This window comes from Amblyomma americanum, chromosome 1, assembly GCF_052857255.1.
Source record: "Amblyomma americanum isolate KBUSLIRL-KWMA chromosome 1, ASM5285725v1, whole genome shotgun sequence".
In the NCBI taxonomy this organism is placed as follows: domain Eukaryota; kingdom Metazoa; phylum Arthropoda; class Arachnida; order Ixodida; family Ixodidae; genus Amblyomma; species Amblyomma americanum.
The window spans coordinates 192992132-193114631 of record NC_135497.1 but is presented as its reverse complement, the minus strand read 5'-3'; the positions used below and the strand labels follow the sequence as shown (position 1 = coordinate 193114631).

The following is a 122500-nucleotide window of genomic DNA, read 5'->3' as shown; positions in this document are numbered from 1 at the left end:
GCTCTGCAGACCCTACAATACTGGCACTGATTTCACCAGACAATAGACAAAGTACGCTATGCTGAAAGTGTAGGGGAAAAAGATGAAACCACGGAACGCTTGGCACTGTACTGCCAAGGCAACTCTAGTCCACCATGAATGTCACATTCTAGACTCACTTGAGTCTACTTCATTGCCCACTGAGCCAGGGGAATTGGATCGCAGTCACTGGTTGGGAGTGTAATGTGGCCACTGAGCTTGTGATGTACTGCTGTCATTTCTGTTCCAGTTGTACATATTAGTGTATATGTGTTCATGTGCGTGTATGCATTCTGTGCAGGGAGTGATTAGTTGTGTGTTGTGTGCATGTGTTTTGCGTACTGTGGCTGGGCACTACCGACGACAAATACCCCATTCAAAGGGAAACACCATAGTCATCATCATCATCTTTTTTTGCCACACACGGCTAGTGGAACTAGCGGACTATCTCAGCTGGGTCAGCTGTCCATTGTATCACAGGGAAAAAAAAAATTCTTTTCACAGCATCTCGGAAAATTCGGACGCACGTAGCAGTTTCATGGAGTGCGATTTGTAATGGCGCACAGGGCTTCGATGGCACTAGGTGCCACTTCAAACTCGTCAAAACGGTGGGAACTTCCTTGGTGTGCCTCACGCATTGTTTTTCTGGGAGGTTATTACAATTATGTGATGCCTACCAATATGAAAGACCTGAAGTATTCTGAAGCCAGGCCATTTATCCGGTTTTTATTGGTTACCGTCACATAAAGCGAGGTGCATTTCTGCGCACGTTTTAGAAAATAAGCTCTCCGGCAGTGCGTCCTGCAATAAAAGCCACAGCCTCTCATCTCTCTCCGACTTGTTTCTCAAACGAAGGCAGTCTCTAATACTTTGCACATCCTTGATTATGAACTGTTTTTGTCTATTTGTGCAACAATTAGATCATTGTTTCTTATCTGATAAAGTGACAACCGCAGTTGGAAATGGCGCATTGGGCCAAATGCATACCTTGGTTGCACACAGAAGGATGTATGCGCTGATGTGAAATGCTTGGACTGGGTGAAGGTAGCTTCGGGTTCTGCTGTTTGAAATGCTCAAGCAGATTCTTCTAGGATATCAACGAGAAAATGCTATGCACCACGTTTTCCTATCTGTCTCTTCGCAAGTTTTTCTCTTCTTTGAATCCTTTTCTCAACATTTTATTTTTCTGTTGCTGTTCTATCCACTTTTCTAATTTGAACCGCCGCGTTGCGCCAGCAGCCTTGCCATACTGCTCCCGGCCATGGCGGCAGGACTTCAGTCGAGGATAAATTCAGAAATACCCATCTGCTATGCGTTGCACGTGCACGCTAAAGAACCGCGGGTGGTCAGTATTAATCAGGTGTCCTCTACTACAGCATCCCTCATAGCTCATGTGCCGCTGAGGGACGTTAAACCGCACCAATTTGCAATGACATTTCTCTCCCAATTTCTAGGGAGCTGAAATTAGTCTTGTGTGAAGAAGTTTACTTTCACTCTCCCCATAGGTGTGTAGGGAAACATTTACAAGCGTTTAATTGCTATGTATGGTGGGTGACTAGTGCCTTATGCAGAGCACAAAATTGCACGGGAGCATTAAATTGCACCTTGTCCTTTGAAAGGATAGAGCACTCCAAAGAAAATGCTTAAAACATTCTGAGTTCTAAGGCACTTCTGCTGTATCCCAGAGCCCTAAAATACAGTTACTGATACGACTTATTTTGCAGTTCTTTTTGTCACTTAGCACCAAATTTAAAGCATGAGAAATTGTTACCTCCCCACAGCTGTATACAGACCTGCCCCTGGGGCCCAGTTTGTGTCAACAGAGGCAATTTTGTCAGTTCTGGGCATCAACAGCACCCTTAAGCCCAGATCACTTCCGTTTTCTAACGTGTCAACTGCTGCGAAGGTCGCCACGGTGGCTCAGTGGTTATGGCACTCAGCTGCTGACCTGAAACACGCGGGATCGATCCTGGCCGTGTTGAAATATGTCTAGAATAATAAAGTGGCCTGGGGTGTCTCACTTTTATTGGGACGTTCGGTAGTATGTCTTTAATGCTAATAAAATAAGAATAGGGTGTTTGGCAGTTAGTCTCAATTCAGCTATGAAAACCAGGTAGCCAGTATCCCTCAAGAAGGCATAGCATCTTGCTTACACTCACTGATGAGGCAGAAGGCAGAATTCGAATTGAGGACAATGCAGTGAAGTATGGAAAGTAAAATGACGGGATAACGGTAAAGGGTATGAAGAGATCTTAATGGGTCAGGGAACAAATAGGAGTGAAGGATATGCTAGCTGAGATCAAGGAAATGTGCACAGCATGGATTGTGGAGAACAGATAACTGATGATCCGTTATACTAAAGGAATGTATTGCAAGACGAGATGGGCACAGCAGAGTCAGGTGGGTGAATAAGGTGAAGATTGCAGGGATAAAATGGCCACATCTAGAGCAAGAGGAAATGGTTAACAAGAGGGATATTGGAGAGGTCTTCATCTTGCAATGGACGGATTGAGTTCGGCTAATGATATGACTTAGATGCTTCCAAGGATGAAAGTTCTATGCCTAGAAAAGACATGCTCCCTTGAGCTAGCTTTACTTGTTAGCAATGGATTTTCCGGGTAGCAGATGATTGCAAGCATCAGCATTTTAATGGCGCAAATATAACATGTGTCATAAACTTTAAAGGGCAACTGCATAGGTTTTAGAAATTGACGAGCTTAAAAGAGGTCGAATGTATGAAGCTTGAAGGTAAAGCATGTGAAGTCCTTTCGGGTTAGGATTTGAAATGCTGACGTAATCGCTATCTAAAATCCCGATGACCTTCAAACTTTGCAGTGCATAGCGCTAAGCGGAGGTGCATCATGCCGTCATCAAAGGTACCGGTAAATTTCTAATGCATAAACGCTTGCTTTCAAGGAAAAAAATCCAATGCCATCAAAGCCAAAGCCTGCCGGCCGTTGTTTGGCGGCATCCAATGAGGCACGGCAGGGTGTGGTCGACAACAGCGTAAATTTGAAATCTTACCTTCCGTGACCACACACCAAGCTTCTCTGCACTCCTTGGTGTTGTGAGGAGAAGTCTAAAATTTAATTGGAGATTACTTCACTATTCTAAATGCTAGCGCCAAAACTCTTGGCATGCTAATTACCTACAGCCAAAATAGATTCGAATCCTTGAATAGTGCGGAATTCTCAAAAAGTGGTGCAGTCGCCCTTTAAGACTACATATATATCAAGCACAATCCTGAGTGTACTCTAAACGCAATGTGAATGCTGAGCTTATAAACAATTCTAAATATTTCACATTGTTTGGTCAGCCTGTCAGAATGCTTTAAAATATCATATGAATCATACCAGAGCTCTGTATGGGTCTGATGCAAACCAGTATCGGCAGCATATGCTGTATTAGTTGATAAGACTAAGTCATCTGTATCAGGCATGTTGTGTTATGGTAGGACAATTAAGCAGAGTTGGATTTTGTTACTTCGCAATGATATGGGGAGGGCATACAGCAAGTGCAAAGAGTAAAGGACAAAAAGTTACATACAGAGGATGAAGCAGAAGAGAGAAACGAAAGTGCCAGATGCAACCACCTATGGTTAACGTTCCCGAATGTTAACTAAAACACAGCACATTTCCCTACTAAAGGGCACATGCAAACCAGAATGCACATATCGCATGTTAACACTGGGGAAGTACAAAGACACTTACAGAAAATATTTTTATAGTGTTCACAGACTAGATTTTTGTACTGAAGAACCTGTTGAAGTTAGTTTCTTTGTCAGCCAAATTCTGTAAGGATGAAGCGAAGGTACCAATATACTTCTTTCTAAAATTTATATATGGTGCCGATGTTGGCTTGAGGGCAACAGTTGGAAGATATGTGATCACGGTGAGAAAATTTTTTTTATATTTGATGGCTCTGCTCTATAAGGTAAACCAACATTAGCTAAGTAACACACTGCTTTCTATTGTAGCATGTAAATTTAATTTTGGGTAAGTTAGCTTGAATAGTACTTCCAAGGCAAAGCAACAGTAGGGCCACAATTGGGCGATTGCAGTATTCTGGTATATAAGACGTAAAGCCAAATAGGTTGCTGTCAGAATTGGAAAGCCAAGTTTCAGAAATGCAAATGAAAGAAAACGAGGGCTGAAGTGAAGCGATAAAATTATCGATAGATTCATGGTTTTTCCTGAGGCTGCGTGCTTTGAAATGGATAAGAGAATGAGTACTGCTTGCAAAGATATGTTGAAGCTTATCAGGAGATAGTGAAATGCTCAAGGGGGATTCAGCTGAGTCAGAAGCCATGCAGTGACAAAACTAGGTAAAGACCTAAGGGTTTGTTTCCGAGCTACTGCGGAAGACCTGAAGGTCTGTTTCCGAGTTTATGCGGAAGACCGTGCTTTTGTCAGTCTTATGCGCAAGAATGCGACAGTTGTCAGTCCAGAGATGCTTCCAATTCATTTCCTTCTTGAGCAGCTTAGCCCTGGCAAACAGTTTCTTATTGTCAAATGTGAGGTGCTCATTCACAAATATTGAAGCAGATGAAGTTACAGGGAAGCCAATTTGGTCCATTGTGGGGTGAGCTTTACGTACCTTGCAAACGAATTCATTTTTCTTTTCCCGGCACACAAAGTGAGCAATGATTGCTTTTTCATTTTTGTTTTTGGTGGCTACACGATGGACTATGTCAAAGTCAGCAGAGTCGATAGGACACTCAATGGCATTACCAATACTCTCCAACACTTTTTTAACATCCTCGCCTTTAGTCACAGGAACTCCCTTTATTTCCACATTGTTGATCCTTGAGTATTGTTCGAGTTCTGCAACCCTTTTGTACAGCTTTTCATTTTCATCTGCCAACAGCTTGTTGGCAGTAATAAGCTCAGACTGTTTTGCTTTCATTGTGTCAAATTCCTGATTTATAAATTCAACAGTGCTGAGCAAAGAAGCATTGTCGTCTCCATCAGGAGCTTTCAGTTTCGAAAGAAGTTGTAAAGTGATCTCTGTCACCACTTCCTCAAGTTTTCCTTTAAGTAACAATTCTAATTCTTCAACTCTTTTTGCGAGTTCGACATTCGTCGGCATTGCAAACGGGTTTGATGAGCAATAAAAAGTACAACAGCCTGGGGGCCCATTTAGTGAGGGTTAATGGCAAGCTACAATAAAGTGCTAGTTCAATACTTGTGACAGCTTAGAGTTGCGATACTTTTCCAAACGATTGATAATAAAAATTTAGTTGACAATAGCATCACATCCCTTCCCCTCTCTCTGGCACAAAAAAAAAGATTTTTAAATATACTGAGAAGTATTTTAAGAGCAAAAATAAGGAACTTGAAACCAATACTCGGTTCACCCAAACTGCAACATCACGACAGACCAAAATATGATGTCATGGATACTGTCACAAAACTTGTCGTGTGCGTTAATTGGCTAAAGTGGCAACTAAGTGACAGCTTGGATCATTTGTCTGAAATGACAAAAAGCGAGCTCGAGACTGTGTCCTTCAGCAAACACAGAGCAAACATTGACCAGCATGCAAACTGCGACGCCGCTAACGCAAGGCTGCTTATAGAAATCGCCCCAATTGCAGACATGAAATGGGAAATTTCTAAATTCATTTCTGCTGCAACAAAATGCCACCCGGCTGCAAAATTTGGCACAAAAGGTCAGAAGACTGCGGAGAACATACCGTGAAAGTTTCAGTGTAATCCATGAAGGCAGAAAAAATGCCAGAGTTGCCTTTTATGGAAGATAGCTTGCTGTGCGACAGCCACTTCACAAACCTCTGCAGTGGGTCCAGATTTGAATAATTCCAGAAAAACTTTTCTGTGCTGTAGTACCTGCGCTTGTTTGAAAGCTCAAAGTGCAAGAGATGCACAGCTTTAAAAAAAATTCTCCGCGAACACTGCCTATGAGAGCTTCAAGTGCTTACATCAGTGTGCTCAGTAACTGTGGAGAAGACCAAATCCGACGGATGTTTCTTCCCTTCTAAGACACAAGCAGCGCCATCTACCTCATAGATTTTGCACTACTATTGCGATATACAGCCACCTTCACTATATCCGGTATATTTCCTCGTTATATCAGTTAATAAGTTTTATAAACATGGGCATCACAACACGACGAATTGTTTGACACCACCTGGAACCATCTGCGACAAATGATTATGCCGTAATGGCCGTCCCAAGGTCCCCAGAATGCACGGTTTGGGGCGGAAAGATCTTCGTTGCGAATCCCACACATAGTTTGGAGTTCATCTCAATTAGCAATTTTATCCTCAGAAACATGCCAAGTCATTTGGCACCACTTTGAACATTCTGCGTCAAACGGGTGGCCCCCAAATTTTATGCAAATGGTGGTTCCGGGGAGGATCCCACTTTGATGGCCGCTATACTGGCACATATATAACGGATCGAAAGTATAGGTATTGAGGCGCTACGCGCCCACTGTTGCCATGTGATGTAGTGCAGTCACGTGGTTACTGTTTTGGTCAATTCGACCTCCATTGCAGACAGACGCGTCCTTGACAAATGTAAGTAATAAGAGCTAACGCTCTTAAAAGATAGAGCCAATGATGAAGGCCAACAATAAGGGGCTTGTCCAAGCATCCACAATTGCATAACAGGCTAAAAGTAAACAAACATATGGTGTGTGGTGCACTTCGATTTATTGATGGAAGCACAATCTAGAGGTGGAGAGTGTATTCTTTATTGGCTGAATTACAGCGTCATAAACATGCTCTAAATGCTCATTGACCCGCCATAGTGCAGCACATAGTAATGGTTTGTGTTTAAATATGCAAGGCAGGGTTCCTAAAATGCCGCAATTAATGCACCTTCAAAATGCCAGCTCACCCACGAGTATTTCTGGACTCATTCATAATCTGCCACACATGCCCACAAAACTCAGCTCTTGTAAAAATTACACCTTCTTTTCGTATTTTCAAGGAGTATTCATTGCAACATCTATTTGACTAGAACACACTTTTCAGAAAACAGACAAAAGTAAACAAACTTAGGCATTGAATAAAGCATTGTATTCATACTAATAACAAAAGCATACAGAGTATAACAGAGTAAAGAATAGGACTAGTCTTCGCTACTAAAAAAAGTATTTCATCCAAGCATTAATTTTATTAATGAGTCTTTGCACGACAAACCAACTGTGTTAGCTATGAGGCATGCTGCAGTGCAGGGCTCTGGATTCATTTTGACCAGCTGGGGTTCTTCAATGTGCACTACAATCTCGGTGCATAAGCATTTTTGCATTCCTCTTTATTCCTTTCTTCTTTCACTCCCTCCTTTATCCCTTTCCTTACGGTGCTGTTCAGGTGTCCGCCGAGATGGGAGACAGACACTGTGCCATTTCCTTTCCCGAACCACCAATTTTCAAGTTCACCTCCGCCAAAATGCAACCATTGCACCTAGGATCAAATTAGCGAACTCGTGCTCAGTAGTCGAACATCATAACCTCTGAGCAACTGTGGCAAGTATTTCACCAAAACTAGTAAAGCAGTGCAAAATGTAGACAGCAAAACAGGTGCAGGCACACTGCTAAAGTATGCGTCCTGACACATTGCCCGTGGCACTAGCAAACAATGCAAACTCTTTGGCTTATGTATCAGCATGAAAGTTTAAATGCCACGGTGGCATATACACAGAACAAATCAAAAGCAGTGCAGTGTATTCTTAACACCACTGAATGGAAACTTTCACTCTAAAAAACAGGTTCTGAAAGCAACTTAAGCTCTCATGCGTTGCCTTACATTGTTACTAACTTGGCAGTGAAATATTTAAGTAACATGACTATGGAAAGGAAGAGCAACATAAGAATGGCTGGAATGTAACTAAATACTTAGAAAATTAATTTTTTTCTGCAGTAAACGACCACAGCTTTATAACACACAGATTAACTATAGATATTACTAGTTTACAAAAAACACAGGCATCGGTTGCAGTAAACAACCACGGCTATAGAAAGCACAGACTAACTATAGATATTTCTAGTTTACAACAAAATACAGGCACAGGACATGAATGTTAAAAATGGCTCTTGGAAGCCATTTACATGCATAGAGTGGCTAATGTGAAATGTGATAAACACTAGGTATCAAAAACTGAACTGAAGGGCAATTGACAGAAAAATGGAAAAATGTCCACAGTTGACCCCTCCCTCATCATCGATACAACGCCATTTGATTGACGATTTCCTCCATTGAAGTGCTGCCAAACTTGTCACTGTGTTCTGCCATGAGTCGATAAATTTCTTCTAACTGCTTCTGCTGAGCCCTAGAAAGGCAGAAAAAAAAACAAAAAAAGGAAAAGAGGAAGGTTTCATATGCGCAATGTTAACCGTAAAGCGGAAGTATAAGAAGTTGGACAATTTGGTTATCGTTCGTATACTGGGCAAACAGTGCCAAAAATGACAGGGAAGACGAAGTCCAGTGTACTTCTTTGTCTTGTCTACCGCTTTTTGACCTGTCTGCCCAGTATGACCACAAAATTCAACATGCACTTGCATTTCCAATCGCTGCAGCAAGCTCTCCAACTGCAGGGTGCATGCCTAGGCCGAGATAAAATTCACTTTAGTGATTCAAGTAATGTGCGAGTTTTCAAAAAGTGCACAGCTGTCAGTAAGAGCAGTGGCCAGCTGCCCTGAGAGATTGAAGAGCCAGTGGGGATGATCGACAGCACAGGTAATACATGCGTCAAAGTCTTTAATCACTTTCTTTTACAAACAGCTGCAATACGCTCCCAACACTTGCGTGATACCTTGCCATGCCATGTCTATATATTATGCTTTGTTGTTAATAAACAGTTGGAAGTTAGTGCCCATGAGTCCTCTGCCTTTCTCGTGTCTTTGTCTTGTGTTGCACTATGATTCTGAAAAAAATTATTGAGAAGTTCATCACAGCTTCTCAAATATTTAACCCTCTGTAGGACAGTGGGAAGTGCCAGCAAACTGACAACACTGCACCAACATACCATATTTTTGGGTGTTGAATACTACTGAAGTATCAAACCATTCATTCAGTGTGTTTTTATCTTTCCATAATAGGTCTCCTTCGTGTTCTGTGTAATTTTACAAGCACGATGTACAGCTCAACGAGGCCCATTACGGCGGGAAAAATAAAATTAGAAAAATTGTTGAGTTTTTGAGCCTTATCTATCGATAAGCTGCCTCATAATACTTCTTAAGCAATTTTCAATTCTAATACAAGTTTTCTTATATGTCGATCAGACTAAGGTACAGATACGTACCACATCTGAGATCTTTTTATGAGGTCACTGGTACAAATGCATGCCCTTTTTTTTCTAAAAAACCAGCGGTAAATTTCTAGAGTCATTTTGAGTTCAATTTTACTACCAGTATGCATGTGAGACATGCATTTAACTCATGCCTTATAAAGGGTTACAGCATCTTAGTCCTAGTCACAAATCAGGCTCTACTTAATAGTGCCTTAGCAAGGATTGCAACCTGGTGCTCAGACTGGCAGATGTCAATAAACACAAAAAAATCTGTTGCGATGACCGTAACATGCAAAAGGCAGCCATTAAATTTCTCATATTCCATAGGCAGCAGCACTCTCGCAGTGGTAAACAACTATAAATACCTAGGCATAATCATAACATCGGATCTAAAGTGGAATGAACATATATCGGATATTGTGAAGAGGGCCATGCGGAAATTAGGTTATTTAAGAAGAACTCTGCGACAATGTACAAACAAAGTTAAACTAATAGCATATAAAACCTTAGTTCGACCAGTTCTAGAATATGGATCAATTGTTTGGGACCCGCACACTCGTGGCAACATAGACAAGCTCGAATCTGTACAAAAGAAAGCAGCTAGGTTTATATACCGATCATATAGCTGGCGTACTTCCGCGAGTACTCTAGTAAAAAAGGCAGGTTTAGACAATTTACAAAAACGGCGTCAGTATGATCGATTAAAATACATGCACTTGCTGTTTCATGATAAACTAGGTATGAGAAAACACGATTACATAGAGCCTGTACACCGACGAACCACCCGATCGCATCATAGCAAAAAACTTAAAGATTATTCCTGCCACACTCAAACCTTCGCTAACTCTTTTTTTCCGAAAACTGTCCGTGAGTGGAACCGGCTTCCGGCCAGCATTGTAGAATGCCCTACTACTGAAGCATTTATGAATGCTGTCAGAATGCGGTCAGATAGTAATTTATGATTACGGAGTGTTCTTGAGATTTTTTTTTTGGGGGGTTTCTGCACGCAACTTTCCTTCTATTTTTGCTTGTGAGTGCATCTCATTTGTTGAAGGCAGCGTGTTGTGCCTTGATTCGTTTTGCGCATGTCACTTATGTTTTTTTTTCTTCTCCCGCTCCTGCTTACAGCCTCACCTAGAGGCTAGCAGTACTGTGTAAATAAATAATAAATAAAATACAATTTCATGCATCCTAATCCTTCATAATGAAGGTACAATCACACAGATGTCTTGCCAATAGTCGGTCTCACGGGCCAGAATAAGCTATGCAATCTATGAAAGATGTGATCCATAAGGTAATTCCAAATTTAACCAACATTCTAAAAATAAAAGCAATGCCAAGATAGACTTATCTTTGGTTTTAGCACTTGAAATGATGAAAACTGCAAAAAGTATCAAGAAACACTGCAATTTACTTACGACAAATAAATGTCTGACAACAGCTTTTTTTAATCTGTCTGCATCAACAAAAATAGAGTTAGGTCAGTCTTAGGGGCAAGCAACACTTATGTTAATACGTTTCGTTGTGTTTTGTTATGTAATCATGTTACTTATGTTAACATTTGCAGATACAAGCAGTTCATACAGCCTGACCCCTACCTGACCCCTGATACCTGATTTAATATCTGCTGCGGGTCCTTGGACCCAAGATATTAAACTTATTTTTGGAATATAGCGGAGTGCTTGGCTTGAGGCACTCTGGCACGGGTCGGCCCAGTATTGCACTAACTCCGGGATCGGCACGGGGCATTAGCGCGCGCCTTCTCTATCTTTGGTCTCCTATCCTTTAACTCTCCTACTTTCAGCATGCGGTAGCGAGCGTGGCTCGGCTTGAGCCAGTAGGCAGGCCCGTGCACTTTCCTTTTCTTTCTTCCTATCAGCAACAGCAGCAGCAGCAGCAATTTTATTCAGAAAAACATGTACATTTACACTTGAAGTCATATGACCTGACAACCTGATGCAAATGTTCAGAGCACAATCATACCCACATTAACATTCGCATAGTAGAACCCTTTGAAAAATAAATAACAAAACTAAAAATGACCCCTCCCCCTTCTATCAGGGCCTTTCCAACCTGATAGGAGGAAGAGAGGGGAGGAGTCATCTTGTTTTTGTAGTTATTTTTGTTGTTTTTTTTGAGGATTTCCCCTTGTGGATATGATGTGGTTATGACTGTGCTCTCAACATTTGCACTGGGTTGTTGGATCACATGACGGATCACATGCATTTTTCTGAATAAAATTGTTAGTTGCAAGTTGGCGCTTTTTTGTTTGTCCTTTTTCTTCCTCAATTATCCATCCTCGCGCTGTTTCACCTAAAATGAACTTGTAGCAACTAGCCTGACTGTCTATCTTACTACAAATATGCCAGCTAACACGCATCCACATTTCCTAGTTTGAGAAATTACTACTCGCTGCTGTGTTCAAAGGTAACGTTATTTGGGACTGTTGTTTGCAACTTGGCACTCCTTGTTTTTCAACTTTGTGTTTGGAATTTTGAGAGTGATGCTCTGAATTCATAAAATTTACAGGTTTTAGAAAGTTATATATTTTTCAGGCAAAAACAAATAATGAAAACCTCTTGGAACTTTTATTGCTCAACTCCCTTGATATTCACTAAAAAGTGACAAATTGTAATTTTGACCTATTTAAGTATGAATTTGGAGAATAAACATGTGCTTACTCTAAAACTGCAGAAGTTATACTGAGCGTCACAAGATGACTTCAATGGCTGCTGAACTAATAATGATACAAGGGGAACTTCTGTCAAGAAGACTCCATTAATGTGGACTGTATTTATTGATCACAAAGCTGGTGTTGCAAATACATGAATGCATCATGAAGCACAGCTTCCAGTCACTTTCTGGCTCTTCACATTGCTACATACAAGGTGCTGATCAGTGTATTCGGTACTAACCAATTCCTGCACACTACAGGCTCACTGGAAATAGAACTGGCACAGATGCTAAATTAGGCACATCTAGCTGCACATTGCAAATCACAGCTGTAATTGTGTCCTAGTGGTTTCACTTAAAAAAACTCAAAATAAAGACAAAAACTTGCATTCCTACCTCAAATAAACATGTTCAAATAGAAAGCCTCCCAATCTCTGAACCTACTCAAAATGCCCTCATGGAAACACTGTGTGGTCTGACAGGACATGCCTTTTTGCACATTTATCACTCGGCTGTACACTCTTGCTTTGATTATGGGTGCGTAGTGTATGGGTCTGTGAGACCGCCACACCTAAAACAACTGGATGCAGTGCATAACCTGGGTTTGGATCTTAGTTGGCGCATACAGAACAAGTCCCATAAAAAAGTCCTTATATAGAGACCAATGAACCGCCTCTAACAGACAGGAGAACAATGCTTACATGTGCATAAGTACTGAAAATAAGGTCTGTGCCAAAACACCTCTGTTACCACAAAGCTGCAAAGTGCACTTTAAAAACAATGTTCAACAAATAGCCTCAATCAATAAGGATTTTGCTACCTGCTTCTAGGATAAATGCCAAGAATAGGAATACTAGATGCCCTTCCTGATATTGCCCTAAGACATTATCAACTGCTATCATAGTACAGCCCTCCCGCTATTCGCTGCAAGATCAACCTAGAGGTGGCGGCACCGTCACTCTGTTAGTGTGGATCGGGAGCCAGTGGTGCTCGCCGAAATGTATGTGGCAGTGGTTCGCTTCTAAGTCTGCGGAGGGTTTCCCGCCAAAGAAAACATGCCCTCTGCAATGGATGATTAATATACCGCTTACAATGTTCTTATTTTGCACAAAAATGCGTAGAATCGGAAAATGCTATGTGAAAGAAGCGCGGATTGTAGGAAAACAGCGGACTAGCACACAACCACTAACCAATTTTGTGATTTGTTCAAATAATTTTCTATGCGTTTGTACTGTGCCGCACCCACAGGCCTGATATTTTTATTGCGTCACACTTGCCTAGTAGCATTTGTTTTTTGTTTGCCTTTTCACCAGTGTGCGCACCATTACCTGTCTCCGCAGAAGTGATATAGTTATACAGGCATCAGACAGGCAAACTTAGCATCACGTCCAGCAAACGTATTTCACCTCAAAGTGTCACTGTGACGACACAGTGCTACACTGGAGAGAGAAGTGCCATTTGGAATGCACTTTTTTCAGCAACATACGAAGTATGCGTTCTCCCTCCTCTATTCTGTAAAGTGAAGCCGCTGCACCTGTCTTTCAAGACAGAAATTTCTTTAGGCAAACACACGATGAACTATGGGACGATACAATAGATGCTGTGCTATCATTTTCTAGGCCAATGCTCATGTCTTCGGCACTGACCTGCCTCAAAAAAGGAGACGCGGTCTGGTTCGCTAGCGTTCTTGAGTCGAGGATTAAGCTGACTACATGCAGCACTGACAGCGTATTGCCCTGCAGGTGTTTCACAGACTATCTACGCGCATCTACTCTGACCAGATGATGTAGGCACTGCTCTGAACTATTCCTCCAAAAAAAGATCACGCCGGCATAGTAGAGAAATTTTCGTTGCACAGGAATGCTGACTGTTCATGTGCACAGTATACAGAGTGTTTCAGCCGAGTGGAGTGAGTTCGCTGTACTCACTCACTACGAAGTGAGTACTTTTGCAGCCAATTTCAGTGAAGTTAATTATGTGACGCTGAGCAAATGACTAAACGCGAGTATCACTCGTTGAAAATAACACTAAATTTTGACATGTGACAGGAGCACTACACTTTCCAAAATTCAGGAGTTCTGCAATTAATTCTTATTACGATGAAGTGCAAGCTACAAATTAGTCGCTGCAAAGAAACTGCAAAAAACTGCTAATCAGTGTGGTTATAACCCTGCAAAACTCCACTCTTATGCAAAACATAATTTTGGAATATTTGCATAACAGATACTGGAAATAGAACTTTGCACGTTAACTCACTGTTCCAAAACAAATGGACTGTCTCTGTATTCATGCGACTACCAATATCTGATACTACTCACCAAGTAAACACTGCCATGCAAGGAGGAAGCCAGATAAATAAGCGTGTATGATATTCAATGATATTATATTCCGCCCCATGCACTGATGTGTCACATATATGACATTCATATTCTTCTCTTAATTTTTCATGTCTGAAACAATGGACTTAAGCAGTAGAGAGCACTAGCACTTAGCCCAATAGCAACCTTATTAGGCTCACAATGGCCTACAATCATTTAGTTTGACCATTTAATATTTGGAGTGACAGTTAATGCTGCGCATTATGTGAATCGTCAGATGTCTTCGCAGTTCTCTTGGGCAAAATTTTCTCACTGCTGTGTTGTGATGAATGTGCAGTAGCCTTCAAGTTTAACAGCAAGAAATATAAACGCCTTATATGTACTATCAGTATAAACGCCTTATATGTACTATCAGCAACAAATGAAACACGAGAACTGAAATGCCAACACAAAAACACAAACATATTAGTTCCCAGAGAGGAAATACAAGCAATGTTGATTAACACTTCTAAAGGACAACCTTCATGCCTTCCAACTGAAATTACCCTGCTTATACATATGAAGCTTGCTACAGCTAAGGTCTTCTCATTTTGCTGTCTGTGTTTCAGTGGTTTTGTTTGTGTTTTATTTGTTGCTAGCAGTGCCTTTCAAAATCGATTAACACAGCGAGAAGAAAATATTCAAACAACTTGATCATGCATATAGATCGGTATTGGTTTATTGGTTTATGGGGGCTTAACATTCCAAAACGACTCAGGCTATGAGGGACGCCGTAGTGAAGGGCTCCAGAAATTTTGACAACCTGGGGTTCTTAACGTGCACTGACACTGCACAGTACACGGGCCTCTAGAATTTCGCGTCTAACGAAATTAAACCGCCGCGGCCGGGAGATCATGCATATAGAGTCTATAAAATGGCCCATTCAAAATTGTATTAGGAATGCAGTGAAAAAAATAGGAACATACTGAAACCGTGAAACAAACAAGTCACCAGGAATGAGTGCCATATGCACGCACATAAACACCACTGGCTAGCAGGTCACGTGCACACGAATCCATACTAAGGAGGGTTTGCCGCAGCGCCACAAGGTGGTGACTATGCTTGATATCACGGCCAATATGCGACTTCACATTAAAGGGGCTCTGAAATGGGCTCTAATAAAATTGCGGTATGCCTGGGACTTAAAGGATGCCGCTTCACGAATATTGTTGAGCAACAATTATTTTAATGCGCCTTGTTGAACCCCAAGTTGTCTGTAGTCAAAATTTGAATTTTAGCATCTTTGTGCCTTTCCCTCTCGTCACTTTTTGCCCGCTGGAATGTTGGCGCTGACCTGCCAGTCCCACCTCCGGGGGCGGAGCTTCCTGACCTGCTGGAGCTACGCGGCTTACTGGCTGCGGCCATGGTAGCTGCCTGACGCCTGAAAGAATTTAACCAGTAGCCATCTCTGAACTGGTACACGCAGGAGCAAGCGACAGAGGAGAGTGCAAGCATGAAAGTCACCGGAGAGAGCTCGCCAACTTTCGTGCGTGATTGTGGGCTCTCTCCTACGTGTACAGAAGTGTATTATTTGGCTCGGGCATGCATGACAACACAATGCAGCGATTGAGCGAGTTGATGTGCTCTCTTCGGAAGGTGCTTCAGAGCTCCTTTAACATACTTTCATAAAAACTAAACACTACACAAACACATATCAGAAGAATACGTCGCACTACAAGAAAAATACATGAACTAGACATAATTTAACCAGAAGGCTCAAAAACAGCAAATTATGTCGGAAGTGCTGTAGTGCAAGATAACTACGAAAAAATAAGACCGCAAAGAATGCATCCATTTTTATCACTGAATGTTGTTGTCTGTATAGATATAAGCAAAAACAACAAACCAGAACATCGACACCGGCATAATCTACACCGATTCTCTGAGCCTACTACAAGTGCTACATTTCAGAAATGCATTTGAACCCTCAGTAGGAAGCATCATGCATAACATAGAAAAAGTTAAAACGCAAGGACATATGATAAGAGTCTGCTTGGTCTGAAGTCACGTTGGGTGAGAGAAGTGGAAAAGAGAGAGCCAACGTCTGTGCTGCGCGAGCTCGGAAGAAGAAAGTAAAGAAAGTAGATATTCCCTACAGAGATTGTGTGAAGTCGGTACAGTGTAAGCTGAGAGATGAATGACAGACTAAATGGAACAATGAAGCAAATAATAAACTATACCTGGTAAAACCCATCACAGGAAAATGAAAGTTATGCATACACCAAGAGCATTCCACTGAAGTTATAAAATGTCACCTTCACATTGGGCACACTCACCTTATACACAGCTTTGTTCTAACAAAAAAACAAGATCAACCAACATGCGAGCTATATGATGAAGCGATCGCCACAAACAACATTTTATATTCATGCACAGGACTCAACCAAAGAAGGCAGCATTTTACGCAATTTTATAAGCAAGACATCCCTTTCCACCCCAGCTTGTTCCTAGGAGACAGTTCACTTGTTGAAATTTCCTGTGTTTTTAGTTTCCTAAAAGAAGCAAAGGTCCTGAACAAGTTAATATCTTAAAAACTTTTTATTTCTTACTCACTAAACACACACATTAAATGTTCATTGGGTGCATAATAGCCTTAGTTGCTTATGTGGCATCAAACACAACACAGCATCACTTCCCAAGGATTGAGGTGGAAAACCTATTCATATAAATTCATATCAGCAATTGCAAAGGTCCAAGGAAGTTTTTAATTATCAAATAAATGACTAGAAAGATTGTTCCATTGCACCTGCAAAGCTGTCCATACATTTACCTAGTTTTCATATTACAAATGGTGCATTTACAACTACAGCCTCATTCTTTGCTCACTTTTGGACAAACTTCTTCGCAGTATGTTTCTCTCAACATACTACAGCACCATAGCACATGATAGCAGTAACGCTGCCAAAACAAAGATGCAATACGTGGTTTCCCTTCAGTGTAAAGCCAAGGGTATAGAAAAGTTGGTACATGACACAGAAATAAAAATAGTGCTGCGGGCAGTTGAAGTAAATCAAGAGTGTTTTTTATGCCGCACTAAAAACTAATCAGAATTATTTTGTCAACCTTTAAACCATGCAAGAATTACACAGGAACCAAACTGGATAGTTGCAGGGTAGCAAAAGAAACAGTAAATGATCCAATTTCTACAAAGGTATCCTTATTTCAAACACTTTTTTCTGCACTCTTTAAGAAAGTGCATGAAGCCCCAGAGGAACACAAGACTGTGGCTCCAGGCACGCTGGTAGCGACTGTAGCAGAAGAAACTTGGGCACGAAATGTTAATGGCTAGTAGAGGAGTACTACCGGGTGTGAGATATTCAAAACAGGAACTTCTGCAGGGACAAATTGGATTCCATTTGCGATATCCACTGTGCAGAGCACGCTTTCCAAACTAAGTTTGACACTTGGCTTCCTAGTTAACTTTTCGTGTATTCAATCTCAAGGTTAGGTAATAAATTTATTTTAACTGCCCAGAAAAATTACTGTCACTAAAATCATTCCTGCCAACTAGTGGCAAGTGCCAAAAATGCTGCTTTAGCTCATACCTGCAGTGTGCATCAATTTTTGAAATCCCTCACTAATGTTAAATGGGACACCTCATGTATGAGTTGTCACTGAAAATAAGGTAACCGGACTACCCAACAGCGCATCTGTAAAATGGACAAAGAGCAACAACTAAGTCTAGGCCATGTAGTCTAGGGTTCGACAGCATACCGTCTGGTCAGGAATCATGGCTTGATGAGATTCACTGGTCACTGACCAAGGTCAAACACAAATAATGACGTTAAGCCACGAAATGAAGACCATGGAATATGACCTGAAAAGAAACGGCTACCCACTTTCCTTCATTCGGAACACGCAAAGAGTGGCTCCATCGAAAAGCCTACTGCCAGGCAAGACGAAAGTGCTAACGCACCGAAACCGAAACGAGCCCCTATCCCGTATGTATCAGGGATCAGCGAGGCGCTGGCGCGGTTGTTCCGCAAGCACGGCATCCATGTTGCACACGTCCCATAAAGCAAGATAAGAAATGAGCTTGTAAACGTGAAAGACCAGCTCCCTCGTCTCGTGCCAAGTTTCCCTGCGTGGTTTACGAAACTGCCTGTGCCGACTGTTCACCAGTTTACACAGGCGAAACGAAAGATTTCACGAGACGCCTGAAAGAGCGTCAGTACGACGTACGAAAAGGAAAAGTGACAATGAGCACTATCGTGGAGCATGCGCAACAGACTGGCCAAGAAATTAACTGGGATGAAGCAGATATATTTGACAACGGAAAAGAATGTATCAGCCCGCCGAAATCTCGAGTCACTAATCATCCAGACTACGCCAAACACAATAAATAAGAATGATGGCACATTGCACCATTTACGCGAAATGTCTAAGAACAATACTAACCGCTACAAAAAGCCCGAAGTCCAGCTGGTCGCTCATTGTGAACAAGAGAGCCGTAGCGCTCCCAAAATGTCATTATTTGCGTTTGACCTTGGTCAGTGACCAGTGAATCTAAGTAAGTCTAGGCCAACTGCAGCAACATGCCTCCTGTGCATTTCCGAAAACTACCTAGTTAGACTGTGCATGAATAGGTTTTGCATCACTTATGCTATTCACATTACTTTAGGCATACTTTTATGATTTCTGTTAATATATGCAGGGCCTTAAAATATGTGGTATAAAGCTCTGCATGAAAAACAAAGCAGAAATATCAGAGCACTTGAAAACTGAACTAATCTGCAGTCTCGTATAGGATGGCATGTAGGATAACTTGTCCTTTTAGTTTCTTTAAGCTATGAGCATCCTGCAAATCATATTCATAAAATGTGACCTGAAGCAGACAGTCAAATCCAGTATCACATATTTAAAACGTCTATTTCCTACCCTTTCTTCAGGCAAAATGATTCTGTGCATCGTGCGTGCAAAAGCCTGCACCAGAAAGCTCAATGCAATTTTGATGGTCTCTCCTCCTCCACTTTTTGCAAATATGAGGCAAGGCAGCCCTACTGAAACAACCTTTGCCCCACTTGCACTGCACTTCAGAGAATACCACTTCAAACATAACCAAGGCAAAAACTAAAGCCATCAGGGATCTTAAGAGACGCTTTTCTGCTTTTTATTCTTTTAGCTCTAGACTAATGCATGAAATGTGCACTTGCACTGCACTGCCTTCCGAGTGAAATTAACTGAAGCAAATGCATGTATTTGCAAGCAAATCTTGTACCTGATACTAACAAACATATTTTGTCACTGGATTAACTTAAAAATAATCTGTCCACTCACTCTCTTTCCATTGTCTTTTGCTCTTCTGTCATAGCAGCCTCAATTAATGATTCAGCTGCTTTTGCCGCCTGTGGTTTCGCAGGTATTCGCTCATTCTCCTCATCAGACAATTCATCAACACAGGAACCCTGCAAGACAAGAGCATGAATTGAATTATTTGCACTTGCCTAGAGCCATGGGTACGTTACATCCTTATTGGATCTTATATGCCAGTAAAAAGGATACTCATCTGAACAAACTGCAAATCTCTTCACCCTCCTCTGGGATGAAGACATCAGAGTGACACCTGTATCCCACCCCAACCTGTGCTCACTCAGTGGCCTTACCTGGATCACACCCTCAATGGCCAGCAGATTTATGCATTTTTCAATTGTGACATACTATGACAATGATGCTACACTGACAAAATGAACCCCAGTGAAAGTATTCCAGGCAGCTTTTGCTGTCAAATATAGGTGGCATATACGAGAACTTAAGAGCAGACGGAAACACATCCAATGAAAATACACAAAGTGAGTGTCTAAACATGCATATATTTAACTCGTTACCAAGGTAGGACTCCACTGCACATGCTCTGAAATGAAGCATATACCAGTTTTGCTGTACATGTGTGTACAGCAAAAGTCTATACATGTCCTGCTGGACATACAAATTAAATTTTGTAACCTAACCATGAAGCCACCTATAAAATTAAGTGAATTAATTTGTTTGATGCATGCAAAAGCATCTTGAAGACCTCACCTTAAAAAATACGCACAAGTGAAAAAAACATGCTCAGGAATACACTCATCTTTCACAGAACAAGGCACTCTGGACTAGTAAAGCTCCACTTGGGCGAATTTATTACGTCTCAGAGCAATCGAGGCTTGCTAAGTCTATCACATGCCTGACTAACTACAACACCGGGGGTAAGCACATATGAACCCACACAAAACCAAGCAACCTTACATACACGAATGTGAAACAAAATTAAGTAACAGCATACAATTTTACACTATGCACCCTTCTGAAGTCACATGTATCTTTTTCTATTGAGAAATTGAGATGCAATGACACGCTGTAGAATTGATTTAAAGAAAGAGCAACGCGATTAACCACCCAGACCATTCCGGAAATGCATGCATATTCAAGTCATGAAGCTTTAACTAGGATAGACAGGTTACTCCAAGCCAAGAAATCATAAATATGTCAAAGTCAGCTGCCTTTTGTTCTTTGACATAAGTATAATGCATTAGCATTGAAAGTTACCTTTACATAAAAAACAGCTTCTACACAAATAATGCCGTGAAAAACCACACATGCAAAATGCGTTTGTGGACACAGCACACTTTACATACAGTGCATTAGCTGCATTCAAGTGCACTCACAAACTTCCAAGAGATGCATAGAAAACTTAAATTAGCTAATGAGGAACTCATAATGCATGACTTGTCGCAAATACTGTTATTCGCATCCTAGTGCCAAGTGCCATTTTCACAGTTAAATCTGCACATGCCTTGGCTATATCACTAACAAGCTGAATAAAATATTTGCTTTGTGCATAAGTCTCCTTAAACCCCACATACCCCTTTCAAACTTCATATTGAACTAAAGCCCTATCTAAAACCAAACAAGAATAGAACCAAACTACGAAGACGAGAATTGTGAAGGAAGTCAGTTCACTCCTACACCATATGCTTATAGCAAGCACATACCAAAAGTAACTGAAAAATGTAAGCAATAACCTGAAATTAGGTTGCAGTAAACTAGACTAACAAGTGTTGTTACAGAATGTGACTTGAGACAATATATTTGTAACAAACAGCTTCTGATGCTAGTTGTTTTAGCTGTTTCAGGAATAAATTTTTTGCAAGATGAATGCTGCAGTTTAATAGTTGAATCAGTGACAGGTTGACCAGGTATCCTGTTTCGGCTTGGGCAATTACTGGTTAACCACCTAAGGGTTCATGACCACCTCAGCTCAACACAAGCAATTGGCCCGTTTTCGCTTATGACAAGCTCACCTTGACATGGGTGTTTCGCTGCTTTCTAAATGGCAGCCATTTAGCGTCAAAAGTGAGCCATGCTGACCAATGGTATTTTTACATTTAAAACATACATGGCAGCACCCATTCTTTCATCCGCGTTTTTACTGAGCTTTCACACTAGATGGCAGAAGTGGTTCCTTGTGTCTTGAGGCTCACCCTGTTAGCATGAGATTTTCCTGTGCTTTCAAACAAAGAAGCCATCATCCAACAGCGTTATAGTGTGGAAGAGTGTTATGCGTTGGATGATGATAGTGCAAGTGATGAGGATGTCGAATTCAAGTTTTATTTTTAAAGTGAAGAAAAGAGTGGCAAGACTCCAAACAACAGCAAGTCTGAAGATGAAGAAAGCCTCGATGAGATAATCACCAGCTGCCGCCAATGGTGCCGCATAGGCCCAAGAATATTTTGGCGAGACCTCCACGGTTTTAATTCAAGGGTTCACAGGGATAGTGTATTTTGTGCACTGCTATTCAAAACCATCTTTCTTTCTGAAGTTCCAAGAGAGGATAGTACAGAATGGCAAATAAAACAATATTCTCTGCTGCAAAATGTTTTCATATATATTTTTGTATTTTAAACACATTATTGAAGCATTTCACGTAAAAAAAAAAAGAGGCATTTTGCACTTTTTTATAATGAACCCTTAAGGTTTTAAGGCTCACCAGCGACACTTCATATCCAGTTTTTGCAAAGACCATGTCTTGCAATGCACTATTACACCATTTTGTCTGGACTGCTTTGATGGGTTGCAAAGAATTGCAAAGAAATTAAATGAAAGTCATGAGTATCAGCAACAGTAATATGCGAGTGGCAACGCAAGAAGTAGAGACTTAGCCACATTGCACAGCTGCTATAACCTGCTAACAGTAACAATTTTGCTTGTCGCCATCGTTTTTACACCACTCCCATCTTTAACTTTGCGATGCAGCATGCTTTTCAATGAACAAAATCTGGTAGGTCACCACAGTTAGTAGTATTCTGTTCGCACAGAGAGAACAGTTATACATTACAAAGAAAAACTACCCTCTAATATGCTAGCTACCAAATATTAGCAGCAAATGTAATAAAAACATGACCAAACAAAAGTTACACAAATAAAGTAGTCACTTTCAAACAGCTGCAAAAATTGGGCATGAGATAGTCTCTGTTAAAGGTAGGCATGCCACCCCACGTGTGACTGATAGGCTCAAGGTTACAAGTGGTGAGCCCCTTGTGACACATTTAATGCACCAAATATTTCTACAAAGTGTGTCAACATAGATCGAACACATGGTTTTCATTCGAGGTGTGGCTGACGTCACTGCAAGGGTGCAGACTTCTCACAGCCAAAGTAGTGTCCAAAACATCCTTTCTTCGGTAATTTCACACCATTTTCAGATTCACTACTTCATTGTGCTTGTTTACCTACTATGAGCAAGTACAGGTCGAAATACTGCTTTACACTTTCCTTCTAAAACATCGGAAGAGCATGAGAAAAATGGTAAGCTGTAGGCATATTTTCTCTGAACCAACTGCACAAGTTTTTAACTGAACAGCACCTGTGTGCAGAGCTATATCTATGAGGGCAAACTGTCCAGAGCTTATTTTTGTGCGACAGTTGCACTGTATGCATCACCAAATGTTCACAATGCTCTATCTCACCGGGCAATAATTTTGCACACAACAATTCTGTTGCAAAACGTTTCACATGCAAGCGGAATCTGCGATCACAGCACATGTTTATTTACTTCCAGATGCAGTCAAACGCAAACATTCTATCAAAGCACACTAGCAAATGGCACAAATGAAAGCCTGCATGCCCGGTTATAGCGCAAAAAGCACAAAGTGTTACTGCACAAATGATCACATGTGCTCGGTTGGAACATGCTTAACATTTATGGCTTGATGACACATGGAAGCAAAGGCCCCCATTTGCATGGAAATAGCCAACAGTAATTTTGCACTTCGCACGCTGCAACCAAACGACGTGCTGTAAACAGTACAACTGCGGCACATGATGCATGTCATGCGCGAATGCTCACGCACTTGAGAAACGGTCATTCACAGCCAATAACCTCGTTCTGGGCAGTGGAAAAACACTTGTGAATCAAAGATATAACTGCAATCAGGGACAGCTCTCTGTGGCTATGCAGAGGAAGCTACGAGGGCGAGCTGCGCCAGGCTTTCACAAGCGCGCTCTTATCACGCGCTCACGAAGCGGAGAGAGGCGTTTACGCTGCCGGCGCGCGCTAGTAGCTTCCATTGCATAGCCACTGAAAGCTGTCCCCGAGTATATCGCCGTAGGTGATGACCCACTGGAGCGCGAGGACCGAACTGAGTCGTCCGGACCGCCAAGCAAGAAACAAGTGCTCAGGACACACCCCAGAAGCGACCGTGCTCCAAACGCGTGCACACTTTGGAGCACGGCTGCGTGCGTGCCACCAGTCGTGAGAACCACCGACGACGTACGTCGAAAGTACGCGTAAACTATTTTACGAGGTACTAGTACACCTAACGTGCTTTTAATCATACAGAGAAACACGCTGATCGACCTGTCCGATGTACTCGGGACAATGTACCGGTTCTGTTCGACGTACGGCCTTCGTCAAAAGTTTTAAGCCCGCGGCGTTTTGCTTCTTGGACACGCCGTGTGGCTCGTTATGCGTCCCCATAGTTCCAAACCTACTGCAGGTAAGAGGAACACTGGTCCTCACCCTCCGAAGGTTATACTTTATGGATCCTACAAGAGCCTCACTACCCGGCTTAGATGCAAACCCTCTTACGCTCTAACATTTGACAAATGCTATCACCTTTAGACAGAGCCATACTTAGCACCTGAGGTGGCCAACCCTTTCCTCTTTTCAGTTTTAGAACCAGCAGAAGTAGTACCGCGTGTATACCTTAGGATCCAACCTGTGTTTACCAGGAATTATGGCACAGGTACTACATTGTTACCAAACCCGCAACACCTTGACATACTTCGCTCCATTTGAAATACAGTAGGGGGGGACAGTCCCAGTTTACAGCACCCTCCTATTACTAAAATACTCAAGTACAATTTCATACATTATCAACCGTAAACAAAACCGCGCCAACAGCCGATAACCGTTGCCGTTAGACAAGTAGCGATTTTTGTCGTAACCACTTACAACAGCATTAGGCTCCAGACGCGTTTCGTTTTTCCCTAATAGAAAGCCGTACTTCGATGTTCTGTAAGCAAACACTGCGGTAAATACTAATGCGAGAGCTGAAGTGACGACAGAAATCAAGAAAACTGGGCTCAAACTGCTCCACACTTCGTCCATAACGAAACCAACCCATTACTCATAGAGGCAGCACATGCCATCATGGTTGCCATGGTTTCCGCGGCACTTATTTCAGTGGTGTCTGTGCTCATAAATTCCGTAAAATTATTGATTGCAACGTTTATTTAGATTATGCGGGCGTGTTATTGATGAATTATAACAGCACAGCGTAACTTTTAAAGAGATGTTTCGATGATTTGGCTCTTTAACCACTGATATCCACTAGGTGGCTGGATGCCGCATTCCCGCTTTCTGAAGTGGGCGCAAGTGAAGCCACCGGAAGTTGGGCGGCATGTCCCGGAAGTGCTGGGCCTCTTGTACATTTCAATGCAAAAAGTCGCGTCTTTCACGCCTTCGTTCTCAGTTCTTTGCGTTGTTTTCGTGTAATATCTGCTGTTATATGAAGGGAACAAGCAACCTGAACGCGAGAAATGTGAGCATCGTTTGGGGAACCCTGTAATTTCAGAGAAATCGAAGTAAACAGGCATGCAGGTCTCACCATGCCGCAGCAAAGGGGTACGTGCATTAAACACCATTTTCTGATCTGGTTCTTGTCTTACGAGCGTAATTAGGAGAATTAGTGGAATGACGATGAGTCTAGGTCATCTTAAAAACAAATTTTCGTATCGCAAAGAAAAGGCAAAGGCGCGGAAACCCTGAAACTCGAAATTGTGTAAATAGTTTGTACAGTATTGTGCGTTTTTATCGCTGACACTATCAAAAATTTTCCCGCCTCAACCGCTGGCTCGTTTGCGGTGAAACTGCACACAGAGCTTGCGTATTATGGTAACTTTTGTATCGTAGGAAGTTTGACAACGGTACTTACTTAGTTGAGCCGTGCATGATGCGAAAACATAATCGTCTACGTAGAGATCGGCAACCGAAACCCGCAGACGACGCTTTTTCGCTAAAGGGCGGCAGTGGCGCCGTCTGTTTGCGGTAGCGCAAAGCGTCATGACAAGGCCGTCGAGGAGAGCGTTGCAAGGAGCGCGGGCTGTTTGAATATGCCGTTCCTGTCGTTTCGTCTGCTTCTACTGAAGCGCTTACAACATTTTCGACTAATTAAGCGGAAAAATATCAGAACAAATGATTTAACGAGGCTTTACCTTTTAAAGAATATTGTTTGCAATGCTCGCCTCGTCGGCCTAGTCGTGACGCTTTCCGCTGCCGAAAACAGATGGCGCCACTGCCGGTTCTCAGCGAAAAAGTGTCGTCTCCGGGTTTTGGCTCGCCGATCTCTCGTAGACGCTTACGTTTTCGCATCATGTGCGCCTGAACTAAGTAAGTATCCTTGTCAAACTTGCTACGATACAAAAGTTACCATAATACGCAAGCTCTGTGTGCAGTTTCACCGCAAATGAGCCAGCGGTTGAGGCGGTGAAATTTTTGAATGTGTCAGCGATAAAAACGCACAATACTGTACATATTACTTCTTCCCCTATCCTCTATTCCTTCCCCTCACCTCTTTCATTTCATTTCTCCATTCTGCCTGCTGTCCTTTATTTCCGCTGCCCCAGCTCAGGTGCTTCAGTATCGATGGCAGATGCCGGGGCTAGCAAAAATCTTTTCCTTCCTTTTTACTATTATTTTTAATAAAACCACTACCACCACCACCACCACTGCCGCTGTTTCAGTTTCGGGTTGGTGGCGGACGATGTCTCTTCTCATCGACGGCAGGGGATGTTTATCGCTTTAGTGTGTAATTTACCTTCCAGACGTGCTTTCAATCTAACTCAATAGCAAAGCCACGTTTCACCTACACAGAACGAGAGAAACGAATGATGAGAAAGACGAATGCAGCAGCGCATGTGACAAGCGCAGTTTGAAGTGAACTGTGCCAAGCATCACACGAATAACAGCCCATTCAGGCATAATTTGCTACAGCACGAAACAGTACTTGATACGCTCCGTCGAAAAAGCAGTACGATATACATTTTGGACGCGCTAATGTGAACCAGCAGAACACCGACGGCACCTCATCAGTTTGTGGCCTCGCTCCGGTTCGGTCTAAACATAATTCGGTAAAATGGTGCACTGCAAAGTCAGCTGCCTAATGAAGGTTTCCACCTATTCTTTCTTAACTTTATCCCTCATTGATTGTATAACTTTGGCTTAGAGCGCGACAACATACATCACAACAAAGAGCAGAGTTGGCGACGCTAGCGCAACGGGACGACACAGAGCTGAGCAGACGAGGTTCCGTACGTACTGTGTGTAGCGATGTTCTGTCGTCTGCTAGTGTCGTCCCATAGTGATGCAATGGACCATTATTTTTTAAACGTCTTTCCCGAGGACTTTGCTGCTCTCCTCATGCAGTTGGTGGCGCAACAGGTGGGCACTGACATGAAAAAAGACGAGAGTGTCGAGAAGACAAAATGCTAAGTGGAAAACAAGAACTGAAACTGAAAAACCGTGCTGAGATCCGATTTCATGCACTGCCAAAGGCTGACTTCCGGGACAAGCTGCCCAACTTCCGGTGGCTTCACTTTCGGGCGCCCGATGCGGCATCCAGCCCCCTAGTGGAGATCAGTGTCTTTAACTGATGAGGGTGTTAATCATTGGGGAAAAAAAAACTGATGTTAGCGGTGTTAGCTTCAAATTTTCCCGCTATGGCGCTAGTAGCCGGCCTAGAATAAAGCCCATAATGAAGCAAAAGTAACGCAAAGCTTTAAACTTTCCGGCTTTCCTCTCCTCCTCATAGAGTTTATTAACTACTAATAATAATAGTAAGAAACTCTGTGCCTCTCCTAGCGCGCCGCCGGATAATAGACCCTCCCATTGGCCGAGGAGCCGTGGTCACGTGTTAGCGCGCGCTTTTTTGCTCCGCAGCAGACGCCGGCGCCATTGTGGGGGGTAGGATGGATGGATGGATGGAAAACTTTATTGGGTCCTGCAAGTAGTGATAAGTAACCACTAAGCGGGCCGCTCCCACGTCGGGATCGGAAGACCAAGCCTCACGGCCACGTCGTGAGCCTGCTGGACAGCCCAGAATTGTTCATCCAGTTCCGGGCTGCGAAGTGCAGCCTCCCACTTGGACGCGTCCTTGATCGCCGAGTCTTCAATTCTTGCGCAAGACCAGAACATACGTTCGAGCGTGGCTAAATCACCACAATCCTGGCAATAAGGCTCCGGATGCGTCTCAGGATAAAACATGTTCAACCTCCGTGGGCAAGGATAAGTACCAGTCTGTAGTAGGCGTAATGTAAGTGCCTGAGCCCTGTTTAGTTTTGGATGCGGCAAACCATAAACCCTGCGATTAAGAAGGTAATACTTCGTGATCTCATTGTATGTGGAAGGGGAGTCTCTGTTCTCGGGGAGTACCGCCACGCCGTGGCGCGGGGCAGAGCGGAGGGTAAGATCTCGCGCTGCCTCATGAGCGGACTCATTGAGATTCGGAGGGGCTCCCCCAATCATCCCAAGGGGAGCAGGAAACCATCATAAGTAGTGTTGAGAGATCTCACAGGTCTGCATAATCTTCAAAGCAACCTTAGCCACCGAGCCCTTCTCAAAGGCCCTAACGGCCGGCTTTGAATCACTGTATACAAAAGGCCTACGCCTGTCAACCAGGGCGAGAGCAATAGCCGCTTGCTCCGCGACTTCTGGCCTATCAGTCCGAACGGTAGCAGTGTTAACGACACTGCCCTGATTGTCCACGACAACTACGGTAAACACCTTCCTCTCCTCGTTAAATGAAGCATCGACGAAGCCAACCTTCTTATTCTCATCACGAATGAGTCTCAGCAAACAAGCCCCCCGGGCCTTTCTTCTACCCACATTTCGCTCCGGATGCATGTTCCTGGGAACAGGCTTGACATGATACCGCTGACGGACCTTCAAGGGAATACCGACCTGAAGCTGCGAAATCTTCTCCTGAGGAACACCTAACTCTCTCAGAATCTGCCGATCGGCGCTAGTCGTAGAGAGACGCACCATCTGCGTCCTCTCCTGAGCCTCAGCTATCTCATCCAAGGTATTATGAATTCCCAGCAGGAGAAGTCGGTCGTTGCTGGTGCACATCGGCACTCCCAACACTTTCTTGGTGATCTTCCTAATCTGCGTGTCAAGCTTCTCCTTCTCTGATGGTTTCCATTTGTGCATGGCCGCCACATGAGTAAAGTGACACAATACAAATGCGTGCATAAGCCTAATCAGACTATCCTCCTTCAACCCCGTCTGCCTGTTGGCCACCCTCTTCACTAGGCGTACCGCATTTTCTGTCTTGGCAATGATCTTCTGGATCGTCAGCGTGTTGGCGCCGTTCGACTCAATCAGCATCTCCAAAACCCTGATCTTATCTACCCTAGGGATGAGATCGCCATTTCTTGTGCGAAGCTGAATTCTCAGCTTGTCCACGGGGATCCATCCCCTTGGCTTGGGTCCCCTTCTAGTGGGACTGTACAGCAACAGCTCCGACTTGGAGGGGGAGCACCTTAATCCCGTCGGGTCCAAATAAGTCTCGATTACATCTACTGCCTCCTGCAGAACACACTCGATATAGCCCTCACTACCCCCGCGACACCATATGGTCACGTCATCGACATACATGGTGTGCTTAATCCCCTCAATCTCCAAGAGCTTCTTGGCCAACCCGACCATGGCCAGATTGAACAATGTGGGCGAGATGACGGCCCCCTGAGGAGTGCCCCTGTCTTCAAGGTTTAACGTCTTTGACTCCAGCCCCGCAACCCTCAAGGTGGCCTTCCTGCATGACAGGAAGGACCTGACGTAGTGATGAAAGCGCGCGCCGAGGCCAAGATCCGAAATGGACTTTAGAATATAAGAGTGCCGAACGCTGTCAAAGGCCTTCTCCTGGTCCAGGCCTAGGATGGCCTTTACGCCCCTTCCATCTCCGTCAATGATCTGATGCTTGATGAGCTTCATTGCGTCTTGAGTCGACAGCCCGGCCCGAAAACCAATCATAGTGGGGGGGGGGGGGGTATATGCTCGGCCACCTTACCCACACAGGAAGTGAGCGAAATATGCCTTAAGTTATCAATGCTCGGGGCTTTGCCAGCCTAGGGAATGAGCACCGTGAGAGCTGTCTTCCACTGCTCCGGAACCACCCCATCTCTCCACATAGCGTTAACTTCCCCGGTAAGGTACTTGATCGACCTATCATCCAGGTTTTTCAAAAGCTTGTTCGAAATGCCGTCCGGTCCGGGAGCCAACTTGCTGTTAAGGTTATGTAAAACCGTGCGTATCTCTTCCACAGAAAAGGCCTCATCTAGAGAAAAGTTGTCCTCTCCCGTGTAGGCATGTTCTGTCAGAAGAGCATCCGGGTCCGCAACAGGAAGGTATTTTTTGGACAGCTTCTCAACCAGCTCCTCCTCCGAGGCAGACCCCACTGCTTCGTGTACAGCTCTAGCAAGGACGTGCCCCTGACTAACTCTCGTATTGGAGTCACGCTTCGTTTTCTTTCTGTGCAACAGTTTTGGCGGGAAGCGTTTTTCCATCTTTGACAGCGTCTACGCGTTGCGGCAATGCCGAGCTTCTGTTGCGCGTATGGCTGCAACAACCGAGGAGGTAGTGGGAAAAGATTTTTTCCGGAAAAAGCAACGCGGCTCGCCGGATCGGCCGGGCAAACTTCGATAATGTGCTGGATCCGCGACTTTGTGAGGTGAGTGACCGTTCTTCAGTTGTCAGTCGTGTTTTTTTTTTCGGGCGTTTTGGTGCGAAGCGCGAGCGACTGCAATCTTTCTTTGCAGTAAATGCTGTTTGGCATAGTTGTTGACTCGTTCGCTCGTAGGCTACGAAAGCTGTGCTTGGTTTCTTATGCCCACCGTGCCAGCTCTTCTAGATTCTGCAGATGCAGCTTTGATGTTGCGCGCATTTCGCGGCGTGCGACATGGTTGCAGTCAGACTTGTTCGCAGGCTCGACTCGAAAGTTACGCTTCATATTGTTATTCGCTTTATATCTTGAGCCACTATATCATCAAGAACACAGCAGTTTGTGGCTAGTCACTGTCGCAATATGAAGTTAAGATTTTGGTTTATGCTGATGACGTTGCCCTTTTCTGCATGTTCTGATAAAGAGTGTGCTCGAGGTTTTGCATGTAACTGAGCAGTTTTGGGATAGTTCGGGTGCGTCTCTTAACCTTGACAAATCAAAGGGATTCTGGTTCGGTCACAAGGGTACAAAACGAAATTTTTTTTTTGGCTGCATCAAGCATCAGTACCGTAATAGTGGGCCTCACTGGGATTCTCAGATCTCGTTAGTTAGGCGACAAACGCAGGCTTGGATGGGCAGGGGCTTTATGCTATTTGCACGAGCACAAGTTTGCAATACCTTCTTAGTTTCGAAGCTTATCTACGCCATGCAGGTGTTGCATTATGCAAGAGAAAAAGTACAGGCAATGCGTAGAATTTTTGTGACTTTTGTGTGGGGCTCTCAATGGGAGCCTATGAGTCGAGACAATTTGTTTCTTACTCTGGAGGCTGGTTAGCTGGCCTGCACCACTCGTTCGTTCAACAGGTTGCTTCAGGGTTTTTCTTTTTTAAAAGAGCAGACCATCCGTTCCTCCTAGCTGTGCTGAACAGACGGTTAACTGCTCATCTGCCTATTCTGTTTGCGCCCACTGATCATAGGAGTGAGGGGACATATTTCATTTCCTCACTGTAAGGTTTTACTTAAAATTCCTATACAGTATATACAGAAGACACATGACCAAAGTTCTGACTGAGACGCTATTTCCTGTACCGATGTATTGGCAGCTGCCTTACCTCTCCATTCTATAGACAACAGTGTGTTAAAGCGGGTGCAACGGATAAGCTGCCGCTAAGATTTTCTTTTTAAACTTCACTCATCAGCCTTGCCTGTCAAAACGTGGCTTCGTGAAAAAGGGACATTTGTGCCATGGTCTGTTAACTGTCACCTGTGTCAGCAGCCAGAAACTATTGATCATTGCTTTTTGTTTTGTCGTGATGCCTTGTTTTCTGGGGACATTCTTCAACCGACTCTCAAAAAGGACATTAAGATTACGCCCTATACTATAAGATCTTTTCCTACAATGGAAGGTTCTAAGGTTGCATGTGATCTTTTTGTGCTCATGAGACTGTTTAGCGTGTGGAAGAGCCACATGACAGATCGCCACGCAGAGCCGTCGTGTTGATCGAAGTCTCTGTTGAGAGAGCAGTGTGCTTTGGTGCGGGGGGTACATGCTGCGCAGGATCGACCTCCTGCCTGGCTCCCTTTCCTTGATGCAAGCGTGTATCTTCCGTAACTTTGGTGCGCGGACAAAGTGAGAGCAGGATGCTGGTGTGACTGTATGGCAGGCTGCGGGATTCGACCTGGTTAAGTTGGGTTTGAAACCTGTCAAGGTGGGTGCACTTCCATGCAATAGCAAAAAAAAGTTTGGTGGCCTATGGGTTGCGTGCTCGCCTCGCAGTCTTGAAGTCGAGGGTTCAATTCCCTTCACCTTCGGAAGGAAACATTTTTCTTTGTTACGACGGTGATGTAATCCGAAAATTTTGGCACCACTGCTGCTGGGCAACTTCGACGTCGGGTTTCGCTGCCGATGAGCCATGTATAATGCTTTCTCGTTTCAATATTATGTTTCCCTTTGGTGCGCGATTCCGTGAGATACTAGCGACGGTGACTAAACTTTTACTAACTGGCCTAAAACAGAGCCTTGCTATAAAAAGAAAGGTTGCATGCGTCAGCTGTCACTTGTGGTAAGACAGGATCCGCTTCCTAATTGATGTTTTTATTCGCAAAATTCGTAAGTGCAGAGCCAGAACATGTAAAAACCGGCACTTTGCACGCGCATATAAGTTTCTCATAGAAGGCCGAGGGTTCTGGCAAGATTCTCATGGCACAAATCATAACCTACTCCGGAGTAGAGTGAACTAGAAGAAAAAAAAAGTAAAATCTTCTAGTTTACTCCATCCGGAGCATTGGGCGCGAACTCGCAACAGCAGACGGCGCCAACGAAACATTTCTTTTTTTTTCCAATGCGATAGCGGAAGCTTCTAAAGTGCGCTAGATTAAGCGACAAAAATTTTTTGAAAGAATATTTTCTCTGAGAAGTGTATTTGTAAAATGAAGGGGAAAAAACTCAATGAGGGGGGGGGGGGGGCTCGCTTTGGAGGCACGGTGGAAATGCGTGAGTGGTCGCCTTTACGTACAACGCTCACTGACCGCACACCAGTTTCTTTTTAATATCTGTTTTTTTTTCGTTCGTTCTTGGCGTCTTCGTTTTCGCATCCTTTTAACGCCGTGACATCGGTCATTCTCTGGGAATCCTCTTACTACTCCTGGCGCACTGGTGCAGGGATTAAGCGATGCGCCACTGCCCTGCGATGGCAGGTGCTGCCACCGGTAGGGCTTGTGCGACCCAGGTTGCTGTTCCTGAGCAATTCTCGCGACCAATCATTAACTGCCATCTGCCGCGGTGGTGAGTTTGCTCACAAGCCGGTCGGCAGAGCTTCTCTCGGCTTCACTTCCTCCGCGACATGCCCCTCTAATGCTAACGCATTAAAATTGTTTTCGACGGTTAACTGCATTTGGCGACATGAAGAGGAAGCCTTCTCTCACCATGGGAATATTCGATGCTTGTTTACACCTATCTGCTTTTCTGCTCATTTATTGCAATGTACAGTAAGCATATTTTTATTGCAGGACATACTGATAGCAAAACAGCCTTTCGTTGCAATACTTTTTGCGAAAATTTGTATTTTTGGAGTCATAGTCATGTTTCAGGGCTAACGCTAGCCAAACTTGGTTTTTTTTTAATTGGTTTTTGGGGGAAAGGAAATGGCGCAGTATCTGTCTCATATATCGTTGGACACCTGAACCGCGCCGTAAGGGAAGGGATAAAGGTGGGAGTGAAAGAAGGAAGGAAGTAGAGGTGCCGTAGTGGAGGGCTCCGGAATAATTTCGACGGTGGCGCCAGCTTTTCCTCTGGGTACGGCTTAGAAACTCTGTTCCCCGCCACGTGCTTGCAGGCGATCCCTGACTGGCGTTCCAAGCACTGAAATCGCATCCGTGGTCGTTATATTATAAGTGATAACTTAAACTTCTATGTTGTTAGCGCAGCTAACTTGCGTTACAATGGGAATGTGCATTCAGAATAAACAGAAAGCGATTATTGTCGTAACTCGTTGAAGCAATACGTTGCGCATGTATGCGGGTCCTAAAGGAAAGCCCAGATGCTCGCCACACTCCGGAGAGTGGTGCTGCTATCGGTCCTAGACTCTCAAAGGTGCAAATGTCCTCATAGTATCTTTTACGGGTCCAATTGGACTTATATTTGGAAATGTGGCGGAGAGTTTAAAGGATGCTTCACTCCCGCCACCGGTTGGCCCGGTATTGCACTGCCTCCGGGATCGGCCTTGTCTTTAGCGCGTCTTTACTATCCAGTTTTTCTATCCCATCTTTCAACACTCATACTATCTGCACGTGGTAGCGATTGTGGCTCGTCTTGAGCCAGTGAGCAGGCCTGTGCGCTTCCCTTTTTTTTTCTTCCTGGCAACAACAGACCGAAGCAAAACCCAGCAGCCTTTCGTAGTGTCAGTGCTGGTTCCTGGGAATAACGTTGAGGCATCCGCCGTACGATCTGGACAGGAGCCTGCGCAGTGCTACGTTTGTCGGCCTCCTTGGGGATCGCCGTCCCGGAGCCGTGCCGCCCGCAGGCCGCCGTTTCCTGATTCGGTGGAGCTGACTGCCGCTGCCCCAGCTGCCATCATGCCTCCTGCCGGTGCTGCTGCTGTTCCGGAGTTCCGGGCGCCTCCACCCAAGGCGCACTGTTTCCTGTTCGTGCTCGGCGCTGACGCAACGGCCGACGACGTTGTCGACGGCCTGGAAGCAATAATCGGCCCCAAAGGGCTGGAAAGCCTCCAGCATAATAATAATAATAATAATAATAATAATAATAATAATAATAATAATAATAATAATAATAATAATAATAATAATAATAATAATAATAATAATAATAATTGGTTTTGGGGGAAAGGAAATGGCGCAGTACTGTCTCATATATCGTTGGACACCTGAACCGCGCCGTATGGGAAGGGATAAAGGTGGGAGTGAAAGAAGGAAGGAAGTAGAGGTGCCGTAGTGGAGGGCTCCGGAATAATTTCGACGGTGGCGCCAGCTTTTCCTCTGGGTACGGCTTAGAAACTCTGTTCCCCGCCACGTGCTTGCAGGCGATCCCTGACTGGCGTTCCAAGCACTGAAATCGCATCCGTGGTCGTTATATTATAAGTGATAACTTAAACTTCTATGTTGTTAGCGCAGCTAACTTGCGTTACAATGGGAATGTGCATTCAGAATAAACAGAAAGCGATTATTGTCGTAACTCGTTGAAGCAATACGTTGCGCATGTATGCGGGTCCTAAAGGAAAGCCCAGATGCTCGCCACACTCCGGAGAGTGGTGCTGCTATCGGTCCTAGACTCTCAAAGGTGCAAATGTCCTCATAGTATCTTTTACGGGTCCAACTGGACTTATATTTGGAAATATGGCGGAGAGTTTAAAGGATGCTTCACTCCCGCCACCGGTTGGCCCGGTATTGCACTGCCTCCGGGATCGGCCTTGTCTTTAGCGCGTCTTTACTATCCAGTTTTTCTATCCCATCTTTCAACACTCATACTATCTGCACGTGGTAGCGATTGTGGCTCGTCTTGAGCCAGTGAGCAGGCCTGTGCGCTTCCCTTTTTTTTTCTTCCTGGCAACAACAGACCGAAGCAAAACCCAGCAGCCTTTCGTAGTGTCAGTGCTGGTTCCTGGGAATAACGTTGAGGCACCCGCCGTACGATCTGGACAGGAGCCTGCGCAGTGCTACGTTTGTCGGCCTCCTTGGGGATCGCCGTCCCGGAGCCGTGCCGCCCGCAGGCCGCCGTTTCCTGATTCGGTGGAGCTGACTGCCGCTGCCCCAGCTGCCATCATGCCTCCTGCCGGTGCTGCTGCTGTTCCGGAGTTCCGGGCGCCTCCACCCAAGGCGCACTGTTTCCTGTTCGTGCTCGGCGCTGACGCAACGGCCGACGACGTTGTCGACGGCCTGGAAGCAATAATCGGCCCCAAAGGGCTGGAAAGCCTCCAGCATAATAATAATAATAATAATATTAATAATAATAATAATAATAATAATAGTAATAATAATAATAATTGGTTTTTGGGGAAAGGAAATGGCGCAGTATCTGTCTCATATATCGTTGGACACCTGAACCGCGCCGTATGGGAAGGGATAAGGGAGGGAGTGAAAGAAGAAAGGAAGAAACAGGTGCCGTAGTGGAGGGCTCCGGAATAATTTCTACCACCTGGGGATCTTTAACGTGCACTGACATCGCACAGCACACGGGCGCCTTAGCGTTTTTCCTCCATAAAAACGCAGCCGCCGCGGTCGGGTTCGAACCCGGGAACTCCGGCTCAGTAGTTGAGGATCAAGGAGGATTTAAGTTCTGTGTCGCTGCGACCTCGGCCGCGGCGGCACAAAAGCTGCTAGCGGAGGGCGCCTTCACCGTGAATGGAACCTCCGTGCCCGTCGCCTCCGTCGGCCCATCCGTCGTCGTCGTGACGGCGTTCCGAGTGCCGCTCTTCGTCGGGGACGCTGCACTAGCTGCAGCACTGAGCGCCTACGGGAAAGTCCTGGAAATCACCCCCCCCCCCCTTCGCTCAAGGGACGCCGTCACGTAGGAAACGGCCAACGCCTCATCAAGATGGAGATGAAGCAGGCCGTTGCAACCTTCATGACAGTGCAGGGGCACCGAGTAATGTTCGACTGTCGGGGAGTGCGAAAAGTGTGCTCCCGCTGCGGCCAGGACGGACACGTGGGCGCGGCCTGCCGGACGCCACGGTGCGCCCGCTGAGACGTATTCGGACACGATACGGCTGGGTGCGAGGCGAGCTGCCGACGCTGCTCCGGGAGACACGCGACGGCCGACTGCCTTCGCCCGCGCTCCTACGCGGCGGCGTCTCGCCTCCGGCAACGCTCCGAAGAAACCCGACCTGCCTGCGGCGCCCCAGCCCGAGAACCCTGTTCCGGCTTTGACGCCGAAGGAGTTTGCAGTGCCCGCATGGAGCCAAGACACCGACACGCCTGCTGCAGAAGCGGACCACGCTGCCGAGAGCCAGCCCGAGCCGGAGCCTACTGCACCCTCGGGGGAGCAGTCGGCAGACACAGGGGACTCGACCGAGTCTCTCATGTTCCCTCCGAACAGCGACCTCCCGCAGCTCTTCACCTCGGGATCGTCTAGCGATAGCGACTCGCGCGATTCGGCGGAGGAGAACGACGCAGCGACCTCACGCCAGGCAACCCTCCGCCTGACAGGGGACCTCCGCTGCGAGCAACTCCCACGACTCGGCTTGGCGAACGCAGCAGGTGCGTCTCGACGACGACGGCGGCGCCGCCGGTCGCCATTGGACACCCCAGACGAAGCCACCCTGGAATCCAAGGACCACACCCTGGTTGCGCCACAGCCTACCGACACCGCCCAGCGTGACTCGGTGTATCCAGACGACGTACCACGGACCTGTTTTGGCCCGCGGACTACCGATCCGCACTCCAACAAAGGGTCAACGGGCAAGCATGCACTGTCACCGGCCAAAGACTCCGATGCCACTCCCGAAGGGGCCACTCGGTCAAAACCGAAAAAGGTCGGGCGAGCGTACAACTCCGCCAATGGCGGAGATATCTATAGAATTGTAAGCAGAATGTCGGCAACCTGTTTATTCGCAATGGCGGCCGTGCATCTCCTCTCCCTGAGTGTTCAGGGATTTCGACCACTAGACAAACAGAGGGAGGTGATGCACTTCGCCCGCGCGCAGGGCGTCGACATTCTGTTCCTCCAAGAATGTAATTTTCGTGGCCCACATGATGTCACCAGCTTTAAGGACCGCTTCCTCGCGTCCGCGTTCTCACTCACTGACGCCGCTTCGTGCGGTGTCGGTGTAGTATTTCCGAACAGCTCCCTGCGATCTGGAGCGCACTGTACGTACGTGATCGACGGCCGCACACTGGCCGTCGATTTCGCGCTAAACGGCAGACGTGTCAGGGCGTTGGTGGTTTACGCGCCGGCACAACGGAGCGATTCTTTGCAATTTTTGGAATCACTAGATTTTTTTCTCCTCGATACCTACCCCACTGTCATGGTAGGCGACTAACTGTGTACTCGACCCCTCGCGAGATGTGCGCGGCCCCGGGCAAGGTCGGCCCTACGCCGGAGCACGGTCGCTGCGGGACCTCTGCGTCCAGCACGGCGACACCTTCGAGCCTACCTGGGAAAGAGGACATTCCGCCAGCAGACTAGATAAGTTTATCCTACCCCCCCCCCCGAACTTGCGCGCTTCATCACCTCTTGTAATGTGCTCGAGTTCACCAGGGGCACTCCGCGCATCTCAGACCATCGACCGCTGTCAGTAGTGCTGGACTTCGGCAGGTGCGCCCCACGTGTGAACCCGTGGCGAATGGACTCCAGCATACTGACAGACGCGTCGAGCGTCGTCTCGTTAAAACGTGCGCTAAGTGCCCCTGGCGCGCGTAATGATTCACCCGTGCCCTCGGATGAGCGGAAAGCCGAGTGACGCTCCCTCCTCATCGGAGAGGGCCGCCTACGGAGATCGCGCATCACGCGAGAGCTTAATGAGACGCTGACGCGCATTCGTATCGTGAAAAGAGGCGCGCCGCTCTCCTTCGCTATGAAAGACTATTTAAACCTGCTAAAGGCGCGGTACGGGACGCTGTCACAAATATTAAGGAGCCTAAATTAAACTTTAAAGAAAAGAGGTGAGAAGAAGACGAAGTGGATTAACCGAGGAATAAAGAAGAGGAAGAAGAAGCATTCGGTGAGGTGGAGAGGGATGATTGGTGGAGAAGCATTCGGTGAGGTGGAGAGAGATGATTGGTGGAGAAGAATTCGGTGAGGTGGAGAGAGATGGTTGGTGGAGAAGAGAAGAAGACGACGATAAGGCTTACGTGGACTAACACCGAGGCTATAAAATGGCGAGTGAGAGCGAGGCACAGGGGGGGAACAGCAGGGAAGCGGAGGCTCCGGCGGGTCAGGGACACTTTGGCTGGAAGAGAGCGACGCCGGCTACTGCTCCGGTGAGCTCGCATTCTACGGCTTCGCATCGTGGATTTCCTGCCGTGCCTGAGCCCTTTCCGGGGAATCAACGGAAGACGCTACCACCTCCTACGGCCAGGGGTATCTCCAGCGCTGTTGCCACCCATCCGGGTGGTGCCCCCAACGCCAACAACACCGGCATCACCTCCACGGGCGCTTGCACCGGGAGCTTATACGACGCAGCCAGCGACGCCGCCAGCAACGCCAGCCCAAGCACGCCGAACGCCGCCTTGATGCCGGGTACTTGATCCATACAACACCGCAGCCGCACGGAACCAACCGTGAGCACGAACGCCGACCACGAATAGTAGAACGCTAGTAGTAGACGCTGGTAGCAGTGTGCCCGGGTCGTGTGTATTTATAGTCTTTGTGTTTTGTATTAATTTTGTTAGTTTTGTGTTCTAGTGTTTGCGTCACGTAGGGTGTATTAAATGTGCGTTTGTGTGGGTACACCCGTCGCCTACTCCATTCTTTTGGCCCGAGTGTTCTCCGGGGAGATCCGTGACAAAGATAAGTGGCGAGCCTGTGCCAGGGTACATTGCCTTTTTTCTTTTTGCTTTGTCTCGGATTTTTCCTATCTCTCGACGGCAGAAAGTGTGGATATGGATAATGATAATAATTGGTTTTGGGGGAAAGGAAGTGGCGCAGTATCTGTCTCATATATCGTTGGACACCTGAACCGCGCCGTAAGGGAAGGGATAAAGGAGGGAGTGAAAGAAGAAAGGAAGAGAGAGGTGCCGTAGTGGGCTCCGGAATAATTTCGACCACTTGGGCATCTTTAACGTGCACTGACATCGCACAGCACACGGGCGCCTTAGCGTTTTGCCTCCATAAAAACGCAGCCGCCGCGGTCGGGTTCGAACCCGGGAACTCCAGATCAGTAGCTGAGCGCCCTAACCACTGAGCCACCGCGGCGGGTAAGTATGGATATGGCAAAAACGTTAGAACTGGCGCTCAAGCAGGGGTTAAGCAAAGAAAAGGCGATGCGTCTCTATGACTAGGAGGAAAAGATGCAGAGAGAGGAGGCAGATAAGCAGAGAGAGGAAAGGGCGCAAGCACGCGCAGACGCTCGCGAGGCAGAAGAGCGAGAAGAGAAAAGAGCTCGTGAAGCAGAAGAGCGCGTGGCGAAAAGAGCTCGCGAGGCAGAAGAGCGAGAAGAGAAAAGAGCTCGCGAGGCAGAAGAGCGAGAAGCTAGAAGAGCCCGCGAGGCAGAACAGGGGAAAAGAAGGATAGAACGGGAGGAGTTTATTTTGTGGAAACAGGCGCATGTCACGGGAGGATATGACGATATCACGGACAATGATCAGCGTTCCTTAGCGGGTACAGAATCTCCTATACCGGCCAGAGTTTGCCCAAGAAAGCTGATGGCTCCTTTCGATGACAAGAGAGATGATTTGGATGCATATCTGCAACGATTCGAGCGGATAACTTTGAGCCAATGCTGGGAGCGCAGTGAATGGGCCACGGCATTGAGCATGTGTTTAGTCAGAAAGGCACTGGATGTGTTTGGAAGGATGCCTGCTGCTGATTCCATGGACTACGAGAAAGTCAAAAAGGCGCTCCTCCAAAGATTCAGGCTTACGGCAGAGGGTTTTCATGAGAGATTTCGCACCGCGAAACCTGTGGATTCGGAAACCGCTAAGCAGTTTTCCTGCAGGCTGACCAACTATTTTGATAGGTGGCTTGATATGTCAAACACAGAAAAGAGTTTTGAAGGGGTGCGTGACAAGCTGGTCAGAACAATTTTTAGCATGTTGCAGCTCAAAGCTAGCGCTATTCCTGAAAGAAAGAAAGTTGTGTTCATTGGAAGAGCTCACCGACACTGCAGACCAATTCCTCGAGGCTCAAGGGCTAAGAAATTTGAGTAAGGCAAAGGACGAAACCCAAAAGACCCTAGAGACAGATGCGGCGAAACCAAGAGCATATGGCGGTGCATCTAAGGCGCCAGTAAGGTGTTTTCTCTGCAGCAAGGTGGGACACCGTGCAGCTGACTGTCGAACTAGTAGCGCTGCCCAAAAAACACAGGTTGTGTGTCAAGGTTGTAAGAGGAGGGGTCATACTCTGGATGAGTGGCGATACAGAACGCAGGACCGAGCTGCATGCGTTGTCGACTCTAGGGTAGAACTTGTCACGCCACCAGAAGTTCCACAACTGAAAGGAGAGCAAATGCCGCTGGAAAATGAGGGAGTGAGTGGAACGCCCAAGTCGAAAGCAGCAATGCCGGTGGTGGTTGGGCAGCTAGGGGACCGTCCTATATTGGCGCTTAGAGACAGCGGAGCCAACACAGTCTTGGTTCGGAGAAGCCTGGTGAAGGACGAGGGTCTTACAGGGGAAGTGTCGGCCGTCACTCTTGTAGACAGCACAGTAAGGTACCTTCCTGAAGCCAGGATTCTAGCGTCCACGCCATATTATACTGGGCAGGTAATGGCAAAATGCGTAGACCAACCCATCTACGATCTCATCTTGGGAAACATTACGGGTGCAAGAAGTGTCGAAGACCCCGATCCCGAGTAGAGGATGCTCGACGTTGAAGAACATCCAAAAGAGGAAAGGCCCGCGACAGGTCAGACGGGTGCAGTCAGTTTCTCGTCGGCAGTGGAGACAAGAGCTCAAGCGACAGCCCGAGCAACGCAGCGTCCGCTCTCTACTCCTGTTACGATGTGCCTGAGCGTAACACCGGGCGAAATTGCAATTAGGCAAAAAGAAGACCCGAGCTTTAAGGCTTGCTTGGAAAGAGTCGGGGAAAGAGTGAAAAGAAAGAAGAGTCGGACGTCATTCGAGTATCAATCGGTAAATGGTCTTCTGCACAGGGAATGCATATTTAGTTCAGGAAGGCGAGTCCAACAGCTGGTGTTACCGAGAGAGAGAGAGAGAGAAAGCACTTTATTTGCACCCGTCAGAGAGTATGGGTGATGGGTGAGACGCAGTTCCCCTTTCACCGTCTGCCTCCCCCCTAGACGTCAGCCGGAATCACTTGACTTCCGGCGGCGGCCTGGGCATGACCGATGACTTGTCGCTGTACTTGTTCTTCCTGGCTATGGAGGGAGGATTCCCATGACTCTCTGTTTCCATGTCGACCATTTAGCGCTGGGCAAGCCCACAGCATGTGATTTAGGGTCGCTATGTCTTCACAGTTTTTGCAAATTGAAGAGTGCACCTCAGGATGCCATTTGTGTAGGACATACGTGTTTGGAAAAGTACCCGTCTGAAGTTTTCGCCAGATTACTTCTTCCTTCTTTGTGAGAGATGTATGGGGCGGGGAGGCAGGGTTCTCCTCCCCATTCTGTAGTGTTCTAGAATTTCACTGTAAGTGATTAAGTGTCGCTTTTTGGACAGGGAGTATTCTGCCTGCGTTGGGGCCCGGTGTGTGAGTGCTCGGGCGACTTCGTTGGCGATCTCGTTCCCTTTGAGTCCACTATGGGCGGGTGCCCATATTATGCTAACTAGGTCGTTAGGTACGTTCTCCTTGCCTGCTTGCAGAATTTTGCCGGCCTCTTTGGACACTTGACCGTTGTCATAGGCTTTGATTGCAGTTTTAGAATCGGTGATGATAATTCTAGTTGATGGGTTTGTGATTGCCAGGGCAATCGCCGCCATCTCTGCCTCCTCTGGTGAAGAGTGTCTTACACTACAGCCTGAGATTAGCTCGCTTTTGTCGCCGGGTGTTCAGAGGGACGTTAAGCGCTTTGTTAGCTCATGTGACATGTGCCAGCGCACAGTTCCGAAGGGAAGAATTGGTCCCGTACCTCTGGGCAAGATGCCAGCCATCGACCTACCGTTTCAGCGAGTGGCTATTTACATTGTGGGGCCAGTCTCTCCAGTGTCCGCCAAAGGTAATAGATATGTGCTTACTCTAGTTGACGTGGCCACTCGTTATCCTGACGCTATTCCACTGAGAACTATTGACAGTATCCAAGTGGCGGAGGGTCTTGTGGAAATGTTTTCGCGTTATGGGTTCCCGAGGGAAGCTTTGCGTGACCGGGGCTCGAACTTCACGTCGGAGCTAATGAAGGAGGTTAACCGCCTTTTGTCAGTAAGACAGTTACTGACGACGCCTTACCATCCCATATGTAATGGGCTTGTAGAGCGGTTCAACGGCAACCTCAAAAATATGATCAAGAAAATGTGCCAGGAGAGACCTACTGATTGGGATAGATATCTCCCAGCTCTTTTGTTCGCTTACCGCGAAGTACCGCAAACAAGTCTTGATTTCTCGCCCTTCGAGATGTTGTATGGGAGAACCGTTAGAGGTCCACTTACAATACTCAAGGAGCTGTGGGCTAATAAGGAGATTGCATCAGATCTCAAGACAACATACACATACGTTCTTTAGTTGCGGGACAAGTTGGAAGAAACATGCAGGCTTGCACATCAAAGCCTGGAAAAGGCGCGTGAACGCCACAAGGGATATTATGAAAATAAAGTCATTCACAGAAATCTGGATCCGGGCGACAGGGTTCTCGTCCTGCTACCCACGGATCATAATAAGTTACTGGTGCATTGGAAGGGCCCGTACCTTGTGACGCGGAAGAAAAAGGACATGGATTATGAGGTATTGATAGATGGCACTAAGAGGGTTTTCCATGTAAATATTTTGAAGAAATATGAAGAGGTCCCGTACGGTACGCCCCCAAGGTAGCATGCTCGGTAGTAGCCGAGGCAGGTGATGTTGCCGAGGTGCCCACGTGCAGTGGGAAGGAAAATGCAGGAGTGGATGAGGTACTAATTAAACCCAATGTAAATCAAGACAGACGATCACAGCTCTACTCCAAATCAAGGAGGGGACGATTTCGGAGGGGCCAGGCAAAACGGAGGTGATATATTACAACGTAGACTTGTATACAGATAGAGCTAACTGAACAGCTCTAGGTATCTCTGGCATGTATCTTGTTGTTGTTGCGTTAATGCATCTCTGGGATTTATCTTGTTGTTGCTCTTGTTGGTGCTATGTGATCATACAAGGGAGTGTGTTGTGGACATGAACATGTTTATTAAGGACTCTGTACGAACAACGGTAGTGGTGTGTTAGTGTTCTAAAAACGCAATTTGGTCTGCTGTGTTAGTGGTGTGCGTTTGGTGTGTGCTGGGCATCTGCGGTGTGTTATGTGCTGGGTCCAGAATCGCCACAGAAGATAGTCGGTTGGCTGGATGGCTTGAAGATGAGGATGACGTGAGCAGTTTTTCATGGAAAAATTATTGAGAGAGGGGGTCCTTGTCACATATATTAAGGAGCCTAAATTAAATTTTAAAGGAAAGAGGAGTGAAGAAGAAGTGGATTAACCAAAGAATACAGAAGAGGAAGAAGAAGCATTCGGTGAGATGGAGAGAGACGATTGGTGGAGAAGAGAAGAAGACGACGATAAGGCTTACGTGGACTAACACCGAGGCTGCAAAAGGGCGAGTGAGAGCGACGCACAGGGGGGAACAGCAGAGAAGCGGAGGCTCCGGCGGGTCAGGGACACTTTGGCTGGAAGAGAGCGACGCCGGCTACTGCTCCGGTGAGCTCGCATTCTACGGCTTCGCATCGTGGATTTCCTGCCGTGCCTGAGCCCTTTCCGGGGAATCAACGGAAGACGCTACCACCTCCTACGGCCAGGGGTATCTCCAGCGCTGTTGCCACCCATCCGGGTGGTGCCCCCAACGCCAACAACACCGGCATCACCTCCACGGGCGCTTGGACCGGGAGTTTATACGACGCAGCCAGCGACGCCGCCAGCAACGCCAGCCCAAGCACGCCGAACGCCGCCTCGACGCCGGGTACTTGATCCATACAACGCCGCAGCCGCACCGAACCAACCGTGAGCACGAACGCCGACCACGAATAGTAGAACGCTAGTAGTAGACGCTGGTAGCAGTGTGCCCGGGTCGTGTGTATTTATAGTCTTTGTGTTTTGTGTTAGTTTTGTTAGTTTTCTGTTATAGTGTGTGCGTCACGTAAGGTGTATTAAATGTGCGTTTGTGTCGGTACACCCGTCGCCTAGTCCATTCTTTTCGCCCGAGTGTTCTCCGGTTAGATCCGTGACAGACGCTGCTGCGGCAGTGGTCGCGTGCGGCGGGCCAAGCTTTCAACCAGGGCAGGCCCATAGCAGACACCTTGGTCTTGCGCCAGGTACGCGCGGCCGCCCTCAACGAGGACTCCCCCGCTTTAATAGAATAGGACGTCCTCCCTGACGGGGCCAGGAGCAGCAGCGCCACTGACATTCGGGACGTGTTTACACGCCACGTTACAGTGGCTGGAACTTTGAACTGTGGCGATCGCGTAGCGGCATCTATGGGGAGCGCTGATGCCACTTGGCGATGCATCCGCGAGGTGGCGCTTGCCGTCGCTTACACGTTGCTTGAGCTATCACACAACAGTGTAGTCAGCCAGGCATCGTGTGTATTTTTGCTCTTTTTGGTGGTTTTTCAAGCGATTTGTCGGATTCTTTTATGCTGCGTGGAACATGAGCCGATGGCAAAGCTATTGTTTTGTACCCGGCTGCTCAACCGGGTACAAATCGTGCAAAATGAAGCTCTCGCTATTCGGCGTGCCAAAAGATGAAGAGCTGTTCCTGAAGTGGCAAAGGAATATTCCACGAGCAGATAAACCGCTTGAGCGACACGCTGCTGTCTGCGAGCTACATTTCGACGCCCGGTTTGTGTCGCGGCACTTTGAACATGTTATCCAGGGACAGTTGGTGCGCATTGATCGGAGCAGACCAGTTCTTTCTCCAGACGCAATTCCAACAGTTTTTCCTAACGTACCAAAGTACCTGTCGAAGCCAGTCCCCAAGAAAAGGAAGTCCCGGGAAAGGCCAGACCCACAACCTTCAAATATTCGCAAAAGGCATCGAATGGATGAGCCGTCTCCCGACAGCGCGGAAGATGCTTCTCTACTTGACGACCGGCCAGTGCTTGCTGTCGACTGCATAAATGTACCACTTCCGTCAAACAGATGGGGAAGACACGTGTTCGGTGAGAAACCGCTCCATGTGGTCTACAGCCTGTGCTTACCTGGTACCGACACGAGCCTCCTACACGCACAGAAGACGGTGGTGTTTCGTGACGTGGACAGTGGTGTGAAATACGAGGTTTACGTTCGTGGCTTAGAGCTCACGCTAGAACTGCCGTGCGATCCAGCGTCGCTTCTGCAGACTGTTGACAGCATAGAGGTTTGCTCGGGAGCTGGGCTCTTGGAGGAATTTCCCCTTGCCTGCTCAATGTGAACTTGAAAATTTGGAATGGGGGCCTCTACCACAAGAAATGCAAAGGTGTGACAGATCAAAACGAGAAATGTTGCATTTCATGCAAGTGCCTCAGGAGGCTACTCATCAACCAGAGGTGCCGAACGAGGCAGCTGAAGGGGAAAAAAAAGGAATGCAGCAACAAAGATGAAAGCAAGCTTGCAGACAGTTCGCCGCCTGAGAACGAAAGTGGACACTAGATCAGGTGATCTCACAAATGAAGGAATATAACGAGAAAATTGAATAGGCTTCCCTGCAGAAGAAGATTGATCAGCTTCCTCCAAAACAGAGGGCTGCTATCATGCAGTGTTTCAAGGCTGCAAGCCGCAAGTCCCCAAAAGGCATGCGGTACAGCCCAGAATGGCTACTTGAATGCATAATTATGCATATGAAGAGCCCACGGCTCTACGAGCATGTGAGGAGGGAAAATATCTTGGTGCTCCATAGCCGTACCTGTCTGAAGACATATATGAAGCAATATGAAAGCACATTCGGATTTAGTGCCAGTGTCCTCTCAGGCATTGCGCAAAAAACAGAAAAGATGACTGAATTCCAGCGTCACGGCAGTCTGATAATAGATGAGATGAAGTTGTCAGAGAATTTTGCAGTGGCAAGAGACACTGAAAAGATTGATGGATTTGTTGACCTGGGCACATTTACTCCACAGTGTGAAAGAGGGGTAACATGTGACCATGGTATGGTAATCATGTTCCAGCCTCTCTCGGGATCATGGCACCAAATTCTTGGAACGTTTGCATCCAGAGGAAACGTGAAGGCGCCTTTGCTTTCAAAGATAATCCTGGAAGTTGTACTTGCGGAGAATGCTGGCCTCCGAGTTGACTACATAACTTGTGATGGAGCATCATGGAATAGGGCTATGTGGCGACAGTTCGGAATTTCTGGAACGACATCTGCTATAAAGTCATCTGCGCCTCACCCAGCTGGAAATGACCGACGCCTCTTTTTCATCTCTGATTTTCCGCATTTGGTGAAATGTGTCCGAAATGGTTTTGTGAAAAATGGGTATATAACACCGGAAGGCCATGTGGATGTGAAGCCAATTCGAATTGCACATGAACTTGACAAGTGTGCAACCACATTGAAAGTGATGCCTAAAATCACAGAGGTGCACGTCAATCCGAACAATATCGAAAAAATAAAAGTTAATTTTGCTTTCAATCTTTTCAGCCCAGAACTTCTTCGAGGTCTTTTCTTCTATAAAAATCAAATTGGGAAATCGTGCACCTATGGTGACCACACAGAAAAGTTCGTCAAATTCATGCATGAACTGATTGTCATTATGACATCAAGAATGACCGCAGATGGACTAAGGCCAAACTCGAAAGAAGAACTGGCGTTGAACAATGCCCTGGAATACATCAAAAAGTGGGAAGCAAGCACAGGGCTCTCCAAAGGAGGTTTTTTGTCACCTGGCACAGCAGAAGGCCTTAGAGTGACTCTACATGCAACACTGCAGCTTTTGTCCTACCTCACACAGCTAGTTGGCTATAAGTATCTGCTAACTTCTCGGTTAAGTTAGGACCCAATTGAGAAGCTATTTGGAGTAATTCGGCAATTCTCGGGATGCAATGATCACCCAACATCAGCACAGTTTCTCACCGCTGTGAACTGTCTTAGCTTTCACAATTTGGTCAAAGAACCAGACAGGAAATTGTGCAGGTGGCACCCTTGTATCTTTGGTAGGAGCAAAAGAGGTGTCCAGTCATGTGGATAATCTGCTTGACGTTGGAAAATTGGATGAAGCCTCCAGTATACTTCAGACGGCTCATTTGCTTGGAGACCACGCTTACCCAGAGCAGACTAGCGATGCCAGGCTCATTTATTATCTGGCAGGGTACGTCGCAAGACGAAAAATCTTGACAACAAAATGCCAAGAGTGTTTTAAGGAGCTCGATCCTTACAACAGCTGAAAATGCCGACAAGGACCTGTCTTCTTTTACTGCTTTCTGTGACAAAGGAGGCCTCCTATACCCGTCTAGCCAGCTCTACTCCTTTGTGGTAGCCTTGGAAGATTCTTTTACGGTATGGTTTAGTTGGCACAATCTGCACAGAGACAGCATTATAGATATGGCTCATTACTTGCAGAATACACCACTTATTGGCTGTGAGGATCACAAAGATGCACTCACAAGGAGCATCCTGAAGTTCTTTATTATGAAAAGGCTTCATTTCTACACAAAGTTTTTGAACAAAGCGCGAAAACCAACAAGAGAGAAAAAGAAGCACCACAAGCTCAAAAGACCCACATGAAAGCCGCGAATTTGTGCTGCCTGTCGTTGAGCTAGTTATGGTTTGTCCTTGGCCAAATAAAGCTTCAAAAGGTGCTCTTTCTGTGGCCTTTTCTGGCTTCTGACATGAATGAATAGCATTTAAAGTCACTGCTACAGTAGACTCAGCTGCTGACTGGAAAATCAGAACTGTTTTTTTCATTTAAATCACTGACCATGCTCCTGGTGGATATGTGTTAGGACATTCTCATATTTATGAAAACAGGCGAAGGATAATAGGTCAGCGCAGTATGTCATTAAAACGAGTTGGGATGTGAAAAGTCTACTCGCAGTATTTTCAATCTATGAACATTTTTTGCCAAAGCAGTTGCACACATAAAGCAGTTGCACACAAAGCAGTTTCCGGTGATAGATTACTTGGCACATTAGTTCTTTAGGTGGTGCAATTTAATAGCTATTAACTGCCTAGGAAACGTTACTTGCCGAAAAACGACGAAAGCTGAGGGTTACATTAGAGACTTTTAGTATAGCGTATGAGCGCTTGCGTACGCGATACGCAAGCATTTGGCGGGAGGTAACAGAGGAGGTCGCACGACCACTTTTAGTTTATCGTATGCCAACCTGAAAGCAACGATAGCGTAGGTTGCAGTGGCGCCATCTGGTGTTAAATTGTGAAAATATGTTGCGACAAAGTTTCTTCTATTTAGCTAAGGCATGGCCAAGCTTATCTAAGTCGCATCACGCATACTAGCCGGTTGCGTGGCCAAATGGTTCGTGCTCGGCACAGTGGAGGTAGGGTCCGACTTTTTTTATGTAACCGAACCGAGCGAGGTTCTTAATAACGTCATGGTGCGTACTAGCATCCTTTCGGACCCCTACTGCCTAGCGTTTTTAAGCTGGGACGACATCGAAGCCGTGATGATGCGCGAGCGTGAACAGCAACGCAGACTCTATGCATCCAAGCGCGGCCTGCTGAATCTGGACACCATGCCCGACAGCACGTCCGAAGTCACTTTAGGTTCGAGAACGCGGACTTTCGGACGCTTGTGAACGCTTTAGAAGTGCCCGTATACATAACAAGCGCTCAGGGAGTGCGAGTGTCTGGGCTAGAAGCCTGTGCATCTGTTTGCGGCGACTGGCCTACCCGAACAGACTGTGCGATCTGCAGGAATTCTTTGGCCGCCACTATTCAGTGATATCGAGCATTTCAAACAAAACAATGCTGCACATCGAGCAGAGATTTGGATCACTGCTTGACAACCTGCTGCGTCATAAGTGGCTGAGCACGTCTTATTTGAAAGAAATGAGCAACTCAAGGCCCGGGCAGTGAACGGCTTTCCGCAGGCGAAATTCACATTTCTCAAAATTTTTCCACTGTGCAGCGTCCTTGAAGGGATTTTGTGCGTTTACCTCCCTAAGTAACGCTAAATCGTCTGCGAATGTATTCGCAGATGAGGAGCGGAATGTTTTGCGCTGTCAACACGGTGGCTGCCATCTGAGAAGTACGACCATGATGTCAACGCACACATGTGCTACAAGCACTGCAACGCAGCGTTGCTGCGACGGGCTTGGTGGCTAGCCTAGACGGACCAGCTAACCGCCGAAACGGCTACTTGTGATAAAGATGAAGTGTGGCAAGTGCGCTGCACGCACTCGCGCGCATGGGGGGAAAGAAGACGACGAAGTAGGAGAATACAGATCGGCTCGACCGTATGCTACGTGTACTGTTTCATTGCTAATTATCATTACTACGATACAACACTACTTTTGGCAAGGCTGTGACTACATTTCCTCAAGAATTCAAATCAAGGCAATCCACAGTCGGTTCTGTCTTGTTAGGGTTAAGAGCTGGGGAATCGTTACACAGAATCGAAAATTGGGCAAGTTTATCCCTCTTTCTTTATGCTGTTGGCGAGGCGAGGCAAAGTGAATATCACATGTGCCATTTAAAGCAATGAATATGTCTAAAAACCCAATAACATTGACGAATTCTCTCCGAAGTGGGAGACGTGGGCGCCGCCATCTTGGCAACGCTATTTTTCCTAGCGTACGCAAGAGCAGGCACGCTAAATTCGAGAAATAGCGTACGTAACGCGCACGTACGCTAAACCTCGGTTTGGAATAGCGTTTAGCGCATGCGCAGTACGAAGCACGCTATTTTATAGCGTATGCTATGCCTTTGCGTATGACTGCGTACGCTATACTAAATGTGTCGTCGGTGCGGCAAGGTGGGCCATTTCTACTCTCTCTGCAAGTCGTCCGACCGTCCTGAACAAGTTCAGCAAGTTGCAGATACTGCTGACACATCGTCGATGCCGGATGGCTCCAGCAGTGCGTCTATTCTCAATGTTGAAAGTCAAAAAAACGGAATTTTCGCCTCAGTCCTGATTGAAGGCAAGTTCATCCGCTTCCTGATTGACACCGGCTCATCTGTGTCAATTATTTCTGAAGATTTATACCACCGATTCTTCGCTAAATGTTTCCCGCTTAAATCAACTGCAGTTCAACTATTGGACTATTCTAAGTCTCGGATTATAGTCCAAGGGTGTTTTGTTGCCACAGCAAAGTTCCACGACCGTACCGCCTGCATCCTGTTGTACGTTGTCTCGGGAGGCACAACGCTGCTGGGCCTGGATTCCATTGCCGCTCTACAAATGAAGATCAAAGATGCATCGTTGGAATGTCTTTCCATGACACCTGATACGCCTCTGTTACCTCCTGAGCTACGTCCACACTTCGAACATCTCTTCTCCAAGGAACTCGGAGTTGCTCGTGGCTACGTGCACAAAGTCAGAGTGCAGGATTCCGTTTCTCCTGTTGCTTGCAAGCTCCGACGGCTGCCGTTTGCCATTCGTCAGCAGGTGTCCGAGGAACTTCAGAAGCTTGAAGCTCAAGACATCATTGAACGGGTCGACGCTTCCAAGTGGATTTCACCCATAGTCGTGGCTCGGAAAAAAGATGGCTCCATCCGAATGTGCGTCGATTTGCGTGAGCCGAACAAGGCTATTGTGGTCGACAGTTTTCCTTTGCCTCAAACTGAAGAACTTCTACATAGCTTGGCCGGGTCACAGCGTTTTTCGAAGTTGGACCTTGCCTCGGCTTACCATCAAGTACCACTTAACCCTGAGAGTCGGGAATTGACCACATTCATTACCCATGATGGCCTCTTCTGCTTCAAACGAGTGTGTTTCGGCCTTGCTTCGGCGCCTTCGGCTTTTCAGAAGATGATGCACTTAATTTTAAAAGGGTGCAAAGGTGTCCTCTTCTACATCGACGACATCATAGTCCATGGCACCTCCCGACAGGAGCACCTGACCAACCTTCGTGCTGTTCTCGAGCGCCTGTCCCAAGCCGGACTCAAGCTCAACCACAAATGTGTCTTTTGCGGGGCCGGCCTTTTGTTCTACGCACCGACCACAGTGCACTTGTCATTTTGCTGTCGACGAAAGGAACGGGCCATCGGCCGTTGCGAATTTCACGTTGGTCGGCTCGCCTGTTGTGCTACAACTACACTGTAGAGTACCGCAAAGGCAATGACAACTCTGTTGCGGATGCTCTGTCTCGCCTTCCCTTACCGACCACATCGTGCAGTGAGCCCAGTGAGTTCGACGCCAGTGACGACGACTTCGTCTGCCTGCTATCGCCAGCCGTGACTCTACAAGAGCTTCAAGAGGCAACCATCAGCGACGCGGCCGTTGCTCAAGCCATTCAGTTTACATCGGCGACATGGCCGGACAAGAAATCCCTACCGGAGAACCTTAGGCCATACTATCTCCTGCGCTCGGAGCTGTCCGTCGTGCAAGGCGTCTTGTACCGAGGTGACAGGCTCGTCGTTCCCGAAAGTTTGCGACGACGCCTCATGGACATCGCGCACGAGTCACACCCCGGGATCAGCCGCACGAAAAGTCGACTGCGAGAGCTCTACTGGTGGCCGCGCATGGACGAGCACGTCGAAGAAATGGTACGGACATGCGTCGTGTGCCAGTCCTGTGACAAATCGGCTCGTCCGGTGGCAGCTCCTCTGCAACCTGTCGCCTTCCCAGAGAAACTTGGGATAAGGTTGCCATTGATATCGTGGGGCCTTTCGACCAAGCTCCCAGTGGCTGCCGCTTCGCGATTACTCTCATGGATTATTACAGTAAGTGGCCAGAAGTTGTCTTCGCTGATGCCATCACAACTCAAACCGTTCAAGAATTCCTGCTTGGCCTCTTCGCTCGTGAGGGTTACCCTCAAGAGATTGTCTCTGACCACGGACCTCAATTTTCATCGATGGCCATGCAAACTTTCCTCCGCGAACGGGGGATACGCCATTGCTACTCTTCAGTGTACCATCCCCAAGCTAATGGACTCGTTGAACGATTCAATCGAGTGCTTAAGTCCTACATTCAGCTAGCTCTGTGCGAGCGACGCGACCTACGTACAGCGATTGTGGACTACCTCGGTGTCTACCGCTGTACGCCCCATGCCACGACAGGAATTGCACCAGCTGTCCTACTTCATGGCCGGTTGCCCCGCACAAGACTTAACGTCGTAGGCCTGCCGGATCAGTCCTTCTCAATAGATCCGACAAAAGCGCTTAAGCTTTTGCGGCAGAGGCTTGACGAGAAACAAGCGCAATACAAGCTTTATGCGGACCAGCGGAGTGGCGCCCAGTGTCGTGACTTTCAGATTGGCCAGTACGTGCGTGTCCGCAAACCAAATGTGCGAGGCAAACTGTCAGCTCGGTTTTCGGAGCCTCGGAAGGTTGTGGAGCAGCGTGGACCTGCATCTTATCTGCTGGATGATGGGCGAGTGTGGCACTCGTCCAAGTTTTCTGCGGTTCGCCCAGAAGTAGTTCAGCAGCAGCTGTCCTCCTCAGCTCCAGCGGCCCTTTTCGCTGATATTTCGCCGCCTATCGACGGCAACCGAATGCCGCCGCCCAGTCCACAGTCCGGAACCGTGGTCCAGGGTCCTTCTTCGGACGCGCCTTCAATCCATATGATGCCAGCCGTTCCGCCCGCTCCGGAATCGGCAGCCGCTCCTCAACCCTCGTGTAGTAAATCCACAGCGGCAACTGCGGCTTCACCTCCTGCGCCGCCTCGCCGAAGTACTCGCAAAAAGAAGCGGCCCGCATGGTTCAAAGACTATGACATCCGCTAGACATTTTGTTTTTTTTAAGTGCGGCGGAAATGTGATAAAGATGAAGTGTGGCAAGTGCGCTGCACGCACTCGCGCGCATGGGGGGAAAGAAGACGACGAAGTAGGAGAATACAGATCGGCTCGACCGTATGCTACGTGTACTGTTTCATTGCTAATTATTATTACTACGATACAACACTACTTTTGGCAAGGCTGTGACTACATTTCCTCAAGAATTCAAATCAAGGCAATCCACAGTCGGTTCTGTCTTAGGGTTAAGAGCTGGGGAATCGTTACACAGAATCGAAAATTGGGCAAGTTTATCCCTCTTTCTTTATGCTGTTGGCGAGGCGAGGCAAAGCGAATATCACATGTGCCATTTAAAGCAATGAATATGTCTAAAACCCCAATAACATTGACGAATTCTCTCCGAAGTGGGAGACGTGGGCGCCGCCATCTTGGCAACGCTATTTTTCCTAGCGTACGCAAGAGCAGGCACGCTAAATTCGAGAAATAGCGTACGTAACGCGCACGTACGCTAAACCTCGGTTTGGAACAGCGTTTAGCGCATGCGCAGTACGAAGCACGCTATTTTATAGCGTACGCTATGCCTTTGCGTATGTCTGCGTACGCTATACTAAAGGTCTCTATTTGCGGCTTTTGGATGCCTTGCGCTTGGAAGACTGCCCCAGCAAGTTCACGCAAACACCCGGCCACCACTGTACTCGCAGGCACGGTCTGAACTTCCAATCACAATAACAAACAGAGCGAGGCCGACGCGTCAACGGTGACAAGCCTAGTCCACGTTGCAACGCTAGAACGCGAACGTCTGTAATTTAACCTCAAGAGCGAGGGACTATATTCGTTAAAGATAACTAGGGGTGCTCATTGCATGGTTGAACAAGCTATATTTCATTTGTGTTGCCCCGCCGCAGTGGCTCAGTGGTTAGGGCGCTCGACCGCTGACCCATAAACGCAGCGGGCGCGTTTCGATGGGGTCCAGACGCAAGGCACCCGTGTACTCTGCGAATGGAGGCCTCCACAACGGCGTCTATCATAGTCTAATACCCCTGTCACACGGGCACTCTAAAGGCACTTTGAACCTTTACACTCCCAAAGGAGCACTACTTCAAGGGAGTTCGTCCGTGCTACACGGCCGCGGAACGACCTTCGCAAGAAGTTTTTAGCGCCCTCATCGGCAAAAAGCGTTATTAAAATTGCAATCCTCACTGCACATGTAAATACAGAAATGTCAAATTTTTTTAGTAAATCAGTTTTATAACCGTATTATGTTAAAGCAACAAACAACACGGCCGACATGGCGACATATTTACCGTGGCTACAGTGACGCTCGTATATCTGGAACGAGAGTATGGCGTGGTGAGACTGCCACAAAACAAATGATCTTATATTTTAAAACACCACTAATCTTATGAAGTGAATTTATAAAATTAAAATTGAACGTTTCTTTTCTCAATTTATTTATGCTGTTAACTCGCTGGGAGAGAGAGTACTCCCTTGAAGCCTCAAAGGACGAACTCGAGCTGCCTTGTTTCGAAGCTCCTTTGAGCTAGGTGTCCTTTGGCGCGTCCGTGTGGCAGCGCGCGTTCGTCCTTAGAGTAATGGAGCATTAGTTCAAAGTACCTTTACAGTGTCCGTGTGACAGGGGTATAAGTTGCTTTAGGACATTAAACCCCATAAACTATTTGTGCTGCGCGTATACATAATAACGCTGCTTGAGCAGAAACCAACGAAGAACGCCAGGCGAGCCGGGCGCTCTGACGTGAAAGCGGACGGCAGCGCCACCTGAGCCTTGCATCGCAGGAGCGCACGCGAGCGGCGGCGCCATCGGCACACTTCACAACTCTAGCCACTGTAGCCAAGTGTCACAGATGTTTGCTTCTGGCGTCGAACGGGAGGGTGGCCCGGAGTTTCGCGAGGCGATCCGCGAGTTTTGCCGGGACCTTCCCGTAATCCCGGAGGAGCTTTCGGCTCACTTCTGCGCGCCGGTGTCGCTGGACGAGCTCCGCGCCACGCTAAATGCAATGAACACCGCCTCGGCCCCTGGGCCTGGCGGAATCCCGATCAGTTTTTACACGCGTCTTTATGAGCTGTTAGGGGGTCGCCTGCTTGACATGGTGAACAAGTTGGTGACAGATGGAGCTAGACCGGACTCCTTCCGGGAAAGCAGAGTCGTGCTCATCCTGAAGCCCGGCGAGTGCCCATCCGACCCGCAAGCGTGGCGCCCGATCACTCTGCTCAACGCAGACTACAAGATCGTGGCGTCACTGCTGGCGAACAGGTTGAGCACGACTCTGCCCCCGCTCATCAATCCTGCGCAGACGTGCAGCGTGCCGGGCCGCTCGGTGTTCTCCGCTCTCGCACTCCCGCTCTCGCACTCCCTGTTCACGTTCACCTCGAGAACGGGGATCCCGGGCTGCTTAGTCTCTTTGGACCAGGCCAAGGCGTTCGACCGTGTCGAGCACCGGTACCTCCTAGGAGTCCTAGAAGCCTCTGGCTTTCCTTCCGAATTCATCAAAAGATTAATCTTCTTTACTCGGAGCTTACAGCCAATTTAAGTATAAATGGAGCGATTAGTGCTTCTTTCTGCATCTCTCGCGGCATTAGGCAGGGATGTCCATTGTCACCAATGCTTTTCGTACTCTGCATCGACCCATTGCTACGTCGCATAGCCGACGATCCATCAGTACGCGGATTCCCCCTGCCTGGCCAAGGCCAGGTTAAGGTCTCTGCGTACTCTGATGACGTGTCCCTGTTTTTGCGGGACGAGGACAGCTACGCGGCATTTTTACGGCTCTTTGAAGAATACAGCGAGCTTTCCGGTGCCCTGCTGAACAGGGGAAAGAGCAGAGCGCTGCGCTTCGGCGCATTCTCATCGGATCTGCTGTGCGAAGTGCAGTGGGTCTCCGCCGTAAAAGTATTGGGTGTTCACTTTCTCGCGTCCGGAGAGGCGGGCCGAGAAACGTGGACTCAGCTCAGAGCTACCACAGAAAGACGCTTGACCGTAGCGGCGCGATTTCGCCTCTCTCGCAGAGCGCGCGTTTATCATCCGCTCATCGGTGAGCCTTGCCGTCGACGCTGCCAATCAGACGGGCTGTCGCCGAACGTAATATTTCTTGAAGTCGTATGTAACATTTGGCGACCATGGCTTAGCAAGAAGACGTAACTTCAAAAAGTCCGGGATGCCAGTGAGTTTAGCTTTGCCTAGAAACTATCCTAAGTCATATTCTTAAGGCAAGTTTGTTGTCTTCTTGCTGTTGCCTCTGGACTTCAATCCTAAGAAAGGCGAAAGGGAATCATTTCGGCCTGCTGCGTCACTGGAGCTCACTGTTGGCGGTGTCCCTTCCGTGGAGTCGACGACATCGGCTAATGTCCGGTGATGAAAGCTTGCATCACTCTGGTCAAATGCTACACCGTTATCACATGTCACACCAGAATCTTCAGGGGCGCAGTTGGATAACGCTTCGTCAGAGAACCGCTGACGCTTGAAGAAGCGTCGTATGTCCATCATTCGGGACCGCGCGAGACAAAGTTGGCTATGGAGTTCCTCGTGGTTGATAGTGTTAGAAAACATGTACACATTGATTGGAAAATCGGTTGAACGCGTACGTTGAAAACAAAAAATGGCTATATATACATGGCTTGCACCGACGTCATCAACAGGAATGCTGGGATACGCGGCCGCCATATTCATGACCCACCGCCGCTCCGTGCGCACTGGAGTGGTCGCGGTAGTGCCAGCTCGTGTTGTTTTCCGCGTGTGCGTAAGCGTTGCAGTCTCAGCATGGTCAACTGCGCCGTTGTGGGCTGCTCCAATCGCAGCGACTTTACAGGGAGAAAGAAAAGGCCAACTAGCGCGAGGTTTTTCTCTCTGCCGAAAGTGATCGAAAACCAGTGCGAGCGAACCAAGACTCTGAGTGCGAAGCGCCGCAGCTTGTGGTTAGCACGCATAAAACGTGCTAATTTCAACCACGAAAGCCCCAATGTGCGCGTCTGCGGTGTGCATTTCATAAAATGTGAGCCCACTGTATGTATCTCCGTTTTATAGAAAAAAAGCCAACACGACTACGTGGAACGCTTTGAAAACAGCTTTGCGTCCGCAGGAGAACCGTCCAACCTGTTCGACGAGACAAATCCAGACTGGGCCCCGTCTCTCAGTCTCGGTCACGGGACCAGGCATGCTGATTCCGCGCGGCACGATCGCAAAGCAAAAAGACTCGCTCACAAGCGACGGGCCGATGTTGAAGCGACAGCAGTGGCATCGGAGGCGTCGCCGCGTGCCTGTCCCGATTCCCCACAGCCACCGCAAGCTGAGGAAGTCAGCGCCGATGAAAATGAGACAGGTCAGTAGGCATTTTTTTTTTCATAGTAATGCATGGTCATTTGTTTTTGCTTACGATGCATTCCAAGGCCTTTGGTGCGTCGGTCCGCTTACCTAGTGCTTGTGATGCCTAGCCAGCATGCAGTTTCGCTGGCTGCCACTCTAGTTTACGAGCTTATAAACTTTTTTTTTATACAGGAATCGCTGTTCAAACCGACATGACCATGCAAGACATACAGGCACTGGAGCAGCATTCTGTAGTGCTGAATGAACATCTGCACACATTGCAGAAAGAGAAAGAGCAGCTCGAGGTGACTGAAGACTCACTGAAAAGTTGTGAAGCAAAGGTGCGACTGTACACTGGGATGCCAAACTTTGCTGTTTTATTTGCTGTGTTCGAAGCACTAGCAAGCTTCATTTCACACAATGTCAACAATAAGCTCACAAAATTTCAAGAATTCGTTCTGTTGATGATGAAGCTAAAAGTAAATCTGCAAAACGCTGACCTTGCATTTCGGTTCAATATTTCAGAGGCTACAGTATCGCGCATTTTCGACAAGTGGCTGCACGTGGCGTATTGCAGACTTAAAGATGAAATAATCTGGCCCACACGAGATGCTTTGCAAAAGACAATGCCACAGGCATTCTACGACTCGTTTGGTGCGAATGTAGCAGTCATCGATTGCTTCGAAATCAAGATAGAAAGGCCATCATCGTATCTTCCAAGATGTGAAACATGGTCCCAGTATAAATGTAGCAATACAGCCAAGTTCCTGATAGGGATTGCTCCACAAGGTGTTGTTACATATATATTCGAAGGTTGGGGAGGCAGGGCAAGTGACAAACATATCACCGAACACTGTGGGTTTTTGGACAACTTGGTGCCTGGAGACGTTGTACTCGCAGACAGGGGTTTTAACATCAGCGAAAGCGTTGGTTTCTACTGTGCAAAGCTTCACGTGCCAGCGTTTACCAGGGGAAAGAAACAACTTTCAGCAGAAGATGTGCAGAGCACAAGAAAGCTCGCAAACGTGCGAATACACGTGGAAAGAGTAATTGGACTCATTAGGAATAAGTTTATTTTTCTGAAGTCTGTCGTGCCAATCGATTACGTTGTTTGCCGGCCAGGAGATGAAGTCGCACCACTCGACAAAATTGTAACTGTGTGTTGTGTGCTATCTAACTTGTGTGCATCAATTGTTGCTGCACCAAAGGACGCCACTGGACAGCAGACTTCAGCCTCAGTGGATGAGTGATTGTGAATCCTGCTTCAGCATGTCTGAATAAAGCACTGGACAGCAGGCTTCGGCCTCAGTGGATAAGTGATTGTGAGTCCTCCTCCTGCATGTCTGAATAAAGCAAACTCAGAATCTGCTGACGGCATTGTCATTTCTCAACGCCAGATTTCAGCGTGTCCCATATGGGCCACGTGTGTTCCAGCCTCAAGACGCACTTCCAAGCTTGAAACATGAGGCAGCTGTCCAAGTTGTGTTACAGGTTGCTTAGCCTTTGGGTCGTTTGCACTCTGGACAAAACCACAGTGTAGTTTTTGGTGCTCGCTTGAGTGCCACGCATGAAAAGTGGAACCATTTGTAGTGGCAGGATGCGTTGTCGCAAGCAACCATCTTTCCAGTTTCTGGTCCACGGCAAAAACAGTAGACATCACTGGGAGAGTTTACCACTGGACCAGCATGCTGCCTGGTGATGTAGGTGCTGAAAAGCTCGGGCAGGATTGCATGAATGAAGAATTTTCTTCCAGCAGCCAGAATTTCCTCACAAAAGTGCCTGTCTTTCTGTATTCTCTCCACATGCAACAAATTAGGTGTCCACACCACGAAGTCGCACCACTGAACATCACATACAGCCATTTGTGTCTGCACTTGGTAGAAATATCCGTGTTGTCGCCGTAGCTGGACTACACCATTGACAGTTTCCAGGCAGGAACCTGCAGTAGCCATCTCTGTAACGTCCTTCACTTCCCTGAGCGAAAATGGGCACTTAAGTTCAACAACACCCTTCCCACAGCATGCGCAACAAACAAGACCGTCTGGTGTTGCTCCAACAAACGGATATCTTGTACTCAGGTGCAGCCCCGACTTGGAGCACTTGAACATGTCGTGCTTCTCGGTTTCACTGGTTTGGTATGCCCTGAAGGCACGGGGCTCATTTTTCACTCCCCATGTGATGGCAGGCGTCTTCAGCGACTGCTTTTCAGGACAGCATATCAGTTTTAGCAGTGATATGCTAGGGTTATCAATGCTTGTGTGGCACACCCTTTTCATTACAGAAGCAGTCACCCTGCCCGCTCGGTACAAAAACCAATTAGACGAGCTGCTCTGTTGCCTTGTCAAAGCTTCAACGGCCTTTACGGTCTCTTCACTTATAATTATTGATGGCATGACATCATTGGCTTTCTTAACCAAAACATCCAAATCATGCGCCAACATTTCTTCGGAGTAGAGGTTTCTCAAACGGGCATCATGCATCGGTACAGGATTTTGAAAGTGTCCATCATATCCGGGGAGGACTGAAAAAATTGAAGGAACAATGCCGGCATCCTGAATTGAGCCGTAAAGCTTGGTACGCTCCTGCTCTGAAAGTGGCGGGACATGAGCCCGCTCCTTGACTGGACCTGCCTCAAAGGAATTGCTATCAAGCTGCCGCTTTTTCCCTTTAGATGATGTGAAGTTTATGTCCTTGAGTCGCTTATATTGTACTTTTTCGACATAAGCGGGCAGCCACATATTATCCTTCTGGGTGCAACTTCTTGACTTCATCATTTTGATGCCGGTCTCAACTGCAAACAAACAGGCTCCAACATGGGAGCATGCTTCCCCTGCTCCAGCCATACATGTGCAGTGCGCAGTGATCACAGCGCCATCCTTCTTGCACAAAATCCACACTTGGAGAGGTTTCTGCCCCAGCCTCTGTGAGTGGTTCACCTGCGAAGACAACGAGAAAAAATGTCGGCTTTACTGACCTATCGTTTCAAAATTGCTGCGGTTCAGTTGCACTTTGCCTAGGGATGTCGTCTTAGAACAAAACATTTGAGCCGTTTTTTTTTTTCAGAGTTGCGGTGCACGAACTTGTCTGTCTGAACCTGCTCATTTGCAATGCCATTCAGACTGTGCAAAATAAAAACAAAGGCACATAATGGGAGCTGCAACTCGGTTCTTTTAATCTGTGGGAGACTGCGCTGCCCAGCTCGGACTTGGCTGTTCAACGCCGGGTCCTCGAGCGAGCCACCGAGGTCATCACGAAGCAAAGTATTCTGATCACCTAGATTTGACCTCAAGTTCCGTTTTTCTGTTTGTTTTTTGGAACCGATAAGGTTTTCCCGCCTCCTTTCACGCTTTGCGGGCACTTCACGTGCTCGCGTACATACATAACCGAATGTCGCGCTTCAGATGCGCCGCACAGAGCGCTTAGCGCAAACGGCGTACGGACCATTCGTCACAGCTTTGCTCATACAGATTAACAAGGTTTGCAATCATCAAATGGATTCGTAATGCTTACCTCGCCGAGCAGGACAACTTTGCCGTCCTGGAATTCCTTGGCAGAAAGGTGCTTCACCCAGCCGCTTGTAAAATAATTGTGGGACTCCAAAGCTTTGTACGCTTTCATGTTTTCCAAAGTCACAAAGTTCGCGGAAAACACAAGATACGTGACGATGTCGCCGTGCGAAATCTCGGGGAAGCCACTCACATCGGCACTTGTGTCCACTCCGGGCCGCAGCGTGTATGGATCGATATCATCGCACAGTTTCAACTTGTCTTCGTAACGAAGGCGAAACTGCCGATGAGTTCAGAGTAATAACCCGCGTTTAAAGGTTCATGCGGCGCCATAGCAGGCACAAATCGGATGAAGAAGAGCTGTGAACGGTGCCGGTGCCACGAATTTGAAAGCATCCGCGGCAGCACAGCACTGAACGAAGACTGAGCGACTGGGTCACAAGCATGGTCGCCGGGTCAACGAGCAGGCGGATGTGACGTCACGTGCAAGCCATGTATACAACAAAAACTTATTCACAGGATAAATGCATGCTCGCAGCTTCATACACCTCGCTCGATCTTGCTCGCGCATCCGCACAGTCGAGCAACTGCACACGCACTGCTCGTCGCTCTGTCGTCCGCTGTCTTGGTTGTTCTCAGCTCCGTTGACAACCGGCCACTTAAAAACATCTAAGCACAGACAAACACAGAGGCGCGCACTCGTGCAAGGGCTTGCTTGCCGCAAAGTCCCCGAGTCCGCACTTTGGGAGTGAAAGGAACGCCGCGCGACTTCCGAGGGGAAGGGACACTCGCCACTCCGGTCGTAAAAGTGTGTGTGTGTGTGTGTGTGTGTGTGTGTGTGTGTGTGTGTGTGTGTGTGTGTGTGTGTGTGTGTGTGTGTGTGTGTGTGTGTGTGTGTGTGTGTGTGTGTGTGTGTGTGTGTGTGTGTGTGTGTGTGTGTGTGTGTGTGTGTGTGTGTGTGTGTGTGTGTGTGTGTGTGTGTGTGTGTGTGTGTGTGTGTGTGTGTGTGTGTGTGTGTGTGTGTGTGGGGGGGGGGGGGGGGGGGTTTAGAGTCCCAAAAGGACTCAGGCTATGAGGGACGCAGTAGTAGAGAGCTCCGGATAATGTCGACCACCTGGGTCTGTTTACCGTGCACTGACATCACACAGCACATGGGCGCCTTCTGCATTTCGCCTCCATCGAAACGCGGCCGCATCGGCCGGGATCGAACCCGCGTACTCGGGCTCAGTAGTCGAGAGCACTACCCGCTGAACCACAGCGCCGAGGCTCCGGTCGCAAAATGTAAATGAGGCACTCACAGAAACAAACATATACGCACGGAAAGGACGCCATGTAAAGGGCGCTCGATTACAATAGCGTTCATACGAGGTGGATGGGTCGCGCGTCACACCGAACTTTAGAATAATGGCAGTAACGTTGAATGCCACATTGGAATGTTACATAAATGTTGATCATTATTAAATAACATTATATGTTATTAAGAAAGCATTAGTGCAACATTGAGAGTAAACATTATTATGATATGATGACTTTTTAATGTTAATATATTGTTAAAATTACCATACAATGACAATGGCATACGTTGTGCCAAAACATTACTTTAATGTTCCAAATGAACATTGTTTTAATGTCGTCCTCTAAACTTTATTACAAAGTTGGATTCATAAATATAAACAAAAGTGCAATATGTTTGTCCCAGACCATTTATCGCTATTCCTACAGTTAATATAATATTCGACTAACTGCACTTCGCAACAAAATCTCTTATATTGTGCCTGCCATGCATTCTATGCACAGCTGCAATATTTTGTTGAGAAGTTTTCTTTATTACCCATTCGTCACTATTACTCGCCAGCCACCCGTTGGTAACGGGTGTATAGGCTTGACACGATAGTACCCGTTCGGAGGCCAATGTATGATTTGCATGTTGTGCGATGTGTGGAGCTCAAGTGCCGCCCCCGTAGTTCGATCGTCTTTGAAAAGTGTAAACGTGTGTACCGTCACAACTGGTGGACCCGCATGCTCGTGGGAGTTGCTTTAAGATTTTCGAGAATGTTGCATTTATTTTTTATTGATTTTTATACATTGCTATACAAGCGTTAAATATATAACATTTCAAAAACATTAGAAAAAGTACATCAAGAACTTACAATTAATTCTCGACTAAAGCAAAAAAAGTGACATTGCTATAATGTTTCGGTCCTACATAGGATCAATATCAATGGATATGGTGCAAAGATGTGGCGGGCTTACGATTTTTTAGTGCGCGGTAGCAAGCGCCTCATCTAGCTTGGAATATGTTTGTCCTTCCTTTCCAAGTTTTCTCCTATCATTTTTCTCGTGCCCTGACTTTGTTGATGACCATTTGTGAATTTTCCAGTTAGCACCAAAACATTATAGCGATGTTACTTTTTGTTCGGTCGAACATAATTTCAATGCTCTTAATGCATTTGTAAGTAATAATAATAATAATAATTGGTTTTTGGGGGAAAGGAAATGGCGCAGTATCTATCTACTGCTTTTTGGTATGGGGATCTACCACAGTAACAAACTTAACAAAGGTGTACGTCCTACAAAAAAAGATAATTAGGCTTATTTTTGATGTCCCCTACAATTCTCATACACATGCTCTGTTCATTAAAGCAGATATAATGCCTGTCTGGAAATTGTTTAGCTATAGACTAATTGTTGCCTTTAAGTACGAATTAAAAGAAAATCGAAATTTCTTTCGCAACCTAGCCAAGCTAGAAATAAAGCCTACATCCTACACTATACGTCAGTCTGAAGACTGGAAGGTGGTCACTCCCCGTGCTAACTATTCTATGGGTGCACTATCGTACATTTTGCCTAAACTTCTTAATGATCTGAATAAATGTGGAATTGATTTAGGTCGCACCACAGTTCGTGAACTGCGCCACGTGATATGTCATGTTTTTGAACAATTCTAATATTGATTTCCTTGCGATACAATAAATCGAATCAATTATGCGTTTCTGTATGTTTGTATTCCTGTATGTTTCATGTATGCTCCTGTACTGCCTTGTAGAGGGGACCGTGGGCTCTAGTCAAGCTGTTCAGCAGCTTTTACCCACGGCCCCTCCATCGTTTTGATGGAAATAAAGCTATTATTATTATTATTATATATATATCGTTGGACACCTGAACCGCGCCGAAAGGGAAGGGATAAAGGAGGGAGTGAAAGAAGAAAGAAAGGGAGAGGTGCCGTAGTGGAGGGCTCCGGAATAATTTCGACCATCTGGGGATCTTTAACGTGCACTGACATCGCACAGCACACCGGCGCCTTAGCGTTTTTCCTCCATAAAAACGCAGCCGCCGCGGTCGGGTTCGAACCCGGGAACTCTGGATCAGTAGTCGAGCGCCCTAACCACTGAGCCACCGCGGCGGGGCGCATTTGTAAGGCCGATGCTTGTTTGGGCTACATTCATTTTTATTAGTGTATGACGCCTACCCCGCAGAAGATAGAGCGGCGCCACTCTGCCGGAGACGAGCCTGCCAAGGATCCACCCAAAGGGTTTCTCATTGTACAAAGATGCACGTGCTGGGAAGCACGTGGCCGTGTCGGCTCCTCTTCTGGAAAGATAGTCAGAATCATTTACTCGCTGCCGCCGCTGTGGCGAGGCCTCTCACGCCGGAGAGGCACTCCGCCAAATGCACATTCACAATGGTTGCCGGTTCGGTGGCCGGCGTACGAACGTGTGCTGATTATAGCGAGCGACGAAGGCGAATACAAGACGCCCTGTGCACTGTATTCCTCCGTGTCGCTGTCTCTCTAGAGGTCAAAGAAACAGACACCCATCTCAAGACGCGTCGAAACACATGCTCGCCGGTGCCGCTGTATGTCTTCAGCAGGTCGCCCTTCAGTAGAGCTAACGATGGCGTCGTTTGAGGAGGAGGATAAACTTTATTTTCGTCGACAAAAGTAGCAGATGGTGTGGGGTTATAGCCCCATCAAGTGGCCATGAGCCCGTGGCGGCCGGCGACTTCTAGGGCCCTTGTCACAACCGGGACCTGTGTGTCCGAGTCGGAACTGAGCAATGCGGCCTCCCACTGGTCCGGATTCGAGAGCTGCAAACCTCGCGGAGGGCAGTGCACAGGGCAAGTCCAGAGTATGTGGCATAGAGTGGCATGTTGGCCACATAGTTGACAGGAGGGAGAGTAGACCCCAGGGTATATGGGGGCATATATCGCGGGGTTGGGGAAGGTGTTCTTTTGGAGCTGCCTCCACGCAACCTCTTGGGGTTTGGCGAGAGAAATATGTGCGGGGGACATAGAAGTCTACCTAAGCGGTAGTGCATGATAATTTCATGGAATGTAATCATACGATCTCTCGCCGCCCTCAGGAGAGCGACACCACACCCCGGTCGACGAATCCTCGGGCATGATTGTGGGCCGCCTCGTTCCCTGGATGGGATGAGTGCGCAGGTACCCAGATCATTTGGATCGGGCGGAGTTGGTCCTTGGTGTAGTGGAGGAGAGTTATGGCGACGGGGGAGACCCGGCCTTTCTCGAAATTACGAATCGCAGATTTAGAGTCGCTGAAGATGGTTTTTGCAGAAGTGTAGGCCATCGCCAAGGCTATGCCGCCTCCTCGGCCTCTTCAGACGATTTGATGGGAATGGAGCACGCAACCAACTGCCGCTCACTGTAGTTTAAACTGCGAGCGAAAAAGCATCGTGATCGGGGTATTCGGCGGCGTCGACGTAGACCGCTGTCTGATCTGTTAAATACTTTTTATGCAGAGACTTAGGCCTGTCCTTGCAGCGAGCGACATGATACTCTGGGTGCATGTTCTTCAGGAGAGGGGTAACGATAAGGTTGCTGTGGATATGGGACGGAAGCTGGGCCTTGTCGGCGACGGTCGTTTCGAAGCTTATTCCAAGCTTCTCGAGTATGTGACGTCCCGTGGAGGTGTGGGTGAGACGCTCGTACTGAGCGGTTAGATGAGCTTCGGACCGAGAGCTCCGTCACAGTGTTGTAGATACCTAATGCCAGTAGTTTATACGGGGGGTCCGGTGGGGGAGATGGAGAGCCGCCTTGTATGCCCGTCTAATAAGGCAGACAACGCGGTCCCGTTCCTAGCAGCTAAGGTAGATGTAAGGGAGGGTATATATGTGAGGCGACTGATAACAAACGCCTGAACAAGACGTCGGAGGTCAGCCTCTCGCATGCCTTTATGTTTATTAGCAATGCGACGAATTAGACGAATGGTCTGCGAGACAGAGACTGAGTTTAGCCAGAGTGTCGGTGTTTTTCCGATTGCTCTGGATGAGAAGCCTCAGCACCCTAATGGTGGATACTTCGCGTATGGGTTGGCCGCTAGCAGTAATGCAGATGGGAGGATGGCCGTTATGGCGTCGTTTGAAAACGGCGGAACGACGTGTGCGCGGACGCTGCAGTTCGCAGGTGCGACCCAAAGCGTGGAAGCGGGTCTGCTTTTACCCTTTTCGCTGAGCGCATCGCCGCCCCTCGCGTGCGGCGCGTTCCCCTACGTTTTCGCCATTGCCGCAGCCATCACTCACAGTTTGAGTGAGGAGGCGCATCTCAGTAGCACTCAATACGAGGATGACGGCGGCGATGTGCGGGGGCTAAGGAGAAGGCTCCCGACAGGATAGGGCTCGGATGCTTTCGCAGAAAAGTGGGATCTTGTATTTGGTCACGGTGTACGAACATACTGCACCTTGGATTTGGTTTTACTTTGCTTTGTGTTATTGGCCGGGCGCTAGGTTTGAGGCTGTAGTGTGGCGGCCGCTTCGAAAGCAGATTCTGCTCGTTGTCGGTCCCTCGGCTCCCTGTTAAGTGGCTGACTCGCTGGTCATTAAGAGCGTCTTGGCGTTTGCCAGCGCCCGTTCTCCAAGAGTGCCGGCTATGTTTTATGGCCGTCATTCCCCCTCTTTTGCCGTTTCATATGCTTTTACTCGTACTCTCCGAAGCCCAGCTGCGGCGTTCCTTTATACCTGTTTTCATTACAGTTCGGAAAAAGCACGCGGGTCTCCATTTTTGGTGTTTCCCTCTAACACTTTTTATATATGAGAAAAAACGTTGCCTCCTTCCCTTTTCTCCGGCAGAAATCATACCGCAGACGCACTGCAGCCGTTTTCATGGCAGTGTGGCTCTCTGGGTGTTTCCACTGTATAAATTCGTCCGAAGCGCTGGCCAATCGTTTTGCATAACCAGAAAATGAAGCAAAGCATGGACTCCTACGAATTACACTCTTCCATTAATAAAAAAACTTATTTAATTGACTATCCTATTTTGATAGTTAGCCATACACAAAATTTAGTTGCGGTTGCATTTATCTGGGACCAAACTAATTGTGGTCCAATCTTAATTCGTTGAAATGGATCGCATAATGACACTACTGGCATCGGCTTTCAGTGCACTACAAGCGTACAAGCTTTTTGAGGGGCGGATTTATATAGGCTTGGTTTGGGTGGCGGGGTGGTCGAAATTTCGTCATTTCGGCAAGGACTGTCTACAAGCAAATGTAACGCCACGGGAAGGTGTCACACTTTTCTTACTAAGTGTGGCGGTCTAGACTTTTCCCTAAATGTAGCCGGCAATTTATGAGAAAGCTGAGGTTCTCGCGATAATACTGCGTAAATCTCTAAGTTCAAGATAGAAAACCTCAAGCGTTCCTCTCAGAACTGTTCGCTATCTTCAGCCTGTCATTCTTTCACTGCCGTGCCATCACCGGCAAGATTACGTCGTAGTGTGCAGAGTGCAAAGTTTGCTCGCAATCCTGAATGGCGCTTCTACGGATATGAGGAACCTGAGTGTGCTAATCAACTTTTTAGCTCGAGCAAAAAAAAATTATTGTCCAAATTTCCAGCGGGATGCAGCCGCCCCCTCTTGCCCCCCCCCCCCCCCCTCTCCACCCCCCCCCATCCGGACCCCCATGGATATGCGGTGAAAAGCCATTTTCGTAGTAGGCGGTAGCTGAAAATGTGGCGCCAGTGTCGTCGTCATTGTATAGGACGGCGTCGGTAGAAATGCGTAGACCGGTGTGTTTGTCCTGTGTGGCGAGTACTGTGGTGCCACGCCTACCTCCCCCCCCCCCCCCCCCCCCCATGCGCGGCGCTCGGCCACACGCGGCTGCACCACGGCGCTGCACGGGACGCGAAGCTTTGTCCCAGGAGCTCTCATATTGCTCCACCAAAACCTAAGATAAATAGCTCAGCCTCACTGCAAAATTACCCACTGCGGTGGCTTAGTGAATATATAACGTTCGCCGGTTGAGCTCCAGGACGCGGGATGCAATGCAGGCCGCTAGGGCCGCAATTTAATGGAGATGAAACACAGCCCGTCCGTGTGCCGTGCGATGTCAGTGTACGTAGCCCCATGTGGTCGAAATTAATCAGGAGCCTTCTACAGTATGCGGCGTTTCTAAAAGCCTACGTGTAGCTTCGACACGTTAAACCTCTTGTACCACATCATTTCATCGCCAAAAAAAAAAATAGTGCCAATGGAGTATTCCGTAAAAAAAAATGTCGCTTGGAGGGAGGAAGAAAATTCATATAACGCGGCGATAGACTCTTAACTTGAGCCCCAGGTCGAAAGCCTCCTGAGGGTAAACACTGCCACTATCAAGATTAAGCACTGTCACTCGGATGCAGATCCGCTCCAGCGGCGTGATGGACCGCTTCCATGGGACCATCCTTGGCGCAATATCGGGGCGCGCGCCGCACTGCCGCTCGAGCTGGGCGTTTCAGACACTCTTCCGAGACAGCACAAGTCGCGTACGCTTACTGGTCTTCTCTGCCGGTCCCACGTTCAGCGACAGTGTGCGACTTCTATATACAGTGTGCACAGACCATCAATCACCTCGGGTTCACGCTTCGCGCGAGCCGAAGATCCCTGATTCGCCGTCACCACACGCACACTGGTATACTCCGCTGCGACGCGCACTCAACCTCTGCAGTGTTGCCTTCCAAATGCACTCCACTTCATTCCAGTTACCGTATACACTCGTCTAAGGGCCCAGCTTGGCAGCCGATAACTTGAAAAAAGAAAAGGGTCGAAAAAGAGCAAGTGCGTTTCGCGTGTGTATAATCTCTCGTGCGGCACGTCCTGCCATGCAGGAGCTGCCAGTCGACGGCAGCTGTTAGCGACAGTTAATACAGCTAGCACCGAATATTAGATGAATGTTATGAAACTGTCATGTAAGTTGCAGTAACGTTAATGGAACGTTGGTCAGACATGCTTAACGGAATAATGGCGCAGATCAAGTGACAGGACAGCAGGAGAGTACAAACACACACAAGCGCCAACTTACAACTTTATTGTTTGGCTGCCAATATGCCGAATTTAAACAAAGCAACACGCCCAAACTGTGAACAATAATCAAACAGTGAAGCACATGGACGCGATGTGCGAAGCGGCGAATCATGATATCGCACGAGGCAAACAACATGAGTGCACTAAGCTCTACCGCAGCACGTCGAACATCCCTGTCTCAGATGACTAACTGGCAAAAAACAAGAGGTAAAAGACGGGACGAGACAAGCTAAAACCTAAACTAATCCAACTTAAGCCTAAACTAATCAAACTAGTCCAACTTGCCCAATCCTTTACGCTTCCGTTAAGCCTGTCTGACCAACTTGCCCAATCCTTTACGCTCCTTAATCACATTTCTAGTACATCGGGCTCTTTCAATCTTGAATGTGCAAACCCGTGTTTCCTCGTTTCCTTGACTGCCAACGCTGATTGTCAAGCACGCGCCCTCGGATTCTGCATCCGTTCTAAGATTCTACCTCCGTTCATCAAGGCAATTTTCCGTGGCTTCCTACCGTCGGTAAGCCATGGTGTACGGATCTGCAAGATTTTGCGGTCCGAATGGCGGAGGCAGGCTAGATTCATCAGGGACTGCCTTCACGCGATCTTATTCAGGAATGAGCCTCCAGGGAGAGCATGCTTCAAATGGTGGGAGTATAATGACCTATTGGCCCGAACCACCGACTGCATATGGAAGGCCATGTTGACACACCTGCGGGGCTTGCTGCCTCCGAAGAAGCCGAGCAGTTCTAACCAGCTGCATACTCTTGGTGACGTCCGCCTGCCCGATGATGTGACACGCCTTGGACCCAAGTCCACCCTGGAACCAAGAAAGAGTGCTCCGGAACTGGTGGCGGTTGTAAGAGAAGTGTCCAAACGGGCTTCGGACAATGGCGGTGATCTTTGCTTTTTGCAAGGTGTAGACGTGTTAGCCCGCTGTCACCGACCACGACATCGTGTTCATTTGTCACGGATTTCCTCAGTTCTGAAGGAAAAGGGTGTTTGTCTTCTCCCAGCAGACAAAGAAGGTGGGTTTGCTGTGTTACCTTCACGTCTTTTCAAACAAAAAGCCTCTCGTGCGTTGGGGTCAGTTTTCAACCGGTGTTCTAATGTATCACTTGCCAAAGTAAAAACTAAAGCAAAAAAGCTTTGCAAGCGCCTTCAGCTCGACCATTTAGTGCACAGTATTGGGAAAAGCAAATTAGATTGTTTGGAAGTGTTTTTCTCTGCGAAAACACATAAGGCTGACTGCCCTTTACGTGTGATTGTTTCGGAGGTGAGGACGTGGCAGAAGTGTGTTGCGCTGTACTTACAAAGCAACCTGGGAATGTTAGCAATTGAAGACCCTTTTCTGGCTAGGGATTCCTTGTCAGTAATTGTTTTTTTACAAACGCACGGTTGCAGAAAGCTCTGGGCTTTATCGGTTGACATCAAAGATTTATATTATTCCTTGCCGCATCATGAAATTCTGTCCTGCGTAGAAGAGTGCATAGACCGCCACGGCCCGGTAAAATTTCCAAACGCCACCGGTGTGAACACGTCTGCCTTTTTAGAACTTCTGCAGTTCTATCTAACATCCACTTTCGTCTGTCACGACAAATCGATCCACTTGCAAAAGCAAGGCACCTGCATCGGTTCATGTATCGCCCCGGTTCTCAGTGACATGGTTTTGGCCGGCCGGATGCGGCTCTGGTGAAGCAACTTGGCTCCGGCGTGACGAAAGTGTTTCGCTATGTAGATGATTACTTAGTTATACTGGACGCGCAAAATGAGGATCTCATTGATAGAACACTGAGGAAGTTCACGACAGGCTTACAGCCTCTGCTACTAACTCATGAGCTTCCAAGTGAAGGTTCTATAAGGTTTTTGGACCTTCGTCTGACCTTCAAGGACAACCACATCTGTTGGTGCTATGAACCCAGAGCGAAGAAAGGCCTCCTGCCATACCAGTCAGCCCACTCCAAACTAGTAAAGAGAGCCATTGTGCAACACTGTTTCACCGATGCTCTCAGAAAGTCGTGTCATCACGCAATGGACAGAAGCTTCAGTATGCAGGTCACGCGCCTAAAGACAGCGGGCTATACGGATCCCTTGTTGGTATCGGTCGCTGAAGGCCTGCACAGGAAACAAAAAGTAGAGCCCGTCGGAGTGATGAAGAAAATAATCGACTCAAGGCCAAGAAAAAGGAGGAGCTCAAGAAAAGCAAGGTTGCTGTGATACCATATCTTCATGCCGTTTCACACAACCTCAAAAAGGTCTGAGCTCGTGCGGAAGTCAGAGTGGTATCTTTCGCTTCTGTCAAACTTTCTGCCCTTTGTAAGAAATCCTGTCATGTCAAGAAAGCGAAGCCGGACTGCATAATCAACCATGAGAACAAATTCGTAGCCTGTTCTGAAGGAGTCGTTTACAAGATCCCTCTAACATGTGGCGCCAGTTACATAGGCCGAGCAGGAAGGTGCCTCAACGAGCGTCTGAAAGAACATCGCAGGAAGTTACGTCAATTGGCAATTGAAGGCCATTTAGCCGAACACTGCAGGTTCTGCAAGTGCAGGGCGCTACTCAAGAAATGCTCTGCTATTTACAAGCACAAAGATCAGCTCACCCGGGAAATTGTAGAAGCTCAAGAAATAGCGCGAGCTGAGAAGACTTGCGTCAGCGCGGCATCAATCTGCCTAACGAAAAAAGAATTAATCTTCCTCACCGAACGAGAACTCTCTGGAGGTGGCAGGCCTATTTGAAGGGTTTTGATTTTGTTGTCCTTTACTCGTCATACGGGGCCCCGAGGTCGTGTCAGCATGCTTAGTGTGTTTTTTGCGCGTTTATACCAGGTTCCTTGTTATTCACTCTCATCGAATTTAGCCGTGTTTTTGTTGGCTTTGTAGTTTTGTTTTATGCGTCTTGTTTTACACTGAGTCTTTGCGTGTTCTGTTGACGTTTCAGGTTTCATTCTCATGGTTTTAGCCCTTTAAGTCCTCCTTTGTCATTTCCCTGGTTTTGTGACGTGGCCTTCCGTCATAATTTTTCTTCAGTGATATATTCGTGATTAGTTTAGGTTTTAGCTGGTCTCGTCCCGTCTTTTACCTCTTGTTTTTTGCCAGTTAGTCATCTGAGACAGGGATGTTCCACGTGCTGCGGTAGAGCTTAGTGCACTCGTCATGTTGTTTTCCTAGTGCGATATCATGATTTGCCGCTTCGCACATCGCGTCCATGTGCGTCACTGTTTGATTATTATTCACAGTTTGGGCGTGTTGCTTTGTATAAATTCGGCATATTGGCAGCCAAACAATAAAGTTGTAAGTTGGCGCTTGTGTGTGTTTGTACTCTCCTGCTGTCCTGTCACTTGATCTGCGCCATTATTCCGTTAAGCATGTCTGACCAACTTGCCCAATCCTTTACGCTTCTTGGACAAACCATCACTGCGGCCGAGCGCATAGCCGCATTCCGAAACTTCGTCAAAAGTTCAAAGCCCAAGGGGTGTGCCACTAAGTAATGTAGTGGGGCTCTTGCAGCATCCGTGGTAACTTTCGGAGGGTTGAGGACCAGAGTTTGTCTTATACCTTCAAAAGATTTACAACGCTGGCGATTCATAGCAAGCCACACGGCGTGGCCCAGAAGCAAACCGCCCTGGGCTCCCAGCATTTGGACAAAGGGTGTGCCTTGTCAGCCATGAAATGCCCTTAGCTCCTGTTCTTGGCAAACTCAGGCGAACATCACTCGGGAACCGAGGCTAGCATGACGCCGAACCTGAAGCGAACTTTGCGAAACTTTCCGTCCGAATGTTGTACAGTTTTGGTGTACGCTAAAGGGACCGATGCGCCGCGAGCGTAAGGTGCTAGAGAGATTTAGCAGAGCGGAGACGTATGTACTAGCGTAGACGTATACCGGATTACCGTACGCTGGCTGCGCGAGCGCAGTGGCCCCACCTGTCCCCGACTACTCGAGCGAAGGTCGGATTACCGGCTTCAACGCGTGGCATTGCGCGTGTTACGCCGGTTCCCTCTCCACGTCGCTCGGAAGCCGCGGTGGCGGCCGGCGAGGATATGACTCAAATATCAGAGTATCTGTGGTATCTGACTTTCACGCAGCCGTTGTCGTCGCTTCGGTCCATGCGGTGGCTGCGACGCAGCACGTCTTTCAACCTTTCGCTTGTGTACACTCTTTCCTATATATACGCGGTAGTGGCAGTGCCTCAGTCGGTGCGAGTAGACAGGCCCGTGTTCTCCCCTCTCCTTTCTTCATGCAGTCACTCACCATCTTGAAACTAAGCAACAAACAGACGCGGCCCGTCTGTAAACGAAGTGTGTTCCGCGTCGCTTGTCGAACCAGCGGAGAAACACCGTTTTTCGCAGGGAGCTACCCTAGAATCTGCGATGCCTTTCCTGTAGCGCATTTCTGCTTGCAGCTAATCTCGACGACGATATTTTCTTGTTCGGAATAACTTGTGGCATGAAGTCCGAAGGCTGAAGTCAGCCTGTTTTGTTTGGGCGGTTCTCGTCGGTCGTCGTATCATCCACTGCAGTTCAGTGCAATATCTATAAAAGCGGTCCACACGGCGCACAACGGCTTAAAAGTTACAAATTTTTGTCTGAAATGAACGTGCCCAGACTTGGCGGATGCTATCGGGCAGCGCCCCGAGAGAACCTATCCCTATACGGCAAACCCGCCGCATGTCTGGGGGCTCTGGCCTTCGTCAGAGACATATTTCGGAGTGTTTGGCGGCATATTTGGGTTGGGGAAGGAGTCGTAATACTAATGCCATTTACATGATTTCCTTTAATTAGTATACAGCGAACCCAAATTATGCCTTTGTCAGAGATATTTCGCAGTGTTCGGCGGCTTATTTTGGTTGGGGAAGGAGTCGTAACACCAATTACATGATTTCCTTTAATTAGTATACAGTGAACGCAAATTATGCCTTTATGGCTAGTGTGCGAAATAAAAAAAAACTACCGCGGGTCTCACCGGTTGACGGCGTATTTTTTTATTTTATGGGGGTTTAACGTCCCAAAGCCACTCAGGCAATGAGAGACGCCGCAGTGAAGGGCTCCGGATAATTTCGACCACCTGGGGTTCTTTAACGTGCACTGACATCGCACAGTACACGGGCCTCTAGAATTTCGCCTCCATCGAAATGCGACCGCCGCGGCCGGGACCGAACCAGCGTCTTTCGGGTCAGCAGCCGGGCGCCATAATCCTCCGGGGAGCAGGTTCTCGGGACGACCGGTGTGAAGCCGGTTCGGCCGCGCAACTCGACCAGGAGAAATGGCAGAGGAGCACGCCCTCCCTCCCCCTCTCCGCACCTTTAATAATTAATAATAGTTGGTTTTGGGGGAAAGGAAATGGCGCAGTATCTGTCTCATATATCGTTGGACACCTGAACCGCGCCGTAAGGGAAGGGATAAAGGAGGGAGTGAAAGAAGAAAGGAAGAGTGAAGTGCCGTAGTGGAGGGCTCCGGAATAATTTCGACCACCTGGGGATCTTTAACGTGCACTGATACCGCACAGCACACGGGCACCTTAGCGTTTTTCCTCCATAAAAACGCAGCCGCCGCGGTCGGGTTCGAACCCGGGAACTCCGGATCAGTAGTCGAGCGCCCTAACCACTGAGCCACCGCGGCGGGTGCACCTTTTCTCCCGAACTCGCAGTCTCCGAGGAAAGGGGGGGGGGGGGGTATTTCCGTGGCTTCGCTGAGGCCACGTTTGCCGCTGCCGATAATTGATGGTGACGCTCGGGCCCGGTGGTTTGGCGTGCGATGCCCTCGGAAGGACCGGGCAGTAATTACGAAACGTTGCCGTTTAGGCAGAAACGGGGGATTGCTGCATCCTTCCCGCTAAATGGCGACCCTATGCAGTTTTGCCAGAGCCCGGTGCAAGTAATAGCAGTAAGATACTTTATAGGTGAAAAGCACAACAGAGTCCATATTTCGCGAGCCTCCCCCAAGCAGCAAGATGCTTGTGGCGCCGAAGGGGCAGGTGGCGCACGCCCCGGTTCAGAGCTACAGTCGAAAGTGCGCCGAGGCACTCCGAAAAAAGGTTAGTCCGGCAAAGGGCAGAGCGGTGCGCGAGGGTGAACGGCGTGAACATTACCGAGCGCAGGCTGCCGAGGTCGATTCCTGAGACCAGCGGGGCAATAAATAACCTGCATCAGACGTCTAACGGTGGAGGCGTCTCAGCTCCGGGCGTCAAGGTGTTGAGTTCGCCGCTCGTGAGTGTTCGGCCATTCTTGTGCTTTGTTTTGTAGGAACAGTTTGCTCGGACGGAATCTGGCGGGAAGACCGAGGAATGTGTGCATTAGGTTTGCCTCTCTTTTGCTCTGTGTACTGAAAAGTAATTTTAAAGTAATTGCACTATTTCTTGGAAGCAGTTGTAATGTAATGCAATACTTTTTGCCAGCAGTAATCGCTAATGCAATTTAACTACAATTCGTGCGTTTTCTAGAAAGGTAACTAGAAATGTAATTTAGTTCCTTTTCAAAGGTAATTGTTTCATGTATGCCACACACGCACGTGTATTAGAGTGTTTTGTCTGCACGCTCGTTGCAAAACGTTTACTTTATTGTTCAAAGTTCGTTGTGCTTACTCAAACACAATGCACGGATACATGAAATAAGCATGTTCAGCCAGACATAAAGACATCAAATAATTGAACAGTCAGGCAAAATGTCACGCTAGCATGCAGACCGTGTTGCTCAAAATACGACCAGCTGAATCCGCTTACCATGCCGTGTAACACGAGGCAACACTAAAAAACAGCTATCTTTGGGTAGCACAGGCCCGCACGTGCAAGCCCATCACACAGCGACGAGTGCTTTTCGCGCTATACACAGTCACGCGTCTTGCAATAGAACAGTAGCCAGTGTAAGACCTTCTGTTCACGAGTAATACCGCAAGCCGAAATAGTGTGGGGACCAAATTCGCAAAGCTGTTTGCTCGTAAGGTCTCTCAATGACTGGTAGGGGTTTCAGTTGTCACGCTGGCTGTGGTAATCGGCCAGCACACGGATGTAAGCCAGTCGCATATTGGAGCTTACGTGCTAACAGCCTATAATAAAATCGCTGGTACCGCTTAGGCTGCGTCAGATGATTCACACAGGGCACAATTACAACAAGCCTCAGCACACAGTGACTTAATATTCGCGTTCATCTCGACACAAACGAAAGCCGCTCTCGGCCGTCTCGAAACTTCCGGCCCTGTAGCACTCGCACATGCATCAGGAGGCTACGTGGACCAGTTGGGACGGAAACGCTTAAGCGGAACGCACACGCGCTATGAGTATACACGTAGATTGCGCGCCACCCCGGAGCCTCGGGCCGGTGTATCACAGCGTTCCAGATAGTAAGGCACCCTGTTGTTGTTGGAGGCGGCCGATGGGCGCTAGCTGCGCGATTCACGACGGCAGGGCGCTGCTGCCGGGCGACTGCGTCACGTCGTCTAGGTTGACAGTGACGAAGTTGGCGCTGTGGACGCTGGCGGTCTCGGCGCAGTCCGAGGAGCTGCGAGACGAGCTGCGCGACGACTTGGACGAGTCTGGCGGGTCTTGCCGGCGCGCGGCGCCGCCGCCGGAATCCAGCGACGAACGGCGCGGCCGCAGCACCACGGGTCCCAGCCCGGGTGCCGCGCCGTCCGCGTCCTCCACTCCGGCGGGCGGCTCCCACGACAGCTGGGATGCGTTGTCCTCCTTGGTGGCGCCCGGCGCGCTCTGCGCGCTGGCCCCCCTGAACGGCAGCAGCCTGCCCAGCGGCGCCTCGGCCGCCAAGAGCGCCAGCTGCACGCAGTAGGCGGCCAGCGCAGCCACGCCCAGCACCTGCCAAACATCGGAGGAGGGAACACGCAGTTGGGAGCGGACCGCGTACAACGTCACAATGCACAGATCGGACTTGGGAAGGACGCGGCTAGCTGCCACGAGCGGCAATTGCCTCCTTCTGCGAGTGGACGAACATTGAGCAGCGCCATCTTTAAAAGAACCGCCGTTTTACCTGAGCTCGGAAGACGAGTATACCTCGGAAAGAGTCCATGTGCGACCAGTAGCATTTTCGTCTTCAGAGCAGTATATGCAGTTTGGTGCGAGACTCTGGCAGCCGCGTAGCGGTTCCCGGTATACTAAAGCCTCACGTTGCCAAGAGTTATTAATTAATAGATATCGATGATGGTAAGTGCTGTGGCAGAGTGCTGACGAAAGCGAAATATTACAGGCTTATTCAGCACGAAGCCTTATGCCGGAGTCTTATGCCACAAAGTAGGCACAGACCAGTATGCAGGTTTTGGACACGTTGTGTCCCAGACAGGTTGTGTCAAGATTATTAGTAAAATGGTTTTACTCCTGTCAGAGCCAGTAACGGCGGATGCCCACATCTTCAAAACACGTCCGCCTAATACAGCGAAAGGATCATTGAGCGGCCCCGCAAATTAATCCGTTCGTTCTTACTCTTCTGTATCGTTTTTAAGACTGCCACAGGACATATGAGCCCACGAGGAAACATACACCTTTTAACTTCACTTTTTCGGTAATAAAATAAAATAAAACGAGTTGGCATACTACACATGTATTCAGTGGTAACGCATTTAGTTACGGGTCTAATAATGGACCTGCCAATTCTATTGAATATCAGGCGGGTAATTTTTGTTGCACAGCCCTGCTGTGCTATGTCCTCGAACTGCGATGACCAGCCGGTCAGATGCAAGTGAGATTTTTGGAAGCGCGGGTCGCTCTTTGGGAGCCTTCAAAAATGTCATAAAAACATGTGCAGGCAATATTCTCTAGTTTTATCGTAACTCTCTGTACCTGCGGGGCTACGGTATACGCGTCACTCCTCGCGAGGAGCGATTTGACCCGTGAGCCGAGACGTATTTGATACGCGGACTCACTCTGAAGCCCGCATCGCAACCGCAATGACATTTCAGGCGATTTTAATCTTCCACTGCGAGCATAACCTGCACGCACCCTCCATGACCCATGCCTATACCTATCCCACGCGCAGTCTGTTCACTAAACCAAGTATTCATGCTGGCGACAGCTACCTAGCGGCTTAAATCGGGTGTGAAATCTGTGAAATCACCGCTTTTGCTTTCGCCCCCAGCCGGAAAAGTCGACGTTGCTTGCGCGGCTTGCCAAATGCTGAGGCTTACTTACGGCGGCACACTGGTAGCCCAAGCGGTTTCCATGGTAAGCGATCATGAAGGCATCCGCGAAGAAGTAGAGAAGAGTCGTGATGAGCAGGTACAGGCATTCCTGCGTGCACAGAACAGGCACAAAAGTTAATGCAGTCGAACCCCAGAAATATCGAACTCGAAGGGGATCGGGGGGTAGCTCGATATGTCGACAATTTGATGTATAAAAAACGCCACTAGATAAGCTTATCTGTAACACAGTAGTAACAATGCATTGTACCCATGCTAGTGACGCGCATCTTGCAACGACGTGCTGTGCTGGTCCTAACGTGCTTCGCATCAAAGCTGCAGCGGTCGGTGCTTTGGAACTAGCCACTGCCTGTCATAAGATGTCTAATATAGTCACCATTGCACCCTAAATAGAATATTCGCTCATTCAAATTCAGGTACTGTTGGTTTCCGCAACACCTTCAGCAGCGAAGCGAGGCACGCCAGACGAGGGGCCGCCGCTATAGGCTCTAGTTAGCAAAACGCTGAGTTGGGCTAGTTGGTACAGGTTCATTGTAAAACAGCGCGAAAGACAAGGGACCAGAGAAATAAAGACACATGACAAACGCTGTCCTGTGTCTTTCCTGTCCTGCGTATGTCCTGTGTCTTTGTTTTTCTGGTCCCTCGTCTTTTTGCGCTGTTTTACACTGAAGCTTTGGTTAGGTTGGCTTCACCGCATGACCATAATGGGTACGAGAGACCGAAAGTCATGCTCAAAAACAGCCCAAGTTCACTTCGTCACGCGGTTTCACAGCGTGGACAGCAGATGACCAAGGCCGCGCAGCCAGCCCGTCTCCGCGCGCGAAGTGATCGAATTAAGGGCGCCGTTAAGAGGAACACCACTTGTAAGTTGCGCGGTGTGCCACTCGATTTATCGAACGACCGGCGAAACTGGAATTCGATAGACTAAGCGACTTTTCTATAATTTTAGACAGGTCTGCGTGTGCAATAAAGCCAATAATTCTAAATATCCGAGTTCATGTATCCGATATCGATGTACTCACAAAACACCACGCCACGACAACAAAAAAAAATTAATGTGGATTAGCTCAGCTAATCCAGGATATACAAAGCGAAAGCGAGATTGAGGTCTCCACTGACCCACGGAGTCCGTTGTGCGCCTTTCCTTTCGTGAAAATGAACAGTCTTTGAAAGTTGTCAACGCCATTGAACTCTATGAACGCCGTCGGCTTTGTTTGCTTTTTGAAGAAAGGAAATGGCACAGTAACAGTATCACATATCTCGGTTGACACTCGAACCGCGCCGTAAAGGAAGGAGTAAAAGAGGGAGGGAAAGAAGAAAGAGAAAACTGAAAGTTGGGTTTTCGAGGAAAGGCGCGGTGCTGAGCAGCGGCGGAACACCAGTGGCTCGGTGCTACTAGTGGCGCATGCGCAGTAGGGACCAGGGAGAGAGAGAGAGAGAGAGAGAGAGAGAGAGAGAGAGAGAGAGAGAGAGAGAGAGAGAGAGAGAGAGAAACGAAAGGTCAGGCGACGGAGTCGGCGGCGGCCACCTGCGCCGTGCGTGACGTCACTCATGCTCCGACATACGGCGGCTCGCGCGAAGCGCGGTGTTGGCTAGCGTAGTGAAGCTTTTCGCTTCAAAATAGTAAGAAATGTTTCAGCGAGACCTCGTTTGGCCTGCCCTTTGCTACATGCGTCAGTGCTGTCCTAGGGACAATCATCCCAGTCCCAGAACACGGTCGCCATATGGTCTTGCTACTTCCCCTACCCACCTTCCTCTGTAGTGCTCGGCTAAAGCACAAAATGGTCGTGGTGGAACAAGCCTGGCACACCACCCTCAGCCAGCGACCCACAGTTGCTGAATTAAGTTGTTTTTCTCTCTATCTCTCTCTAGCGAGCTCAGAGAAGGAAAATGGCAGGTTTGAGATGAAAAAGGATCAGCATTTGATCAGGAGGTGATTGATTCGTGGCCAGGAAACGATGCTCAGTAAACGCGGCTATTCACGGCCTGCAGGATGTAACAAGTTTCAGTAACGATAGGCATGGTGAGTCGTTAACGAGACATCACGCACGCCCTCAACACGAACCACTTTCTCTGTGAGCACGAACTGACCGTGTACTTCGTTTGAAACCCGTTAAACTTAATTTTTAAAAAATATGAAACCGCTGGAAGATGGACCTTCGTATATTTTTGTCCTTTACTTGCACAACCATTAGAATATAAATAGCCAATTTTTGTTCCTAACTTTGATCCGTTTTTTTTTTACTTCCAGAATTTCTAATAGAAGAATGCAGATTATCGCTCTTTCAGAGGCTGGAAAAGAGGACAACGGCATCCTTTCTGGACGCCAAATGACCAGGAAAATGCACGGGCCAGATATGAATCTTCCGGACATAGCTGAAATGTCGTACACGCGCTGCACAAGCCGCTCGTCTGGAAGCTGGAGTCTTTTCTTCAGATCGTGCGCATGGTTAAAGAGCATTGTGAACGCGGCGCAGACCACTGCACGGTCCTCTGAATTAGGCAAAGACTGCGTTCGATGACTAAGCCCCGAGCCCAGGCCCAGGTCCAGTCGCGGCGCCAGTGCAAGTGGCATACTGCTCACTATGTGTAAGCACATGCAGGCACGCATACTACAGAGGCAACAAAGTGGACGACAGTGCTAAATGCAAAATGGCTCAAGTTGCAATCTCTCGTGAAATGGTTTGGTTTGGTTGGTTTATGGGGGTTTAACGTCCCAAAGCGACTCAGGCTATGAGAGACGCCGTACTGAAGGGCTCCGGAAATTTTGACCACCTGGGGTTCTTTACAGTGCACTGACATCGCACAGCACACGGGCCTCTAGAATTTCGCCTCCATCGAAATTCGACCCCCGCGGCCGGGATCGAACCCGCGTCTTTCGGGCCAGCAGCCGAGCGCCATAACCACTCAGCCACCGCGGCGGCTGCTCGTGAAATGTGATTGGAATACATCAAAACATGACACGACCACGAAGGTTCTCTCGCCTGTTTTTTTGAGCGGACTGCTCGATTTCGCGCTCTGGCGCCGGTGGGAGCAATTCTTCGCTGCTGCTCTTAAACCTGTTGCTCTCTTTCATCGTGCAATGCCTGAGCGTGTGCATTCCAGGTTACCTGAACTTTGTACTGCCCGTAACCCTCCGTAAATTCGGGTCACAAATGATGGATTAAAGCTGTCTCCAACGTTTGCTTCAACCGAAAACCTCCGTGACTGGCTTTCAGCATCCAGATTCTTTTTCCCCGTTCGTTTTGGGCGACAGATCAGGAAACCCAAGCTTTATGGTTAGAATGTCCCAACCTTTTACTTCAGTCGTTAGCGAAGCATCAGAAGCCCTGCACGGGTCCGTATCCGAGTCTAGCCTTGGCCCGCGGCTTCGAGTTGGAGCCGAGGCCAGGCCCGATCAGCTAACAAAAGCGCGGGCCCGGCTTACAATGCATAGCGCTCCCACGATCGCTTTTCGTGCACTCAGCCGGCTCAGCTGCCCAGCCTTGGACATCTACTGGCAGCGGTAGCCACGTGAAGACACGGTAAAACTGTGTGACGATGGGAACATGGGGTGTGGCTGGCGGTAGCCTTCGGTTTGGCGTATCCATTCTCCGCACGACACTGCTGTCACGGGAAGAAGCCGACGCTCAGTCCATTTATTGTCATGCAGTGAAGACAACCTAACTTGAATTTTAATTTTAAATTTAATTTTAATGAGGTACAATTTTGTTTGTGGTCCACAAGTAACAGGATTAGACCTCACAGTCGCAGTTTCAAAAGCACATTGCACTGAGCCCTCGATGCAAGGCAGGCTTGGAATACAGACACCCACCCAGCCAGCGGCGCGCCGCCGGGTAGCACATCGCTGCAGGAATCGCGCCGCTAGCATACGTGCATCACATTCTTGCTTCGAAGTTAAAGATACACTTATCAATAATCATGATTTATTTGTCAAATTATCGATATACTGAACTATTTCGATTTCTTCTTCTAGTTAGATAGATCCGACTTTACACAACTACACAACATTCACTAAGCTCCATCTCTCTGGGACGCACTGCCTTTCTTTAAACATTGGTGCACGTTAGCTTGGCGTAATTTACCAGTGAAGACAGGAATCATTTCCAATGTGCACCTCGAACTCACTCGCAGCTTTCAACTGCGCATGGCATTTGCATTTTGGTAGTGCTGTATGGAAGGAAGTTAAATGGAATAGATTTTTTTTTTGTATGTCAGTCGACGACCATCAATTCCACGTCGACAAAGCCTGGGTAATGTGTGAAATAAAAAAAAAAACAACGAAGCAAGAAAGATGTCAAACCGGCCAGAGTGTGCGCATCAATCTCCTGCATAGTGTTCGAGCAGCGTGTAATCTCGAGCCAATTGGTAATCCACTAGTACTGCCCTCTTGAGCAAACGAAAAACAAAGACAGAAACAGAGATGCATGAATCAAGTTAGCACTCCACTGTGCCGCAGTTTCTGGTTCGCGCTAAATGACACTCCTATTGAATTATGGCCTGCGCCCCGACTTTGACACTGAAAATATATTTTAACGGCGCCTTAATAATGACGTCTTCATACGTCCTTATACGTACATACCTTCCTTAGAAGTAAGGGCATACGGCCTTAGTAATGACGTCCGCGGTGTTTGCCGCAACGCGACAGTCTTTATCGTCTTTACCATGAATGCCTAGCCAAGCTTTTCAGTTTGTCTAGAATGATGCCTGTTAACGCATGATTTCATTGGCCACAGGGATATGCCCTGAGGTGACTTTTTCTTCGGTGCTTTTCAACAAAAATAAAACAAGGAAAAGACGCAAGGAAAAGTCAGTCAGAGACCTAACCTGACCTAACCTAACCGGCCCGTGGTGACCGGAGCAAATCAGTCACCGGGCCCTGCAGCCTCAAAAGTTAGCAGAATAAGGAGGGCTCTGCTCACACACTTGGGCGTCGGAGCTCCAGGAAAGCACGCGTGAGTGCCTTTTCAAGTCAGCGACGACTAGTATACTAGCGCGCAAGCGGCCCGTGTGTTGTCGGCAAAAGTTGCACACATCTTCTCCGAGCACTCATTCCATATAATGTGCGTGCAATGCAATGCGAAATGTGCCCGCCGCGACCATGCAGCGAGCTGGATGTCGGGCGCACTTACCGCGAGCGGGCGGAACTTGGCTGGGATGGGCACCCGGTGGGCAGCGCCCAGCATGCGCGCCAAGAATATGGCCCCTGTGAAGATGACGCTGGCGAAGCTGACGATGGCGAAGAAGCGGTACGAGTGCAGGCAGCCCGGTGGCGCGCAGTTGAATGCGCCCCGGCACTCGGCCACGGACTCGGCGCAGATGAAGGCCACCAGGCCCAGCACCTGCGCGCCCGCAAGACGTGAGGGGTCGGGCCAGAAACCGTCCGGCCCCTGGGGCAAAGCACTGTTACAAACGACCCTGTCGTGCTACTGTATACTGTTGCCAGCCTGATGACAATGTGCAAGGAGCAGATTAATAAAATTACACATTATGTTATTACTTACGTGACTACCTTCGTTATGCCGCACACATGTAGTCTTTGCCAAAGGTAAGGAGGCTGCATGGTTTGCTCCTCCCTCATATAGTGGAGCCCCTACGGCTTCCATAAAAACCAAAAGATATTAGAAGGTAGGAAAAAGGGTTCTCCTTACCTCACAGTGATTTGTAGCTTGTTGGGTGGGATAACTGTTCCGCTGTACAACTGAGAAGCAAACCGGGCAGCCTGGTTACTTTTGGCAAACACGGTACGTGCACACATAAGAATGTGCAATGAAATGTGTGCCATGCATATACGATCGCCTCTGTCAAAAGTAAGGAGTCCAAGGGTTTGGCTTCTGAGCCGTGTAATAGGGCCTGTGTAGCATCCGTGGCAGTTCTATCTTTCGGAAGGTTAGATTAAATCTGAATTGTTGACTTTCATGTCCCGGAGCGACGCGTGGGCTATGAGGGACGCCGTAGTAGAGGGCTCCTGATTTGCTTAGACCACCATGGGTTCTTTAACGTGCTGTGATCTCGCGCAGCAGGTGGGCGTCTTTTGCGTTTCTCCTCCATCGAAATGCGGCCGTCGCGGCCGGGATCGAACCGGCGGCCTTCGGATCAACAGCCCAACGCCAAGGCCACTGAACCACTGCGGCTGGTGTATCGTTCGGAAGGGTGAGGAAGACAGTTACTCACTTTCAAGAGATTTGGAACGTAGGCGATGCATGACGAGTCACACAACGTGGCGCAGCCCTCTTGGGCTCTAAACTTTTGACAAAGGCTGTACGCACATGCAAAGGCGGGTAGCTGTGATCGTCAAAGAAACGCGAACTGGATAACTGTAGCTTGTTGTTTATGGGGGTTTACCGCCCCAAAGCGACTCAGGCTATGAGGGACGCCGTAGTGAAGGGCTCCGGAAATTTCGACCACCTGGGGTTCTTTAACGTGCATTGACATCGCACAGCACACGGACCTCTAGAATTTCGCCTCCACCGAAATTCGACCGCCGCGGCCAGGATAGAACCCGCCTTTTTCGGGTCAGCAGCCGAGCGCCATAACCACTCAGCCGCCGCGGCGGCGTAAGAGGATAACTGTAGCGGGGAAGCAAAAAATACAAAAGTAGTATCTGGTGGAGAAGGCTGGATTCATTAACCCCTTCCATGTAGTGGCCTTCGAGACACAGACGTGAATATCGAGTGCGCTATAGCATTCCGTCTCCCTCAGCCACAGTTTTCTCGTTTTTGTTTTTGTACGCCGGCTGTAAGTACATGCGTGTACAGGCGTATACTACAGGCGTCAGCAAAAGTGGAGGGATCACGAGAACGGTGGCAGAACTGCTTTTCAGCGCACAGATCTGACGGTGCGTGCCTGTTGTTGAGATATACGCAGTGCGCTCTCCTTAATACGGTGGCCTGGTCACACAGGCAGTTCGCTCAGACGCGGCATGCAGGATATCTGGGCGAGAGAGCTCGCACATGCTAGCCGTTTCATGAAGCGATCTCTGTCGCAAGGCCCCAGGTAGAATCGAAAATTAGCATAATGTCATAAAAATGCTGTGTAAGTTGCAGTAACGTCACATGTTGCATTTGAACGTCACATTATTGTTAAAAACTAACAAATAACGTTATATGTTATATGCGAAACATTACTTTAACGTTCCGAATAAACGTTTTAATGTCGTCTTCTCAGCTGCATCAGCTCCACTGCCTCAGCTCTCGGTATTTTGGTGGCAAAGTGGACACTGTGGAAAGTAGTTGAGGTATAGCAACTCAGGGTATACGACTGCGCCGTTCGAAGAATATGCACATGCAGGATGTGACTGACGTTGAGATGTGTGCGAGACATATGGAAGTAGTGGCGGAAGAACATGCGTTAGCTGGGACAAAGCGTCCAGTATTGCAGCAAGACAGGCAGTATAGCGTGTCTGGAGAAGTTTAAAGCCTTTGCTGTCTTCAGCACAAAACTTCTGCATTTAGTCAAACCTGTTACACAACACGTGCCTGCTAGGAACCATTTGTATATTCACTTCCATTCGTCAGAAAAAGGCGCAGCGTGCTCATTTCAGTTCGGCGAATATTCGCTCCAGCGAACGTCTCCACAGGGTCCCCTGCCAGTAGTTCGTTCAAGGGGTATGCATGCCCTGCAGCACTGCTGACGCCCACATCCGACGCTAAGTTCGCATCCATTCTGCAGTGCCAGAAGCGGCTAATCGTGTTTTGTATTGAATGCGTTAAGAATGGTGCTTAGTAGGAGAGAGCGAAAAAAGAAGGGGACGAAATGGGAATTACATCGGTGAGCACAGTGGGCATATATTTGGCTAAACCCTTCGTTTGTTTTCAGTGCGACACCGTATGGTACACGATAAACTCGCGCGCAACAAGAACCCCGGTTCGAGCACGAGAATTCATATTGCACGATAAAATCAATTGCTGTTATAACCAGACTAGTTTTGTTAAGCAGTCCCTCATTTCGTGTATACATTTTTCTTGTTTACTTCGTTGACTGGCCACCATTATAGAAGACGAAAGCCGGGCTATAGCGTAGTTGCACCAGCCCGGATTTTCGGCCGGCTAGCATTGAGCGGTAATGAATGAACCAGATAAAAACGCATTTTTTTTGCTTCTCTCACCATTTCGACGATTTGGAAGATTCCATCCCTTGATTTGGCGTAGCCGACGTTAGCCTGAATTTTCGTTGCGCTGTCTTCTTCGGACGGTTTTCCCATGTCTGAAATGAACGGCACGGGAATGAAAAACAAAAACAAAAACTGGCAAACCGGTCGAATGTTAATTAGTCGGCTTTCATTAATGCTTTCTTTTTTCTCATTCTTTGTCGTGTGTTTGGCATGCGATTCACTTGCTTCCCGGTCGGTGTGCAAGCGGCCCACAGAAGAACCACCGCGAGTGGAGCCACAACACTAAACATGCACCCGTCGTTTTACACGCTTCTTTCCACATTTAAACGCCGGCATACAGTTCCACACATACCACTGTCTGCTTGGCGGCTCGTGTTAGGCATTCTAAATACAGAACTGTCAACATCACAAGCAGCAACTTGATAATATTCTGAGCCGTCTGAAAAACCTGAAGAAAAAAATGTCTCTGAATCGGGACAAGTTGCGAATCGATGTCGCTGTGTATATTTAGGATGAGACCAAGAATGAACGAAAAAGTTGGCAGGCGATTACGATAGTCGGTAATGCGAAGTTTGACCGCAGCTCTTCGCTTATTTTTAGTTTTACCACTCTTCGGGATCTTCACTTGGCAGCCACCTTCCGGGTGTCTATTCCTCCTCTTTTGCCTCGGCCACCTGCCAGGTGGCGTGCTCCCTTATAAAAAATGGTCTATGTACAATCTATAGACTTCTTATAGACTCTATTGCCTTCTGATAGATATTTCCTTTTGTCTATTCATAGTCTATTATATAGACTGCCTATAGACAAAAGTCTGCTAAAAGAGTACGGCCACAGAATTTCTGTAGCCTTTGTATTGCCTATAGACTGTTCTCTAGGATTTATCTATAGACAGTCTATAAACTTTATAGTAAGAAGTCTATGGACAGTGGCAGGTGGCGCTTTGTGTTGCTAGTCACCCTCTGGGATCTTCTAGTGGGAGCCGCCTTCCAGGTGGCGTTTCGCTCTGCTACTTGGACAAACGGTTACGCCGACGACTACGACGCGAAACGCACGAACGGGCGTCCAAGAGCTGCACGCTAAAAAACTTTCTAGCCCGCGGCCCGTGCGACATTCGTCATGTCGCGCTCACAACAGGTTTGTATAGGGTCGATTTATCTAAATGCTGGAAGCATCGCGAATAAAACAGACCAACTTGCATCGACCCTCCAACATACATTACGAACATTTGGATAATTACGGAAACACGGCGTGATAGCTCACTCCATAACGATGACATAATTCCGCCGTCTTACAAAATGTACCCTTGGGACCCGCCCATGAGAAGCGGTGGCGTTGACGTTGCTCTCTATGCTTAAGAATGCCGATACTGGGAAACGTTTATATTGTAAGCTGTGCACAGGCCACCCGACTCAACCCCTGGTTCTTGAGGAAATTGCAGGCCCACACGGCTGATTTTACCAAACATAAAATAATCATATCGGGTGATTTTAACCTCCCCGGTATGGATTTTGAACATTTGAAAACAGGTTCTGAGCCACCCAGTAAAGGGAATATTATTTTTGATATAATGCTTGATCATGACCATGTCCAAATTGTCTGAAATACGACCCGTGCCAACAGTTCTATCCCCGACCTGGGTATTGTCCCCAAATCCCATGCTGACTGCAAATTTTCTGTTTACATTGGATTCACGGGCATCAAAGTGGTTGTCGTTTCTTTTTGGCTACGTGCAAAGCGTTCTGATAGTGCCCCTGTCTTGAAAACGGTCAAGGATTATGCGCACGCTGCATGATGATGTCGGCATACTAAATTTCCTCGAAGCTCAGTTTGAGGAAATCACATTTTTGAAGAAATCTCATTCCAGATCAAGCTCGAAAAACGGGCAGATCCACACCATGCATGACCAGGGATATTATACACCTAAACAGGAAGGCAGAACGTTAAAGGAAGAAAGCTTCTGCATCCCGCATAATCAACGCAGCTCGCCTTGCTCTATCGCAGCCCATTGTTCAAGCCAAGCACTTCTACTTCAATACCACTTTTCAAACTTTACCAACCATTACCCTAAAAAACTTTGCAACTTCAAAAGGAAAGAAATCAAACCTGTTAATCAAATTTTTCACGACCGCGCTTTCGTAAATAATCCGAGATAAATCGCCCACCAGCTTAATTCTAATTTTCACACTGTTTTCTCTCATTCGGCTCATCGTCCTGATTATACGAAACCCCCCACATCTCCCAATGCTTTTTTTTTTCATTTCACATGAAAGAGTGGTTAACGTACTCCTCAGCCAACTCTTCATTCGGCAAATCTTCAAATATTCGCTTGGCAAAGATGGAATACCCAATACTTTCCAGTGACAGTATGCACCGGCACTAGCTAAATTTTTCGTAGTTAATTTTCATGCATCACTGCGACCCGCGACACTGCCACAGGACTGGAAGTATGCGCGGATTTTACCGTTTTTTTAAAAAAAAAAGGTGACCCTTTTTCCTTTCTTAACTACGGCCCAACTTCTATATTATCCTCTTCTTGCAAAATGCTAGAACACATTGTTTCCACCTACATATCTCACTTAATGGATGAACATATAGCACCTTAACATTTCAGCATGGATCTAGAAAAGGTTTTTCCACCGTCACTCAGGTGTCAACGGTTCTTGACAAAGCAGGTCAGGGGGATATAATATCTTCAGCTTTTTGTAAAGCTTTCGACCGTATGCATCATGACAAACTCACTCTGAAATTACAAACATTCAGACTTCCCGATTTTCAAATCGCCTGTGTTTCTGTTTACCTAACCGGTGGGGCTCAGTAACGTTGGCATGAACTAACACAGTTCGCATAACCTGCCAGTCCCGTCAGGGGTAGCACGGGGAAGAGCCTTGAAGCCTCTTGTTTTTGATATTTTAGACGTTATTGGGCACCGTAAATGTTATTAATGAACCTGCAAGGCCGCTATAGCTCTCTCTCTGATCGACAACAGGTTGTAACCTTGCTATTCACTGCTCCGATTGCAAAGACTGTTATCCACTGCTTAACCAAACACGCATCTTAAAGAAATATCACGGACAGCGCGTGCGCGAAATTTGGGAAGGCTTCATCATCCACGTAAAAAAAATTTGTGTCAGCAAACCATCCCTCACCCTGTTCCCTAAGGAAATCACGCTACTAGTTGTCGATGTTTACAAATCTTTTTTTTTGTTGTCCCTTCCTAAGTTTTTTTTGTTGTTTTTTCTCGGTGTTCTGCTTTTGTTGTTGCTCATTCAACCCTGGCCCCGGATCTCGTTAGTAGCCGAGCGGGGCACGTGCATTCCCTCTCGCCTTCGTATGGTATGAGTTGTGTCAGTCATGATTGCCTTTTTGCATCTCTGTTGTGTCAGCGTCCAAAGCCCATATGCGTTCCTGCCCTCCGAAATAAACACGTCGGTTGGCAGTCAGCGCTCGTCCTGTCGTCTCTCTTGTGTCCCGTCCTGTGCGCTGTTTCTCAAGATGGACTCGAACCAACTAGCCCGACTGTCTACTCTTGTTTACATACGCCGTAACGAATTCAAGTTTGGGAGTGACTATAACAAGTCAGTCCAACTGGAAAACTCGTGTAAACAACGTTTCCTCATCAGCATTGCGCAAACTACGCTTAATATACGTCATAAGCTTAATGACCCGTCGTCTCAAGTTAAGTACCTAGCATATACCTCTCTGATACGTCCGAAACTAGAACACGCTTGCATCATCTGGGACCCTTTCAATAAAAAACACACTGACACATTACAAAGAATTCAGCGCCTAGACGTCCGCTTTATATACTCGTACGGCCGCACCGATTCCTGCGTCCAACAAAATTCATATCCTTCAGTCGAGACGCATGTGCATAGGTCTAAAATTTCTGTGCCTATTATTGAACCGTAAACTACCGCTGCGCAATTTATTTAACGCTGCTCATTGCAAGGCCTGACGCACTCGCTTCGCAAGGACAAATTTATTCCAATATTCATTTTGCCCTCCAATTACTTGAACAACTTACTCAGTGATTGCTTTCAATATCTGAGTATGAAAGAAGCACGTAGTCTTAACAAAACACGTTAACCATGAAATCATGTTTTACTTCTGTTATTCTGCTTGTATTTCATGCGTGTACTCCTTTACATGAAGCTTTTATTCGCACCATTTTAAGGTTTATCTATGTCTTTAGCTAATGTATATGTTCTGCATTTTCAATGTTTCATTGCAGTGCAACGACTACGGTGCTTTTGTGGTATATACGCTGCAAACTTTTCTTTTTTTTTGCTTGTTAGCGCGGCCCCTCCTGATCGGGCCCAGACCAGCAGTATTTCATAGATAAATAAATAAATAAATAAATAAATAAATAAATAAATAAATAAATAAATAAATAAGAGCACATCTATACCGATAAACATTTACAATGAATTATTTTGAAAAACGTAGCGCACGAAACCGTTAGGTGATGATGACGATAATGGATTTTATTAGCAGAAAGATAGCTCGGTCAAAGCGCTACGGCACAAGGTATTTTTCGTCTACACAAGGCGGGGTCAAAGACCCATTTTTCATGCATTTCACCTCAAAGTAGCCGAGCACCAGGCCAGGGAAAGCGTATACCCATTGTATGGCCACGGGTACCCGTCAGCAATCGGATCGAACCCCGCACCTACCACATACGAGGCGGATGTTAAAACTACTAGGCCACCGCTGCAGTAGATGTCAGGTGGAGCTTACACGGCCAAGCACATGATTACACAGTTTCAGGATAGAAGTTTGGTTGTGACTAAATGTTTAGGGATATGAGCGCGCAGACATGGCTGCGTCGCAGTATCCAACCTATCGAAGCGCATATCCGATGCACTGTGGCGCACTGGGCATAATTATTGGTGAACCAGCGCAATGGCGCGACGCCAAAGAAGCAGACGGACGACACATAGCGCTGAGCCATGTCCCATCATCTCCTTTTGGCGTCGTGCCGTTGCGCTGGTTCAACAATTAAGAATTACGTCTGACCAACTCGCCCACTAATTCATGTTGCGCAGCACTCGACATGCGATGTGGCGGAGTCCGATGAGTCAAGCTAAACACTCCCTTCCGAAAAGTGTACCGTCAAAGTCCCACCTGACGAATTTATTTGAAATACTGCGTCACAGCCATGTGGAACCGGGAGTCCTTTTGAGATCTAATACATTTGCATGAACTCCGTGAAGTTATCTGGACTGCTGGGCGCCTTTTCTAAATACAGGCTCTTATTACACGTGTCTTCTGTGACACAGAAACGAACATCCATCTCGCCTACAGACACGACAATGCCGTTCCCAATTTTTGCGGTGCCAGAAGTTTAAGTTGCGACAGATGTTTGCTCTTATTATTCTTATAAATTAGTCATGCCTGAATTACAGCGGGTGTGGCCCACCTTCGTGACAAACTCTGCAAACGGCTTGTGCCAGGTTTTATTACGAGTGTGCGAGCTATATATATACATGAAGGAAGCCAACAGTCACCGAAACCAAGGTGCATTGGGGAATGTCTTTTTTTTTTTTCTGCTGCTCTACAAGTAGTTTTCTTTAAATCAAAGCTTAATTGAAGTATTTTTCTCCCACTAATCCGCACTATAAATTTATAAAAAAGACATTCCCCAATGCACCTTGGTTTCGGTGACTGTTGGCTTCCTTCATGTATTTGTCAAACGAGCCCTCATTTCCCTTTACTTGTCTGCTAATATATATATATTCCTATTTAGAGAGCGTGTGAAGATGCGACGGTTCTATCTTGAAGTATTACACTGAATGGGCGCGCTTCGAAAGGGCTGAAAGGGCACAGTAAACGTCCAGATGAGCACTGCAAGAGTTCTAGATCCTGCGCGAGGGAAGCGACCCTAGCCGCCATTCAGCAAGAAGCACATGAGTTTGCCTTGTTGACGAGCAGGCTTCACAAACGTGCAAGGCGACGAGGAACTCATACCGCAAACGCGTTATACAATTCTGATTCGAGGCTCAATGGCGAGATTGTAAAAAAAAAAATAACAAGCAAACAAGAAAACCTACACTGTGCTTATACGTACTCACTTGCAAACTCCTCGAACCATGACGATCGGCGCCGCATCGCGCAGTTGGGTGAACGTATACACACGCAAATCGGACGCGGCCTTAACTCTATGCAGCCCCAGCGTAAGGCAGCCCGGACAAGTCGCCCTACTCTCGTGGCGAACCGTTGCGCCAGCGCAGAAGTGCATCATGCACAAGAGGCCAGTAAGGGGGAGAGAATAGCGGCGACAACGCAAAGGGACAATTCCCGTGTATCCATTATCTTGTCTCAGTCGAGGGCTGCCGCAACACCGGGGGGGGGTCGATCGACTGACTGCCTGCGATTACTCATTGCCGAGTACTGCAAAGTTTTGATAAAGATTACTCCAGCACTCATGTGGAGGGGAAAAAAAAAGTTCCTAGGAGGGAGCGTTACGTCATGCGTGAGCCGTCCTCCGCTAGCCAAGCTGTCGAAGCCGTTCACTATCCTCTCTCTCTCTCTCTCTGGGTCGCCAAAGCGGGCCATGGCCTCGCCCAAGAAAACTTACCATCATGTGGGCCCGCCTTCCTCCCTTATTCCCTCCCGAGGGTATTTTTTTTTCCTTCATGGCAAAGACAGTGCTGCTAGTCCCGAGAGCGCCACCGAGAAAGCGGTGCTGCGCGGTTTAACCACATGACTGTACACTACAGCTGCCATGTCAGCGCCACGTAATAAGCGAGAACGCATGACACTAGCAGGCTGCACCTTCGGCAATGGCAGGTTTCCTTCTTTTCTGTGAATCTCACGTTTTGTTCTGGAATGCAGTCCGCTTCGTCACCGTCCGCGCCTCCGTGCCTGAGGCCGAATAAGGGCAACTCATGTTTGCATCCCCAAGTTGTGTCTACCGTATGCACCACAGAGTGCCTCAATGTTACCTTGAGGGGAAAGTGTGCCGCCACCGTATATGCGAGTCTATTAAAGAGGCATCCACCGCAACACCATTCTTTCATCCACCGCGGGAATGCCGGGAAGACAAGGTTTCGTGTTTGGCATGGCTAGTGTTGGGCCGTTAACGTGGATGCTGCCTCTGAGCCGAGCCGCGATGCTCTCCCTCTGTGCGCAGATAAGATTATTTCATTAGTGCGTGTTTCACTTCTTCAACCCATCTAACGCAAAGTGAAAGTTCGGTGCTAGGCTGGTATGGAAACATTCACAGTCTTTCTTCGAGGTTTGCCTCGAGCACAGTCGTATTGTTACGACTGAATACACATTTTACGTCCAACAATAGATTGCCAAGCCAAATACGCAACCTAATCTTCCAGGCATTCCTTCGGCTTTCCATGGTGGATGAACTATCGTAGCACCATATTCCCTCTAGGTGTTATCGAGATATTCTATACTGATACAGTATGGCTTCGCCGCTCTACCCGAGTGCATTCGAGTATAGCAAGGGGAGACGGAATTAATGGCAGTGCTGCCTGATTCTTGAACCCAGAACAGGTTTCGATTAGCAATCCTGTTAAACCCGATTTCTACCCCTCCTTCTAGAAAACCTAGGTTTTGTTGTGGGCAACGCTGAAAACATCACAGGGAAAATCAGCGGACATGGTTTTTTCCAGAAGAGAGCTTTAGGTCGACTGGCGATCTTAAACCTGTTTTAACTCCTGCTATTAAAGGACGCGGCTTAAACTTTTAAAATTGTGAAAGTGCGTTTTGGAAGCGAGAAGCCAGAGCATGGGCACTGGACAGACGTCTTATTAGGGGTAACTGCGTCAGGCGCTACACCCATGCTAACAACGTCCTGCCCCAAGTCTTTCGTGCATTCAAAATGGCCGCTGTGATTTTGAAGGAATATTTTCAAGGTGCAGAACAAAAGGCGGGAGGTCTTGCACTGGCATGGAAGAACTGCGTATAGGAGATTAATGTAATCTACTTGGTGAAACAACTGCAATAGATTAGGAAACAATTCAGATTTGGTAAACTGCTTTTTGGTGCAATCTACCATTATTATGTGCTTTATGAAATAATGAGCAAAACAAACCATTTTATGCTCCGCACAAAAACCAGCGTTTATATTAAATTTTCTTTTTTCTGTCGAAAATCAGCTGATATAATTCGAATTCAGAATTTTTTTACTCAATTACCTGCTTTTTACCCGGACTTGAGCTAAAAAGATATCGCCCGACTCCCCCCCCCCCCCCCTCCCCCTTGATTCCCCTCACCGAATTTAGGAAAAAAAAAATAAAGTCCAAAAACATACGTCATTAATTTTGTGTACGTGCTGCAGGCGCATGCATCATGAGCCGGTTGTTTCGGAGTTTTGCCACAGCTAATTCGGCGACTAATCGTGTAGCAGATAAGCCTGCGCATTTTGGTATGCCTGCAGATTGCGGCACAAACTCTCTGGACGCTCGCCGGCACCACCAAAACGTTTTGAGTGCATACAGCTCGTGAAAGCTGGCGCACTCAGGTCGATGCGCTATCGCTCAAGGGCACCGCTCACTCGGGATGGGACAGGGGCAAGCAGACATCGCACGCAAACGCAGCACTTCCGCAATCGGTCAATCAACGCGGTGCAGAAACATCTCCGAGCGCGTATCTTGCGTCGGAAGCAAAGGACAGATTGAAGAGCCTCGATCTCCGGGCCGCTTGTTTGCCGAGCGCACGCGGCCGCAGCTTTCGGCGGCCACTGGAGCATCGCGTTCACAGTTTGCTTTGTGCGCGCACCTTGGGAGCCGCGGCATGGAGGCGCAGGCAGCGTGCGTGACACCTCTCTTCTCCTCTCCCCCCTTTTCGCTGGGGCCGCGATTAATCGCGCAGAACCGATCGGCCGCGCGGCTAAGTGGAACAAATATGACCCGTGGCCGGGCGAATCGAGGCACTCATTGTGTCCGTCTCACCAAGGGCGACTGAGCGTGGCCGCGGTGAAACTTCCGCGTCTCGCGGCCGTCGCGCGACCTCCGCACCCGAATCGAGGCACCGGGCAGCACCGTCAACGACGCCTCGGGGGAGACGCGCTCCGGCTTAAATGCCCGCCGCGAAGATTCCTCGCCATTTCCGCAACGCTGCGCCGGATGATGGGCGCTCCCGTGCGCGGGACACCCTTTGTCCGGCGCGCACGTGCTCAGATGCTCGGACCGCCAGCGGGAAAGCGGCGCTCTCGGTCACAGGTGGTCTCTCACACGACCCTTGGCACGGTTCGCGCTGAGAGCCGCCGCCGCGGAGGGTCTACTCAACGCGCGCGCTGCGACGACTAGGGACAGCGGCCAGCGGAGCTTCGCGTGTGCGCGAGGGTCGCATTCGTCGTTGTCAGGGTATCTCCCCTCATGCACTTCCCACTCCCTAAACAGCCTGCCACCTTCATCTCAGAGGAACCAGCGCAAAAAGAACAACGGACGAGAAACAAGGGGACCGACACGGACGGGGACGGAATTTCGGAAGAATTATTGCAACGCATTTATACAGTAACCAGTCAGAGGCAATGACGCACAAGCAGAGCAAAACAATCTTTTGATCGGACAATGATTCAGGAATTAAATGAAGGGGCAGTGGCAACAAGCAAGCAAAAACCAACACAGCTCTTTACTAAAAATATCAAGGAAAGAAAAAATAAAAAATTCGAAAATTTTGCGCTGGTTCTTCTGAGATCATGGCCTACCAACTAGCCAAACAACAAGCTTTGCTACCATCTTGAGCAGTGCAAAGAAATTGCCTAGCAAAGTTGCTCAACGTGCACCCAGTCATGACGTTACACTCATGCGGGCTAACTCTGAGAGGGCGAAGACACTGCGTATACACCTCATCCAATCCATAGTTTAGGAGTCTCTGAGCTATCTCACCGTACTCAACTCGGGGAATTCCGGGGCAAGATGGCTGGCATTTGATGACGCGGCGTTTTACATTTTTACGTGCACGTGATCAGTTGACCATGTTAGCGATCGACGGATGCCAATTCGTGCATCGCGGTATCACGAGTGCACCGCCTTGGGAAAACTCCGTGCCCATTTGCTAGCCACGAGTCCATAACGCATTTCGACGCCCTTCATAGCGCAGTCGTGCACAGGGTTGAAGAGGGGGATTACTGGCGCACTGCACGACTTGGACGCACGTGCACTGGCCACCTTGTTGAGAAACTGATCGGGTATACGATGCCAAATTGTGCTGTGTGTGCGCCCTCGCCGGTCACAGCACGCAGAAAGACAGCCGCGGGACGGTGCGTTAAGAGCACGATGCGATTAATCGCAGCTGCAGCGTACAGGCCTCGTTACATTTAACGCGAACGTGTTTTCGACACCCTCTACTTTCGTCGGATACTCAAGAGTTATCCTTCAAGTATTGCGTCCATTGTAAGCTAGGTTCATTGTGATTGCAAAAAAAAAAAAACGCACCTAAAAAGCGGAAATTTAGGCTAAGCAGCGTAAGATGAGCGTCGGAGAACCCTGAACACCCGCCGAAATTAGACAGCCGCCAATTCGAACCTTGCGGCGTCCTGAGGTACCAGAAGCTAGTAACGGGTGGCTTGATAAAGCGGTCACGTGAGCAAGTACTTAAAAGGGTGCAGACACAGAATTTGGAACGCAGAGAACCGACATTATGAATGCGTTCAACGTCCCATTAGCACAAAAGCCGTCCGCCGTCTATGACACGAAATTCGGAGGATATCAGAACACCTTTTGACGCGGCACCGAATTTCATTTCTGTGCCGCGTCATCGCGGTCAACGCATCTGCGCATGCGTTGCTTGTAGTACATGTGGATCAAGATTTTCGCCCGCCAGCGTCCGACCCTTGGCAGTGCCTGCATCATCACTCTACGTCAACATGCGCAGAGTACTGTGCGCCGGAACTCCAGGTGGCGACACAGTTCAACCAAGTTATAAATGGGTCTCGCGCTGGCTTCGCAGTCACTGGGAAAGGCAGCATGCGGAACACTAATCCATTCATCTACCTTTAGCAGTTCTACATAAAATGCTTTCGCATTCTCACGCGTAAGCACTCTTAAGTGCCTCTGCCGATTTTTTTTATTTCATGGGCGTTATGAGATGCCTTCTAGCAAGTTCCATTCGCAGGCGTTGAGTGGAGCATAATTTAATACAATTTTGAATGTTATCCCAGGAGCCACTCGGCATTTCCACACGCATGGAGTGACGTCAAGGCGCACTTCAGCGCTTGCGCCAACCGAGGCCGAAACTGCTGGCACAAAATCGTTTGTAATTAATTGGTCACGCTGCGAACCGATGTTTCGACTTCATTTTATTATTACCAGACCCGTAAGTCTGTTTCAAGGCAAAAAAAAAAAACTTACACCCAAAAACTTTGCCTCTGCAACCCCGTTAACGGTGTCAACTGTTTGCATGCATCCTCACACAAGCCAGCACAGTAACGTAATCGGTGCTGAGGAAGTAAGAGGCTGGCAGGCGGTATTCCGATGGAGGCGACATTCGATGTTGAACAAACGACGCTGCTTGCATACAATTCGAGTTTTGCTGATTTCGAATATGCTGGCTCGTCTAATTTTAATTAGTCGCGTCAAGCAACTAGCACGAGCCAGTGAACCCGCAATCATTTGCGCATTGTCCATCATCGAGGGAGCAAAGTGACATGCGTGTGACTGCATGAACGAAGAGCCGGGTTCTTTACCCGCGGTGCGGCGGCACCGTAGGCGTATTTTTCTCGGTCAGTCCTGTCGCAAAAAAAAAAAGAGAAATGTACGTAACCTGATGATACGATTACATTTACGTACACCTGTACGCGGCAGAAAACGCCTGTGCACTTAGGTCGATAAGCAACAGCATTCGGGGAGCCAGGGCGTGGTTTTGGTTTCGCGGGCCTATGCTTCGCATAGAAGTCAGAGGCTGTGGGTTTTGCTGCTCCGGCGACGGCAAACGTCCAGCAAAGTGAGCTTTAACAGCCAGCTGTCACTGTAAAATGTCTTTTTCTTGTTATACAGACCATTTGTACGGGCAAAGGCGTTCCGAATGCATCTGTCACGCTGGGATTAACCGTGTCCGACACCGTCCGGGGCATGATCTGTGTGGTGTGTCCATTGGTGTCAGTCTTCATTTATTAAAAATCTAAGTAGTCATAAGTTTACATGCACAAGGCAAAGGAAACATTTTTCCAATTTAGACTGGCTAATGTCCGCTTGTGTCAAAATCACGGAGGGTAATTTCGCTATGACTCAGAAGTTTTCCCTTGAACGGCAGTTTCTTCCAACCTATAGACAGGAAGAAAGGAAGAGAAAAAGAAAGCAGAATGGAAGATAACAATCACGATTTCACTAATGCAGGTTGTACCGCAGCATATTCCATACTCTCTGAACAGTCCAAACGCACACACTATCTTTGCTTATCATAAAACACGGATAACTGAGGACTATATATGATTGGGAATAGAGGAAAAGGAACATTTTTTACGCCATTGCTTTCATTGGATAATTTAAGATGAGGTAATGCTGACGCTGGCTGGTCGACCTCTTCGACTTAGCTAATATTTCATATTTCATTGCCTGATGACTGGAAATAACAGATCTGCTACTGTTTTTGTCCAAAAAAAAAAAAGGTTCTGAAGCGCAAAAAATTCTTGATTACGAAGATGTGGGCTCCCGCGCTTATGCGCACTGCTTTTCATACTCCATAACGGGTTATGAATAATTTAAGATATGCTGTTAGGAGGTGCCTGAAAATTTCTAGAACAAATTGACGACCCTTTCATGAGCCTTTTTCAAGGCTCGACCCAACTGTAGCTGCGAAAAAAAAAGTTGGGCTGAGGCTTAGCTAAAGTGTTAAGCCTGGATATCTCGAAGCGAAAAGCTTCGTGGCGATGCTCGTGGTTTAGCTTAAGGTTTCATACATAGGGTTACAATTTGGGTATACCTTTCTAGCCTTTCCAAAACGTGTTGTCTTAGGTATACAAAGCTTGTACAATCTATACAAGGCTATTAAAATCTCTTTATTTCTACTTCTTCAATGAACACAATGTCTTGCACTTTCTGTAAAGCCATAAAGATGGCCCGGTGATCAGAGTAGTAGCAAGCAGCTGTGCTTGTGGCTGCTACGCAGTATTCTGGCGTTTCAGCCGCTTGTCTAGCCTTGCACTTTTCATATCTTCGCTGCTTTTGAGCCAACTCCCACGCCACCACTTCTGGGTCTTCTTCCATGGCGAGAGGTCAGACGACGGAGTCAGCGCGCGGTGGCTACGACGGCTGCGGCAGCGGCGACCACCTGCGCTCCGCGTGACGTCACTCGGTTTCACGGTCAGACGACGGAGTCAGCGCGCCGTGGCTACGACGGCTGCGGCAGCGGCGACCACCTGCGCTCCGCGTGACGTCACTCGGTTTCACGGTGAGACGACGGAGTCAGCGCGCGGTGGCTACGACGGCTGCGGCAGCGGCGACCACCTGCGCTCCGCGTGACGTCACTCGGTTTCGCGCATGCGCAGCTGTGGCAAATCTGTAGTGTGGCTCACGCGAAGCCCGGTGTTGACGAGCCTAGTGAAGCTTTTCGCTTCAAAACCCGTCCCGCGACGTGTCTCAAAATCGGGCATTTCTTGGGGCAGTCGGGAGGCAGTGGGGCAGTCAGTAGTTAAATGACTGACGCACTGTGAAACCCCCATAGGAATCGCAATAACATACCACGCCGCGCGACATACAATCGAAGCTTCACTTCAAAGAGTGTTATGCATATGCAGGCCAGGGTCTTGACTCCATCACGAGCTTCGCACCACCATGCTTTAGCTTCGTATTATCCATGCAACGCACTGAAAGCTTCGAGCCTGTACTTGAATGTGCGTTGTCGTGCGTTTTGCGAGGCATAAACGTGAATTCCTGCATAGGTACTACCGGCTTTTAACTGGAGCCTAGGCTGTATATCAAGCGCTGCGTTAAATTATTGCGGCTATTAAGGGGATTTCACATATTACCCCGAAAATTTACTGAACATTTATGTAAAAAAAATGTCTGCGTTTGATTCTTGTTTGCAGAAACCGGGTTTCTTCACAGTTACAAAGTGGGTCGAACTTTGCAGAAGGGTCTCATTAGTGAGGCTGTATCTACCAGGTATATTATGCAAAATTTTTTATGGTTACAAACATTTATACAACGCACAAAACCTGTACAGAATATAAAAGCATATCAAAAATATTTTTTGTCGGTGGACAAACTTTGCTGCGTCGTGCTTTCCTCAAGTTTGGGGAATATTTCCTTGCACTTAAAATATACATGCTAGTGAATTTTATATCATTAAGTAGATCACCTTCACCATCATCAGCCTGACTACGCCCTATGCATGCTGGACAATGGCCTCTAACATTCCTCACCAATTAACCCTGTCTTGTGCCAGCTGCGGCCACCTTATCCCCCCCCCCCCCTTCTGCTACGGTTATCTTGCCTATACGCATTACGTGTCCTGCCCAAGCCCATTTCTTCTTCTTGATTTTAACAAGGATGTAATTAATACGCGCTTGTTCCTCCACCCACTCTGCCCTCTTCCTGTCCGTTAACGTTTACACCTATCATTTTTCTTTCCACATCTCTCTGTGCTGTCCATAACTTAAGTTGAACGCTTTTCGTTAGCCTCCACGTATCTACCCCATAGGTGAGTATCGGAAAGATACAGCTTCTGTATACTTTTCTCTTGAGGGATACTGGTAAACTGGCAATCATGATGTGAGAGAACCTGCCAATTGCGCTCCATGCCAATCTTATTCTTCTTGTTATTTCTCTCTCATGATCCGGATCTGCGGCCAGTACCTGCACCAAGTACACGTATTCCCTTGCCACTTCCAGTGCCTCGCTACCAATTGCAAACTGCTGTTCCCTTCCGAGACGGTTGAATATTACAGCTTTGGTTTTCTGCATATTAATTTTTAGACCCACAGTACTGCTATACCTTTCTAACTCATTGATCATGATTTGCAGCTCATCTCCTGAGTGACTCAGGAAGGCAATGTCATCAGCGAATAGCAGATTACTGAGGTATTTTCCATTTACTCTCATCCCCAATTGTTCGCAATACCTCCTGTAAACAGGCGGTGAATAGCATTGGCGAGATCGTGTCTCCCGGTCTCACAGCCATCCTTATTGGAATTTTTATGGAGGACGAAAGTGGCTGCAGCCGTTATAGATATCTTCCGATAGATTTTACATAAGGCTTTTCTACATCTGATTCCGCAATGCCTGCATGACTGCTGAGGTTTCGACTGAGTCAAATGCTTTCTCGTAATCTAGGAACGCTATATATATTGGGTAGCTATATTCTGCGCGTGATATACAAGTGTAGTTTATTTGTACTTTAAAATGAAAACCTTCATATATAGCAAAACACTCCCCGTGCGCCAAGTTCCATAACTTCTAGCAAAAAAAAAAAAAAGAGCTGTGTATATTTAAGAAATCGCCAAGCGTAACTGGGCGCACTCTCCGAAAATCATAAGTTCACTCTAACAATTTTCGGGCATCTCCTAGCAATATGTTTTGTTACTTACAATATATGTTCTGCAGAAGCAGCAGTGCGCGTTAGCGAAGGAGTCCATCTCTTCGTAATAAAAAAATGCTCGCTTCGTAAAATTTTTCCCCAACAAAAGTAATAGGAGATACGTTAATCCCATTCATCAGGCCAATGACAAAAATATTAAATAGTCCGAAGATGTCGAAAAGCGATCCTTTGCGTGGCCTTATCTGAAATCTCCCTATTACACTTTATTTACTTCATTTGTTCTCCTTTGAGCTTATCAAACGCGAACACGGGCGGCCAATCCTTGCGTATAGTAGCTAGCCGTAATTTTTGTCTGCCTCAAATTGTGCATAAAAATGTGGGTCTAAGGACAGTGCAAACGCACTGCTGACATTTTTGTCGTAAAAAAAAAAAAAACGTTTCCCATTGCACTTTTATGCGGTTGCGCACAGAATGCTCAAAGCAGGAAGTTGAACCGGCTACAAAAACGAGCAACGAATGCACGAATCATTAGCATGGCAGTACGAAAACACATAAAAAAGTATGCAACGAAAACCACTGTACGCATAGCGAAATACGAGAGACCTTGATTCACAAATGAAAGTATGACCACAAGATGAGTCTTTCATTGGCTTGTAACCTACATCCAGGGACAAGAATGCGACTGGTGTACAAAAGATTGCTGCTACTCTCTCCCCCCACAACCCTCCGCCCCCCTCCCCCCCCCCCCCCCCAAAAAGAAAAAGAAAGGCGTAGAGTTCCGCGAAAAAAAGTTAACTACCTCAAACTGTAGAGAAGGGGTTTGATTCTGTGTACCTCGAACTCCCTGCAAATAAGCTCTTGTTCCCATTGAAGTTCCGCAGGCTTATATATATATATAACACCAGACTCCTTGAGCGAGGCCTCCTCCCGTCCATTTGTGCGACAGCTGGGAGACAACAGATTGCACCGAAACTTCCTTATCTACTGCGAATTGCGAAAGTTTCGGCTTGAGGAAATGTTTATCGGTTTATCGGAGTTTAACGTCCCAAAGCGACTCAGGCTATGAGGGACGCCGTAGTGAAGGGCTCCGGAAATTTCGACCACCTGAGGTTCTTTAACGTGCACTGACATCGCACAGTACACGGGCCTCTACAATTTCGCCTCCATCGAAATTCGACCGCCGCGGCCGGGATCGAACCCGCGTCTTTCGGGCCGGCAGCCGAGCGCCGTAACCACTCAGCCACCGCGGCGGCCCGCTTGAGGAAATGTGAGAGTGCGGGCATAACAGAGGTATTATAGCTCTCAAGCTTTGTGTAAGATCCACAGAGTACATGAACACCCTTGGCATTCGTTTTTTTTTTTTTATCTTCTTTCGGCTGACTTGCTACGCACGATCCTGTGAGATGAACGCTTTCATCCTCTGATTCACAGACTGCCACTGTGGCGTACCTCAGGGAAACGGTTGGAAACCTTAAGGTATACGCTAGGCTTAGGTAACGCAATCGTTCTTGGAGTCAGCTAGTGCTACCCTCCGCTTCAAACCAGCTTTTCAGTTGGCACCCTATAATGGGACGAGCTAAGGTTTTCACGTTGCACACCCGGTAACCCGCGCACTCTCCAGGCGCCGTAGAGGAATTCTGGGCGCTGTTCATTATGAGAGCTCGTTCGGAAACGTTTGCTGTTCTTGGACGCCTGCGTTCCGCCCGCAGCCGCAGAGCGAAGCTACGTTGACCACGAACGCTGGTACCGCTGCCACCCAGGGCGCATTGCACAGATTTCCGATGCGTTTTAGCACATAAGCACTCGATTAGTAAATTCAGTACAAAAATAATTAATGGATGTTTCACTTTCCTCACAATCGAAGGAGCGGCTGTACGCGGCGCACCATAGTGGAATGCGGATCCGGATTACTTTCGATCAACTGGGTTCATTTAACATGCACGCATTCCGCCTCCATAGAAATGCAGCCGAAGTCAAACCGGAGACTTCGTTCAGGACATTGTCTACCCGAGTGGAAACCAGACATGCAGAAGGGAGGCTGCACGCCTTCTTTTAATATTTCTGCAGGACACTGATCTTGTTTCCAAATGGCGGCAGCAGGAACGGGCTATGGTCAACTGTGATTGAATGTGTGCGTAGATGATGTCTTCTGGAGTGGACTACGTTATACTGTGAGTGAAGGTGTGTATGGATTGTGGCACTGCAATGGCCTATGTTATACTGTGAGTGAATGTGTGCATAGATGGTGACTGCGGGAGTGGAATATGCACTATTATAAGTGACTATGTGCATAACGGGGCAGATCCGACAGGTTTTAGGTCATTATTAGCATAAGTGACTCTACGGCGGAGCAATTGCCGGCAGAATAAGCAAGGCTAATCCAACCTGTAGCACTCAACACCTCAACTCAACTCCAATCGGAGACCTCGTGCTCTGGAGCACGACTCCGTAGCCACTGAGTCAGCGTGCACGGCGGGTATTAGTACACGTGCTTTTTCAAAGCTGTTGGCAGTCTGTCAGGAAGACGAAGCACCGAAGCCGACAAACAGTCATTTGCATGCGGGTTGCGATCGCTTTGGGTAATCTTTACTAGCGTTGCGCGGCCGCGAGTCTGCGTGCGCTCGTACGTTTCGCGGCGTCGCTTAAAACTAATCGTCCTTAAAAGATCAGTGGCACATCGCTAGTGTGTGCAAGCCACTTGCTAAAGCAGGGAGCGCTGTGTATCTTGTGCTCTCTGCTGGATGCGGTTCACTTGCCGCACACCCGTAGCGAAACCCTCATCACGTGGGGGCCTTACTGCATTGGGTAGGTAAAACGATCACCGGGCGGGGCACGGCACCCAAGCAGAATTCATCGCAAATTCGCTCGGTCCGACCTCGACGTCCACGTCACATGCATCGGCAGTTTAAAATAGCAACAAAACGAATTTCGCTGCTGATCTACATTACGGTATGCACCAACAATGCTCAACACGGAAAATCGCCGCTTATACTGAGCACTTTTCGTGCTGAGGCCATGGACAAGTAGACGAGAGCAGGATAAATACAGAGAACAACAACAACAACAAAAGAGCAGCTGAGCCCTCCCCCCGCGTCCCTCTTATACCCCATTTATTCGCGTCACCTGACCCCTGGTGTACGCCTTATCGGCGCGTACTGTGCACGTACGCTCGAACTCTGCACGTGCGCCCGACTGCGAAACTTGCAACTGCGACGCGCCGCGATATTGAAGGCCGCCACAGTGCTCGAAAAAAAAGCAAACCGGTGTTGGAACGCGGTACGACAGGTCGGCGCACCACGTACAGCGCGACCACGCGGCAGCAGAGACAAATCAGATCATCTTCCCCGGCCTGGCCTTCCCGGTGGGGCTTTTTTCGAGGAAGAAAACGGGCTTTCTTTTCTCGTTCGGCTGACCCGCACACAACGAGACCGTGCCGGGTGGGCACGCAGGGATCTTTGCCTGCATGTTCCCGCTACACCGCGGATCTGTCCGCGAGGCCATTTGCGCACTCTCGGAGCGGGTGAGGTGTGCGCGAAAGCTGCAGTTTGCATGCGCGGGTTTCGACCGCACCGTTTGAAGCGAGAATGTGAATGCTGCTGCGGCAAGAGCGACGAAAGGTAGTGAACGCAAAATAAAAGTACTTCTACCGCCTTCAGCGAACAGAACGAGATTTTTGCTTGTTCGCCATTCCTCTTTGTATACCGGATTCTCATAGTCGGCAACTTTGTCGGTATTGTGCGCATCTTTCGACAACGCACTAGCAAAGCTTGCGCGAATCATTTGAAGTACGTCGACTAGAAAGGTAGCAAGCGAAGAAAATGGTACGTGGAGGCGGTCAGTGGAGTTGAAGCGCAAGTGCACCCGGTTCGCGCCCATGGTCCGAAACAAAAGGCGCACAGATTATCCCTGCAGAGTACGGCAGTCAGTTGTATGACGCCCGTTTATTTACCCTCCGTTGTCATGCGCCCGCAACACAGCTGGCAAGCACAAAAATCATGGCGGCTGCATGATGTCTACAGACCGAAATTATGTCACTAGGGATGCTGTTTTCTTTTCTTTTTTTCATGGATTCCAAACCTTGATTTTCGGTCATTCCAATGCGAGCGCGGCCAAAAAAGTGGTTGAACGCCGACACGGATACGGCTTAGGCAAACAGCTCCACATCAAAGAAAGCAGTGAGTTAACAGACAGCATTGCAAATCTGATTGATCCTACTTCTTGCCATGACCTGTATTCTTTTTTGTACAAGTGTCCAATCTGAATGGCTAAATGGAAAGGCTAGCCTGACATGGCGCCCCAGTAATGAACCCGTAGGTGTACCGATATAGGGCAGAGACAGGTGAGGATATCTGATGGAAAGGAAGAGTTGGTTTTTATGCCACTTACAGGATTAATGGCAGCATAGATTCCCACCGAATAGTGCACAGGTGCATTTTGGTCGCCTGGTTGTGATGTAAAGCCGTATGTAATCAGCATTTTATATTTGTGAACTGCAATCAGCACTTTATACTTGCGAATACTTCCGGTACACTGTTTGTATATGCGATTTCATTCAAATAATGAGGTTATATGTGATGCCAGATTTCATGTGGAATTTATTCTATACGCTAGAAGTGAAGCGCATGGTTTATGTTCGCTCAATGGCTTTCCTGCTTGTGTCGCTATGGTGGCAGATTACCGCTTCGACAGCATTTTCCGAGCGCACCAGAACAAGTACTCCGAAGAGGTACGCCTGACATGATCCGACTTAATTTTTGTGGCACCAGTCGCGCAGTGACATCCAACCTGTCTTTTTTTTCTTTTTGCAACACGGAATGCTCGAAAGCATCAAATCGTGCTACAAGATAAATCAGCGTATACACACCTATACGATTGGCACCAAATCCGATAACAAGCTGCTTTGCAAGCCGTATTGCGCTAACCGTTCACGTGGAGGGACTAGTTTTAACGCCCATTCCAGCGTTACTTGCATCCTACTTTTGCATATCAATGTGTGTCATTTTAATCATTATGATTTAATGATTTAATGCAGGACAAATGCTTCTCCTCTGGGTGACAAGCCACACTGTGCGCGACTGAATAAAATCCCGTCTTCACTTGCAAAGAACACGCGGACATCCAAAATGCTGCAGCCGGCTGAGCCGTGGTCTGAAGCGGCGACCGACAGACGCGCTGTCACGAGTCAGTTGCGCATTGAGCGATCACGCTTTGACTCCCTTGGCGAGGTGCTCTCAAGTCGGCGCGCGAAGAGCGTCGCGCTGCGGAACGCCCCGCATGCACACACACATGCACCAAAAGAATAAAGATGCATGCAAGTATTTCGCCTCTAGGGCGAGAGCCAATTACTGGGCAAGAATTATGCAACAATTCTATTTCATTTCGATTCATTTTGCGTTTTGTTACTGACTCTGGGGATGAAACGGCCCTGTTGCCACTGGCAACTCACAACGAATTAGGATAAACTAGAATTTAAAAACTGCATTGTCATACTAAGCTGTACCCTTGCTACGAACGCTGAGCGGGAAAATAGGTTCATTTCAAAGTGCGTCAGAATTCACCGCCGGTAAGAATCAGCGGTGATTTCTGAACGCGCCAAGGCGACCGGTGGCCACATGCACGTGCCGGCACCCTGTCGGCAAAGCACGCAGCCCAACGCGCGAACACGAACAGAGCGCGGCCAGAGTGAAAATTGTGAGCGCACTTACCCACGAACCATATTCGGAATTTCTTGAGCGCCGGATTAATCGACATCCGACCGTGAGCGACGTGCTGCGACAGCGCGAACAATGGATCGTAAACTGAAGACCGGCAAAACGAGACGAGTCGCTCGTGCAGACGACACCGAGCAGCTTCAGCAGCAGACGACGGCGCGGCGGGCGGCGTCGACACCCTCGACTGCAGACCTCCCGGCCGGGTTTCCGCTGGGCGGACGCTAGCGCCCCGGTGGGATGCGCTCGCCAACTAACGGCGTGCGCCTAGCGGAGAGTCAACAGAGCGCGAAAAGAAGGCGAACTGTGGCCGCTGCACACCTCTGTATATTTCTTTTTCTCCTCGCCGTTCGCCGAGGTAAATTGCCTCGCCAGAAAGAGCGGAAGGTGCGCTTGCTGAGGTTACGAAGTGCTTCCTGCATCCCGAGCATATCGGACGTACTATGCGCTGTATAGTACCGCCATACGCTTCACTTTGCTTACTCACCTGCGTGCTTTGGAATTTCGCACTCGTGCCGACTTGCGCATCGTCTTTTGTGTTCCACGATAGGGTCGGATAAGTGGGAAGCAATTTGCTTTTTGCACGTTCTTTTGTGTCGGACGGGCAAGTGAACCTGAACGGCCGCAGTTCCTTCTTTGTCGGCTTGCTTTATCGCGCTAAAGCTGCTCGCACACGCGGCCTGCCCTTTTCTGCCAGTTTTCTTCTCTTTTTATGTTTGCGCGCTGGCCAAAGACGCATTCTTTATTGTCCAAAAGCCGGGATGTTTTTCGGTCGGTTCGCGCAGCGTGCTTTGAAAATCGTGACCGGCATTTTCTTGCGCAGGCCACTCGGTCGCCATTGAATGAAACCCCCGAGCGTTAAAAATATGCGGGGAGAAGATTCTTCCCCTTTTCAGGTGCGGTGTACGCGGTTGCAAAACCACTGTGTCAGTAGGCTAATTCTTTTTCGATGCATCTCCCCTGCTTCTTCCTCCCGTTTCTTTTTCTCTTCTCTCGCTAATAACAAGTGCGGAGCATGCAAAGGGACACGAAGAAGCGGAACGCGAAGCTGCCGATGCCCAGAATAAGGCGGAGAAGAAAAAAAGTAACAGGAACACGTAGGATCAAGTTCAAGCGGTCCGAATTTTTTTTCGTGCACAGTGTAGTGGAATGCGGAACAGATATTTCGCCTCCAGAACATCCCGTAGCTACCACTTCTGTTGCCTGCACTGGGTCAAGCTTCAGTGTACTTTCTTACTTTTTCTTCTGCTCTGAGTTAGTTCGATCGCGATTCGTGGTTCGTCTCTTCTGTTTTATCAAATATCTCCATTCTGTTGTCGTAGTGGGTCAAAAGCCTTCAGCCCACAGGATCTGCTTTTGAGCTTCGCAGCGCGGCATTTACGGCACACTCGACGTTCGAAATCTGCGCTGTAGGAGGAAGACTTTTTTCTTACCCCTCCGCACTTTAAGAGCATCAGGAGCTCTCTTATAAGGGCCAGGCTATATGCACCCCAAAGACAAACCTTGGGGCATATACGGCAATCCTGGCTTGCTACGACCAGCGATTGTGTCAGAATCTCGCACAATGGTCGGACAGCTGAACAACAGGTTTTTTTTTTTTTTGCTTTTCGCGAATTATTTGAGCACCCCGTTGATTTGCACACGCATTGATGTGGAGGTGAAGATTTCTTAACATATAGACGGCTCCTTGCACGTCACGACGAATCATCATCATCATCATCAGCCTTACTACACCCACTGCAGGGCAAAGGCCTCTCCCATGTCTCTCCAATTAACACTGTTCTTTGCCAGCTGCATCCACCCTTTGCCTGCAAACTTCTTAATCTCATCCGCCCGCCTAAGACTCTCTGCCGCCCCCTGCTACGTGTGCCTTTCTCTATAGGAATCCACTACGTTACCCTTAAGGACCAGCGGTTACCTTGCCTTCGCATTTCAGGCCCGCCCATGCCCATTTCTTCCTCTTGATTTCGACTATAAGATGTCATTAACCCGCGTTTGTTCCCTCACCCACTCTGCCCGCTTCCGGTCTCTTAACGTTACACCTATCATTTTCCTTTCCATGGCTCGCTGCGTTGTCCTTATCTTAAGCTGAACTCTTTTCGTTAGCCTCCACGTTTCTGCCCCGTAGGTGAGTACCGGTAAGATACAGCTGTTGTACACTTTTCTCTTGAGGAATATTGGTAAACTGCCCCTCATGATCTGAGAGAACCTGCCATATGCGCTCCACCCCATTCTTATCCTTCCAGTTATTTCCCTCTCATGATCCGGATCAGCTGTCGCTACCTGCCCTAAGGAACGTGTTCCTTTACCACTTCCAGGCCCTCGCTGCCAATTGTGAACTGCTGTTTCCATGCTAGACTGTTGAACATTACTTTGGTTTTCTGCATGTTAACTTTCAGACCCACCATTCTGCTCTGCCTGTCTAACTCATTGATCATTATTTGCAGTTCACGTCCTGAGTGACTCAGCAAGGCAATGTCATCAGCGAATCGCACATTATTTAGGTATTCTCCATTTAATCTTATTCCGAACTGTTCCCAATTCATGCCTCGGAATACCTCCTGTAAACAGGCGGTGAACAGCTTTCGCGAGATCGTGTCTCCTTGCCTGACGCCCTTCCTTGTAGGAATTTTGTTGCTGACTTTATGGAGGAATATAGTGGCTGTGCAGTTGCTATATATATCTTCCAGTATTTTGGCATAAGGTTCTTCTACCCCCTGATTACGCAATGCCTGTATGACTGCTGAGGTTTCCACTGAGTCGAATGCTTTCTCGTAATCAATGAAGGCTATATATAAAGGTTGGTTATATTCTGCGCATTTCTCTATCAACTGATTGATAGTGTGAATATGATATATTGTGGAATATCCTTTACGAAAGCCTGCCTGATCATTTGGTTGATTAAAGTCTAAGGTTGCCCTGACTCTATTAGCGATTACCTTAGTAAATACTTTGTAGGCAACGGATAGTAAGCTGATCGGTCTGTAATTTTTCAAGTCCTTGGCGTCTCTCTTCTTATGAATTAAGATAATGTTTGCATTCTTCCAGGCTTCTCGTACAGTCGAGGTCATAAGGCGTTGCGTTTACAGGGTGGCTAGTTTTTCTAACCCGATGTCCCCTCCGTCCTTCAACAGATCTGCTGTTACCTGATCCTCCCCAGCTGCCTTTCTCCTTGCCATTGCTCCTAAGGCTATCCTTATTTCATCTTTCGTTACTGGCGGGATGATGCATTGCTGTGCACTGCTGTCTTTCTCATTAACGCTCTGATTACACTGGCTACTGCACATGTCTGTGTAGAACTCTTCGGCTACGTTAACTATCTTGTCCATATTGCTAATGACATTGCCCTGCTTGTCTCTTAACGCACACATCTGGTTTTTACCTATGCCTAGTTTCCTCTTCACTGCTTTTAGACTACCTCCGTTCTTTAGAGCATGCTCGATTCTATCCATATTAAACTTCGTTATGTCGGCTGCCTTGCGCTTATTTATTAACTTCGATAGCTCTCTCAGTTCTATTCTGTAGGTAGGGTCAGACGCCCTCATGCTTTGGCACTTTTTATCAGATCGTTCGTCACCTGAGATAGCTTTCCGGCATCCTGTCGAACTGTCCTACCGCCTACTTCTACCGCACACTCCGTAATGATGGCTGTCAGATTATCGTTCATTGTGTGGACATCAAGATCGTCCTCCTCAGTTAAAGCCGAATATCTGTTTTGCAGCGCTATCCTAAACTCCTGTGCTTTCCCTCTTACGGCTAACTCGTTAATGGTCTTCCTCTTCACTAGCTTCTTCCGTTCCCTCTTCAAGTTTAAGCTAATTCGAGACCTTACCATTCTGTGGTCGCTACAACGCACCTTTCCGAGGACGGCCACATCCTGAACGATGCCAGGTTTAGCGCATAGTATGAAGTTGATTTCATTTTTAGTCTCACCATTGGGGCTCATCGATGTCCACTTCCTGTTTTCTCGTTTGCGGAAGAAGGTATTCATTATCCGTAAATTATTTCTATCTGCGAATTCGACTAATAACTCTCCCCTGCTATATCTAGAACCTATCCCATAGTCACCTACCACGTGGTCGTCAGCCTGCTTCTTGCCCACCTTCGCATTGAAGTCGCCCATCAGTACAGTGTACTGTGATTTTACTTTATTCATTGCCGATTCTACGTCCTAATAGAAACTTTCAACGGCCTGGTCATCATGGCTGGATGTGGGCGCGTAGGCCTGCACCAGTTTCCGCTGGTACCTCTTATTCAGCCTAATTACTATAGCTGCTACCCTCTCGTTAATACTGTAGAGCTCCTCTACGTTGCCAGCTATATCCTTATTAATGAGGAATCCCACACCTAGCTCTCGTCTATCCTCTAATCCGCGGTAGCACAGTATGTGTCCGTCCTTTAGTACTGTATACGCCTCACCTGTCCTCCTAACTTCGCTAAGCCCTATCACATCCCATTTAATTCCCGCTAGTTCCTCGAACAGCACTGCTAGGCTAGCCTCACTAGATAAAGTTCTAGCGTTAAACGTTGCCAGGTTCAGATTCCAATGGCGGCCTGTCCGGAGCCAGAGATTCTTAGCACCCTCCGCTGCGTCACAGGTCTGACCGCCGCCGTGGTCAGTTGCTCCGCAGCCGCTGGGGACTGAGGGCCGAGGGTTAATTGGTTTGTTCATGGAAGGTTGTGGCCAGGTACTATACCAGGGTGGCCAAGCCCTGTTCTGGTGAGGGAGTGCGTTGTCGGTTCTGGTCACCGAGATCAGGCCGCACTCCAGGCCTGGTTATGCAATTCCATCGACACGCGGATTTTTTTAGACCCGGTGGAGAATTGCGCGGCACCAGGATTTGAGCCCTGGTCCTCTTGCACGCGAGGCGGACGCTGTACCTGTACGCCATCGCTGCCTTCTTCACGACGAATAAGGTTTAAAAAATTAAAAAAAAAACACCGCCCCGTCACGCAATAACGGTTTAAAATGCGATGCGACATTTGAGAAACGCGTAGGGCGAGCGCTGAACGTCGTTTTTCGTATAAAACGCTGGAATACACATTGTGGCGGCGGTACAGCTACTTTCAACGAACGGCACAAGTTGTCTTCACGGAAGTGGTATGCGCCGGCACAGGCAACGGCACACCCAAGTGCCAAGACCGGCTGCGGGCACCGGGAGCTCACGTTGTCGGGCTCAAGTTACGCAAGATGCACCTACCTATTTTCTCCAATGTGACTCTTGTTTCCTGTCTGCCTGTGGACGTAGACTGTGGGCGTATACAACAAAGTTCGCGGTGGCGGAATCCGGTGCAATCAGCGAGGCGCTCACCTGGCACGTCTTGTGATTCGCCTCGAGTTTTGAGTCATCCATAACTCTCTCTCTCTCACGGGCAGAAACACTGTATTTTTCGTTTTTTTGTATGTCCCACAATAACGTTTGTCCCTCTCTCGTAACACAGGCAGGAACACTTTGTTTTTCGTTCTTTTTATAGCCCCAAAGTAGTTTTCGTCCCTCCCTCGTAAGAGAATAGTCTCATAACGACGTGAGCACTGTTCCATGTACTTGCTCTATAGGTCCCCCCGTTGGGTTCTCATAATACAGAGCAGAGATGCATCCCGCAGGCAGCAGACCGACCAACCAGGCAATCCCAGCACATTCCTCACCAGTGCAGCGTCGCGGCCAGTGAACATGCGCGCACTGAAGACACTCGACGGTGCCGCGCAGGCGAACGTTTCATTGTCCAGGTCCTCTGAGTCGCGGCGGGGCTCGCCGCAGCCGTCTTTACCCATCAAAAATGAGCTTCCATCTGGCAGATGCCCTGCGATATACACGCTGTACTTACAGCGCATGCGGGATTCGCCTTACGTTCATTATTGCCGACATAATTAATGCAAGGCTCATCCCGTCTATGCCGTAACGCCACAGCCGCCACCACTTACGCGGAGTTTGCGCACGGATAATGGAGTGGAGCAAAGCAAGTAGGTGGGCAGCTTGATTTATACCCCTGTCACACGGGCACTCTAAAGGCACACTGAACTAATGCTCCTTTACGCTCCCAAAGGAGCACTACTTCAAGGGAGTTCGTCCGTGCTACACGGTCGCGGAACGACCTTCGCAAGAACTTTTTAGCGCCCTCATCGGCGAAAAGCGTTATTTAAATTGCAAACCTCACTGCACATGTAAGTACATAAATGTCACTTTTTTTTAGTAAATTAGTTTCATAACCGTATTATGTTAAAGCAACGCAATTTTAACTGCAATAATGACATGGTTTTCCAAGTACAGAGCATAACATCACAGTGCTGGCCACACTGAGCCCAACTCGCTCGTATATCTGGAACGAGAGTATGGCGTGGTGAGACTGCCACAAAACAAATGATCTTATATTTTAAAACACCACTAATCTTATGAAGTGAATTTATAAAACGAAAATTGAACGTTTCTTTTCTCAATTTATTTATGCTGTTAACTCGCTGGGAGAGAGTACTCCCTTGAAGCTTCAAAGGACGAACTCGAGCTGCCTTGTTTCGAAGCTCCTTTGAGCTAGGTGTCCTTTGGCGCGTCCGTGTGGCAGCGCGCGTTCGTCCTTTGAGTAATGGAGCATTAGTTCAAAGTACCTTTACAGTGTCCGTGTGACAGGGGTTTTACACTCCTTGCTGGAAGGAGTAGATATGCTTAGACAACACGCGCAGTGAAGACATCGGAATCTGCCAGAGGAAGATGCTCGGGCATGTCAGCTCCATCGCCTACACAGCCATCTGCGCAGCGGCGCGCCGTACACTTGTGTCAGTCGGCCCTATAGTCACGGGTCGATGTCATGCCGCTCCCGTGCAGCGATGTACACCTCTCGCTGTCTGACAGGCATCCAGAGCTGGGACCTGGGTGGACGCCCCCACCGCATCTTGTACACTAGCCGCCTGTACGTGAGGCAGTGGCCGCACCGTATATGTTCAGGGTATCGCAGCAACATGAGCCAAGGGTCAAAAAGCAACTATAATTGTTGCCGGTAAATCAAAACTGAGGGAGCATACTTTGCGGTCGCCTGGAGCGGAAAGTCGTATGCGTTTCTTCGTACTTTTCGAAACAACTAGATAGACCTAATAAGCTGCCTTAATAGGCTAAAGATAACCGACGGAGCTACATGAAACTTAGGGTCACCGAGGAAGTTGTAGGGCATCAAAAGACGCCGGAGAGTACATAATTACTGAAGGGATCGCTTCACTTTAATTTTTTTTAATCTGAAAGAAGCGCGCGAAATCTTGGAGGACAACAAGATTTCGAGCGCTTGCGCGAGCAGAAAGCGACTTCAGCTGTGCGAACTTAACCGACAATTGAACGGCCAATAAGGGAGCGCTGCTGTTCAAAGCACACTCTTGCGGCGAACGTTTCGGATTTTCTGCGCTTTCTTCAGGGCGTTTCGCAGTGTCACTATTGGAGCGAAAATTACGCCCTTCATAGTTTTTACTAACATTTTACAACTTCATGACTGAAACGTTTCGCACACCTTCATCACTTAAAGGCGCTATGAAGGGGGCTCTAATAATGTTGCGGCATGCCTGGGCTATTGAAGCACGCCGCTTCACGAATAGTGTCCAGCAAGGATTTTTTAAATGCGCTTCGTAGAAGCTGAGTTATATGTAGTTAAAATTTGAATTTCAGCGTCTTCGCGCCTTTCCCTCTCCTCTCGTCACTTTTTGCACGCTGGAAGGTAGGCGCTCCTTCGCCGACCCCCCTCTCGGGCGGAGCTTCCCCACCCGCCGGAGCTAGGCGGCTTATTGGCCGCGGCCACGGTAGCTGCCTGACGTCTGAAAGAATCTAACCAATGGCCACCTCTCACCATGTCTACGCAGATGCGGGGGACGGAGGAGGGTGCGAGCATGACAAAGTCGCCGGGAAGGGCTCGCCAACTTTGACGCGTGACTGTGGGTCGTCTGCTGCGTGTAGAAGAGTATTATTTGGCTCTGGTTTCATGGCAACACAGTGCAGTGATTAAGAGAGTTAATGTGCTCTCGTCGGAAGGCGTTTCAGAGCCCCTTTAAGAAACCGGCTAATTCTAGCTGATTAAGGCTTTAAAGGGACACTGAACACAACTTCTGCCACATCTTGTCCTTGTCAAAAATCTATTCTGTAGCTCTTTCTGGACATGCTGTCGCACAGGCTACGAACTAGCCATAAGAACTAACCACAATCACAAAGATAAGGTAACTAGAGAAATCAGCGAAGCACTTCATATTCACAAAAACCGCGACACATGCGCAAGCACCCCATCCGTGCTCGTTCATGACTATTGTATCTCGATCACCATGGCTGAAGTTGTCAGCTTACCAGTGTCGTTGGTGCAGCCCATGCGCGCTCTTGGTGGTAAAGAGAGTACATTTTATGCGTTCCTTTTCAATAAACAATTCCGTTGTTAGTCAGCGCCTGTCCCGTCTTCTTATTTCTTGTCCCTGTTGCTGCGCTGTTTTTGTTCTTCAAGAACTAACCACTAGACTGTGTTCATTGCTTAAAAGGTGATTAGTAAATGCTATATGATGATAAGCTAATAATTATAATTTCTGATTAACTCACGTGCGCCGCGGCTGCGAGTGTGTTCCTGAAAATATTTTCTTTCCATTTCAAACACCCTATATGCTTTTTGGAAGTTTTAGAAAGTGCTCAGACAGTCTGTATGTCTACATCGGCTACTTACGTTAGGGAAAATTGCTGCTTATTAGATCAGTTAATATATATGTTACAATCGCCCGCTCCCTCTCGTCTTAAAAGCGCGGAGAGAGAGAGAGCTTGTCTGAGTGCGAATATGAGTGCGTGTTTTGTAAACTACCGTCATATCATCTAGCAGATCCCGCCAGGAAGGCCGAGATTGCAACATACCACGCAACACGTTAACGTTATGCCAGTAAATTGCACCAGGGTATGCGGAGCAGTTATTCACCAACGGTATACAGTGTAGTCAAGTGGGCCTCGGGAAATGGGAAAATATATACCCGCAGTGCAGCGTATGTATACAACGGGGGCCTCTCTATTTCTAATTTCACGGGCGAGCAACTGCACTGCCACGGATTTCTGTCAAGAGCAGGAAATCGTGCCGCGCACTGCGAGCCGGCGCTGCGCGTCATCTGACGTCACAGCACCGTTAGTCACCAACCGCACCGCATCGTACGCCCGGCGCTTTGTATTTAGAGGCGCACTCGGGACAGTGTACGCGTATATGACGCTGCATGCGCCACAAGAATTTTCGCAACCAGTAGAAAGGCGTACGTGAGGCAAATTTAATTTCTGCCGCTTCTGAAGTTGGTGATCGCAAAATGGAAATACTACGGATGTATCGGCGCCTGTCGACAACGAAATCGAACTGTGACAGTGGCAGCAAGAAACGCTAGAAGCATTTCCAGCTGTCACTGTAGCGTTTCTCTAACAAAATTTTTAACGTTTATCTGCAGCCCAAAAGCGTTTCTCTAAAAATGACACAGAGCTCTGCCCCGATCGGGTACGGATTTTTTTTTTTTTTCAACGCTTATCTGAAGTGTCACAACGGCGGAGCAAGCGCCGGAAGCGTGACGAAAGGCCAGCATTCCCAGTAGCCAGGCAGCAACGTCCTCAACACGCCGTACGACGCCATCGTATACACCACGCATGCATTATGATAGAGGTTGCAATGTCAAAACTGAGTGCCATCACTGAGCTGTCTCAAAAAATAATAAGAAAAAGCGGCTGAGGAAGACCACGAAAGTCGCGCAAAAGGAGGAATGCAAAGAGCAAATGCGATGCATTTGCCACATATCGAGTTTTAATTATGTAGTGATGCGATTAATGTGCACCCGCGTCGGTGGTTCTGTGGATATATGGCATTCAGATACTGAGCACGAGTTCACGGGTCCGATCCCGGCCGCGTTTCGATGAAGGCGGACGTCCGTGTGCTGCGCGATGCCAGCGCGCGTTAAAAAACCCCAGGTGGTTGAAATCAGTATGACGCCCTCCACTACTGCGTGTCTGGTATATCCCACACAGTGTCGCTTGGCACCTAGGAGTCTATAAACATCAGTTAGCCAACCAACCATCAACATGCAAGCAGGCCACAAGAGTTGTATTGCGAGCGCAGTTTATACGTCTCATATGTTGCACGTGGGTTTACACGAGCGACGCCGCACTGGAGGACTTCGGACGAATTAGCTTTTCGCCGAGTGTGACTTTGGATGAATACGCCTGTTGCGTATCGCCTCCATCAAAACGCGGCCCGGGATTCGACGCCGCGACCCTGGGATCAAGCAGCAGAATTACTTGACGGCTGAGCCACCGAGGCAGTTGTTGGAACCAAACTGAACTGACACAAGCAAATCACAGGCCGATATTTTGACGGCTGTTCGCATATGAAAACGACTCCCGACCGGCTTGCATGCACCTGCCCATTCGGCTGCTGTGATCGCCCGGCGCACGCGAGCGAGGGTTCCCGCCAAACAAGCGCCGTCCTCTATAGCCCGCTGTCGGCTTTGTGTATTCGGATTGTGATTTGATTGCACAAGCTGTGGCTTGCGCTCGAATGGCGATAAACTGTGCAGGACAGGGTCTGCGTGGCTCCTAACTTCCAGTCTCCTCAGTGTATACGAGCTTAGCATGTAAGCAGCAAGCTGCTATACCGGACCAAGCATTGCAAAGTGCTCGTGACTTGTTGTTTCTTAGCGCCATCGACACTGACCGCCACCATTTCGGACTGTCGCTCGCAATCGAACGGCCTAATTGGTGTGCACACAGAAAACGACGGATCGCCACAGCCTTGCTCTTGTTAGAAAACTATGCATTCTCAGCGACGCGTCCTACTGTGCTTGAACACGACACCACGATGATAGCGTGCGCGATAGTTAGACTTCATTACAAAGTTGTTTTGTAAGTGGCACAACTTCTTTTCTTGCGGATCTGCTTAGTAATTCAGCGAGCTTGACCCGAATTGAGTACGAGCCGTGGCTGATGGGCTTCCATATAAGGAAAACTGAGAGTGCGAACGTCTTTCGCACGAAAAAAAAAAAGTGACTTGAATTGGTTTCTTTTGAAGCTTTCTCACCTTCTAAAGCACAAATATTACATCATCTCTAAATTATGCAAAATACTATACGCGAAAACACAAGGACGCTTTTGCATAGGCGACGAAGTGAGTGCTTTTTTTTTCTCGGTATGGCGGATATGTAAAGGTGACCTTTTTTAAACCTGTCGTGCGTAGGCCAAACTCTAAATTTGTAAAAGACAGTGTGTCGAATTTTTGGCCTGACCACCAGGGAGACTATGTGCTCTAGAAAGTTCGCTTATTTTTACAAACGAGCAGAGGAATTTAGAATGTCGTGAACACGCAGTTCTGCTGAACACAACGGTTTTATGGAAATAACTTTAGAATACACTTTGAACACGCGGTTTAGAGATACGCATAATTTGCTTCATGACTTCCACTGTTCTACTGAAAAGTAATTGAAAAGTCCCAATATTAGGCGTAGACTTTTCTGTCAGAAAACACTTGATATACTTCATTACCGCTAGAAAAAAAAAATAAACTTTAACAATCGGAGCGATTTATCGGCCTGCGTGAACATCATTAGAAATTGCTTACTATATAGCACAAGTCCGGGGGAAAATGTTATGTGAGTCCACCTGCACTGCTTAGCACAGAAAATGAAAGCCCTGCAATAGGAGCGCAAAGAAGTTTTAATTGGGAAAATAAATGCCGAAACGCTCGTTTGTGTTCTCGAGGACATGCCAGCGAATTCATTTTTTTTCTCGCATAAATGCGCCGAGAGCACGCAGCCCTATTCTAAGTGCGTTCACGCCTGTGCTAGCAGAAACCCACAAATGTTGCGCCTCCTCCATATGCAACCGGCCCAGGCGCACCACCTACGCGCGTGCACCTTTAATGACTCGCACCCATCGCCGTGGCTCAATGGCATTCGGCCGCTGAGCTCAAGGTCTCAGGATCGAATCCCGGCCACGCGTCCGGCGAGCGCATTTCGGCGGGGGCGAACTGCAAGATGTGCTTCGCGGTGTCAGCGCGTGCTAAACAAGTATAGATAGTCGAAATTAACCCGGAGTCATCCACTGCTATGCCCACACAGACCAGGTGCAGGGCCGGGGATGTTGAACTCCGCATAGCGTTCCATGCTTCGTATTTTCTTTCTGTTAGTGAGTAAGCGACCGCGTGCTCCGCATATACTTAGAACTGTATACGCGCCTGTACTCTCGTCGCGCATAGCTGCCGCTGCTGTTGCGCCCAACCTGCATGCACGCTGCCGTGATGCTTCGCACCAGACGTAAGCTCTGGAATGATTTTTGTGTTACTTCGTGAGCTGAGAAGGAGAGTTTAGAGTCGGAAGACGGCGCAGTATAGAGTCAAGCTATGCTGGAGGGTAGCCAAGTGCGTGCTCTGAATGGCACAAAACGTCTCAGCACAGAGGAAAACAGTAAAGGCTACAGCGTTTCCGAAACACTGAATCGTAATACGGATGGCATGTAAATCATTCTGCTGCAGATGCGCGAACCGCCGCGCAAGGAACGACGGTAGAGAGGACATGCAGGTTCGAGAAAACGCATACAGCAGCCTCTATGTCCATTTTGAAACCCCGGAATGTTAGCTTTTTTAAATTTTGCGTAATGACGTGAGATGTGCTATTGAAGAGTGAATTCTAGTTACACGTGCGTGTTTAAGAAAAAAAAGTTGTTGGCTATGCTGCCATGCATAGGGCCCACCCTGAAGAGTCCGTTTTGTTTCACTTAAAAGGTGAGTAGTACCATATGGCGTAAGTTACTCCAGGAGGGTTCACGTCGTCCTCTTTTCAAAGCTTCAATTTTTCCCGAATATTTTCCCCGCGTAATGGACGCACCGTCCATATTTTTCGACGTTTTTGGGAAACGTTCGTTCACTATGCGAGTAAATGCGGTGATCGTTCTGGCAGACCGCGTCTTCTACCACATTAAATCAAAATTCCATTTTTTTCTCGCTATGTTAATAAACAAAAAAGCTGTTGACAAAAAAAAACTGTTGAACATGCCGTCTACGGCGCGCAGGATACGTGCCCTTGTCGAATAAAGTGCCGCCTTTTTACATTCAGAAAGGAAAAAAAAAATGACTGGACGGTTACCACTGTGCAACACGAGAGTCAGCGACAGCTGTTAAGGTATTTATATTTTGCGATATGTTGAGGTAGAGGATATGAGAGCGACACCATAATTGTATGGTTTTAGGGCTCTCTCCAGTTTTCCACGCATACTCGGCTTTTCTCCTCTCCACTAGTCCTCCGCTCTGGAGCGCGGTGCCATCGATGACCCCCTCCCTCCTCGGACGGCGCGTTTCGCAGCAACTTTCGCAGATGGGCCGTGCTACACTTCTCACGTTCTCACCATACCCTCCCTGCTCCTTCCACGGTAGCCAACCTCCAGATGGTTCCCATAGCAACCATTCTTCGTTTGCGCAACCCTCCTCCTCCATTCAGGGCCACTATCCTCTGGGTGTTTCCCGTGGCAACCACCAATCGGTTGCGCATTACGCTTTCGCCGCACCTCCCTCCTTCGACGGTAACAACCCCTTTCCCTATGCTGTTCGCTACACCCTCCGGGCAGTTCCCGTGGGAGCCATCCACCGGCTGCGCTTTGTTACGTCCTCACCATAACCTCCTCCTTTCACGGTAACCATCCACCGGCTGGAGGTTCCGCCGCACTCTCGATACCTTCCACGGTCGCCACCCTCCGACGAGCGGTTCCCATTGGCAACGCACCCACCGGCTACGTCGACGACTACGACATGCTGCTATTACGACGACAACTCGAAACCCAGGGACGGGCGCTTAACAGCTGTCGCTGTTCAAATTGTAAATTAGCGGTTTAATTCACGTCCCGAAGCGACGCATGGGCAATGAGGGACGCTGCAGTCGAGGGCTCAGAATTAACGTCGACCGTCTGGGTTCTGTGACGCGTGCCGACAAAGCACGGCGCATGGGCGTTTTTGTATTTCGCACCCATCGATATACGGCCGCCGCGGCCAAGATCGAAGCCGCGACCTTGCCATCAGCAGCTGAACGCCAAAGCCAGAAAAGGGGAGGGGCAGGGATGGGTATCTGGGTGCAGCATTACGTCACCAGCACACCTAGTGAGCACACTTGAGCTCTGATGAAAACAGTGCTCTTTTCATCATAGAGGCTGAGGTTGAGGAGAAAGATTTGCAGCGGGCGAGCGCTCCCTAAGTATGGTTATTAGGCGAAAAGAGGACATAAAAGGATGCAGTGTGCCAAATCGCAGACATGCAGGCGGGCATAGAAATTGCGCGTTATCGGCGGATGCTTTTCCGATAAGGCCCACTCCCGCGGCGGCAACCAGTAAGCGAGCTTTCCAACGGGGCCCCCACCGTGAAGCCACGTCATTTACTCTTATCAGCAGTAGGTGTGTGTGGTGACGTTATGGGCCGCGG

General features: G+C 48.0%; 3 protein-coding genes and 1 pseudogene across 6 annotated transcripts; 1 reads left to right on the top strand and 3 right to left on the bottom strand.

The window, feature by feature from the left end:
• Window positions 1–6668: 6668 nt before the first annotated feature.
• On the bottom strand, window positions 6669–24943 carry LOC144114419 (uncharacterized). 3 transcript variants are annotated; one of them, XM_077648149.1, is made up of 4 exons: window positions 24732–24943; window positions 19577–19704; window positions 15594–15680; window positions 6669–8309 (listed from the first exon to the last, which is right to left on the bottom strand). In XM_077648149.1, the coding sequence occupies exons 1-4, from the start codon at window positions 24885–24887 to the stop codon at window positions 8198–8200; spliced, it is 483 nt and encodes a 160-aa protein (XP_077504275.1). In that variant the 5' UTR covers window positions 24888–24943; the 3' UTR covers window positions 6669–8197. The 3 variants fall into 3 exon arrangements, with proteins under 3 accessions (XP_077504275.1, XP_077504277.1, XP_077504276.1); XM_077648151.1 differs by lacking the exon at window positions 24732–24943 and adding an exon at window positions 23629–24702; XM_077648150.1 differs by lacking the exon at window positions 15594–15680 and having other exon boundaries at window positions 24732–24938.
• Window positions 24944–45390: 20447 nt separating this feature from the next.
• On the top strand, window positions 45391–46370 carry LOC144115291 (uncharacterized; annotated as a pseudogene).
• A 13011-nt stretch (window positions 46371–59381) lies between these two features.
• LOC144115284 (uncharacterized) lies at window positions 59382–61654 on the bottom strand. Its single transcript, XM_077649605.1, has 2 exons — window positions 61396–61654; window positions 59382–60821 (listed from the first exon to the last, which is right to left on the bottom strand). Exons 1-2 carry the CDS (start codon window positions 61501–61503, stop codon window positions 59382–59384), a joined length of 1548 nt encoding a protein of 515 aa, XP_077505731.1. The 5' UTR covers window positions 61504–61654.
• Window positions 61655–76215: 14561 nt separating this feature from the next.
• LOC144114418 (uncharacterized) lies at window positions 76216–108412 on the bottom strand. 2 transcript variants are annotated; one of them, XM_077648147.1, is made up of 5 exons: window positions 108077–108412; window positions 86928–87025; window positions 83953–84162; window positions 78813–78911; window positions 76216–77486 (listed from the first exon to the last, which is right to left on the bottom strand). In XM_077648147.1, the coding sequence occupies exons 1-5, from the start codon at window positions 108120–108122 to the stop codon at window positions 77070–77072; spliced, it is 870 nt and encodes a 289-aa protein (XP_077504273.1). In that variant the 5' UTR covers window positions 108123–108412; the 3' UTR covers window positions 76216–77069. The 2 variants fall into 2 exon arrangements, with proteins under 2 accessions (XP_077504273.1, XP_077504274.1); XM_077648148.1 differs by lacking the exon at window positions 108077–108412 and adding an exon at window positions 93005–93158.
• Between the last annotated feature and the right edge of the window lie 14088 nt (window positions 108413–122500).

Excerpts from the sequence above, each read along its gene's own strand:
- LOC144114419 (XM_077648149.1), bottom strand. The coding sequence starts at position 24,887 with ATGGACGAAGTGTGGAGCAGTTTGAGCCCAGTTTTCTTGATTTCTGTC. Across the intron at positions 15,681-19,576 it reads CAAAAGACAATGGAAAGAGA|GCGTCAGGCAGCTACCATGG; the intron begins GTGAGTGGACAG and ends AAATTCTTTCAG. Across the intron at positions 8,310-15,593 it reads CCCGGAGGTGGGACTGGCAG|GGCTCAGCAGAAGCAGTTAG; the intron begins GTCAGCGCCAAC and ends CTGCCTTTCTAG.
- LOC144115284 (XM_077649605.1), bottom strand. The coding sequence starts at position 61,503 with ATGAAAGCGTACAAAGCTTTGGAGTCCCACAATTATTTTACAAGCGGC. Across the intron at positions 60,822-61,395 it reads AAGTTGTCCTGCTCGGCGAG|GTGAACCACTCACAGAGGCT; the intron begins GTAAGCATTACG and ends TTGTCTTCGCAG.
- LOC144114418 (XM_077648147.1), bottom strand. The coding sequence starts at position 108,122 with ATGTCGATTAATCCGGCGCTCAAGAAATTCCGAATATGGTTCGTGG. Across the intron at positions 78,912-83,952 it reads CCAAGTTCCGCCCGCTCGCG|GAATGCCTGTACCTGCTCAT; the intron begins GTAAGTGCGCCC and ends CTGTGCACGCAG. Across the intron at positions 77,487-78,812 it reads TGGGCTACCAGTGTGCCGCC|GTGCTGGGCGTGGCTGCGCT; the intron begins GTAAGTAAGCCT and ends GATGTTTGGCAG.